This window comes from Haemorhous mexicanus, chromosome 5 (assembly GCF_027477595.1).
Source record: "Haemorhous mexicanus isolate bHaeMex1 chromosome 5, bHaeMex1.pri, whole genome shotgun sequence".
Classification (NCBI taxonomy): Eukaryota; Metazoa; Chordata; class Aves; order Passeriformes; family Fringillidae; genus Haemorhous; species Haemorhous mexicanus.
The window spans coordinates 7,193,202-7,318,265 of NC_082345.1; the positions used below are offsets into that span (position 1 = coordinate 7,193,202).

A 125,064-nucleotide genomic window follows, 5' to 3' on the forward strand; every position below is an offset into this window, starting at 1 on the left:
ACTCTTAAAGATATCTGTATAACAATTATTGTCCCAGGGTCTACAGACCTGCCTTACTATGAATTTAAATGTTTATTCAGTTCTGCTGTGTGTATTAATTCATGTTTCATTTACTGGAAAATTTTGTAGTTTATAACTAGCCAATGAAGGATTGGATTGTTGATGTTCTCATGAAGGTAAATGTCAAGAGAAAGTACCTGAGTAATAGCAGCATCTCTACTAAAGAAAATCACTTTGTACAGTAGTAGTAGTAGGTCTCTAGGACATGAGACTTAACTGTATTCTGGATATTATGATGCATTTATAGAAATTAATTCATAAATGACATAGTGGTATTTTAACTTCTCCTCTATGATGCCATTTTGCAGTAAAATTCTCAGTCTCCCTCCTGTGTCACCTGCCCACAAGCTGTGCTTTGTTCAGACCTGCAGCTGTGCTGCCTGACAGGGCACATGAACAGAAGCCACTTGGAACAGAAGTATCAAACTGCTGTCTCCTTTCCCTGAACAGGTCAATCACCTTTGTTCTTTCTACCTTCTCCAAGCTCAGCTTGTGAAAATAATAGAAATTTCTATTTGAAAACTTTACCTTCTTTTGATTGGGTTGAAACTGGTAATGGATTCAATGTATGAATGGAAAGCAGGAATGCAAATATGGGAAATATGGGTTCTGTCACTGTGCAAGTCCTATAACCATAGGAAAAAAAGCAAGTCACAAGGATCTATGGACAAAGCTCAAATATCAAACCTTCCCTAGCCCAGGTCTCTGAAAATACAAGACATGTTAGGAAATGCTTTTCTGTAATGGCAGCATATATAACACTTCACTGATGAAGCCAGTAAGCAGCATGATAATACCCTAAACCTAGTGGAAGACAATGGCTGCTAAAAATAATAATGACACCTATTAAAGAGAAATTGTAGCTACTGAATAAAAAGAGCTAAGACAAGTACAGACTGATGAGGGAAGGTTTATAGCCAGTTTGTCACAGCCCCAAACCCCAAACTGATTAAGGAATGACATAACATGGTAACATGATCCAATACCTTATGCTTGGCTGTGAGTGTCCTCTGCCAAAAAATTCTGAAGTACGAAAGGGAGCATTTGGGAGATGAGAAAGAAAAAAATGTTTGAATCTCAGAAAGAATCAGTTTGTGCAATAGTTCAGAACACTGGGGAAAATGGTTGTATATCCTTGGTCTGCCCCATGTCATGTCTGACCGGGACAATTTTAAGCTTTCTCCAGTTTAATTTCTAGTCTGAAAAATGAGAATAATTCGACAGCAAATAGTATAAACAAATATATAGTTTAGATCTATTTTCTATGCTCACTTTGAATTTGAAGCAACTATTTCACAGCACTGCAGTCAAATGATAAAGTTAAATAATGGCATTAAATTACAAAGACAGATAAAGCAGAAGAACTGACTAGAACAAAAACCAATAAATATACCAAAGATTTTATGTCACTAGACAGAGATATAAAAATACATAAGACAAACTGATAAGTAAAATAGACATCAGCTTCTACTAGGCAGCTGGTAGGCCTGAATATCTCAATAAATACCCACATACATTGAGTTATACAAGTCTCTTATTATTTTTACTTACTAGTTTTGTAGTTCTCATGGGCATCCTCAGGTTTTAAGTGACTTTTGTTTAACTGCCTTCTGTGCAGCATGATAACACCAACTACTCCTGAAATGCAGCCAACCTCAAGAGTAGAGAAGTTGCATTTGTGCAGAGTTGCAATCCAAATTAGGTCTGGTTTGGGTTAACTCAGGTGTCTCCAGCCACTTGAACAAATACTACAACTGAGAACACAGTGAATGGTCTGTCTTATGGAGTCCCTGATAAGGGAAGAGAAGACAATGAAAATGGAAGGCAATATGCTTACCATTGTAGAAGGAAATGTCTGAAAGCAACACAAAAAGTAAGGAAATAGAATCTTTGAGAGGGTTTAATAAAATTGAGCAATTTCCTTATATGCTTAGTGAGAATCTATTGAACCAATTCAGGCCTGTTGTGAAAATTATGATGTAAAAGTCATGTTCAGGGCTTAAACCAATTATTAAGGACCACTGTGTGATAAATCACTAAAGGAGGATCGGAGGAGGCATGATTTCATTCATGGCAATGGAACTGTTCATACTCAAAGATAAAGCATACCTCAGTGCTCCACTGGCTCAGAAGCTCATGGTTCAGTGGTGAAGTTCAGCTGTGGGCAGGTTCTTTGGAAGGTGTCTATTATGCCTTTCTCTTACTGCCCTCTAATGCATAAGTTACTATCAAAGGCAGAATATTATGATAGATGGACAACTGGTCTGATCCAATAAATTGTCCATGTTCTTACATTTTCCTGTGAAGAGCAAATTTTCAACATTTTGTTTTCCTTTCTCTGTCCTGCATTGAGGAAAAGGGAATTATGAGCCTTATCTTCTTCATGGTCTGTGTGACCTCTCTGAAAACAGAAGACTTGTTCCCACTGGGAAATGTCAGTTACATGGACATGTATATCCTAGGAACAGACACTTTAAAAAATGTTATATAGTATCCAGGTTTTTTAAGTAGCCAGGAAAATAATTTCATTCTTCAGCAATGATGTCACTGAGCTTGTAGTCCAAATGGTGTTCTCATTCTTGGCAAGGAACATTAAACAAAAAATGTATGGTTTTCAAATGCTGCTCAGATTCAGTAAAAAGCATTTACGCAAACAAAAGATGTTGTTGTGTCTAGAAACTGTTGTTTATCTTTAGAATGGAGCCATGTTAATAGTTTTAATATGCTAAAATGTGAGGTCCTAGATGCACAGAATAATCAAATTCTGTTCATCTGCCTAAAAGCACTGTCATCCTGTGAGCTGAATTAGGACTGTGCTGAAGTCTCTGGCCCTGAGTAATCTGTGCACAAACTAAATATCATAAAAGTTTTTTTCATCCTTACTTCCTATGGAAAGCATAGTTGTCTTTATCAGTATTAGCTGTATTTTTTTGGAATGTCTAGAGAAAATATATGTATAATACATATAATTGTCATCATGCTGCATGCTGCATCAATATACAAATTTACTGAGGACTATTTTCTTTCTGGAATCTTGAAGGACATTTACCTTGAGGAGACATTGTGAGTTTTGGTTCAGAATGGTTTATGTCCACATCCAAAAGTATTAAAGTCAGCAGTGGGATCTCAGTACTTTTGGTATCATCTGTTTTCTTATCAAGTGCTTACGATTTAATCAAACAATATGATGGTATTGAGTGTGAACATGTAGAGTTATCTTCATATTCATGTCACAGAAAATAACAGAGGCTGAAACTTTTCGTTGAGAGTATTATCACTAAGAGTAGGTAAGAACACACAAATAGATATGAAGTAAAATGAGCAATGTATTTTTGTAATGATTTGACTGCCAACCTGAATTTTCAGTTTTAGCTTTTCTGTGCCTTTTTCTAAACATTTATATTTCATTGTAGGACAGTGTGTGGTGCCATTTTTGCATGTGGCTGTGCTTTTGTACTTGGAAGTCATTCCCAGGAGCATGATGGAGCACTCTAAAAGGGTGTGCAGAGCAAATGAGTCTTGATTCTCAGAGATACTCAAAATTCATCTGGATGAATTTTGAGTATCTTTGAGATACTCAATGTCCTATGTGACCATCTCTAAGTGGCTCTGTTTGGCTGAGGGAGTCTCCACATGATTTCCAGAGGTTGCTTCCAAACATAACCATTCTGTAATTTTGTGCTTTCATTTCTTGCCTCTAAAAAATGAAGGGAATATATTTTTTCTTAATTTAAAATATTACTCTGTGTACCTAGGTGTCTTTTATCTCAATATCACTGTGATATTCAGAGGAACAGAGAAGGAACATCTGTATGTCAGCTATGTACCAGGCAATTATAAAGCACAACCTAAGAGCCATTTGGATAACTGTTTAATTTATAAGCCATTTCTGAAGTAATTTAAAAGTAAAATAGATTGTTAGTTTCTATAGGTTGGTTTCTCCTTGCTTTCATTTGTTCTTCTGGCTATTAAATTAGTCTTGGACAGAGAAATAAGAAAGGAAGAACATAAAATAACAAAAAGGAGGTGAAGGAATAAGTGAAGTAAAATGAAGTAAAATTAAATTTGTTCATTGAATACTGTAATAAAAGTAATGCTGTCCACTGACAAGAAAAAACTCTGATGGAGTAAAATTCTTCTATGTAAAACCAGGATGTTTTAATCCCTTCTGGGATTATTTACTAGTGTTATTCTGGACAGAATTAATCAGTCTACCTTCATAATGAGTCAACCCATATACAAATATGTGTATACAAAGTGTAGGTTTTCAAAGAAATTCTCAGAAATGACACATTCTTGGTAGTTTCAGGGGAGCAGAGCCAATATCTTTCTATCTTTTAAATAGGAAAAATCACTGTGCTGTTTTGAAGGCAAGCCAGCAGGAGGAATTAACTCCACACAAATATGTTGCTAGAGATTCCAAGTCAGAACTACAGTTTAATAGGAAAAATTACAATAAAGGCAACAGTACAGAAAGTCTGGCTTAAACCAACAATGTCAGAATACAACCTGGCATGCTGTTGGTCAGGGTGGTGGCAGCAGTCCAATTGGAATGATGGATGTGGTCCTGTTGAAGTAGTGATCCTGTAGGAAGGTCTGGTCCTCCTCTGGAGATCCAGTGGTGCTTGTTAAGAGCTCTCTTCCTCTGGGCACCCAGTGGTGGTATTGATGTGTCCCAAGCCCCAGATTATGTACAGGTAGGAATGTTCAGTACCACCCCCAGTGGGGCTTTTCACAATAGGGTGATGTAATTCTGTGGGTCACTCTGGGAAGCCTTGATGGCCTGTTAGCAGAGATGGCCTCCTTTAGTCTGAGTGAGCATTGGAAAGCTGTTGCACAGACCAACCAGTGACAGCTCATCAGAAGGTGATGTAGGTGGTGATAGAATACACACCTTACATTGTAACCAAAGACAAACACTTCAAGATGCATAAACAGTACCAACAGACTGCAATTGAAGCAGTTCTGTGAAAAAGAGGAAAGATTGAGAGACAGGGAAGATTGTTTTTTTTGCCTTCTACTGCTGTGAGATACTGTTCTCTGCCAGCTGAGGTAGAATATTCCAAATTATTTTAGAATATGAAGAGCAAATGTATAACCCTGTGGATCTCCACCTTTTTGAGAGTATGGAAACTCTATCTTACTCTATTTTACAATTTGAGGCAGCCATGAAGATGTGTAGATTCTGCATAACTTGCTGTTTAAAACTATGAGAAGAAAAACAATCCACTTTCTTCCATCTTTTCAACTTGTGCTTTTTGTTTTCAGCCACAGACGCCAAGTCTAGTTGCTTATTTTCAGTTGTTATAATAGGCCTCTTACACAAAAATGTCAATTTCCCCATGTCACATTCCAGTCTACAAGCTCTTCCCAGTGATTAGGAAATAATAAACTTTCCTAGAGCATGATACATAATCTTTTTGTCATCTATAATGCAATCTTCCTCATATAAACCTGAATCTTTTGTTTCTGAGAATCCAAGGCAACTGTGTGTGATCATTTTGGAGTTCACTATGACAGTTCCTAATTTAGCACTAATATTTTTTGGGAAAAGTGCAAAATAACAAGCAGTGGTTCTTGCTTTGTGTGTATTTATATCTTAGATTTGGAGTTTTGTTTTTGCCCAAGGTTATTCTTTCTCTCACTGGCTCCCTGTCATATAATAATTCTCTGTCATCTAATTAGGTAGTGACCTGATATCAGATAAGGCCATTCAGTGTGTCTATTGAATTTGGCCCAGTCTGTGAAAATAATGTACAAGAGAGAGAGAGATGTGTAAAAGCATTAGGAACAATTTAATTTTGTTTTATAAAGTATTTTAGACAATCTAGCTTCCTTTTTGTCTCTGTTTCTTTATTTTTTTTAGCCTTTAATGTTTGCCCTAGAAGAAGATTTTGATCTGCAATGATTTATACCAGTTCAACTAGAAATCACTCATTAGAGTTAAATGAGTGTTGCAGTAATGCAATTGGAGTAACACAGAGCAGGAATGGGTATTTTTGACATTCCAAGCTGAAAACAGGTTTTCAGATATGACAGTGTGCTGAACAGAGGCAATGTCTGTCACATTCCCCTGACACTGGTTCCCTGGCATAGAACAAATGCAGGAGTATCAATATGGGAAGCATTTGCCATTCATTGATAAGGCAGGTCAGGTTTTCTCTTGTGCAGAGAACAGTGTTATCTGATGGTGAGGTGTGGCATTTGTACTTGGAGTTACATTTTGGGTAGAGAAAGGAGGGATTTCTAATTGGATTCTTCACTTATAGAAGTTTCTTCTTAGGAAGATTGTTGTCTTTTGGAAAATTCTTTCATCCTGCATTGTATGGTGCACTGAAGAGATGGGTAAACTGAATTTCAAACTTGCACTGGATGGAAATAAGCCTCTGTTATCAGAGACCTCTGAGTGTTCCTAATGCAGCAGTTTAGTAGAAGCATAACTGGTGCAGAACTGAGGCTTTGTGCTTACAGAGATGTTAAAACAAAGCATTGTCTTTCCACACTCAGTTCTTACATCTGGGTATACAATGTTTTTGGGAACTGAACATACACTTGTTGTACATAGAGCAAATTCATTGGGTGGAGAACAGACACTGACATGGCTATTTGATTTATTTGAATGATATTGAATAGATGTTAGGTCTTGCTAATATTTTAGACAAAAAATACTTTTTTATAAAGATGTATTTTGTTTGAGATACCCTGCAAACAAATTAAGTCTTTAACTCGCTGCAGTCTCAAATGATCACAGCAAATTTTAAGTTAAAAAAAACAAGTAAAAACAAACACACCATTTTTTTCTATGCCTAGTGCTTAATTCTATCAATATTTTAACTACTAAAGGCCAAAAAGTTGTCACTCATGTCCACAGCTTTTATTGACAAAGTCCCAGCAATTGCCCCAAACATATTCTGATTTTCAGCCTGTTGCTTTTCATCCTGCCTTGCATCCGTGCCAACTGGACTTACAGTATGATGCTGTAATTGGAACATGCTCCTTGCTGCCTTGAGTAGTTTTCAGAGCAGTATTTTCCAAGTGTTTGTGACACTTACCATATGGTTTCCAACTTCAGTGCTGGCCAAAGCCTGGCTGTCACCAACCAGACATGAACAGCACAGCTTCAGAAACTCACGTTCCTTATTCCTTGTGTCTTGCATCAGTTCCCTTTTGCAAAAAAATCTGCACAGAACAACTCTTCATTAAAAGAGGAGAAATTGAAATCAAGTGTTCTATACATGTGAAACTGCTGCCCACGCACAGGACAATGACCTGCATCTTCTCTGCCAGCACTGTTTGTCCTTTTATGCCCTTGAATTTACTTTACAGTTCCTTTGATGAATGACTTAGGGTTGATATTGATAAATGAATGAAAAACTGAAGATTCTGAGAGGGGGTAAGCAGTTCATCTATTATTACAAGCAAGACAATCTAATTCTGTGAATACTGCCATCATTCTGCTAGCCTGTGCTCCATTTGTGTGTTTACCTCTCACTGTAGTATTTTGGCCCACGTATACTTTTGGCATCTAAAAGGAATTCTGTTTTCCATTTTGTCCTACATAGTGGAGTTTTAAATATATTTAGGTGCTAATTAATGTTGAATGCAGAAAGAATTAAATGCCTTTATAAATATAGCAACTCAATATAAACAATAATTAGAAATTTATCGGATACATTTGGAATATCATGATCTATTTTTTTACTTACTGATTTTGAATCATAGGGAGCTTTCATGGATGGGCCTAAGAGATTTGATGTCTTTTAAATGGTAGAAAAAGAATATCTGTTTGGGTCATACTTTCAGAGGACTATGAGCCAGTGTTGTATGGAGAGGATACAGGGTAGTGTAGCTAGCTATGGAGCACTGGCTGTGAGTATCCCTTTAGAAAGGTAACTGTAATGAGTGCAGTTATTTTTAAATCAAATTCTTTCATAGGGAAGGAAAATATTCACAGTTAAATGCTGTGTTTTTCCTTGAAGGTTTTTGCAAGTACTTTTTTATCTGGCTAGAAAGGGTTGAAATAATGATGTAAGTTTTCTTCCTAGATAACTTTAATGTTCCATGTTTCTTGGTTTTCCCAATGAATTAATTAGAACTTTTTCTTCTATGAATTAAAGAAAAAGAATGAATCATTTGACTTTATTTTTTCGGTAAAAGGTGATTTTGGCTTACAGAATGGTACATTCCAGTGAAAGTAAAAGCCAAGCAATCCAGTTTACCACCCATGTAAACAGAATCTTAAGGTTGGAAAAGATCTCAAAGATCATCAAGTCCACATCAAGGCAGCTTCATAGAATCATTGAATTGTAGAATGTTAAGGGGTTGGAATGCTCCTTAAAGATCATATAGTTCCAACCTCCCCTACCATGTGCAGGGACACCTCCCAATAGAAAAGGCTTTATCCAGCCTGGCTTTGAACACTTCCAGGGATGGGGCAGCCACAATCTCCCTGAGCGAGTGCCTTTCTTTCTTTCTTTGCCCCACATTTGTAAAACAGTACCTTTTGGGGTTTGGAAATAGTAATTTGTTCCAGTTTATATTGTGCAGTGATCTATTCCATGCAGAATTCAGTTATAAATTCGTAATAAAAATTAAAATGGGGGAACCTAACTCAGTGTGATCTATGTAAGAGACTCAAGAGACTTTTGCCTTATGGACCTCTGGGTGATCTTTCAGAGGATCAGTGCAGTTGTGGACCATGTTGTTATTTCAGGCCATAGTTCATGTAGATATGCAGTGTATTTAAAGAGGTGTGTAACTGAGAGCTTTTAAGAAAATTAATCAGCACAGACCAAAAAGGAAGGTCCTTGCTTAGCTAAAAAGTCACCTAAAATATTGGCTAAGGAGGGTAAGTCTAAAATGTAGTTTTTACAAGGAACAGTCACTTGCAAATTTCAGGAGTTTTCTGTGCTAAGATCTTTGCTCTTCAATGTACTCATAAATAACCTTGAAGCAGATGTGAAGATTCAATTAAAAGTTTGGAAGATACTAAGTATAATTCAGGATAGAGGGAAAAAGAGAAGATGGTAAAGAAGAGCTTATAGGACTAAATGACCAGGCAACAAAATGGCAGTTGAAATTCAGAGTAAATAAATGTGAAATCAAACACATGGCAGACACAACTCAGGAGCCACATAAAACTGAACCAGCTGTTCCCACTCAAGAGCAAGATTCCGAGGTTATGATCTTTAGTTTCATAAAACATTGATTCATTGCTCAGTGACAGTCATAAAACCAAATCAACTGTTAGGCACTTTCAGGACTGAAAACAAAACAGAGAACACCATTATGCCACCATGTACCTTTATAGTTCAATCATGGTTTTTTACATAGTGTGCAAGTTCTGATCTTTTGATCTCAAAAAGGAATATATTAAAACTTGAAAATATTCAGCAAAGGCAAAAAAGGTAACAAAAGTATGGAATTTCTCTAGAAGGGGTGGATTATTAGGCTAGCCATTTTTAACTCAGAAAAGGGTGATTTAGAGGGCTGATAAGAAATCCACAGGATCCTGGCTTTCACATGGATAGTTGATGCAGGTCAGCTGTTTGCTGTCTCTTTCCATAGAAAAACTGAGTACCATCAAATGAAGCTGATTTCAGAACAAACACAGTATGGCAGTTCTTTATGCAAAGAGTAGCAGCCCCATGGAACTGCTCGCCAGGAAGCATTGCAGATGCTCATTTTTATGTGGACTTTAGGTGGAAGTGGACAAACACTTTGAAGAGGAATCCACTTAAGATGACTAAACAGAAAAAAATCCAGTAAGCTTAGGAAATCACGTGACCTGCATATAACTGGAAACTGAGGGACTTCTGAAGGAAAAGTCTGTTTTTTCTCTGTTGCTCTTCACTGAGCATCCACTTACAGCTACAGCTAGAAAAAATATACCAGTCCAAATGGCCCCCTGGCTTGAATTCCTGTTACTAAGAAGTGCAAATAAAGTGTTTCGTTTTAAAACAAAATGAAGACTGAAATCACACAATTTAAGACCAAAATCACCTTTTTGGGGCATGTGGTGCACTGTACTATTAGACTACTTAGCTATCCAAGAAAGAAAGAATTTAGAGCTGATATTGTCATAAAATACTAAGAAACTTAATGACTTCCAAAATTACTTAAATGGACTTAATGGCTTCCAAATCTGACCAAACTGCAGTCTGGTTTAGACATTTCATTGTATTTGTTGTCACTGAAAACTGAGGCATAAGAAACTACACAGAGAGTATTGATTACAGTAAAAATTACATTTACTTTGGCACTTAAATTAGGGATATATGTCTTCTGTTATTTTTTAAGGTTATTTATCTGCCATACATATTTTCAATATAGTGTGAGCAGAAACTCATGTTTCTGTTTTAAAAGCCTGGTATGAGGAAAAAGACTTCAAAACCAGTTGATGTTCATTCAAGCAGAATAATGCTTTCTTCATTTGCTCACTCATTGAGGTTGCTATAGCACTCTAGAATGCAAAACCCTTTAGAAGGGTTATTCCTGAAGAACCAACTGGGGCTTGGGTTTTTTTTTTTGTTTCAGCTAAAACTCAAAAAAAAAATTATGTGGTTCCTTAAGGCATATATTTCTTAAAATTACCCAGTTTAAGACCTAGAAGAATATTCCAGTACAAGATTATAATAATGCTTTCAAATATTTCATCTGAGAATTTATGTATGAATGGGCATTTGCAAAGCATACGTGTTAGATTAACATTCAGTCCACCACAGCCACAACACAGTTTCCTTTTATGGATTCCAGGGATTTAAGAAAAGTATATTTTATATTATTAACTTCAGCTTAGTTCTCTTAATAGCAATTAATCCTCTTTTTTGTTCAACTTCATAAGATGTATGCAAGTTTAGGATTTTGAAAATAATATTGTTATATTAGCATAAAGCTACTAATGAAGGGGTAAATAGGGAAATCACTCTTCACTGTCTACTCCATGAAAATTCCCTGTCTATCCAGGTGCTAGCATGCTGTCCATCATTAACATACCTGCTTGATTTACAGTTAAATGAGGCTTATAGTTGGCACCCTAGGATGCTGAGTTCACCTAAAGACTTCTGTTGACTGATTATGAAATTATTGTATTTTTATATATGTACAAGTATATGTTATATCTAGCAATACATTACAGCATTTCTGACAAAATTAGGAATTTTCTTACTACACTAAGTCTTTTGCTCATATTCTTTGTTGTCTGCAGTATATACTGACCCCTAATAATAATAATAATGTTCTGTAAAGTTAGCAAAGCACTTTAGTTCTTCATGTCAGACTAATGTGTAATGAAATAATATCACGTTGTATGTGACAGCTGATTTCTTGGTCTGTCTATCTAGTAAATAATAAAGTGCAGGAACTTAAAATTTTTAAGTTGGAATTAGGGTATTTTTGAAGCTTGGAGTGAAGGAGGGAACATTCACTGAGAATTTTTCTCCCAACATCAGTGCATCTAAGACACAGGTCTGAATTACAGGCAGCATAGATCATAATTTTGTTATTTTAATTTTTTCTTATCCTTTAGCTATAATAAACAATGGTAGTAACAGTTTTGCAGGATGGTATTTAGATATTTTTTGGTATTCTAGCATATTAGTTGAATCCTCAGACAGATTGCATCCCTTCCTGTGTGTTGGGCATTCATTCATTCATTCATTCATTCATTCATTCATTCATTCATTCATTCAAACACATTTTCTTGTTCAGTTAAGAGCACTGTTCAGATACTTTGGAGCTGCACTTGTGTTTAAATTCCTGCTGCAGAGGAAATTTGTTTCCCAAAGTAACATATGCCACTTTTGACATAACCAGACCATTTCTGTCTTGCCAACAGATGATATGTGTTTGGATTCAGGCAAACTGCCAAAGAGGCTCCACTATATTACCTTTCTTTTACTGTTTAAAAGTTGCCCTGAATACATCAGAGGGGCTAGGCAAATCTGTTTGAAATTTAGATTCTAAAGGGGCTGTAAAGAGCTGGTTTAGCAGCAATGAAAATTTTAGTTTAGAGAAGAAATTTCATTCCCTTGTTTTCCCCACAGAAGGAGAGACTGGAGACCTGTGCTTGTGTGGATATCTTTTAATATGAACTGAATGTAGCCTGAGAATTACATTTCTGATCAGCATAACAGATTTATTTTCCCTGTTCCTCACTGGGAAACCAAACTGGCTGTTTAGAAGGAAACACAATTGGTACAAACAAAAACATTTCTTTTGAAATGTTTTGGTCTCTTTCTTCTTTGCTTTATACTTCAGGAAGTTTGGGAGAATAGTAAGAATGTGATGATGATTTCCATTCTTACAGTAATCTCATTATTAATTTCCATAATGAATTTAATATAGAACTCATAACTCATAGTAATTACTAGTAATGCTTTGAGCACTCTGGATGCCACAAAGCCAGACATAAGCACTCCTCCCTAAATATTGAAGAGGAGACATTCTAAGCTTGAGAGGGTGCTTGAGGCACTTCCTTTGAGACCCTGAAATATCCTCTAAGAAAGCTTGGTAAAAACTTCGTGTCCTGACTTGCATGTTCTGTGCAATTGTTACAAGAAGATGGCAGTTTGTTTTTCTCCATTTCACATGCATTATCAAACCTTCTGAGCTCTTCTGTTTGGAGACTTTACATGAATCCAATACAGAAACCAGGGATTAAATGAACAGAAAAATTACAGAGTAGTTTTAAAACAGCCCAAGGATGACTCCATGAAATTCAATGCAGCTTGTGATTGCACAAAGTGAAAAATTTACATTTACTTTCTGTTAAGTGAAAAACTTGATTTTTTGGTGAAAGTTAATTTTAAGGGCCATCTCCCCTTCTCCTAAGCTGATGCTTCCACAGGGATATTCTTTCCATAAAGATCAGTGGCTCCCACAATACATCAGAGTATGCCAAAGACCTCTCTTACAGGAAAGGGAGTCTCTGGTGTCACCTGTCAGAATAATTATATCAAGTTATGGATCTAGCGACAAAAAGTGATCTTGAAAGCCAAAATGGGATCTCACAATTTAAAACCCTTCTTTTCTAAACCACTGTATTTCAATTGCATGATTCAAATGTGGATCTTAATATTCACACAACCATGAAATGAAGAGGAAAAAGAACTTACACATTAACAAATGCCATGTCAAAATAATAATGATATGGTTAGTTAGTATATGTGTGCATATTAACTGCCTGCTAGTTTTCATTTTATTTGAAGGGCACAGTATGTCTAAAGTAATCTCCACAGCAGAAAATCACATAACTTGGATTGGATCCTATTTCCTATGAGGTAAGGAGAATTTTGCAGTATATTTCAATGGACTCAAATTCTTATATAGTCATTTGAGACAATGAAAAGAAAATGAAAGACAACTCCCACTGGTTTTCTGTCTTACTCACAATTAGCACCAGGGCTAATGACTAACATGAAACACAGGAAAATGGACAATAAGGCTCACAAAATACTGTCATTGGGAGCATGCCAGAATTTGTATGTGCAATTGCATGGTTTTATTGTATAGTAGGAAAAAAGCCTTATAAATAAATTCAAAGTAAACATTTCTAATGGAACACAGGTGTTAATATCTTAGTTAAATAACTGGCCAATAGTGAGTGCTATCTGGCAGTTTCAATCAGTTGAAATGTGTTGAGAATTGTTAGTTGACTTCAGTGATCTCTGGACTAAGTTTGCATGTAAATGTGCAGAGCTGTCTAGATTATTTGTAATTTGATAATTTTATTTTTTAAAGACTAGATTTCAAATTAAGTATTTGTGTTTTAATGCAGTGTTTTAATCCAGTGGGCAGGAAATATTTCTGTTTATTCATTTAGTGCAACTGTAATGTAGTTAGCTCAGTCTTTCTACCCTTGAAATTAATGGCAATGTTCCTGCTGATTCCAGCAGCAAAAGCAAATCTACATCATAAGTAACTGCATTTCCCTTTACTCTTCCTTCCCTCTCCAAATATGTGTTTATTAGAGAAAATTAATTTTGAAATGTTCTTTAACTAGCGATCTGCTCAAAGACATTTAACTCCTTAAATTTAGTTTTTAAATGTCAGATGTTGAGAAACAAAAGACACTGATTAATATACTTCTCATTTCAGTTTGTGCTTATGCTGAACCCCTGGCTAGAAGAGAGACATTTTACATGGTACTTGGTATGTTACAAACACTAAGAGATTTTAGAAAGACCTATATTGATGTAATTCCCCTGCTTAAATGTGTCCTCTGTGCTTTGCATGGTACTGGTTAAAGCTTATTAACATACAATGAAATGAAACAGCCCAGTGAAACAGGCTGTTGTCAGATCCCACATGATGATTTGTAACTTCAGGCATCTCTGTGTAAATCTCTCTGCTAACCTGTTCCCAATTAGTGACATCTGGGACCAGATTTTCTTGTATTTGAAGCAGAGGCTGTAAGAAGTTTTTACTCTGAAAAAAAAAAAGTATAAAAAAGGAGATGGGAAATGTAATAACAGAAACAACTTTAAATTCAAGTCCTATGTATGCTTTTACAAGCAGTGTCAATATTTTTAAGTATTACATCTCAGTGTAGTGCATTATACCATCAAGTGTTCAAGGTCTGACTTTACAGTGATTGGTGTTATTCCAAGTCTAAGTTTCAAACTTTAAAAGGCTTTTTCTCTTCCCTTCCCTTCCCTTCCCTTCCCTTCCCTTCCCTTCCCTTCCCTTCCCTTCCCTTCCCTTCCCTTCCCTTCCCTTCCCTTCCCTTCCCTTCCCTTCCCTTCCCTTCCCTTCCCTTCCCTTCCCTTCCCTTCCCTTCCCTTCCCTTCCCTTCCCTTCCCTTCCCTTCCCTTCCCTTCCCTTCCCTTCCCTTCCCTTCCCTTCCCTTCCCTTCCCTTCCCTTCCCTTCCCTTCCCTTCCCTTCCCTTCCCTTTTTTTTTTTTTTTTTTTACTAAAGAGATGAACTACAATATCTTTGAGGACACACTAATAAACTTCCTGCCTTACATATAGAAATTCATAGGATACTGCACCTCCTATTTTTCCCAAGAGTTGGCAATCCTCTTCTGTTGCAAAGTGTCACAATTTTGATGAAAAGAGTGGAGCCATGAGGATTTGCATGAGCCATGAGATTGAGATTCTTGACATAGAGATATTTGTGCTTCCATTGCATTTTTGGTTATTATATCACTTTTGTTTTTCTTCATGCCATGGATGAGTTTTTAGACTCAGTATCTGTTCAGTCTTTCTCTGAAATTATGGTTGGAATGTAAGAGTCAGAAGGCAAAACCATGTAACTTCCTGAAGTGTACAAAAGGTCTTTTAAACAAGAATTTTTCATTTTGGGAGACACTGAACATTAACCTCCTGAGCTTTTCTGCTGAAATTGGGCATATGTTGAAGCGAGAGCCAGGCCAGCATAACAATGTATGCATAGATACATAAGTAAACAAAAAAGGAAAGAAATACGTGCTCAAACTTGGCTCTTTTGTGGTGTTTCACTAGTAATTATGGGTGCTTTTCATGGGCATTAGAGTCAAAAGAGAAGGTGGTGGTGTTTGTCCCAGAACACACATATCCTGTTCTCTAGTGCCTAGTGCCAGTGCCTAGATAATTCAGTATCTAACCAGAGTTATACATGCTGTAGTGACAGTTCCAGTTCCACGTTGCAAAGTGCAAAACATGTATTTCTTTGCTGAGTCCTCTGAAGTAGAGAGGAGCACCATGAAAATTCCTCCAAATAAAATACAACTTGGGTGGCACATAGGAATGCCAAAGCCAAACTTGGTAAAAACACATGAAAATTGAAGCCAAACAAACCCACACTGCCTCAGAACTTTCTTATATTCTAAATAAATCTTGAAAAACCAAATTTTGAAGAGTGTCCTGTGGGACAGATAGAGATAGAGAGGGATCATTGTGTGTGCATTCTGCTTCTCAAGTGCTCATAATACAGAGCTTAAAATTGCTGCAGTCTGATGTGAATGTTTCTCATCTGTGTCTGTTTATGTGTTGGTTTTACACAGCCTGGTTTTTGGTAGGCAGGGGGCACAGAGGTGGCTCCTGTGAGAAGCTGCTGGAAGCTTCCCCCATGTCTGGTAGAGCCAATCCCTGATGGCTCTGAAGATGGACACACCACTGGCCAAGGCTGGGCCAATTAGAGATGATGGTAACACCTCTGTGATAACATATTTGAGAAGAAAATCAAAACAAAGATAGGGGGGCAGTTTGAATTCCAGATTGAGAAGAGGAGGAGGTGAGAACATGTGAAGGAAACAACCTGGAGACACCGAGGTCAGTGGAGAAGGAGGGGCAGGAGGTGCCCCAGGGGCCAGAGCCAAGATTCCTCTGCAGTGAAACACTGAGCCCCTGCAGCCCATGGGGATCCACAGGGGATGCTGAGATCCACCCCCAGCCCCTGGGGATCCACAGGGGATGCAGAGATCCACCCCCAGCTCCCTGGGGATCCACAGGGGATGCAGAGATCCACCCACAGGGAATGGGGATCCACAGGGGATGTAGAGATCCACCCACAGCCCACGGGGATCCACAGGGGATGCAGAGATCCACCCCCAGCCCCCTGGGGATCCACAGGGGATGCAGAGATCCACCCCCAGGCCTGGGGAAGCTGCCCACACCAGAGCAGGTGATGCCTGGAGGAGGCTGTGATCCAGTGGGAGATCTGCTAGAGAGGGGGCCCTGCTTCCAGGCTGGAGCAGCCTGTCCTTGGAGCACTGCACCCCATGGCAGAGAGACCCACGGCACAGCAGTTTTAAGAGGAGTGTCTGCCTGTGGGAGCCACTCACATTGGAGCAGTCTGGGAGGACTGCTGCTCATGAGGGTGGAACCACTCTGGAGAAGTTCATGGAGAGCAATCTCCTGTGGGAAGGGACCTCATGGTCTCACAGGAGAAGGACTCCTCTCCCAGAGCAGCAGAAGAAAACCTTGGGTGGCAAACTGATCAAAACCCCCACACCCTGTCTCCCTGCGCTGTCTGTGGGAAGAAGGGAAAGGCTGGGGGGAAGAAAAGGTGTTTTAAGGTCTTATTTTACTTCTCATTATCCACCTCTGATTTTGTTAGTAATAAAATCACTTTGTACCTCTAAGCAGAGCCTGTTGTGCTCTTGGAGTGTTTTTCTCCCAGTCCTTATCTCATGAACCCTTTACTTATTTATTTATTTTTCTCTCCTCTGCCCAGCTGTGGCAGGGGAGGACAGGAAAGTCCTGTCATGAGTGCCTGCATTTGGCCAGTGTCAAACCATGACAGTTAATAACAAAGATTGTAAACAGAACTTCAACCAGAACAAAGGACCTTAAAGGGACTTGATTAATCAGTGTGGCATAAAAGCAGAGAGTAACCATGGAATACAGTGATTCCATGACAGCCAAAGCAATCATGAAAATGAGCGTAAAGGGGAAGAAAGGGTAAAACCCCTAAAGAATAACTAGTATGAAATAATGAAACATCAGCCTGAGGTGGAAGAAAAGTACAAATTGTTGTTCTTTAGCCATGTCTTAAATGGAAGCTTCACAGATGACTCTTCATAGACAGGACAGAGGTTTTCTCTAGGACTTACCAGTTAAAAAAATTTAGGAAGAGGTATTTTGACATTGCTCTCTCATCATATGTCTGGATGGAAGGGCAATGTGGGACATCACAGTGTAGGTAGGCATTAGAAAATGCTGTGAATATTCACAATAAGCTTGAAAAAGAATATAATTCTGAAAGCATTATAAAGGGTGATAAAATCTTTCTCATAAGTACTTTCTGACCTTGCCATCCTGCTGGTAAAATAGTGAGGGCTTTTTGAGTCCCATACATAATTAAGTCTCATTTCTGTCCTGGCAGGGCTTTTAAGAATAAACTTGTCTTTCTAGCAGGAAAGATCTCTAGTTAATCTTTCATCTCAAAAGCCATCAATCTGATGAGAAGGTATTAGCAGCTCTGACAGCTTAAAGCTCCAGTATTTTATCTGATGTCTAAGGTAAATATTAATTATATTGTATGAGGAGGAGCCCAGGAATGTAGGAAGAGAGAACAGATGAATTCTTTAGGCTTTTATTAATATTTCATAGATTATTACTACTGCTAGTTGCTGTTTGTATGAAGGCAATATCTAGGGGTCTGGTTTTACAAATGTCACTTCACAGTGCTAGATCCTCTAGGAGTGGCCAGCTAAAATCTACATAAGCAAATAAAGGAGTGATTCTACTATGTAGAACCATGCCTGGAAGAGATGACTTTTAGCTAAAACAAAAGGAACAGCCAGGGGGTTGAGATAATGTGTTAATGGGTCTGTCTGTAATCTCCTGAAAGTCTCTACTCCTGTATCTCTGCTAATGAAGAAAATGAATATGGGGTACACTTGCCTGAGCCACAAACACATTCTTTTGTGTCTTCTCTGTGAAAGTAAATTCTGAAGAAAAAATGAATGCCAAGATTGCTAGCTCTTTAAAAAGAACAGTCATTGCCTCCTTGACAGAATAAATAAACTCAGAATATAAGAGGGAAATTTTCTTTTTTCTTTTGAAAATCTATGTATGACTGACATATGAAAGCAATGCTGACATTACTATTTGGGTCCTCTTCCTCAGTTGAGGAATGAAGAGAAATCTGGCAGTGAAAACTCCAGCATGAATTTTTTTTACTAGAAACAGAACAGCAAACCAGAAGAGAATTTACAGACCTTTCTAGTAAGGCTGGCTTTACTAAGAAAGGAAACAGCTCCCTGTGACAGGCAGTGAAGTGAAAAGGACGTCAGATTCTGTGAGCTGTCAGAAAATACAGAAGGAGGCACAAACAGCATGGGTGTGAAAAAGATTCTTTTGACCCGTGATGGAGTCTGGCAAATGCTGGCTTCAGAAATCATAGTGAAAAACTACAGTTCTTAACATACTGTTTGGAAAATGAAAAACATGAGTGGACTTTTTTTTTTAGGATGCTTTATATAACCCAGTTCAATAAAGAATTTAAGGGCACATATAAATTAAGGTGTGTGAGTAATCCCAGTGAAGTTAATAAGCCTGTTAAATAATGATGAAGTGTTTGGCTGTGTTGAAATCAGGCTACATACCATCCCATGAGAACAAGTCCTGTAGCACTCCAACAGAAATATTACCAGTTTCTTCAGTGGCAGTTCTTTGCAAAGTTGAAGCTATTCTTAGCTTTGCTGCTTCAGAGCAAACAGACCAATTCTAGCTAGGATCAGAACAACAGCACTTGAACATCTACTGTGAAACTTTATAGAGTCCAAAAGAAAAGCAGCTACAAAGACTTTGCAAGGGAGCACAGAGAGTTAGTCAGTGACCACTAACATGGATCTGCCTTCTCTGTGTTTAGCAGAGGACTCTAAATATGGACAATCCTCATATAACTTATAGAGAGAACTCTCCACAGCTGGATTTTTAGGGGTTTTGTTGCACTATCACGATGTAGCTGAATTTTCTGTTCCACATTAAATTAAGTTCCTTGTGGTTTTTTCCTATTCACAGTCATCTTTGTATTTTGATGTGAACAAGGAAACTGAATGGTTTGGTGTAGTAAATGGTCTGGAATAGACCTATTTTTAAATAATAGAATGTCTGTGTTGGAAGGGAATTACAGCCCATCCCATTTCACCCCTGCCACAGGCAGGGACACCTTCCACTATCCCAGGTTGCTCCAAGCCCTGTCCAACTTGGTCTTGAACACTTTCAGTGATGGGGCAGCCACAGCTTCTCTGGGCACCCTGTGTCAGGCCTCACCACCCTCACAGCAGAGAATTTCTCCCTAATATCCAGTCTAAACCTACTCTCTTTCAGTTTGAAACCATTCCCCTTTGTCCTGTCACTCCAAGCCCTTGTAAATAGTCTCTCTCCATCTTTCTTCTAGGCTTCCTTTAGGTACTGGAGGGGCAATTGTGTCACCTGAGAGCCTTCTCTTTTGCAGGCTGAACAATCCCTATTCACCTAGCCTTTCCTCACAGACTATAAATCATCCTTAATTCTGATAGTTTCAGAAGATACAAAACAATATACTTATATTTCAACAAATTTTATATATTTTAGTGCATTTATAATGAGATGTCAAAATTGGAGGCAGAATGTTTCATCAGTGTTCATTTAATAAGCATGAGTCTCTTTTTGGAAATAATAATAATAATAATAATACATTTTTTAAATTTTTGTAAAACTGTCAGTGAAACCACTGGAATATGGAAGTCTGTATAGGTGCTTTCATTTATAAAATGAGAAGTTTTGTTTTACTCCAGGGTAAAAGTTTGGGGATAATTTATTATGCTAGTTTTGTCTTGAGGATTTGGCAAATTCTCAAGAATAACAGCTTTCGTAATTCTACAAAGTCAGTTCAACTTGTAAGCAGTCTGGACTGAGGTCTTAGCAGAGGCAGGCCAGCTTCCTAGGCAATCTGCATTTTCCTTGTAGGGAAGAGTTAACAGTACTGGCCCCACTGAAGTCAGTGGGAATTTTGCCAGTGATTTCCATAGAGCAAAGCTTTCACTTGTCTTCAGCAGAGCTATTAAATACAGTATATTAATAAACTGAGATGAATAAAGGCATTTCTTTTTCTGGATTCATGTAAATGATTCTGCAAGTGCTTTTCATACCACCTATTTGCTGCAGGAGAGGTAAGACACCATTTATATAGCCCCCAAATACACCTATTTGAAAGAACCCTGTTTTTTGACTTGCAATGAAGCTATTACTGACATGCACAAGTTAGATCTTCATAATGACAGCCTGTGTGTTTGTGGAATATTTCAGAAGTACAAATAACTATCCAGCAAATGTCTGTCTGTATCTGCTATTCAGCTGGAAATGTGCCTGTCTGTACATTTCTAAGTTTGGAGAAAATATGAGAGCAATTCTAAACATTAATGTTACTGTAATACAGACTATATAGGATGCTGCTTTGAAACAGGGGAAATAGAAGTTAAATTAAAACTGGCCTAAAATACTTGGGAAGCTAATGTCTTAAAGCTGCTAGTTTCTAACAACTAATTCGTATGCACCTTGTTTGATTTTATGAAAATAAAAAAAAATTACAAATCAAAAAAAACCCCAATTTTTACAATTTACAAATCAAAATCAAAACATTTTACAAGTCAGGTTATCCCTGTAGACAAAATGAGGCACCAAGAGGTCCAGTTTTTTGCCAAAAGATATCTCAGAAGCTAGAGAGAATGAGCTAGAAACAGAATGTCTGTTAAAGTCTGCTCAAACTTACTGTTATGCAGGCCACATTTCTCCTGGATAATTAATTCCTAAATATTTAGGACTTTCAGGGTGTGGGGGGGTCATTTTTGTGAGCAAGCTGGATGTTTTTTCTACCTTCTTTTGGTGTCAGTTGCTGCTGTCTGTCTGTATGCCACGTCCTATTTTCATACACTCACTTGGGGGCTGTTCTTCCCCCTTGCAGGAATGTCTCAATGACCCAATCCCAAACTCTAGGACTATATGAAAGAACAGTTGTGAGATCAAAGTCAAAAGAAATAAGAGGGTGAGGAAAGGGTAGTCTGGAAAAGAAAAGGTTAGTTGTTTCAAGTTCTTTTAACCAGAACCTAAACTTTGTTGCTTTGCTCCCAGAGCTGGGCCAGGAGCTAAGAAAGGAATGACAGAGTAGTCCCTGACAGACAGAAAAGCTCAATGTTATCCAAAAGTTAGAGTATACCATAGCTCTCCAAAGACTCTGAGGCAGCCTCCTCATCCCCATAGGCTGTGGCTAATGCTGGAGTACATACAAATGAAAATGAGAACCACAGGGCACACACAGCATGGAACATGAAGCTCATTCAATATTTATATTTTGCAGCTGTACATAGATCTTCTGATCCATTCACTCTTCCAATTAAAACCCAGTGTGTACAAATTTCACACACACCAGTTTCTGTGGAATTGTGCCAGTAAATATGGTAAGTTTATCATATTTTTATTCTAAACAGTTTGCTGCACTACAATAACTTTTAAATTCATGTTTATTAAGGCACCCTCTCATAGCCCCTGCTCAGAATTGTGTCAGCATTTTGTAAATGCAAGCCCCACTCCCTGTAAATAGTATTATTAACATGTGTTTGTAGAATCAGGCCATCAAGAGTGATCTTGGGTTTCTGGGACAAAGATATTCAGCCCAAGGCTGTGAAGTCTAAAAGATATGGCGCATGAGTAAATAAAGTTTGAGAACCTCTGATAAGGAAATTGAGACTGAGGAAAAGAAACAGGCTGTCTGTGAAACTGGGGGAGAAGAAGGAAATGAGTACACATGAATTTTTTGCAGAGTTTTATCAGTGTTCATACTCTTTCCACTGACTGCCAGCTTACATGATACTGTCTTAAATCACAGCTTCTACCGGTAAGATAAAGATTTTCAAGCTGGAATTGCTTGCAGTTGGGTAGGATGGGTTCTTGTTTATTAGAACTATGCAAAAAGACTTGTAATAAAACAGCAAATTCATAAAACAATGAAGAAACAGCACTGAATGATGCAAGTCTTCAGTGACCATGAGGAAACATAGAAAACTGCTCCTGGTTTGAAGCTGGTAGGAACAACTGACTCTGGGATTTTATTCATTCAAGACTGAAATGTCTTATATTCGTTTGTATATTTTCTGGTGCCCAAAGATCATTGGGTCACATACTCAGATATTACTTTTGTTTGACAAGGGATGGAGTTCAGATTTACCAGGGTTATCAGGAGGGGAAATGGCCTTTACCAGAATAACCATTTACTTTACTGATGGATTTTTCCCACCCTTTATAATGAGATTTTATTTAGACTGCAGCTAAAACAGTGACTGATCCCTGCTGTTGCTGGATTTGTGGAGGCTCCAAGCAGAGTCTAAAGCAGATGCTATTGTCCTCTCCAACCTGTGTGTGCATGACTCACACTATTCTCCAGCTTATCCAAAGGATTCCAGCCTTCCTAGGGCTCAGGTCATAGAAAACACCTTGCAGATCCACACATCCAGCTAGTTCAGTGTGTGGGGACATCAGAAAGTTTAGAAGGGGAGAGGAAATTTATGGGAAGTGAGATCTGAGAGGCTGGGAGGGAGGATGCATCTCTAGAAGGAGAGGCAGGAAATGCCCTATGAATGTCAGATTGAGTTATTCCTGAATTCTACAAATAATGCCACAAGGGAAATGACATGGATCATCAAAGCATTCCTTTATGCCCAGATAAACTCCCCTCTTGTCTTAGAAGCAGTCCCCACACATATTAATGGACAACCAGTGTGTGTTCTGAGTGTCCAAGAGAGCTATATCTATTTCCCTAAATCAGACAGGAGAGAAAAGAAAATGTAGGCAACCTGTAAAAAATGGATACAAGCTCCAAAATGAGCAAAACCTCAACGTGCTTAGAAGGAATGTTGTTGGAAGAGGACTCAGGGTTATGAGTCCCAGCCTGGAATATTTGACTGATCCATGCAAAGTGTGAAAAGAGGTTTTGTCTGTGACAAGGGAAGCTCTTGAAGATAAGCCAAGCCTCTTCTGACAGTCTTTAGGCATTTGAAACATAGAGCCCAGGTAGATTCCCTTGTTTGGATACAAGAATCTGTATTTCTTGCACATGCAAATGGCACAGTAGCTTGGACTACTGGCATCCATGTAATTATACATATTCATATATAAATATATAATATGACTTACTTATGTATTTCTATTTATGTAATACAATTAATATAGAAAACAGTCTAAATTTAGGGTTGTTATGAATGACATAGGAATTATTCTAGAAGGAATTCCAGCTCTGCCTTTAGCTACAAGATGCTATAACAAGCCTGGTGGTGGTGTCTGGGTGGGCCTTCTTGGAGGGGCAGTTTTGGACTTGTAGGCTCACAGAGGCTCACAGCCCTCCCATTCCCTTTTGTTTACCTAGGCTGGGAGCCATTTGGTATGGATGTTTTGTAGTTTGGGATTTGAGGATGTGGATGTGCCTGCATCCTGATTTATTCCAAATTAATCCCAGACAAGGATATGGAAAGTGCATATAAAGTGTCCCCAAGTGATACTACCCAAGGGGCTTTGGTGATCAGTGGTGATGCACAAAGTGACAACTTCAAGATGAATACAAGCCCAGAGAGCTATTAAAAACTAAACTACATTGATTTTGACTCAAAATAAGCAAGCAATTGTTGTTTATAATGACAGTAGCCATTTCAAAAAATAGCCAAGGATTGCTGTGGATCCATCTCTGAAAACTGTTTTTTCTTTTCCTGTTCCAGGCAGGAAAAAAGCTGAATGTCAGTTGTACCATGCTCATACTTGTGTTTGGAGCTAAACTGAGTGGTCATTTGTTCTCCAATAGCCATGGATTTACCTACTGTAGAGTTTGAGATCTTATATTTACAGTGAGAGATGGTAAGATCCACATGAATCCTCTTAATCCTTGTGTGTCTGTACCAATCAGGGATGTATTCTTCCTATTAAGAAGGAAAAGAGGCCTTTTCATGCACCTTTAATGCAGCACATAAGAAGAGCCAATATGTAGCTTCATTTTTTGCCAGAGGGATCAAGGAGTTTCCCTCTACAGTCACAAACCCACAGTTAGATTTAATGTCTAGGTGAGTTCTGTTAGCTTCCTTGCAACATTCTTCCTGAAAACAGGAAAGACAGAGGGAAATGAAATTGCACTCTTTCACTCAACTTCTGGGAAAGATAGGTGGAGTGGTAAAAAATCAGGCTTTGGGAGCTGCAGTAAAAGAGATGAGCTGGAAGGCACAACAGCTGGGACTTCGTGTCAGCTTTGTTCATTAGACAGAGGTTGATGCCCTTATAGACACTTTATCAGGCCATCTCAAGAATTCCTAAGGAGCCAAATGAGAGCTGTGGACCTGCTGCCATAGATGGCTGGATTTGATAAAAATAATTCTAAATTCTTTGTCCATCTACTTGCGTGTATCCACTCTCAACAGGACCCTTGGAAATGACTTGTGCAGTGATTTGTTACACTGTCATTACTCGTTAATCTGAGCTTCTGCAAATGATTTTTATTCTTCTGAAGTAGAAACAAAATCCTCATTAAAGAATTTGTTTGTTTTAGAGCTACACAAAAGATTACACAGCTTTTACAAACAGATATAAGGAAAAAAAATGTGGTTATGCAAAATGTTCCCTCTCATAAGCCCTTGATTTCCACTGACTCCCAGGACCTCTGGATTGAGCCTGCAGTGCATGGCTCAGCTCATTACAAAGCTTGGGGTCAGTAATTGGAATCACATGTACTCGAGGCCTCTCACTCTGACTGTAGGTGAGAGTGCCAATTTATAGTAGAAATGTGTATTAAGCAAAAAACCCCCACCCCAAACCAAGGAAAAACCTATTGTCAGATCTGCAGATGACCACAACCTTGATGTTTTCTAGAAATACTTCTTAAACTTTTATTTAAATTTGCCTCATTTCTGGTATAGTTTGTGGTGGTGAACTAAACAGGAACAAGGAATTCTTACTCTGGAGTAAAAATGTCCACACATGGTGTTAATCAGGGCAACTCCATGTGCGGACAGGCTATTATGTATGATTTTACACTGTTTTAGGCATGCTGGGTGAAGTTCTTTCTATCCACCTTTAATCAATTAAGGGAGGTTTTAATGTAGAGTGAAAAAAGGCAATATTGAACTGAACCCAGAATTATTACAGAGGGGATTCCTCTGGTTCAGTAAACTGGCACAAATGTTAGACAAGGTGTAATCTTTGTGAGGTGTCTCTCCCAGCTGTCTGATATATGAAAAATGGTAGCTTGGAGGTTGGAATGAAACACTGGCAAGGTCCCACTGTAACTGATGTAAAATCCTTTTAAACTGAGTCAGGGCATTTAAAGAAGAGAGACAAATAGACATGCTTATGTAGAAAATCCCCCAATTAAAATCCCCCCCCAATAAAATCAGCCATCCATCCTTCTTCCCCTTTTCCAGCTGCCCCTTCCCAATAAAATAGAGGAGAAAACCAACCCAAAAAACCCCACCAAAACCAACAACAACAACAAAAAACCACACAAACCCCCCCCCAAAAAAACCAAACCAACAAACAAAAACACCACCCCAAAACAACAACAAAAAGAACCCCAAAAAACCCCCACAAAAAACCAAACCAAAACAAAACCCCAAAGAAACCCCAAACAACAAACCAAACAAAAACCCCCAGCAGTTAAAGCAAGACAATGTGGACATTTTGAGTGTGGATGGAGGTCAGTTCTTGGATAACTCTTTCTGCAGCATGTGTGGGAGGCAGCACCAGAAGGGTGTTGGAACCAGGCTCAGAAGGAACAAAAGGAAATGGCCCTTCACACAGTCACTGGTAAGTCCATGAAACCAGTTGCCAGAGGGTATTTTGGATGATAAAGTTTTACAAGAACTCATGGGGAGACATGATAAATACCTGGAGTAGGAATTCACTGAGGGCTACTAAGCACACATAGACCACATTTCACTGAGGAAATGCTCCAAACTCAAAGGAACTGAAGGCTGGGAGAGTAATTGTGACAATTACCACGTGTGTTTTTCTTATTCATGCTCTTGCACTACTTTACAACTGTGGCTGAAGACAGGCTGTTGAGATAGTTGGACTCTTGGCCTTATGGTGGTATTTATGTTCTTGTGTTAGAAAAGTACAAATAACTTGGTGAGGAAGAAAACACACATTCAATGCTTACTGCCTTAAACACTTCTTCCATTTGGACATTTTGAGGAAAGATACTCAAAAGTTGCATTATTGAGTAGTTACAAGAGGAATAGCCCAATCAGAGCCCACGTGGCACAACCTGCAAGCAGACACACAATGACTTCCAACTCTTTGTTTGTGTAAAGTCGAGGGCAAAGTATACAGAGGTGTTGAACTCTCTGTGTGTTTCTATCTCCATTTGCCCGCAAATATTCCTCTATCTGAAAGATCTCAGCAACAGAATTGCCAACTGCGTCCTTTGGCCACTATCAGTGTTTGTGTTCCTGTTTAAATAAGATAAGAAGGTTAAAAAAAAGAAAAAAAAAAAAAAGAAGATGAAAAAGAAGGGAGGGGAGAGAAAGCAGAGCTGCCTCATTTGGGTTGAAATTCTCATCCTGACTTCTTAAGAGTAGGGGGAGGGAATAAGGGATTTTTATTTTCCCCACTGAATTTCATTGAAAGATTCTAGAATCTCTCTCCTTTTAAAAACCATATCTGATGACAAAAGCTCTATTGGGGTAAAATCCACGGAAAGACCTAGAAGAGGGGGGTTGAAATTTCCCCTTTAGAGGTTAAACCTCTGCTAGGTGGTTTCTTTTGTTTTATTTTGCTTTGCCTTGCCTTTGTTTGTGCCTTTCCTCGACTTGGAAACGAGAGAAGCCGCTGCACTTCTCTTTCACAGAATCAGGCACGGCGGCCCGAGGTTCGCGCTGCGGATCTGCCGCTTGCCGAGCTCCAGGGAGTCACTTTCAGAGCGTGTGGGGGCGGCGGGCTATCAGCAGCACCGGGCTTCGTGCCTCCGAGCTGCGGCCACGGCTCTCTTCTGCCGAGCACTTGCAGGCTGTAAAATTAAGCGGGCAGGCACTGAATTAAATCTTTGTAAAGCCCACCGAGTGGGGGGTTCCTGCAAGCTCTTTTCCAACCGGTCTTAAGCGGCTGGGACAGCAGCAGCAGCAGCAGCAGCAAGCGAGGAGAGCCCCCGGACGCCGCAGGAGAGCCGAGACCCGCTCTGAGGAGCGCTCCCCGCCGATGGACACCCTCGGCGGGGCCCGGCCGCTGCGGCTGCTCCTGCTCCTGGCGCTGCTGCCTCCGCTCCGGGGACAAGGTAAGAGCGGCAGGGAGAGAGGGAGGGAGCGGCTCCAGCCCCCGAGCAGGCGGCGGGACCCGCTACGAGCTGCGGGGCTCGCCGGGCGATGGGGCCCCCTTCTCCCCCGTATCCCTGGACGTCCCGGGCAGGCTTTAAAGCGCCGCTGCCACGTCCAAGTGAGCAGAAAGGCGTGGTGAGCACCGGCCCCGCCGCTGCCGCCGCCGCCGGTCCCGCTGCCCCCGGGGAGGAGGTTTTGAGAGGGCTCGGTGCGAGGCTCCGCCGGACGGGCTGGGCTGTGCCGCGGGGAAAGGGTGAGTGGGTTCGCCCGACGGACGCCCCCACCCCACCCGGGATCAAGCGCAGCTCGGTGGATATCGCAGGAATCGCGACATGTCGGGGCAGCCGCCGCGCTGTGCCCCTCGTCCCAAGCGGGAGTGACGGGTCCGAAAGCGGCGGCAGCAGAGGCGCCAGCTCTGACCTGCCGGACACAGCTACAGCCGAGAGCACGGGAAACTGCCCCAGCAGCTCAGTGGGATCTCAGAGGAGAGGGAGGAATAGCGGAGCAAAGGATGCAGGCTTTCTGGAGACAAAACGTGGAGCGTGTACGAGTGATACCGTGTGATGTGGTTGCTGTTGAAAGCAGGGATCTGGATCCGAGCCATGACTCCTTTTCCACACTGCACACTCTTTTCCTGATCTCTTAGTACTGTCCGAAGAGAGGATGTGAGCTTACTGATTCATTGTAGAAATCTCATGCAAATCTTAATTTGTAGGAGGTGACAAAGGAAGTATTTGTTCTATGGTGATAATGAATTTATCACAGCTAACAGGTAAGTGACTTTTCCATTAGAGTAACCCAAAAGGATCCCTTGAGGTTTCATTATGCTCTGGGCAAGTAGTTGGAAACACATGGTCATTGGCCTAGGCAGACAAAAGCCAGTGAAGTAAATAATTTGCTATTGTCACAGTGTCTTGAGTCTTGGATTTTCATATAGCAGAGGACTTGTCACAGATATCTGTCAAAATACCTGCTTTGATAAAGAATTGTAGCTCTCATTTTAAAGAGGGACAGGATAAGATGGTCAGAAGACCAACATTCACCTCCAGAATCAAAATAGCTCCTACTTTGCCTTAGACAACAGAGTACATCAGCAAAACTGTGGCTTTGATGTGTCCCATTGAACAGACATAGTAATTTTAAGCATTCAACATTATTGTAGAACATGAGTAATTTCACTTTGTAACCTCTGTACATTTAACTTGAGTTACTGGATAACTTTTTAGAAAACTGGGAAGTCATTAGATTTATAAGCTCAGTTTTTAAAAAGTTTTTTTAAACACAAAAATTAGCAGTAAAGTATATATCAGGGTTTGATTTCCAAATGAGAATCCATACTCTAATTTGACTGAGAATTTCTATTTCCTAAAACTTAACAGTACTCTGGATAAAATTAGATTTAAATGTCTGAAAGCAGGTGAGAATCCTTGCTTAGGAGATCAGCATTTAAAGAGTAGACTTGGCTTGGGTGAAATAATTAATGAATATTGAATAATAATCTGTGTTTTAGAGGTAAATGACATAGTTACATGGTGAAGTCATGTGGTTGAAGTCTTTGGGGCAGAGCCTGTGCCCCCTGCAGGTCTGGAATGAGGGGCCTTGGAGCAAAGAGGAGTTCCTGCATGCTGTAGTGATAAAATTGCCAAGTAGTTAGGATAGCTTATTTATGAAATACACTTTTCTTCTGAATTTGTTTCTGTCAGTTTTCTTAATTGCTTTTCTTTACTAATGAATCATCAAATCAACAGTAGCTCTTAAAGTCTTCACTCTGAAGAAACTGAAGGGACTGCCTTCAGGGGAGCTGCCCAGTGCACATTAATGTAGGGTGTGTACATCCTTCTTTGCAAGAGTAAGGATCTTAAAACCTTAAAAAATTCGATGATGCAACTTTGTTTTGCTGTAAACATTGCATTATTTAACACCTATCAACTACCACAAAATGAAGAAGATTAATTCCATCACCATGGCCAGTCAGTGTATTAATAGTTCATCCTGCAGCTCTCTCTTTGGCACATCCTGGTACTACAGGCACAGTTTTAACTCACTAAACATCTGGAAGCATGTCTATTCAGGGGAAGCTTACTGTTGTAATAAAAAAAATGTTCCACTGACTTTGTGGAATGAGTTTTATTTTAAGATTATGATTTTTACATGTGCTTTTATAACAGTACATTTATAAGAAGTATATGGGTGGAGGTAGGACACATAAAAGGCTGAATCTGCTTTTTTGTATGTTACAATAGATAAAGTCTGCCCCAAAAAAATCACACACTACCAGTTTTAAAACATGAGTGCTACCTCTAAATTAGTTTTTAGTTGAGTTTTTAGTTGAGTTTTGTTTTAAGAGGCCATTTTCAGAAGTGACATTTTATTGCAATCAGGAGAAGAGCAAGATGTTAAAGCTCTTTGTTTTTCATCCGTGTAATTGAAAGCAGACGTGTTAGTGAAATCCAAGAGAAACCCCCATAAACCAGCTTATCAAGTTACTGCAGTATATTTATATTGTTCTGTTAGGTTTCAGGCATTATCTGAGAGTAGGTCAATGCATTTTCAAAAGTTAGTTATTTGTCATCCTACTTTAGCCCATTCTGCAAGTTTCATATCAACTTTACATGTGTTTTCAATAAATAGTTGTGTTAAGACCAACTTGTTCTACAATACTTCTATTCCTGTTTTCTGAAATGAAGGATGGGCTTTAGTCCTCTGGGACTTGACTGAAAGAGTTAACTGGGACCATGAAAGATTTTGAATTTGGCTTTTTGAGTTATGGATACTTCTAAAGAAGTAGGTGGTAAAATGAATTCAGTAAGCAGAGAATCTGGGTTTACTTGATTTGTAAAGTATCTGTAGAGAATAAAAGGGGCTGAAACAGAGAAGGTCAAGAAAGAGTGAGCTGAAATCCAAATAAAACAACTTCAGGGCACAGACAAGAATTTCAATGGTAACACAGAGTGGGTTAGTAGGAAAGAGATAAATGAACGGAAGCTTTTGTGAAAACGTAGCAGAAAGTGATGGTTGACTGTTACAGGAAGCAAAGAAAATGACTGAAGTTAAGAAATAACAAAGTAAGCAGGTAATTGTAGCCAAAATAGGCAAGAGTTTTTGAGCACTCTGGAAATGTTGGGCACTCGTGTTTTGGTGTAGATTCGATGGAAGGAGACAGGCCAGGAGTGAGATTTTAATAGTTAAGTCATCACACAATTAAATTGGGAGGCTGGATAGCATTGCTCCAAGATAAGATGTAGAAGTGGAAGCAGAAGGTTAAGAAGATTGCAGGATAAGAAAGAGTAGAAAAATTGTCTGCAAAGAAATCCATGAAGGAGTTGTCAGGAGCGAGAGAGAAAACATAGGAAGAAGCCACAACAAGCAAAAAGCCTAAAAAGGGAAGAAAAAGTCAGTACAGATCAGTGAAGAGTTCCAGAAAAATGGCTAGAATTACTGGCCATGATATTTTTGAATAAAAATCAGCTTAGAAATGCTCAGAATAATGTCAAGTAAGTGGAGATGGAGTAGACAAGGACGTACTAAGATGATATATGGGGTGATTTACAGTGACAGAGTGTACATTGAGGGGGAAAATGTGACAGTCATGTTTATCACACTTGGCAAGGTTACTCGTCCTCTGGTGAGACAAAGGACAGCCCAGAACAAATTGTGTTGAAAATCTTCTCTGATCAGCAGCATGCAGCATGTCTTAAGCATCTCCCATGCTTGTACTCTCCTCAGTATACCAACAAATCTTAGGCTAAGGCAGTTCATTAAGTTTCTTCTGTTCACATTTTAAAGCAAGCAACATTTCTATTTCCCCCCAGCACTAAGGAGTACTTTGTCTCTGATTTGTACCTATTATAAACTACTTCAGACTTAAATGTTTTGAGAAATTGCCTTTTGGATTTGAAGTATGTGCTGCTGTATCTTAAGAAGAAAATAAATTTCAAGATTCTCAGGGATTTTCAATCATACTCTTGTCAGTTAATCAAATTACTGTTACATTTTCATTCAAAGAAAGCTGAAAGTTTTGGGTACTGAGTACATAGGTATAGGAAGTGTCTATAGGAAGTACTGTTTTCTGGGTTGTGGTTGCACCACTAATGAGCAATGCTGCACAAGGGTGCACTATGTTCCCCTGTAAATTGTTTGGTTTTCAGTCTAGTCAAAATCTGCATTGACACTTTAATCTTAGTAATAAAGAAAGCAGTACCAGAAAAGATCTTTTTTTATCAGTGCTGAAGTGTACAGATGTAGAAATCCTTTGTATGGTATATTCCAGCTTTTTGGGGTGTTTTCAAGGATTTAGGAAGCTTTGGAAGGTTATAATGTGCAAATGCTACTTGCACTACACTCATTGGAAATGCTGCCTCCTTCCAGCTTTGCTCTTGTCACTGACTGAATTTCAGGTACTGAGTACTTATATAAATGCTTAGTAAGAGAATCTGGGAGAGATAGATACTGATTTGTGGCTCAGGATAGATCATTGCAAAATTAGGAAAGTCTCATGTAAGAGTTCTGGTAATGTTTTCTCTAAAATGAAACCTTCCCTGAAGCATTGCTATATATATGCAAAAAAAGGATCTGTATTTTCCTCCTGCTCTGTTAAGTCTGTGGTTCCTTCCACACTTGAACCTTGACCCATTGTGCTATAAATTTTATCCCATCTGCTCAGTGTTTCCTGACTATTCTTTAAATATGGCAATACTAGAATATCAGAATCTTTCATCATTGTCCATCATTTTTTATATTCAGCAATAAACATGCTGCCCACAGAGTAGATACATTTTACTTTAGCAGTATATAAAAGCATAGTTATTATTATTAATTTTCTAGTCAGATGAAAATACAGAAATCCCAGTGTGAAAATGTTTTTCCTGTAATCAATTTACAGGAATAGCAATAGAAATAGAAATAATTTTATGGCAATAGAAATGCTTGAGCATATATATTCAATATTCTGAGATGTGCTGCTCTGTCACATTCTCATATCCTTATTTAAGTAGCTTTATTTTGGATGTATACATATACTTGGACTCAGATCAAAACTGTTTAAGGTCTACCTAAAGACTGTCATTTTACTGCAGTATATTTGGGGTCATGGCCTTTAGACAAATGAACAGGACTAGCAATAGGTTAATTTTAATAAAAATTTCTAATCACACAATTTTTCATTATTTGAAATGAGAAATCAAAAGAAGATTAAAATTTGCTCTTAAATGAGAATGCCTGATTTGGCACTTTTCCTGTGAGGTTATTTCATTATTTGCATGATTTTCTCACAGGGGGAAAAGTGAAGGGCAAAGTTTAGCATGACTTTTTCAGGCAGAGCAGTTGCAGTTCTTCCAATTATGAGTCTTTTTTTTGTATATCCTTCCATGTCATCTTGGTGACTCTGGTTTCCTTAGTCCACCTGTGTCCCTCAGAGCTGTGTATGCACCATCTTTTTGCACGTTCTTGTGAGTATGTAAAGTCTGGGACAGAAATTAGACATTCTAAGCTGTTTACGCAATGCTGATTCAGTGGACTCCAAGTTTCTCTCAACACTTTCATATCTTCTAGAAATTTTCAGAACACTCTTTATTCTTTCAGTCTTACTGTCTTTTGATCTTCAGCCTCTTCATGGAAGCCCAAAAAATAACCTATCCAGAAAGATGAAAAAACAGGTATTAATTTGTTCCCAGGAAAGGTATCCTCAGGGAGGAGCAGTCTTCAGGTACACAAAAGGTTGGGTGTTTAAGAGGGAATAACAAAAGAATGAATTGAAATGAGCTTTTGCAGTGAACAGTGAGGTAATTATCAAAAAAAATTTCTGTTGCTGGATGTAAGAGATCTTGGAGCACCAGAGCAGATTGCCTGGACAAGTTTGGGAATCAGCCTCCCTTGGTACTGATTTTAAACAACTGCAAAGAGCTCTGCCCACAAGTGATTAAATTTTATCAGGTCTCCCTGAAAGTAGTGAGTAAGGCAAGATAAGCTCCTGAGGCCTTCTATATCATTATCTCTTCTGATATTTTGAGATACAGATATATATACATAGATATGTATCTAAGATGCCATATTCCTGCAATAGATGGAGGTGTCTTTTCTAATTTTTAGTAGCCAGCTGCCTACTTTTAGGAAGATTTTTCTTTAGACCCAAGGCATAATATAAACTCTGCAGTAAAGCAGAATGTGCTTTCCCCACTAAGGACATAATGGATGTTGCACCATAGCTTTGCCTCCTTCAGGCCTGTCCTCCTCACCAGCTATTGCCATGGAAGGTTATAAGAACTTGTTTTATAAACAGCACACAGATATCTCATAAAATGAGGTTTGGCTGTATCTGAAAAATCCCCCTAGTTGTGTGATGGCCATTGCTGGTGCTACCAGAGTCACATTCCCTATAAATGAGTGTTCTCCAGACCTAAATAATTTCCAGTAAAATGCTGGCTGTTTTCAAACCAACCACAAAACACACTAACATACCAGGCATTTCCTTTAGGGTGCTGCTGCTTTTAGTTACTCTGTTAACTGGGTTTCTTCAGTGATTTCAGCTGTCCTGAAATAATCACCCTCAGCTGAGAATCCATCTGAAAGTAAAGGTTCAAACCCTTTAAACATGTTTGGAGAGGATGTAGTATTTTTAGCTGTATGTGAAGGGTGAGTGATTGTCTGTCAGCCCATAAAGCTCCTCACACTTGCAGGAGAGGAGCCCAAAGTCACAAATCCTCTTTGAGGGACTGAGCAGGACAGGAAAGGGACAGCTGGTGAGGAACACAGCCTTGCATCCTACCACAAATGCATTGGAGAATTCCTCCTGGCCCCTGCTGCTGTGGGTGTTAGGAGAGAGTGTCCTGGCTCCAAGTGTTATGCTTTTAGTAGGAAATTCAGGCTGTCTTAGTCTTTAAGGGAGCCTGTAAGAACAGCTGAGTAGAAGGACCAAGAATGTCTTACTGTGCACAGATCTAGGGCCACACTTCAGCTGTGTCTCTTCATTGTACCCCAGCAGTGTTTTGGGGTATTTGATGAACATTTGATTCCCCTGCTCTGTGTGCCCAGTCTAAAGGTGAACCAGCACTTCTCTGCAGAAGAAGAAAAGCTTTTATTCACTTTGCTTCTTTCTTTTCATACAAAATGGTAGAGGGGCATCTTCATTCCCCCTCCATTCTGAAGAGATCCATCACACACTCACCTTGTCTCTGATGAAGAATGGCAATGCTCTCCTGCTTTGCTCCTCTGCTTCTGGTTCAAGCTATTTGTTTCAGGGAATCATGAGCCCAGATTTTCTGTTGTACATCTTTCCCTTTCTTGGTTTTAGGTCTCCTTCACCCTTTCCCCTGCTCTGTGTGCCCAATCCCTAGGTTTACACAAATACAAAGATGAGCAAAGCTGTGTTTGTCATGTTAGTCTATTACCAGTTGGACTTTTGAAGTCAGCTGGCTTCCCTCTTGTCTAAACATATCTCCAGGTCTATTCAGCACCTTTAGAGGCCAGCCAGAGTGTGTTTGCATTGCCAAAGGCAGCATTTCCAGTTTGTTGTAAGAAAAGGAAAAAATCAAGAGTACACATCCCAGCTGCCAGCACTGTTGTCCCTGCTACAGAAGCAGCTGAGTTTGTCCACCTGAAAACAGCTCAGTGTCACTGCTCAGGAGGAATTAATTTGGTGTAGCAGACCAGGCCAAGCAGACTTTTTTTGCCCTGAGTGTTGAGCAAAGGGGAGCCTTGGTTAAAGGGATATGCACTTGCTGTACTTGTGTGAGAATGCAGATGGAAATGGAGATTGGAAGACAAAGAATGTGATTTTTGAGTATTATGGCTGGCCAGTCTGTCAGTCTGAGGATCAAATTCTGTAAGTAGATTTGGAGTTTTTTCCCAGCTGGCAGTTAGATGAATGAGCATCACTAGTGAGAGAGTTTTCTGGACAGGACAAGAGAGGTTTTATCAGAAAGGCACACAGTGACTGTTGAAAGTGGTTTTCTTACTGGAACCTAAACCAGTGTGTGCCTGTTGTAATCACAAGTTCCAAAAATTCTGCATGACATATTGTTGCTGAAACATGTTGGATCAGTGCTGAGCTCTCACAGAGTCTGTCTGTTGCCTGTATCCTCAAGTGCTGAGAAGTGATGACCATGTTTTGTTTTCTCACATTCCACAGTGCTGAGCCTCTTACAGAGTAAATTGAGTGAAAGGCAAGATCTGCACCACATTTTGCAAACCTAATAAATTCATGTGCTTAAAGGGTTATGAGCATCTTAATAAGAAGGTGTGATTTTGACCCCTTGACGTGGACTCACTTCCAAATCTATACCCAGCTACAGCTGGTTATGTGGGCTGTGAAATCCAGGAGTTTGAGGGTCACATCATTGCCTGCCCTGAAGAACAGGCAACCCTGACTGGCACTGGCCTGGTGAGCCCACCTAGGCTCAGGTGTCACTGTGGTTTGGTTTCACCATCAGGCTGATAACTGTTCCACAGATCAGTAATGAACAGCCATCCAATCCTGGAATGTATGTGGGCCTTTCCAATAGAGGCAACAGTGGACAATAGCTGCTGTTGTAGATTGTTACCTAAAAAAAAAAAATCTCTCTTTTTGATGTAGCTGGAATGCTCCTGCTATGAAATTTATACAGCTTTTTTTACTCCTGCTTTTCATTTGCAAAAGAGACAATTCAGGTGTTCTCATTCCAGGAATCATGCTTTTTTGCATTCTTCAGCTTATCTTTCTTTTGCAAAAAATATTCACTGCAGCAGCTGAATAAGCAACTATTGCATCACAGAAGTCTAAGGTTATGCAGATATTAACCTCATTTCTTGCTTTGAACTCCCACAAGTTATGGCAATCCTGTTAAAAAATCCTTTTCTTAAAACAACATTTTCTTCTACTCATCATGTCTGTGTAAACATAGTTCTGAACCAGCATGTGAATGTATCATGCACACATAATGTTTGAATATTTTTTTACCTTAATCATGCCCTGTCTGATAGATTTTCTTAACGACATCTTTTGTAAAATTAGAGGACTTAGTTCCAGCTGTGTTTCTGCTGTCTCCTTCCCAAGACTCCTGAAATCTCTCTCACAATCCAACATCCTCCAGGTGTCCACTAGGACAGGCATCCTTGCTGTTACCACACCAACAGAGCTCAAGTTCTTTTGGATGCTCTGCTGCACAAGCCTTTGTACAGGAGCAAAAGGGTGATAAAACTGCATTGGATTTTATCCCAAATAAGCCTGGGATTTTCTGAACAATAAAAATCAGTAAGCATGCAAAATCACTGTATCTGATGAAAAGGAAGTTAGCCTGCTCCCCTATTAACAGAGCTCTGGTTTAGCCTCATATTTTTCTGTCTTGTGATACCAGAAAGCTGAATCAGCATTCCTCAATTTTACAAAATGGATCTGACACTGTACTCTTGCATGTTACAACTTTCCTGTAGGGTTTCTCCCTCCAAATAAAAGGGTGTAGGGGGATAGAATATAAGAAAATAAAGATGTGTAGAAAGTAATCTTCCCCCTAAGGAGTTGCAGCTGGGCCAAATATCAAAGATTAGGAGCAGGCCTGACTTTAAGGCTACAGGTGTAACCACTGAGAGGAAGAGTGCTATAAGAGAGTGGGGTGCCTGGTTGGGAAGGGAACTGGAGTCAGTTGGCTGCTGTGTGGAGAAGAAAGAGTCAGTGCTCTGAGGAGCTGCCCACGGGAAACACCAAGAAGGTGTGAAACTTTTGCAATGAGACAACAGTCTGGAACCCCTGCAATAAGATGACAACAAAAGGGCACTTTTCATCTGAACACAGATGATGGCATCAGCATTTCCCATAACAGCATTGTTTTTAGAAGGCCTGAGATTTCTCTAGCTGATTTGCTTGAAGCATTGTGCACTTGGCAGAATTGCTGAAGGAGCACCAGGTTCAGTGGAGCAGTGCTGTTCTTCCTGCTGGATCATTGTTGGCACTGCAGGTCTGAGGTGTGCCAGGAGCTCACCAGCTGAAGTAAGAGACGTGGTTACAGTCAAGAAAAAAAAAAACCCTCATTTTTTCAGTGAGATGCCTTGAGATGTCATAATCAGAGTAGTTTCTACCTTGTGCTTCCCACTGTCTGGTTCTTTGCCCACCCTGCAGTACCAAGTCATAGTTAGGAGAGGCTGCAGAGAGGCCACAGCACTTCTGTGCTCTTGGTTCCCTGAAGAAGGTGCAAGAAGGCACAAATAGCCCCAGAATGAACTTTTTGCACGAGGATGTCCAACTGGGAGCCACATGAATGTGCACATGTGTGTGCAGCTGAATCAGCAACAGAAGTGCAGCTGGGAGGTGGTAGTTCTGTCCTGTTTCTAAATAGTTATTATCAACTCTTAATGCCCAAATGGAATCACTTCCAGGGCAATCAGAAGTTGACACCTATTATGTGAGACACACACTTTGAGATTTTGAAAGAGCAGGGATTTGCCCATGAACTGCCATTTTCAAAGCAAACTGCAAAGCCAAGAGAAATGTTTTTCACTGTTTAATTGTTATATTTTAGAAGAATAGCCTTGAGGGTGGAGTGCTTTTTTTTACTGCTTGTTTTTCACTTCCCTCTATTCCCAGGAGATGTCTGGCAGGATCTTTAGAGGATGTGAATTGTGATGTCACCAAAAACAATGGGCCTGGACCACAGTTCTCCTTCAACAAACTCTCCATGATCCTTCTTTGCTTGGATGCACTCCTTCAGACAAGCTTGCTGAGCTTGGCCTGCTTTAAATTCTTGGGTTATTTGGTTGGAGTAGAGGTGTGTTGCCAGGGCTTGGAGGGAAGAGCTGGGGTCCAGAGCCAGGGATTGTCCTTCTGGGGAGGAACTTGGCTAAAGACTCATTTGTACAAAGCCCTGCAAAAACCTGCAGCCAGCTCTGCATTTCAGTTAGATGTGTATCCTTTTTCAACACACTTAAGATTGATTGCAGACAGCAATCAAGAAGGTTATTTGTAATGCTTTGTATGAAATTTGATGCATATGATGTTTGTCAGCTGGAAGGCCCCAGACAGTGTCCCTATGCCCAAAGAGCTTAGACACAAATGCATGGATTGCAGGCAGGGTTTTATTTACTAGGCTAGTTGAATCCAAAGCATTATAAATTGCACTTAGCTTTCAGTCACTGGCATGATTTCTGGACACACTGAGGGATTCAAGAGAAATATTGCCTTGACTTAGTAATGACAGAATTTTGACTGTTATTTTGGGTAAGACTAGAAGAATGACCTGGGTCATAGAATACAGAGTACTCTTACAAACCAACACTTAAATGCAATTTCTAAGTATAATGATTTTCTTACTAAAGCATGTTTGCTTTACTTGATCCAATAATTTTCATTGTTGCTTACTGTAATAATACTGTAATACTGCAATTTTTGTTGACAGGAACCATGTCCCTTCACAGGTTTTACTTATTTATGCCTAAAATGGTCTGTTTATCCCTGTTTCTCCTCATTTAGCAGGACTTTGATTCCCCTGATCATCCTCCTAATCTTTCTTTACACATTTTTCATTTTGATGTAATCTTTCCTAAGCAGGGAAAGCCAGAATTCTGTGCAAAACTACAGAGCTTTGCACTGTAGAATTGGTAACTGCCTCAAGAGTACTGACCCCCTGACTGGTGCATCCTAAAATCTCACCTAACTCTTTTATTTTTGCTTTGAATTATAATCACTAGTTGGGAATAGAGGTTGCTCCCTGCAAAAAAAGCCCGGAATTACTGGAGGGAGTTACCTTCTCTGTGTGTTTTCATCTGCTTTTGCCTTGCCCACATGTGAACTCCTGGATGATCTCAGAGGTCTTTTCCAACCTGAATGATTCCATGATTCTGTAAGAGGTTGACCAGCTTGTAGTTCCCCAGATCTTCTCTCTTGTCCTTCCTGAAGTCAGGGAAGCACTTGTTCTCCTTCATCCTTCAGAACTCCTCTCATTCACCCTGAGCTCCAAGATCATGATGTGTAACCTGGCAATGTCATCACCCCTCTCCCTCAGCACTTGTGGGTAAAACCTGTCAGGGCCATCAGTCAAAAAGCTTAGGAAACAGAGAGAAATCATTTGAAAGCTGTCCCTCTGGAGAACCAGATAGGGTTTTTTTACATAGTTTGCATATTTGTTACACAAGGAGCTGTTCAGTGTTCAGACTACAAAACAATTAATAGAAGAGTGTGACTCCTGTTTTATTCCAAGTTCTGATACACCTGCTGTGCAGTGAACTTTTGCACTTGGAACATGAAGCAAACCTGTAGTGCTTGTCAGTTCATTAACAGTATTCAGTTTTATTAAATTAGAAGCTTGCAAGAATATACTCCACACAAATAATGGTCTTCGGGGTGGTTCCCCTTAGTTTCAGTGTTGGTATAAGTTGGTAACAGGATTAATTTTTCTTTCAAATGTTAAGTGATCAAAATACCATATACCTTTTTGTTCCTCTCTACAGTACTTTTGCATCTGCATGGACACACTTCTGAGTAAAATATTGAAAACAGACTAACAGATAATAACCTCAGGGAGAAAATAGTTCTGCAAATTTGCTTGTAATTAGTTTCATTTGTTTTTCATATCAGATATTCAATTTATCCTGTATTCTTCAGGATTTTAAAAGGTTGCTTATTGCTGCTGCTGCTTTTGATAATAAAGGAGTGCAATCCCAAAGATCCTTTAAGTGGTTTCTGCCTGGGTATCAGTCCCTAGGCTGTGTCTTTGTGTGGAATGTTAGGAGAAAATGCACTTTGCCTCTCCAAGAAAGGAAAACCCCCAGCACTGGGCTTTATTGCATGGTGCTGACAGGTGCTTGCTTTGGCCATGGCTGCTTTTTGCATGGGTGCCCTGTCCTGTGTGTGTAATCAGGGAGGGAAAATCTGCCCTGCTGGTGTTTGGTTGGGTTTTTTTAACTGGCAGATGCCATACCATTTCTTAAGATTGTATTAAATATTGTGTTTTTCTCTCTTTCCTCATTTCTGCAGATCTGTCAGTGGAAGAATGCTGTGACAAGGGTGTTGAATGGGCAAACACAAACAGGATATGTGCTTCTCTGCCATTAATATCCGAGTCTAGAGAATGCAGGTACACAGTTACATGTTATCTATTCAAACATAGTTACATGTTATGTATTAAAACACAGTTTATAACTTACAAGATGAAGCCCCCAACTCTTCTATCCCAGCTTTTCAGCTCCATATGTAGCCTTGGGGAGTTCTTCCTCAGTACCTACTTCTCACCCAATCCTTTTAATTTTTGGTGTCAGTCTAGCACAGATTCAGCCAGCCCTGACCTATGTGGCATGTTCTGTCTCTTACCTAGAGGTTTTCCCCCTGTGCTCTGCTCACAGGGCTTGGGCTCTGCCTGCAGTCAGGACTCCTCAGAATGGCTGCACGGATGTCACCAAGCTGGCTGTGGATCTGGGGAAATGTTTTTAAAGGAGCACAGCACACCCTGCACATGACTAATCTCTGATTTGAATAAGTACATGTGTGCACTTTATCTAGGATAAATCATAAGTACTTATGTGAGGCAGCCTTCTGTGGTGCTGCACTGGATTGTAATTGTCCTGCAGTCCTCAGCTGACTTAAGCTTTAAGTTCCCCCACAGGGTGATTGAAGGAGATTCCTAATTAGTTCAGCTTAAGACAGGAGCCTACAAGGAAGATGGAGAGAGACTGTTTACAAGGGCTTCACACTGACAGAGAGCAGGTTTAGATTAGATATTAGGAAGAAATTCTTCCCTGTGAGGCTGGTGAGCCCTGGCACAGGGTGCCCAGAGAAGCTGTGGATGCCCCATCCCTGGCAGTGCCCAAGGCCAGGCTGGACAGGGCTTGGAACAGCCTGGGATAGTGGAAGGTGTCCCTGCCCAAGGCAGGATGGGTGGATGAGATGAGCTTTGAGGTCCCCTCCAAGCCAAACCATTCTGTGTTTCTGTGATTCTATGAAATGTATTTGACTGTAGAAAATAGAACCCCTCAGTTAATATACAGATTTCTTAATTCTGCTGAGAATTGATAGGATATTTCTGTTTGGTAATCTACTAAATGAAATAATGAAAGCAAATGTTTAGTTTAGATTTTGATTCTGCTGTATCTCTTATGTATGTTATTGTGGCATTTGTATTTTTTTATGTCAATGATAGTTTGTATTATTTTTTGCTGTTACATGCACTTGTTACATTTAATTAGTGGGGCAAACAGCTGGTAGTTTGAGAGGCAGCTTCACAGAGAAATTTGTATTTTTAACACTTTGCTTTGCTCTCCCCCTACTTAAATGGACTGCAGTTTGGTTTAGCCTTAGGTAATTACAGAAGGGTTGAGTTGATCTTTATTACAGAAAGAATGTGTCTTCCAGGGAAGTCTTTCTGTGTTTTCCCACTTTTGCATTTATACTGGCATCAAAAGCAGCCTCTTACACAGAAGAGTTGACAGATAGGAAATAAATGCCAATTTAGGAAATACTTGAGGAGTTATAAGAATTACAGACAAGACTGAGGCAGGAAAAACAGGAAACCAAGTTTATTGAACAATCTGGGAGTGAGTATCTTGATGATTTAATAATCATTTGATTAATGTGAGTTGAGATTCTGCTGCAAATAATTTATTCTTCAAAATATTTTAATTTTAGAGACTCACTAGGACTTCATATGAACTGGAGAAAAAACTCACTAATGATTCATCTAGATTTTGTGCATAATTGAGATGTAGTTAAGAAAATTATATAATAAAATAAAAGGTACATATTCTGTGAGAGGTATGAGTACTTCTTGACAAAACCTTAAGTTAATAAACTCAGATTGGTTGCATTTATTCATGACTGCATGCTCCCCAGGAAGCTTGGCTTCACTCCAAAAATGACTAAGTAAAATTGGCACCTTGGAGCACTTCTGTAACATCAATAATATTTTACTCCAGTTATAATTGCAAACTGGCATATCAGTGAGAGGTACAGAAAAATCACTTTAGGATGCCATTTCAGACACAAATGTCAGGCCCAAATTCTGCTCCTAATTGTGGTGTACCTGGAGCCAGAATGAGCACTGAGGGAGAATGATTCCTTTTGCAGGCACTTGAGGGTATTGACACTGATATTCTGCATTTATTCCTGCTGCACAAAGATGGGAACAGAGCTGGGTCGTTGCCCTTGCTGAGGTCTAGGCAGGTGAGACTAGGGAGAAACAAGATGCATTATTGGTCACAGATTTGCAAAAGGACTTGGTTCCTTCTCAGAGTCCTGCATGAAGTGGGAGCTGCTGGGGGCACATGTCAGCCTTCTGTGGTTGTTTAAACCCAGCTGGGATCCCCTGACCCTCCAGTGCAGTGCAGGGTTGAACATCTGTCTTGAGTGCTCTAGAAAAGTGGGGGGCTGGAAAGCCATATCCCTTGATGCCAGGGGGAGTTGTTTGCCCTGCATGTTTCAGGCTCAGTTTGCAAGGTTAGCAGGTGAATGCAAGGGGAAAACACATTCTGAACCGAGCAGGCTTGATCAAGTTCCTGAAATAAAAGGGATTTTCTGCAGTTAGTGTGCAAAGACTGGGTGTGAGTGCTTTCCCCAGTATGCTTTACAAGAATTTCCCTGCTTGTTTTGAATCATCTGTTTAGAATTGCAGTAACAGTGGTGCTTCAGATTCAGTCCCTCCCTCAAAGGAAGGCACTGCTAGAGTCTCCTGTGGGAGGAACCAACTGCTTCACTGAGTTAGAATTGCATCCCCTTGGCCATTTCCCAACCATTTAAAATACATCCATAGTAATCCTAGAGCCATGGAATGGTTTGGGTTGGAAGGGACCTTAGAGCCCATCCAGTTCCATCCCCTGCCAGGGGCAAGGGCACCTTCCACTATCCCAGGTTGCTCCCAGCCCTGTCCAACCTGGCCTTGGGCACTGCCAGGGCTGGGGCAGCCAAAACTTCTCTGGGCACCCTGTGCCAGGGCTCACCAACCTCACAGCAGAGAATTTCTCCCTAATACCCAGTCTAAACCTACTTTCTGTCAGTTTGAAGCCATGCCCCTTTGTCCTGTCCCTCCAGGCCCTTGTAAACAGTCTCTCTCCATCTTTCTTCTAAAGGCTCCCTTCAGGTACTGCAAGGGGCAGTTGTGTCACCCCAGAGCCTTCTCTTTTCCAGCCTGGCCTTGGGCACTTCAGGGGTGGGGCAGCCACAGCTTCTCTGTGCCACTATCTCACCACCCCCAAGGGGAAAATGTCTTCCACAGAAAGAGTTGTTTTCCAGCCCTGTCCTTTTCATATCTGCTGTGTCACACGGTGACAGCTCTGGGTTCCAGCACATTTGTCGTGCTCTCCTCCCAAAATCCCTGTGGCTCCTGAGGGAGCAGGCTGTGTCAGTGTCACTTTGTGAGTGGGGTGTGGTTCACACTACAGACATACTCACTTCTTTGTCCTGCACAAGGTGAGCCAGACCCTGTGTGAAGTTCCCAAGTTCCAAAGGTTCTCTGGTTGCTCTTACTCCAGCTTTGAGCTGAAACAAGGCTCTGGGCCCAAGGTCTGCAGTCTCTCACTGTGGTTTCTTGCCCCACACGTGATTTTATCTCACTGCATTATCTCTCTGGACAATGTCAGTGTTTCTCTCTGTGACTCAGTTAATACAAGTGTAGAATTTTAATGAGTAATATCTCTGGCTGTCATCACAGTGGGTCTTTTCCCATTCATTCATTTTCTTGTGGTGTGGTTAAAATCAAGGAACTGGAAAGAGCTGCCAGATAATTTTGGAACTCAACCTGTCCAATAAGTCTTCTTCCTTTCTAAGTGAAGAGTTTCCCCTGCACAGAGCTCTTAGCAAATGAACTTCATTCCCATGCCAGAAACAGTCTGTCTCCATATGGTATTTGCATGCCTTTAACAATGTGTAGCCTTTCTGGAATTACACCAGGAATAGCATTATTTACTAGTGTTGCAAGAATGCACACTGAAGAATCCAAGGCTGGAAGACCTAACTTGTTTCTGCAAAATCATTCTTTTTAATTTTGATATTTTGTCCAAGAGCTTCCACTGTACACATGAATAGCACTGACATGGTTTGAAGGAAGTAGAATGAGAGAGACAGAGGGCAATGAAAGTAGATTGACAAAACATTGTTTTCAGAAAAAAAAAGTTAAATTTTAATGCTTTTATGAAAAGAAGAGAAATTAAAAATAGATGATTATGAAATTTATGCTGGTTTAGGAGTGCATCCTCTAGAGAGGAGAATAATAAATGTGAAAATATTGTGGATGTAAGTGGGTGTGTAGATTTTAATTTGGAAATTACCTCCATGAAAATCAGCCACATTGGTTAAGTTTTAACAGAAAGTAAAAGTGAAAATATAGAACATGATTTCTTAACTTGATTTATAATCAAATTATGTAGTAATGAAATAAATTTTAGATCAACATCTGAAACAATGAATAAGGATTTTTTAAAATGTCTTCATGATTTTTGTTCACTAGTGAGCCATGAATAAAACCCATCCTTCAGAAATGCATGATTTTACCTGGAATATCCTAAATGAATATCACTTATGAGGCCTCATGCTCCTAAAGATTCAATATTTAGTGTTATATAATATCTGCCATATTTTGAATACCTGTTTATTTTCAGAAAAATTCTACTGCTCTCTTTTTAACTGAAAGTCAGAATAAGGCAGATAAAGAAAAACCAGCTTTTGGCTTTTTAAAGTATTACTTCTAATTAAAAAAATAAACAAACGAAAAAAACACCCCAGACTCATAGAAAGGTACTACTTTACTGTCTCTGTTTTTAGAGACCAATGTTTTAATGGTCCATTATTGTTAATGCTACACCTGAAGGTGTAACACCAAGAGACAAATCTAAAGGTCCTGTTGGCTCCTTCACCTTGCTGGGGAGCAGAAAGGGAGCAGGTTTTAGCTGAGGCTGTCATCCAGGGAGACACCTGTGACTTAGAGAAGACAGGGAGAGACCCTGCTCATCCCAGACTCCCTGGAGCCTGCCTGGCTGCTTTGGTGATCCCTGGCAAACAGCAGCACCTGGGCTGGTGTGCAGAGGGAAAGGGAAGACCAGCACTGTGCAGGTGTTTGCAGCATTTTTCTCTGCCATCTTTCAAGGACTTCTGCCTCTGTTTCTGCCACACTGGTGTTTGGAGTCTCCAGCAATACTTGCTACCAGTGCAACTGGGCTGTAGGATTTGGGCAATGAAGTGTGATTTTATTGTTGTTGTTCTCAGAATGAACAAATGGTATTTTAATCTAGTATCCAATTGATGTTTAATTCCTTATTACAGTTGGGGTGGACCACATGATTTATGAATACAGCTGTGGGAAACATTTTAACAAAACCTTCTTGTTTTGGTTGAAATTGCCTGTTTTTCAGAGATTTCAAAGAGTTGGCTCATGTTTGAAAAAAACAAAGCCACACCAGGAATCAAACAGATCTACTGAAAGACTGCTGTTGTTTGTTTATTTGTTTGCTTGTCTGTGGCTGACATATCTAGCTCCTCAAGAGAATCTGAAGGGGTAAAGAGGCTGGAAAGTCTCAGCTCCCACACTCTTGGGCTTGGAGTTCAGTTTTCAGAGGCTTCCAAAGCCCTGAAAGTCAGACCACCCCAGAGCTGGGCAGGGAATGGAAATTCTGCTTCAGAGGGAGTTTCAGCAACAAAAAAGCTACATATTCTTCCAAACTGGAACTAAATCAGATATCAAAAACTTCAAATATCCTGCCAAATAAAGTTACTGTCCTGGGCTTAACTTCTTGCTATGATTTTAGAGTCCATTTTTGAATTATTTGTTCATGAATTTATCCTGGCTTTTAGTTCCTATGCATTGAAATATCATGGCTGTTTTTGTCCAAGTGGGAACTGCACAGTCAGACCATTACTAATGATGGAATTGTATAATTCTAGAGTGGTTTGGGTTGTAAGTGATCCATGTACCATCTCATAAATAGGAATAAATACATCCTTCAGGAATGTATCTGGACAAGCTGGCCTCACCCACGTGCACAGAGATCCATAATGTGAGCTTAGTACCCACGTGTCCCCTGCTTTTGCCTGGCTTTGGAGCTGAGGGAGTCCCTGACACCACCTGGGAGCTGAAAGGTCATTCCAAGCTCCTGGAGAGCAGGAAAGCTCCTCCAGAGGGGAGGCATGGTAAACCATTTATCTCTGGTGATGGTGGGAGAAGCCTGGTGTTAAATAGTTCCACCAACCCACTCCTCTTCCTGATATTATCCACATTTCCAACAGTGGAATAGAGGATTTTCAGGAGTACAGGGTGTTTTTTCTCTGTTTCCCAGTGTCTGTAACAGAAAGTACTGGTGAAAGAGCTTTATCCACAAAACTACCCGGCAAAGCAGATTTATACATAAAAGCAGAGTGGGGAGAGGAGAAAGGTCTTCCCTGGGCTTTGTATTCATGTGTCAGCAGCAACCAGACTGGAGGGGTTTAAAGCCTCCTCATGCAGATTTTTTCCCCTGCAGGAACAAGTTTCCAGGGTTTTTTTTTTTTTGACATTGAGATAAAATAGAATGATTTAATGAGCAGTGTAACAAAACTAATTTCCCTGCTCAGTTTTATCCTGTCTCCTCTCCACATCGCCCTGCCCTGTAATACTTTTCTTTCCCTTGTCTTTCTTTTCCTCTTGCTTGCAATACACTCTGCTGTTTCTCCTGTGACTTCCCTTGGTATCTTCATTTCTCTCCATTATCTCCAGGTGTCCCACAGAACAATGCTCTGATCTTCCTTCCACATGCCATACCTGCTGGTTTGGGGCAGCAGGTTCCAGGGTAGACTGGGATTGTGGGATTGCAGCTTTCACAAGATCCAGGGCCTGACTTCTTGTCACATTCATATTTTCTGAAAAATCCCTTTGCCCAGGATTTTTCTCCTGGGAAGCTGAGAAGCCTCAGGGAAAAAGGAAAACAATAATTATCTGATTTGCTTCTCCTGTGTTTTGTTCCTTTGGAATGTGTTTGGAGATTGTTTACTTGCATTGGTTTCTAGTGTGAATTGTTTTCACTCATGGCCAATCAGTGCCAAGCTGTGTCAGGACTCTGGAGAGAGTCATGAGTTTTCATTATTATCTTTTTAGCCCTCTGTATCCTTTCTGTATTCTTTAGTGTAGTTTAGTTTAGTATTCTTTAATATAATATAGTATCATAAAATAATAAATTAGCCTTCTGAGAGCATGGAGTCAGATCCATCATTCCTTCCTGCCACGGGGTACCCCGCAAATACAATAACTTCTCCCTTCCATCAGTCTCCTCAGCCACCAGCTGTCACAAAACATGCCAGAATGCAGCCCTGAATTCCTTGAGCCCTGAGGCAGGTGTGGTTGAAGTTTAAAAACGTTGCTAGGACAGACTGCAAGGTAGATCAGCAATGAAACTGCATTAACCATGTCACACAGACAATCTGCCTCCTCCCAGAGAATATCTTTGTGTTGTAACAGCGCACCCACAGAAACCCCTTTCCTTTTCACACAGCTAGTAGGAGTACTAATTGTCAAGTGTTGCCTCATGTGTTCCTGACCCATCTGTGACACTGTTCTCCCCTCTCTTCCCTGCTGCTGCAGCATGACCCAGGTGCAGTGCTGCCGCAGCCAGCTGGAGAAGCAGTCCTGCTCCGACGGGGTCGAATTTGCCAACGCGCGTGAGGAGTGTGACTCTCACACTGCCGAAAATTCCACCTGTGAGGCTGAGTACTTCAAGGTGAGACATCAGAGATCTCGGGTTTTGTGTGATTGAAAGGTATTAAAGAGTCTTTTTTTCCCAGCCCTGTCACCGAAGAAGTTGAGATTCCTCAGCTCTGGTTTTCAAGGTTTTTTTATTTTCTCTTATTTATTACATTCCTTCTCTGACCTGCTGAGATCTGTCCAGCAGGTCAGCTTGTGGCACAGTGACTGCCCTTGGGGTGGTGTTAACTTTTTATACTGAAAACTACGTGTGCTTTATTTACAATAATTTTCCAATACCTATCACCTATGTTAGACAGTCTGTCTCTACTCTAAACCAATCAAACAGTGCCACCATCACAGCAGAAGACAGAGGCCAAGAAGAAGAAGGAGGACAGAACATGCCCAGATTCCTGCTTCTTGCCTCTTGAACCCCCATTCTAAATCCCCAAGATTCTACTTTTTCCCCCTGTGACAAATTAACTATCATTCTACTCAAGCTCTTGTGGCTTGTAGATCTTCACACAAAGTTGGTGATTGTTTCCACGGACCAAAATCCAAGGCACAGGTGTTTTTGACTCCATGCCAAGGTGTCTGAGCCCCCTGCTAGGGTCTTGAATCACTCAGGGCAGCCAGAGCAATGTCTTGGGTTCAGACACAGAGATGCTCCTGTTTGTCTCTAAGAAGTGGAATTGAAGTTATTCAGGGTTGGCCCTGAAGGTTATTTGACTTGGTTTGCTGCACATGAACAGTTTTTTACCACCAGCACCTCATGTGTCTGTTAAGGTTGTTTTCATTGTCCTTCCCTTTGAGAAGTGGAGCCCTGTTCAGCAAAGCAGACTGTCACATTGCATTTTAGCTGAGGCAGAGGGGACAATGCCAAAAGGTGGAAAATCTTGAATGGGTAATTGCTCAGGAAACTCCTTTTGCATGAAAAGAAGACATCAGTGCTGTAGTGACAGATGGTGAGAAACAGACAGATTTCAGACTTCAGCTTTCACTAAAGCATTGTAGCCTAAGGTCACTGGTCAGACTCACTGGTTTTCAATATTGGTGGTCCAAAGGGGTAGGAATGAAGTTAATTCCTCTCAGAGTACTTATAATTCCAGCTTGTGTAAATGTTCTAAGTGAACATGACTTTGATTTACAGCTGGATGGAGAGATCTGTAAGCCTGTGACACCAGCATTTGATATCCGAATAAAAATGCCTTTTGTTGGCATCTGCAATTAATCTGTGCCCTGTCCTCCACCTTTATTACTGTCTTTGTCTCTCATGCCTGGAAGGGAGCATAGTTATACCTTTCTTCAGGGTGTTTTTGGAAGAAAGTTCCACCAGTAAGATCATGACCTTGACCATGAACCAGTCATGAACAGCTTTGGTCTTGTTATGGATTTCCTTCCATGGTGATGAGAACAGATGAGAATGAGTCTAGTTCTTCCCACTGCTTCAAAATGCTGAATGGTTCCTTCAGTTAAAATAAAAAAAAACCTATACAGAGGATGGCAGACAGTGTCTGACTGACAAGCTTCATATTCTAGAAAATGCTGGCTTGATCTGCTCCTGTCAGTGGGATGTCACTGATTCTAGGGCTGGGAAGTAATCCAGGTTCTCCCTGGGAGCAGCAGAAAGGTAACACAAGCTAATGAGGCTGACACTGTTGGGTTCTCCTGAGTCTGTCTGCACTTGTGGGATTACCTTGTGCATCCCTTGTTGATGATGTCCAGGTCTTGGCACACAGGAATTCCTGTGTACAGCCTCTACTACTGGGAAGCACATCCCCTCAACCTGAGTGCAGAACAAAATAATATTTCACCCTCTATGTCCAATATTTTGAAGGGCTCTGAGCAGATGACCAAGGACTGGTGGTGAGGACTCTGCAGATCCAAGTGCTTGTTACCAAGGTCAGGATTTTTGCAGCACATGCCTTGGGACAACTCTAAACCAGAATGCAGCTGTGCAAGGAAACCCACTGACCCACCAGGTGCCTGATGTTTCCCTGTCAGCATGAGGAAGGAGACTTAATGGTGTTTAAAGATGGCAGATTTTGATAGTGACAGTTTTATTATTAAACAAATTGGACTGGGCCTTGACCTCTGGCTCTGAGAAGAAAGGGCTCAGCACAGCTGTCACGGAGCTGCTGTCCTTCCCCTGCAACACACAGTGCAGAGGGCTGTGCTGGCCTCAGGACACACTGCAGCCTTGTCTGATGCAGTGTTAGTTGTCATGAGAGCTTGCTGATAGTTAAAAATTACAGGTGATTGTGGGGTAATGCCCTGAGCCCACATTCTGTCCCTGTTTAATTTCCTGCTATAAACATAGTCTGAGTCAGTGAATCTTGGGGAGTCACATTCTGCCCTTCCACTTCCTACCAGGAGCATCCTACACTTCACTTCACAGAGGTGGGGGCATCTTTGAAGGTAATCTCTGATCTCTGGGGTTGGCTGTCTGTCTCTGCCCCCAGACACGCTCAGGATGGTTCTTGCACGCTGGGCTTCAAAGGATGAGACTGGACGCTAGGTTTTTTCGGTCTTCAGTTTTGTTTATTATCTCTTATCTAAAAAGTCCTTTTCCCTGCCTGAAGGATCTGACCAGCACGGCAGCCAAAGGCACTCTGCCCACCCCTAAGGCGGCCACATCTTTTATAACAAAAACTACGTATATCATGTTTACCTTTTGTCCCCAATACCTATCCTCTTCGTCACTAAGTACACCCTCATCCCAGACCAATCCACAAGTGCCAACACCACCCCAGAAGATGGAAGACAGGAAGAAGAAGGAAAAGCCTGGTGGCACACCCTGATTCCTCCATCTTGTCTCTACAACCCCCCTGTACCGAAACCCCAAAATTTGTGATTCACCCTATAATAATATCTTCCCTTCACTATTTACACTCGAGTGATTCTCGCAGGTTCCATTTCTTCATACATCGGTGGCACATCTCTAGATGGATCAAAATCAAGCCACCAAGTGCTTTTGGCAACATTCCAGGACTCCCGAGCCCCCCAAGGGTTCTCTCGGTAGCTCTGGACATCAGGAGTGATGTGCTGAGCTCCCACACTGATCCATGGGGGACATAGGTGACTTATCATCTAATATCAGTGAAGAATTCATCATTTCCACTGTTGAATACATTTTGAATTTGATCACCTTGAGACATGCAATGTCTGGAAGTTGTGCCTTGCTGTGGTAAACAAACTTGAATCTCATTTTGCCTAAGCTGGTGAATTTTTTTTATTCTTAGGTCATGTCTTTTGGATCTTCTTTGTCTCCTTTAAGGAAGCAGAAAGAATGATTTAGTAATTCAGTTTGTAGGATTAATTGCAGCCCTTTGCAGCAAATGAGGCAGCATATCTTTCATTTGAATGCAAAGCTTGGGATTGGAAAGAAGATAAAAAGACCGTATCTCAAAAACCTTTGCCTTACCTTTTACACAAAAAGGCAATAGGCATAGGAAATGATGGGCAGAATTTTCTCCTCTGATTGTTTGGAAGCATAGTTTTTCTAGCCTTGGAAGAAAAAGAGATGCAAAATGAATGATTCATCTTCAAAATCTTCATCAAAAGAAAGCAATCAATTTCCAGGTGTGATGCTGCTACACAGGATGTAGAAATTATTTTCTGGAAGTTTGTACCACAACAGCCCTGCAGAAAGGAGTGCAGCTTCTAGAAGTTTGACTACCTTTAAGGTACTTGAACATTTTCCCCAAAATTTGGCGTAGGTAATTTTCAAAGGTTGAGATCTGTCCTTATCTCAAAGTCTTGTTGAGAATACTTTGGTTGTGTATAATAGGTGAGCACAAAAATTTTATTGCTTTGGACTGTTGAAAATAGTTTTAATTTTTGATTAGCTTTTTCAGAGTTCTGGAAAATTCCTCTGAGTTATTCATGGATTTTTTGGTTAGCATCTCATGGATTTCAGCAAGGGAGAGACCTCTTGTGGACAGACACCAAAAGCAGAGTTACTACAGGATTCACACCAAAACTGGTGACTTCAATGGGAACATAAATAATAAGAAATACTGTGAAACTATTGTAAACCTTACATAATCAAAAGACCTCATTAATCTAAGGAACTTCAGATGCTTCCTAATCACACAAAAAATTATATCTTCACATTTCTCACATGTAACTTTACTCCTTTATTCCTTTCTGTGAGAAGGCAGTCAAGGGCTCATAGGAATTCAGGTAGGACACAGCTGTCTATTCAAACATGAGGAGCAAGGCATGGCTTGGAAGCTGCATAGGATTTTGCTAATTCCATAGGGGGGAAAGTTTGATATTATTATTGGGGTGACTTAAGAAGCAGAGGCCTACAGGCAGTGAAAGGGTAGAATAAAAACTTGACTGTTAGTTTGTACCATCCATGAAAGCAGTGATGGTTCTAGCAAATAAATAAATGGTCATCACAACTTGCTTCCAGGGCAACTGGCAGCCTTTGGAAAATGGCTGCAAACACCTCAATAACTCAGTCAATATGAAGGTTAGACTGCACTCCTGACTAAAGGATCAAAGGCTTTCAGATCAGGCCAACAGCCAGGAAAATTGGTGTGAAAAAGGGAACGTTGAGATTAATGATACCAGGATCCTGCTGGTGGTAGTTCCATGCTGTGGGTGGATCTCTGCATCCCCCATGGATCCCTAGGGCTGTGGGTGGATCTCGGCATCCCCTGTGGACCCCCATGGGCTGCAGGGGCTCAGCTGTTTCACCATGCTCTCACTACAGCCTGCAGAGGAATCTTGGCTCTGGCCCCTGGGGCACCTCCTGCCCCTCCTTCTCCACTGACCTCGGTGTCTCCAGGTTGTTTCCTTCACATGTTCTCACCTCCTCCTCTTCTCTGTCTGGAATTCAAACTGCCCCCCTATCTTTGTTTTGAGTTTCTTCTCAAATATGTTATCACAGAGGTGTTACCATCATCTCTAATTGGCCCAGCCTTGGCCAGTGGTGTGTCCATCTTCAGAGCCATCAGGGATTGGCTCTACCAGACATGGGGGAAGCTTCCAGCAGCTTCTCACAGGAGCCACCTCTGTGCCTCCCCACTACCAAAAACCAGGCTGTGCAAAACCAACACACCAGTTAAGAAAACACTTGGTACTTTCCATCTCTGGATCATTTTGGCTGAGGTATAGAAACATAAATTATTATCAAGATGCTATATCAAGATGCATCATGCACAGTTAGAATAAATATGGTTTGGAACAAATGGTTCAGGGCACACAATTATGTTAATTGAAGATGCAGTGTCCTACAGATATTGTAAGATTTAGCTGTTCTGTGCTTGAAGTTTCACATGAGCTGGAGACAGGCTTTTCAAGTGGTGGCTCAACCTGGAAGAAATAAGAAACCTAAGGCTTGTTTGACAGTTCAAAGAAGGGCAAAATAATGATCACTCTTCAAAAAAACTCGAGAGAAACTCTGTAACTCCCAATATGAACATACTGTGACAAGATAAAGAAGTGGACGGAGACTTCCAGCAGAAACCAGTGAGTGTACCAGAATTATACAATGTCAGATTTTGTCAAGGCATCAGCCTCTTCAATAACTTAAATAAGATTTGGTTATCAAAAATATGCAGGTTTAAGTTAAGTAATGAATCTTTAGCTCACTTTCATTTTTTTGTCTTCTAATTGGGAAAATTGAAAATTAACAAAATTATCATCATACATTTAAGAACTTTGAGAAGGATGCATCAGGAAATTGCTTGATATGTTAGAATAAATAATGTGAAATGTTTCAGTCATCAAGGGTTTATTTCTAAAGTCATCCAAAAAAGCCAGGAAAGATGGAATTATCTCAGACATAATAGGATGAAACTGGAGCATCTGCCACTGATGGAAGTAGTTGGAGGAACTAGTAAAAAAAATGGGTAATAGGAACCATCTCACTAAACAGGAGTAAATTAGGGAAAAAATGCATCCTAGAGACTGGGAGGGCATGAAAACAACACCCCAGGAGATGAGGCCAGGAGAGAGGAGTTCCAGCCCTGCAGCAGTCTGCAGCACAGAAAAGTTTCTGTTGTGTATTTAATGGCATCATACAAAATGGAATACTTACATTCTTCAGGATGTGTTACTAACTTGACTTCCTGCTGCTCTAAGTTTTAAAAGTGCCTTTCAGTTCAGTACAGGGAGAGAAACACATAATTCCTTACAGGGGAAAACATAGAATATAGGCAGGGATAGACATCTCAAAGTAATGCAAAGCATTTCATGGTTGCCCTTTTTTTAGCAAGTGTGCTGCTTAAAGCACTAAACTACAGAAATTTAGTTGAAAGTTTGGTTACTTTATGTTCCACCTGTTCTATGTAATGGTGCAGGCAAATTTCTTCAAGCAAAATAGAGTCTAGGAGACTAAAAAACTAATAAAAAAAAAGCTTAAATCTGCTTTCATGTGGCAGTAGCAACTGGCAGACACCAGTTCCAGAGAACCAAACACTTTTGCTGCTTTCTGACAGCAAGGCAGAAAACTGAATAAATCAGCAGCCTCTTCTCAATTTCAAATAAAGGAAGCCTCCAGAGGATTAACTTGTCCTGTCCTTGCTTCTGTGCTGTTCTTGAAGAGTTGGTAGAACATTTTCCATCAATGCCAAGGTGAGATAACTACTGACATCATTGTCAAAGCTCAGATTGCTTTGACTTAGTTAATATTTTCATTTTCTTTTTAACAGACATGCTGTTACTGTTGTTTGCTGGGAAAGGCTGCCCAAGTTCAAGGGCAGAGTTGTGAGCCCAACCCGAAGATAGGATATCAGTGTGGAATTGTCTTCAGAACTTGCTGTGGGAAAGGTCAAGAAGACATTGATCTGTCCATCAGTGATTATGCTCCTAAAAAAGAGCCAGGTATTTTATTGCATACTTAAAAGAGTGAGACACAAAATGATACAGGGTACAAGGAGTGTTTTCACTTTAAATTATTTCTGTTGGAATTTCTCTAATTTGACATCTCATCTAATGATGTAATTTAATGATGCCTGTTTTGGAGCTCATTTTTTTTTTGGCTAGTAACAGCTGGAACAGCTGTTGCTGAAAAGAGGCAGAAAGAGGTCACTTTGTTTCTGATGTCAGAACTTAAATGTACAGGAGCTTATTTTGGCAATTAATGATCTTACCTTGGAAGCTGAATATAAGCTATTAATTTTAATGGCATTTTGCCCACTGACAAATACTTAAATAAAATGAAAATCCACAAACAATTCTTGGAATTGTGTTGAAAACCTAGAGGGCCTTTGCCAGCTCAGCAGAAGGAAAATGTTGCCATTATGTGAGAGGTAAATGCCCAGAAACCAGGGGCATTTGAAGTGCCTGGGCTGCCTAGGACAACTAAGATCTCCAGGAAGTGTGGAAAAAGTTTCTTTTGGTATTACCAAAAAAGAGGGGTACCTGGATGGCAGCAGCTCCTGACACCTTCTCCATACCTGGTCCACAGAGCTGAAGAGGATGAATGGGTACAGACTGACCCTTATAGACTTTCATTTATTTGGGTTTTTTCCCCCTTTTTCACTTAGACAGACCTGAAACTTCAGACAAGTTGTGCTCTGTGGTGTTGCCTCCCTCATGGGCTGCTGAGCACTGAAAACACACCATCTGGCTGGCAGATCACAAGCCACAGGTTTTTGGGGATCATCCCAATCCATTATTTAAACACAAGCCCCATCACAAAAGCTTGCACTGATCTTCTTGAGTCAGCACATTGTCACAGTTGTTCCAGGTCTTTCAAGCCTGGCTTGTCTCAATGTCCCCCTTAAGAAGTGACATCTGGAAAAGCCCTTTTGGACAGTTTCTCTGTGTGTGCCCTTGTCTCAGGAGGGGAATTGCCCTTGTCCATGAGCACTGGCTGAGGTGACTGAACTCGTAGATCCCTCATACTCAGACATCTCTGCTAATACCAGAAATGTGCATGCTCAATGTACCTGTTTGGCATGAGAAATATGCCATTATGAGAACTGTGAGCATGCAGAGTATTTCCCTGCTTGCCTTTGTGGGCAAGTGACACACACAGCAACCATTAGTGTGGTTATTGTGGCACACATAAGAGCCACTGTGCTTTGCAAAGCTGGGGCTGTGCCCACGAGCAGGGCAGGACAGTGTTCTCATCATTCAGCTGAGACAAGCAGGTGTTTGAACATAATCAAATAACACTATTGACAATAAAAAAATGCCTGTAGAAAGGCAGAGCAAACAGCAAATAGACACTTTGGTTCGTTGTGAAAGGGAGATGAGGCTTCATTTTGCAAGGGAGGTGTTTGGACTAGAACCTGGTGTTTGTTGTGCCACAGCAGTGCATGAAGGGCATTCTGCTGCAGGAGTAAGGCAAGCTGCCTCTCCAGGTCACATAAAGTGTTGTCTACAGGTTGGACTTGATGGAATTGGAGGTCTTTTCCAACCTGATTAATTTTGTGATCTCTGGTGTTGTGTCCCCTGAGGCCTGTACCAAATCCAGCCAGACTTGAGCAAACTGATTCCATCAGCTCTGCATAACTGAAATGTGCCCCTATGGCTTGAGGATGCTGTCAACCAGCCCAGCCTTGTGCCATTGCACAAACACTGCTTTCACATCCTCTATGCATCACTTGCTTGTAAGTGACTGCTGGTGCAATGAGCTCATGCACAGTGACTGAAACAAGCCTAAGTTTCCTATTCAATGAGCAGAGTATTTTGGGATTGGGTTTTTGCACACTACCCACCTGCCTTTGGCCCTGTGTTCAAAGCTGTGGGATTGGAGAAAGTCCATTAGCTGGTTCTTTGGGGATGCAGTGGGTTCAGGATGTGTTTGGCCCTTGTATGTCCTCATGTGGAGAGAAGGGACTCTTGGAATATGGACATATGTACATGGGGCAGGAGTACCACAGATCAGAACTCTTCAATAAGTATATTAAGTGTGTGTGTGTGTGTATATATATATATATATATATATATATATATATATATATATTTACGTGTATACATACATACATACATACATATATATATACATATATGTATATATATATAAAAAGTAGAAGTATATAAGTATATTTGGAAGAATGCCCTAAGTATGTGCCCAAAAACTTAGGTGTGGAGTTCTTTTTGAAATGAAGTCTAAATAAATAACTGAGGTTAATCTGATTCTCATGAAATCTCTGAGTACCCCAAGCTACTATAAAGTCAGTGGAAGCCAAGCATGCCCCAACAACATGCCTTATGAAAATGAGGTTAAGCTCTGGTTAAAAGCCTGACATTAAGAACCTGTGTTTGAAAATATCAGTCCATATGTAATCTATGATCACAGTGTGACTTTCATATTGAATCAGTCAGATGGAAAATGCCCCATGGCCATGAGCATTTGAATGTCAAATTTAAGTAAGAAATAGCTGTAAAATATGTAAATTTTGCTTTTTAATTTTGTTCTGGTTTGTCCAAAACCCCAGTGAGAGTTCCAAGCACACAGAGTTTTACCTTGAGAAGAAAAGTGCTTTCTCCTCTAATGCCTATCTCTCCTCTTTTTAGTTGAAATTTCAAAGGAGGAACTGGACCAAGAAGATCCTTATCTGCATGATGGCTGCAGAGGTGAGTCAGGTGACTAGTCCTGCTAGCCAGCTCTTTGTGATGGCTTTTAATAAAGTGAAGCCAAATTAGATCTAGCCAGAGCCCTTTGCCTAGGATAGTTATGGGTAAAAAAACCCATGAGGAACAGCTTTCCAAGGAGTAATGGGCCATTATGTGATGCCTAAACAGAGCCCAAATACAAGGGAGGCATTGTCTCTCCCAGTGCAGTCCATCTTATCCAACTGAAGACAAAACATTTAATTTCTATTTAACCTCTAGTGGGTAATACCTCAGAAGTGGCACCCTTGAACCTGTGGAGTACTTTGGATTCTTCAGAATATGGTGATCCTATATTAAATATGTGCATCTTTTATTCTTCTCATGGTGTTTGAATAGGAAATTAAACTTGTTTATGTTTGAGATGCATCACCTGAAAAAAAGGAAGACAAAAGTGGCTGTTGTTCTGATTAGTCATGCTGCTCTGCCTCCTTGGAAATGTGCACTTGGAATATTGCTCTGCTAAGTATTCTGATTTATTGCTTGTCACATATGATTTACATGTCTCTCAACCTAAACCAGCAGTGATTCATTGTTTTCTGCCAGCATTTCAGAACTCAGAAATGTATTTAGGATAAAGTCAATTTAATAGGCTTATATTCCAGCTGAAAAAATTATTTACTGTGCTCCATGTTCTACAGCTGTACCACTCTGGAGAGAGTGGGAGTATCTACCAGGTCATTAGTGAACCAGAGTCAACAGTGCCTCTCCTCCTTGTCTCCAGTTGCCAGTTAGAGGAGATGACATAGAAATATGTGTTACATATTTTCCTAGCATTATTTCTTCATGTAATCAGTTGTTGTATTTCTCAGTTAATCAGCTGCCTGCAGGAGATGGATTGGTGTTGCTAATTGCCAATTGGTGGTTCTGTCTACAGTATATTTTTTGATAAACTTGGCATGCCAAAAGTACTTGTAATTTCCTGAACTTTAACAGGGCAAACTTAAATTTCCTAGGAAGTGGAACTTCCAGCAATTTGTTTTGGAGCACTTTCATGTAATATGGAGAAATGAATTCTGTTCTTCTAACACTCCCACTACAGGTTTTACTGTGTCAGGATGGAGCTCACAGTATTAGCAGAGATGCAGAGAGCAGAGGCTGTTGATCTCATCTACAAAACTATGGTTCCACCTAATTTTCAGGGATGCATTAATGGCCTTGTCCTCATTAGAAATTGTTGTACTTTAAAACTTATTTATAATGTATTATAGCTGCAGTTGCTCACATGGATTGTGCCTATCTCACACCTTTTGTTTAATGCCTGTCCAGCCATTCTAAAAAAGAGGACATGGGTTCTGTTTGTACTTACAATATCTGCAGCCTTACAGCAAATATTTGTTGTTGGAAGCATATAACCTTTTCTCTATTTTTAGAATATGAAACATTTTTAATATTAATTTCTATTTTAACAAGGTCAGAAAAGGTTTTCTTAATGATGAGCCAAATTTTGTGTAAATTCTCTGTAGCATTCTCTTTCTGTTTGTCAGGATAATCCTTTTATTAACTTTTAGAGCTTTCAGTGCTTAGCCCTTTCTTTCTTTTTTATATGTATATTAACTTATTTTCTAAATAACTCAAGTATCCTGTAAATTAATGGTTTGTTTCAGTTCCAGTGAAGAACCTCTTATTTACATGAGGCCTTTAACATATTCATTAGGTGGTGGTCCCTGCTCTCAGCAGTGCAGAGACACAGGATCCAGTTACGTCTGCTCCTGCTTTGTTGGCTATCAGCTTCAACCAGATGGTATCACCTGTGAAGGTAAAAAAGATAAAGCCATTGTTTTGATTATAAACATTCTTGTTTTAAAAGAGCAAGAATAGATACAGAAATACCCAGAGAGAAGAGACCAGAACATGCTTATGTCAGCTGGGGAAAGAGATGAAGTCATAAAAAGTTGATTTGAATGGAGTGTTGAAATGAGGATTGTGGGAAGATGAAGTTAAGAGAGGGTCAGTGGAAAAGGTGGAGAATTTAGAATGGAGAAGAGGCAGAGTGTTGAGTTTGAATTTGTTGTTGTGAATAAAACCAACACAGAATACCTATTCTCTTGTAAAATCGTATTGTTATTGATAAGGCAGACAAAATAAATAGAGTAGGATTCTTTAGCTTGTTAAGGACACGACTGACAGAAAGGATTAATGTTCTGGACTCCATGAGTGGCATGGCAACTGTCAAGGAAGGATTGTTAGTTTCTCCCAGAAGAAGAACTGGTTCTTCCTGCACCCCTGAGTGTGGTCAGGCACTGCCCAGGCTCCCCAGGGAATGGTCACAGCCCCAAGGCTGCCAGAGCTCCAGGAGGGCTTGGCCAAGGCTCTCAGGCACAGGAAGGGATTGTTGGGGTGTCTGTGCAGGGCCAGGAGCTGGACTCAGTGATCCCTGTGGGTGCCTTCCAAGTCAGCATATTCTGATCTGTGGCATCAAATGGAATGGGCGTGGATAGAGGTTGCATTTGACCTCAGGCACGTGCAATGTGACATTTGGAGCCTGGGCTCACTAGCTCAGAACCTTGTTGCTGAGGGATATGAGCCCTTCCAGGGCATAGCTCACCTTGCCCATCCTGCATAGCTATTCAAGGATGACAAGTGTTCCAGATGAAGAGTGTCTTTTTCTGTCAGTGACTGGAAATGTAATCTTAAGTACCTCAGACACAAATTTCAGAATATAAAATATTGATGATTGGTGAGAATAGCACTAACCTAGTTGGGCATGTAAAAAGGAAGAGCTTTTACATTTAATACACATTAATGTCTGATTTTCTTATGCATTTGAAGTTAAAATGAAAAAGAAATTCACAAAGGAAATGTCTATGAGTAGCTGTGAAGTAGAAAGTCAGCTTGGCTCAGAAAGTCCCTCAACCATAAGTTGGTGGGATGCAGAGCAAGGTGAGGATTTCTGAAAGTTTACCTCGTTCATAAAGTCACTGTAATCTGACCATGAAATTACTGAGGTTAGAAAAGACCCTAAAGATCTTAGAGTCCAACAGAAACCAAACACTGCCAACTCCACCAGCAGACCATGTTTGCACATCCTGGCTGTAACAACTTCAGACATATCCAGGGACATCATCGACTATTAGACTCAGTCAGGTGATGTTGAGTCTTTGCTCTCACTCAGTTAAACTTCCTCTTCTGAAGTACAGTGTATCAGCCACAACTGGTACCAGCAGGGTGCAGATGTCTTTGCTGGCTCGTGCCCTGGTGACAGCTGTGTAGCAGGATGTGAATGTGAGGCCAAATCCACACCTTTGAATTCAGATGCTCAGAGGAACGCCTGGTTGGAGGTGTGCCCACAGCGAGCCTTCGACCTGCCTCTTCCCAGGGATGTCGTGCTTCTTATTTGCTCTCTCTTGTTTATTTTTAAATAATTCTGCCTGTTGTAGATATTAATGAATGTATCACTGGGACACACAACTGTGGGATTGGACAGACCTGTGTCAATACTTTGGGATCCTTCCGCTGCCAGCGGGACACGAGCTGCGGCACCGGCTACGAGCTGACAGATGACAGTCGCTGCAAAGGTATGTCCTGTGCAGAGAAACTGGGATCTTCCAGCCTCAAGTTAAAAACTGAGCACTTCATCATGTCATGCTCTTTGGCCTTTGGTAAATACACATGGAACTGAGGCACACCCACTTCAAGGACAGCAGTTTTCCCACCTGTCACCTTGCAAAAAAACAGATCATGCAGCTGGGGGCTGCTGCAAAGATTTCCAGGAGAAACAACTGCATTTCACACTGGCAGTTTGTGTTGTATGTTAGGAGCTGGTCTGGGGACTAAGCCAGGTGATTACCAAGGCCCAGAACTCACACTATACACAATGCCCTGGAGATCATTTCTGGCTAGCTCCAGTCTGTCTGTGGGATTGATTGCTCATTTGTGAGAGGAGTGCCTAAGTCCTGCTCATGGAGCATATCTGATGGTTTGGCTGCACCTGAATGAATCAAGTTTGCACATGCTGGAGTGTGAAAAAAAGTGTGGCAAGTGGAGCAACCAGGTGATTCAGTTTGAAAATATGAGGGTAGATGCATCTTTAGAAAAAGAAAGCAAGCTTTTATCCTTAGGAGGTTACAAAGGGATTAATTTCTTAATCACAGCATTCCTAGGGATTTAAAAATGTAAAGGGGTTAAAACCACTGTTCTTGACTAGCTGTGTTTGAACACAAAGGTAACAGTCCTTACTAAAAAAGTTACTTGTTTCAAGTTGCATCTAGCTTAAAGAATGCTCTTATGTGCATTGGTAACTTCTCCTGGTGTGCTGCCTTTACAGAGATTTAAATTAGCAGCAAACTCCAGTTGATGGGGAATTGGTTTTCACCATGTCTGTTCCCCCTAAGCTTAGACTGCTTTATAAATAAACTAATTTCATTCCACTGAGTAAATTAACTCAACCAAAATTTTGGGTAAGGTTTTACTGTAGGAACTGATCAGTGATGAATAATAAATAGATTGAAAAAAAGCTGATGAACAAACTCCAATGCCAAACCTGCAGAACATCATACAATATTTTTGAAAGTATCATGGTGTAACTTTGAAAGCCCTTTGAAGAAACACTCCCCTTGGTTTGAATGACATCAGATTTAGGCCAACAAATAGCTTACTGGCAAGTGTTAACAGATTTCTCTGTTGGAAAAAAAGAAGTACAGATAGTAAATTATACCTGCAACTAATGTTAGAAAGTTATTATCTGGGTAAGATATGTTAATAATGTTAATTATTAATGCTATGTAAAGTGATAAAAATAGTCATGTATGGTTTTTAAATGCCAAGTAACATGACTGAGCTGTGCTACATGTAGAACCTTGCTAAACCCAGTTCAGTATTAACCCAAACTAAACTTCAAATGGTCTCCACACTGATTTTTTAAGTTCCACAAAACTCTTGGGCTTCTGTTGTGTCAACTGCATGAATGAGAAAGCTGAGGTACCCTTTTGCTGGAGAGTTTCTGTGTTTTGATAGCTTTAGGAGATTTCATCCCATTGCCAGTTGGCAAACATTAAATTAATTGCTTTATGTGGACAGGACTACATTCCTGAGTGAAGCCTCATTTGCTGTTGTCTCCTTTATCTGCTTTACGCGAACATTAATTTATTCAGAAATATTCATTGTTTATTCTGAACTGGAGTAGAATATTAAAGTAGGCAGAAGTCATATTTATGTGCATTTTAAAGCATGATAATGCAGGGATGTTGCAAGCCTTAATATGGATGGGAATCAAGGCCAATTAATTCACTTATGAACAATATCTGCATTGGATCTAAAGCTAAAATTAAAATTGCACTTGGGTAATTAAATCTTTCTGACTTCAAATCTAAGCCCACTGCTGAATCAAGGCTGAGCAGTGCTGAATGTGATGCTTTAGGTACTCTAGAATAGTTTTGAATCATTTAGTTGTGAGAACTAAACTTGTAAAGCATAACATGCAGACACCCCCTATATAATAATAATAATGAAATTGTAAAAAAATCTTAACCTGCCTGGTTTTACTGAGATATTTTTTGAGGTAGTCAGATTCATCCTGGATCACAGAATCTCAGGAAGGTATGCTGAGGATTAATCTATGTGATGATTTTAATTATGTCTTTATGTTTTAAATGCAATGAAGGAACCCTTCTAATTCCTGCTAACAATTTCTTTTTGTGACGTACCAGATATTGACGAGTGTGAGACTGGTACTCATAACTGCCCCCCCGATTTTATCTGTCAGAATACTCCAGGATCTTTCCGCTGCCGCCCCAAGCTGCAGTGCATGAGTGGGTTTATACAAGATGCACTGGGCAACTGTATTGGTAAGGCTTGCTCTTGTCTTGGGGAATGCTCAGGTGCTGCTGGGAGAAAAGTTGTACTTCTGCTGGGTGGGTTCTGAACTGCTCGAGCTGTTCTTCATCTGTGTATGCACTGCTCTTTCCTTGATCCCACAGGTAAGAGTGACAGATGAAAGCCATTGAAATAAAACATTTAAATACTAGATCACTATTATTAATTAATGAGATTGCATTACCTAAGGTGGTTAGCTGCTTAAGTGTTTGGGTGTTTTATCTGAAACAAAATGTGTAAAAAATTGTCATATATTTTATCTAACTCTATCCAAAAGGTTTTAGCCGAAGGTTTGTGTAGAAAGCTGTAATTACAGCATCCTCTGGAACACCTTTTGTTGTTATTCTGCTTGGTTTTACAGGCATGTAGGTCTTTCCAGACCTGTCCCACATTATGGCCCATCTTATTGTGCATGAGAAGATAGGACAATTATAACATACTGTGGAGAGGAGTTTTACTTTAAAGACTGATGACAATCTTGTCAAGCCAATGCCTTGTTTCCAAGACTCCCCAAAACCAGAATTACAGCCTTCATATAAATGCATTAAAATTACTGGTTTCCAGCAGACTTTATATGGATTTGTCTAATGTGGCCTACAAATCTATCAGTTATTCCCTTGAGTATTATTTTCAAGTCTCAACTCAACTTTTAATTCCCCCATTGGCACAGCAAGCCTTGGACTTGTGGAACTGGCCGAGCAGCAGCAGCTGCCAAGTTGCAGTCATTACCAGCCCCTTGTTCTCCTGTAGAGTTGAAATCTGACACTGGAAACAGACTGAAAACAAAACTGCAGCCTCTAAAACGAGGGGGGCCAGTGCCTGTGCACAGCAAGCCCTTTGAAAGCACATGCCTGCCACAGGTAGTGCCAGGTCCGTGGCAGCTTTTGATTAACTTGCTGTCATGGACATCAGTAAAGCCACATCAATTTGCAGCAGCAATAGTTACGGCCTGTAAAATGCATTTGCTCAAAACATTTAGGCAGTTTCACAGCCTAACTTTACACACTGGGAATAAAATGCTGCTCTATGTGGAGCTGAGGGGATTTTGTTGTTGGATTTGTGGCTCTGATCATCATGTAGAAACTAAGAACTCCATCAGAACACACAGACTGAAGCAGAGCTGGTTAAGCTGGTGAACTGAACTGTTGATCAGTGCTTTGTATATTTAGGAGAGACTTTTAAAGGCTTTGAAACAAAAACAAGTTCTATACCAAATTTCCACTGCTTTTCAGTGGTATCTATGGCTTTTATACCTCCCCAGACTTCACTCTGGAAGCTTTGTATCAGTGGAGCTAAATGTCCTGAACAGTTGTCTTCTCCCATAGGCAGAACTTTTCTCTGAAGGGTTAAATAATGAGAGCATCTTACCTTAAACCTCTTGAGACTGGGAAGAGTTACACTGACTTGTGCTCTTGTAGATATCAACGAATGCCTGAGTACCAACATGCCGTGCCCAGCTGGACAGATCTGTATTAACACTGATGGCTCCTTCACCTGCCAGAGAATCTCACCCAGCTGTGGCCGAGGTTACCATCTCAATGAAGATGGAACAAGATGTGTAGGTGAGTGGCAGCTGGGAAGAAAAAGCAGTTCTAAGGCAATAACTCACAGAAATAATTTATGTTTACCAGTTTCTTGTGCTTTGTCCAGGTTTGTATCATTCCCATAGTCAGTTCTTGATCTGTTCTTTCCCTCATGGCAGTCCCAGCAAGTGAAGAATGACAAGCATCCACCCTCTGCCCTTCATAAAACTCAGGAAATTCTACATTTTGAGGAGTAATGATTATCAGCTCCCATAAATGTCATTGGTTGTGACTGCATCAGTGGAACAATGCTGTGTGGTCCCAAATCTCCTTAGTACAGAGAGATAACACGAGGTCAACTTAATGCCCCACAGAAGCCATTCAAGTGACACTGAAAGATACAGATGCCTTTGGCTGGCTTTTAACTGAGGTGGTTTTTGCAAAGACAGGGATTTCTGTATGTGTTTTCAGTTTCTGTGAGTGGCTTATCAAAGCACTGCTGATGACTCTGGATCTCAAACGTCTTAGACTAGATGAAAATCTGATCCACAAATAGGAGTATGCACAATAATGCAATTTTGCACCTGAATTTCTCCAGAGAGGAATTGTCTGATTACCTCAGTGTTTTCACCCCAAGTCCATCAACATTAAGGACACCTTAGAGCTAACCTGCTTTGGTAGGAATAGTTTGGATTTGCTTTGGTATGAATAGTTTGGACTCTGATCTTGTAAAAGCTGAGAGCATGATGACATCTTGTTTTCTGTTCCAAAACTCTTTATAACCACCAGAGGACAAAAAATATGTTAACATGTTGACTCTTATGTCAATCTGCATAGTTAGAAGTGTACTTAAAATCACTTTTTGTTGTAGATGTGGATGAGTGCTCATCCTCCAACCAGCCCTGTGGGGAAGGGCACATCTGTATCAATGCCCCAGGCAATTATCGCTGCGAGTGCAAAGCTGGCTATAGCTTTGATGTCATCAGTAGGACCTGCATTGGTAAGTTGCACCATCAACCTAAATACCTGCAGCCACAGCACTTACAAATGATCCTGTGTAAAGAATGTCACTGCTCTGTGCATAGCCTCTGTCATCAGAATGTAAAATTGACTGCTATATTATTTGGCTGACTCTAAAACCATATTAAAGAATTGCTGATACTTCAAAGGAAGCTGTATTAGTATTGTCAACATGTTATCTGCTATCCTGTTAAAAGGTAAGGTTTTGAGAGTGTGTGTAATTGTTTTCTGTGTTATTTTTATAAGCACCTACAGCAAAAGATTCCTTTGGAATATCAAAGCAACTTTCTCCTTTATAGATCTAATCCAATTATACTCTGGCGTGCTTCTAAATGAGCATTTCGAGGGCTTCTTCTCTCTTTAGTATGAAATTTGGATCTGGAAAATAACCATCAAACTTTTATAACCACATTCTTGTCCAGACTGGTATTGCAGTGAGGCAGCCCATCCACAGAGCTCTCTGTGTGTTTGTCATTGCAGATATCAATGAATGCAGGCGCTACCCAGGCCGCCTCTGTGCTCACAAGTGTGAGAATACTCCTGGTTCCTACTACTGCACTTGTACCATGGGCTTCAAACTTTCAGCTGATGGCAGATCCTGTGAAGGTACATCTGTCAGTGCTCTGGTTATGGAGTGTGAGAAACAGGCCTGTCACCCTGAGTTTTTAAGTTTTTCTAAGCCTTCTGATGTTCACAATCTTGTAACGAACTTTCTCACACACTTTATGTAAATAACTTATTGGTTTGCATTCTTTTATGGAGGAGGAGAAATTTGATGGACTATTGGTTTGTGCCAGTGGAGAGGTGGCACTGACACCCTCCAATCCACTGTCAGTTCTGGAAATCTATAAATGTTGGTGTCAGAAATTAAAAACTCTCTTTTTGCCTTGGAAGAGCTGCTTGTCCGTGTCATGTTATTTTATGTCCTGTAGTGACACAGCTCATTGCTCTTTTAGCTGTTTTTTTATTTTACCTTTCATGCACTGGAATGGCATGACAAATCATCACAGTGCAGTCTCTCTGGTTATATGAATGCTGCTGTGCTTAGTCGAGGGCCACTATAGCCCACAGCTTGAATATATCACCCTTAGACTGCATCATTTGGCAGGACAAGATGACACAGCCTCAAGCTACACCAGGGAAGGCTCAGGTTGGACATCAGGAAGAATTTCTTCCCTGAAAGGGTAGTGAGACATTGGAAGGGCCTTCTCAGGGAGGTGGTGGAGTCCCCCTCCTGAAGGTGTCTGAGGAATGCCTGGATGTGGCACTCAGTCTGGGTGACAAGATGAGGCTCAGTCACAGGCTGAACTTGATGGTCTTGGAGATATTTTCCAGCCTGAATGGTTTTGTGATTCTGTGATGCAGCGGTGTGTGGGTCTGCTTTTGCTGCACTTTGAAGGGTCATTCAACTGAATCAAGTTCAAAACCTTCAAAACCATCCTTGCTGATATCCAGGCACAAAAATGTAAGTGTTGGCCTAAAGATTCCCTCCCAGTCTCAGGAGGAAATTATAGCACAGTGCAAATAAACCTATACTGCCTGTTAGGAGTAACACACTGAGTCCCCTATTTCCAGGTTACTCAGTGACATGTGCCATCCTTTTTTAATTAAAAAAAAAAACCTTCCTGAATTTTGTCTCATTCCAGTACTAGGAGTGATGAATATTGCAAGAAATTTGGGGTTCAGGTGTATAACTTTGCATTTCAGATTTGAATGAGTGTGAGAGCAACCCCTGTAGTCAGGAGTGTGCCAATGTGTACGGCTCCTACCAGTGCTACTGCCGCCGGGGCTTCCAGCTCAGTGACATCGATGGCATTTCGTGTGAAGGTGAGCTCTGTGCTGCAGGGAGAGGGTGGGTGGCCATTTCTTATTGTTGCTGGAACAAACATGAGCAATTCCATGTAATTTTTTCATTTTAACATTTGAATCTCTTCGGTATTTTCTTTATTTTCTAACTGTACTTAATGAAGGTCTCCTGCCCATTCCCTTTTCTAGAGGCATCTCTTTGTATGTGTGGTGACATTTTTGCTGTTGACACTGATTAGCTTGGCACACTTTTGTAATTTGACAGAAATTTGTCTTTTTCCTGGGGAGCTACCAAAATTTCTAGTGTTCAGCAAGTAGAGATATGAGCATATTTATGTGTTACATATGTAATACATGATATTACTAGATAATATTTTATGTATCTTCTTTTTGTGGCTGGTTCTGAACTAACGTGTTCTCAAATACAAGGAAGATGTGGGTATGACCTTGTGGACAAGATCCTGAGCTTGGACTTAGGTCTCCAAGACTTATTAAACAGTGAAACCTTGGGCAGAACACCTAATGGTGATTTCCTTTAGTGAAAACAAGGATAAAACTATTCCTCTCCCTCCCTTCTATAAAACACTACAATACATGTCACTGTAAAGTGCTTGCTCTCATCCATTACTTTGTCTCTTGGGCTCTCATATAGCTTTTCATTTTCTTCAGAGTTCCATTTATTCCTGAAAATCTTTGCTATTTAGATGTTGTTGGCTAGAGCCACACTATCTGATCATCTTCTTCTTTGCCCAGAAATTAGAATCATCAAATTGTATTTGAAGCTCATAGCAGGATTGCTGTCCATGTGCACTGGGCTGAATGTCATGAGCACATAGAAAATTAGTGGTGGTTTTTTTTTTCTTGCAGATATTGATGAATGTGCTTTGCCCACTGGAGGACATATCTGTTCCTTTCGATGCGTTAATATTCCTGGGAGCTTTCAATGTACTTGTCCTTCCACTGGGTACAGGCTGGCACCCAATGCACGCAACTGCCAAGGTGGGTTCAAGAACTGCATGGAGACCTCATGCATGGTGGAATTCTGACAAGTTTCAGCAGTTTTTGTGTTTAAAAAAATGCCTTTCCTATGACATGATAGGTAATGCAGCACACATCAGTTCAACACCTGAAGAAATCAGTCTTCTATAATAAATATACAGGAAATTTCAGTAACAAAGTAATTCAGTAGAGACTACTTCTAAAAACATTATTAAATAATTATAAAAAATTTTTACAATGAAGATTCCAATGATGAAATGCTATGAGTTATATAGCCATTAAAAGGAAATATCCTGCTGTAAACATGTCAGCAAATATTTAGGTCTTGTCCACTTAGTGGCACTGCTGCTCTTCCTTTTCTTCTTCTTGCTGGTTGGTTGGGTTAGTGTTCTTCTTTTTTGTTCTTCTGTCCTTCCCTTGCAATCCTGCAGTAATGTTTAATTGCACTCCCATGTTCTGCAGTACCTGAAAGGATACTGGCTGCATGTTGAGTACTGTGTTCAGTTCTGGCCCCCAGTTTGGGAGGGACATTGAGACACTTTAGTGCGTCCAGAGGGGGCTACGAGGCTGGAGAGGGGCTTGGGACAGAAGCCCTGTAAGGAACAACTGATTGAGCTGGGGGTGTTTAGCCTGGAGAAAAGGAGACTCAGGGGTGACCTTATCACTCTCTACAACTCCCTGAAAGGTGGCTGTAGTCAGGTGGGGTTGGTCTCTTTCTCCAGGCAGAACTGACAGAAAGAGAGGCCACAGTCTCAAGCTGCGTCAAGGGAAATATAGGTTGGATATTAGGAAAAAGTTTTTCACAGAAAGAGTGATAAAGTTCTGGAATGGTCTGCTTGGGGAGGTGGTGGAGTCACCATCCCTGGATGTGTTTAAAAAAAGACTGGATGTGGCACCGGGTGCCATGGTTTAGTTGAGGTGTCAGGGAACGGGTTGGACTCAATGATCTTGACGGTCTCTTCCAACCCAGTGATTCTGTCATTGTCTGGCACCTGCAAGGAGAGGAAAGCCTGTATCTAACCCACAGCCCTGTTTCCATTTGGCAGATATCGATGAGTGTGTTGCAGAAAGCCACAACTGCTCTTTCAATGAGACCTGCTTTAACATCCAGGGCGGCTTCCGCTGCCTGTCCTTGGAATGTCCCGAGAATTACCGCAAGTCAGGAGACACGTAAGTACCTTCTTTCCCAAGGTGGCATCACCTCCTCAGTGCCATGCCTCTGCTGGCTGAACACAGAACAGTTTCTAGCTACCCTATGTTTTGCACACACAAGTCTGGTTTCTTTCTCGTGCTCCTCTTTCTAAGAAAAAAGATACTCCCTTAAAAAATGCCATGTGTCAGTGGTTTGCACCATAATGATCTCCAGAGCCACAAGCAGATACTCTCTGTCTGGCTCCCTTGCAAGGCAGCCTGATAGGAGGGTTACGTTGGGCTTTGAAATCCTTGGCTTTTGTTTCAGAATCACACATAGTCTTTCCTTACCTCCACAGTTCTGCTAAAGGCTTTGTTTTAGCTCCCTCTCTGAATTCTCACCTGTACTGTTGCAAAGCATTGCAAAAATGTCTTATTTTTGGAACCATTTAATTGAATTGTAGAATATTAAGGGGTTAGAATGGACCTTAAAAATCATCTAGTCCCACCCCTCTCTGCCATGTACAGGGACATGTCCCACTAGATCAGTTTGCTCAAGGCCATATCCAAACTGGCCTTGAGCACTGCCAGGGTTGGGGCATCCACCTCACTGTCCATCCTGTTCCAGTATTTTACCACCCTCACAATAAAAAAATTCTCCCTAATATCTTACATAAATCTCCCCTCTTTCAGTTTGCATCCAATTTTCCATATTAGAAACCTGGGAATCCTAGCAAGGGTGGTATATTAGCTGTAGCTCTCAATTGTGTCTCTAACCTAGCTCGGTCTGTGCATTCTGGTGTAGAAAATAGGAGACAACTCTGGGAGGAGGGGCAGCTGGCAGCTCTTTTATACCCATCAAATAGTGCCAGCAGAGAGGAGAAGTTGTTGCAAACTCTCAGTTGTGCAGCTAGAGCTTATGGCAGGTGAAAGTGATGCTTTGCCTCCTGTCCTGTGGCTTTCTGGCCACCCTGTACTCCAGCAATTCTTCCAAAGGCTGCTTCATGATCCCCTCATGTGCCTCATACTCAGGTAAGTGTGAGCTCCACCAGCCAGGGAGGAAAGCTGACAAATCACATTTGTCATCAGCCCACTGTTGCTTTTCCCAGTCAGTGTTGGTGTGGGCACCATCTGTCAGACAGACCTGAGTACTCTGTGCCTCCTCTGCAGAATGAAGCCAGCACTGATCTCCATCTCAGGGATTTTGTGAGGATTAGTTAGTTTGCATTTGAGCCTTAGTCTTTGAAATGTCATGTAAGTGGCACAGCAGATGTATTTGATCAGAATGCTGGAGAGGAAGTTCATGGTGTAAACCCAGCTATTTATGAAATATGCTTGTGTTCTGGGAAGGGTAATAGGAATTAAATTTTAAATTAAATTTGTCACAACAGTGACCAGGCAGCACCTCATGATGCAGATGTTCTCTTTATTTGTAAGATCGTGGGTTCATTGGTATCCTAATTTTAAAAAAAGTGAAAAAAGTGCATTGTGCAATGGGCCACTAGGCAGAATTAGCAGATTCCTGCTCTTACAGACATTCCTGCATTGCCGAGTTCAGTTTATAAAATACACATCATACACACATTCCATTTCATTTTCTCTCTTATCTGTATTTGGTTTCATTGGCTATTTGAGCTGTATGGCATCTTCTGGGAGAGCAGTAGAGTGTCTGAATGTTTTTCTGTGTCTAGGTTGTTGGGCTCTGTAATGGCTTCCTCTGCCTAACTCAGACCTGCTAAGGGCGAGATCCTTCTGATGTGCTCAAGCTATAATTAGGCTGAGTCAGACACAAATCCTGCAGCCTCTCAGTGAAATTCTAATTATTTTAATTCTTTAAGTCATTATCTTGTTGGATTAATTAGGTTTTCCCCTCTCAACAGTTACTAAATGTATTGCTGGAAAGATGTTTGCATAAAGCACAGAGAGTGTGAGTTCATTGCTGTCATTGGTGAGGAGCAGTGGGTTCCACAGGTGCTCTCATTCTCAGCTGGATAAGAGTGTTACACCAGGGTGCAGGAATCAGGGTTTATGGGTGGGATTACCTGGTTCTCACTGGGGAGCAGCTCATAAGACAGCTCTTTAGCACCCTTTTTGCATCCAAACTACTTCACATCTCCTTGACTGAATCAGTTTTGCAGGTGTACCCCAGCAGGGCTGATAGCCAGCATATCTTTGTTAGTTCTGCATGATAACAACACTAAATTGCTTTTTCACCCAGGCTCTAAAATCAAAGCATTTGGCTTCTTATCACACCTAGTACAGATACCATTTTTTCTCTCCTTTTTATTCAAAACACATTCCAGTTTCACCAACTTGGCACATCATAAGAAAGACAACTTATTTTTCCATTCCCATCAAGCTGGCACATCGGGAAATTTTTTTTACCCTGTTCCCCATTATTTTATTTGGAATAGCTATAATTTAATAGGCCTCAATCCTGTAAATCCAAGTTTCCTTATTCTTATTTTTCCTTAAAATCCTTATGTTCAGGCCAACAGCACTCAGTGATCCAGAAACTTCTTTACCCAGTACCTGTTAAGCAGAGGTTTTTGCCTGGTGGCTGTTGCAGTGGCAATTGCCATCAGGTAATTGCAGTATCATCCCAAGCTATGGGCTGGAACCTCAGGATGGTGTTTAGATACTGAGCTCCAGGAGAAAACAGTCTGTGTTATCTTCCCCAAAGACAGCAAAATGCCTGGCTTGATCTAAATGCTAATAATTTTATTGAAGGCCTTATCTCTTTTACTTCAATTCTGCTTTCTGTTTTTCATTGATCAGTCTATAGGCTTGGGATTTTTCCCAGGATAGATAAGATCTGCTGCTCCTCATAATAGAACTTAACTTGCTGCTCTGCCTTGCCAAACAGTTTTTGTTTTCAAATTGCATAACAATTAACTTCTCTTTATATGGCATTGAAGTCTAACATTTGTAATATTTAAGCCAAGAAAAATAGTAGAAAAGATAAAGAAGCGTTTCTGGCAACAAGTCAGATGTGTGCTGCATTGAGCCAAATGGGGAACTATTTGTATTTTCTAGACATGTCTGTGCATATTATTAAGATTGCCTGGTGCTTATCATTATTAGGGCATGTTTTTAACTCCTTAAAATTTTGCCAAAACGCAACCAATGGCTGAAATTTTACATGCCAGGTGTCTGACTCAGGCTCAAGTTTTGGCAAATTTCAGCCAGAGCAGTTCACCCATTTCCAAGAACAAGGGTAGAGAGGAGGACACTGGTATGTATGTTTTAAAGACATTTTGGTGATTTATTTTTTAAATTTATTTTAGCAGTTTGCTGTCATGTTATGTAGCAGAAATCTGAAATTTGCTATGAAATTGCTTTTGCACTTTTTGTCATCCATACCAAAATCCTCTGAAACTTTTAAAATTAGAAACTTTGTAAAATTTGTAAAATTGCATTCAGCCTTTTTTAAGAAATTAAGACCTTGATGGGTAAACTTAATCCACTCCTCTATGCCAAAATAGGCTCAGACATACCTGGAATCTTTCTGAGAGTTCTTTTGTTTCAAGTCCTTGAAGGATTAGGATTTCAGAGCCTCAGCAGCAATCTGTCTTTGTGTTTGGCTATCTCCCTCACTGTAATTTAATTCTTCCTACCAACAGGGAGGTCTTTTTCTTCCATCACCAAAGAGTTCACTTCTGATTTAGTGGTCCTGAGCTTCTGATTGATCTTCAGAGCAGTCTGAGACATGCAGATCCAGCTCCACAGTGTGTCTGAGCCTGCTCCCACACAAAGCCACAGGAGAGGAGCCCAGTCTGTGCTGGGCCAGTGCTGCCTGCCTGGACAGCCCCAGCTCCATGGATAAGTGAGATGTTTCTAGCATGGGTCAGAGAGGAGCCAGCTTGGTGAGAAGAAAATGAGAAGAAAATGAAATCTTGGAGATAAGGAGGTTGAATGTAGGTAGGGAGGGATCTGAAGGTATGTCAAGGTGAGGAGAGTGAGTCTGGGAGATGCTTCAGGGGTAGCAGGTAAAGTGGGGTAAACTACAAAGGGGGCAACCACAGGGGTCAGGTCCTTATGGTCAAGGGTGGCTGATTCCAGGGAACTGATGACAGGACAAGAGGACATTGGGAAGAATTTCTTCCCTGAAATGGTGGTCAGGCATTGGCAGGTCTGCCCAGGGAGGTGGTGGAGTCCCCATTCCTGAAGGTTTCCAAGGAATGCCTGGATGTGGCACTCAGTGCTCTGGTCTGGGTGACAAGGCTCTGGGTCACAGGCTGGACTCAATTGTCTTGGAGGTATTTCTATCTTAATGATTCCATTATTCTATTCCAGATTTGGATGGGGACCATCAAAGTAATAATTTGGGATGGCCACACAAAGATCCTGAGGGAAAGGATCTGTGCTTTGGGTCTAGGGCTGTGAGGTGGAAACTCAGAGAACTAAGTGTCAGTCAGGAGAGAATGGAGAAAGAGGAGGGTTGGCACTGGCTGAGTAGACAGTCCTGATGCCAAATATCTGAGTGAGAAGCAAGGGCCATAGGCTAGGAAAGGGGATAGGAAGAAGGAACTAGATTAGGAAAGACAGATGAAGGGGACAAGGATAGGATGTAAAGGCTCATTGCTGAGGGCAAAGAGAATGTAGTTCTGTCTCCTCTACACCTTGAAATGTCCTAGGGACTTTCTGTCTCCAGACAGGAGGAGCATAGAGAGCACTTGTCCATCCTCATTACTACTCTGCTGCATCCTGTTTCCCTTCCTGAAGTGTGGCTCCAGATTCTCCTCTGGTTAAGAATGGTCTGTGAAGACCAACCATCAGTTGATTTCATTCCCTTAAAGTTTTGGTCTATTTAAGACAAAAACCACCTTCCCTGCACAGCTGATCATTGGCATCAATGTCCATGATGTGGCAATGGCTCACTTGAACCTGCTGAAAAGAAGTGCACACCAACAACAGCATGAGCAAGAGGAGTATTTTTTTTTCCCCACTTTGTAGGGGAATATATTCTAGGAGGCTTGGAAGGCTGTTACAGCTCTGGAAGTCTACAGCAGAGATAGTTCACTAATAAAACTTGGTTAGTTGTTCAGCATGTTGAGTTGGTTTCCCTGTAGAAGTAAGCCCTAAAGCCATAAATCTTGCTAATAGAAAGTTCGTTTTCCTTCAGTATGTGAGGAATTGTTGCATACCACTCAACCCCTTTGAGCACAATGAAGTGAAAACCTGACTCAGAAATTAACGTGAGGGAAGGCACAAAATATTTTTCTCCTCGTTTTTCTGTTACAAAATTTATTTTCTACAAATGGAATCCCTCCAGTTTTGATGGTTTTCATTTATCAGTGTGTGGTACATGAAATTCAAACTGGGAGTAATTCTTTGGAATCAGTATTTCAGCCACATAAATAAACATAATAGAACAGAATAGAAAGTGAGCTAAAATAACTGGGTTCAAATTCAGGAATAAACATTTAGCAGCAGTATACACTTACTTTTGTAGCCCGTGTACCTGATTTCAGAGTTTTGCAAAGACAGATAGAACTGCCCCTGGGCTCTGGGCTGGTTTTCTCTGGCAGCACTTTCTGCCTCCCCTGCGCTCCCCTCTCCTTGGGGAGGGCCCTTGGCTCTGTCCTGTGTCTCACAGTGCAGGGGCAGGACACAGGAGCTCTGCAGGCAGCTCACCTGTCCCAGGGAGCCACAGGGCTTGGGCTGCTCCCTCCTTAGCAGCAGCCTGCTGCATTCCCCCACCCTGTGATTTCCTGCTGCCCACTGAGGTCTAGAGAGTACACTGGGGTTGAAATGCTCTTTGCTTCTCACCTTTGTGGTGTGTGACCCCAGAATGAACTCTGGCTCTTGAAAGCAATAATATTTGCCATCTCTCCTCTGTGGTTATTTGAGGGAACAATTACTGCACATTAACTGAACCTACAGTGCAGTGTGCAGTGCATACCACCAAAGCATGAGATAAAAGATGATGAATTTTGAATAATTTTAGTCCTAGCTGCAGGCACATCTGTCTTCACAAATAACTTTCTCAATCCACAGAACGTCCTTTTTCTTCGAAAGCTGGAAGCTTTGGTTTTTTGTTCTCTTAAAAAATTCTAGCCATAATTTAAAAATGTATTTTACTTTTATAAAATAATAAGGGAGAGCATCTTCATGAGAGTGTAAGTGCTGATAAGCATGTACATGCTTCTGAGAAGCTGTACTTGAAGAAAACATTTCCAACTAAGGAATTAACTGTCTCAACTTGCTCCATGATTTCAGCAAAACCAAGTAGCCTCATGATTTTAACAGCACCAAGTAATTCTCCTTAGTGGAGTTATTAATGACGTTTCAGAAAGGAATGCAGAGCTCTCCATACCTGAAAATACTTCAAGAGTATCCACACCTAATTAGCTGGCCATCCTGTGAGGACTTGTGCATGATCTTTAAACACATGAATAAAGCTAAGAATGCATTCAAATCTTCAAAGATCTGCTTCAAAGAGCTGCTTTTGTTTGCAAGTAGTATTAAAAGAAAACATGCAACACATTAATTGAAGAACTGAGGGTACTTTTAATTAGTCTTCTTGAAAGTGCTGATTTTGCATATAGTGAGAAGTTCCTGGAATTCAGATCACTGTGCATTGGCAACAAAGTGGGGCTTGCTCATGAACCACAGCTCTGTTGGTAGCAGATACTGCTGATAGGAGCTCAAACTCATGTCAGAATAAAGTAATGAAATGGACACTCAGATTTCCTTGAGGTGGTAAGAAACAAACCGTGTTTTTATGCTGGAGCATTTCTCGGTAAAGAAAGAAATTGTTTAGGTTCCAAAATTTCAATCAGTGGAGCAAATACTGCTTGGAGTGGAGAAACTCTTGCATATAATTTAATTGGTTCATAGTTTTGCATGAGGCAAGTTTGGAGCTAAGTGCTCAACCTGATCATGATGAAATTTTGCAAAGTCATCATCCAGCTGAGATTGTTGTTGTCTACCTTTACTTCCACACACCTGCCTGAAAGGATATTTGGATTCTTGTGTGGTGATTTGGGCTTATCTTTAATCTGAAATGCATACAAACTTAGCCAGTAAGCAATCCTTTACACACTTCTCAAACCCACCTGGTACCATGATGTCAGATCTCCATTAATGTGTCCATAAACTATAACACCCTTAAACAGCAGTGACTTGGAGGCCCATAGCTGTCTACCATATTTTCTGGACAAAGTTCACTTCTCTCTGGAACAGAATGCATGAAGATTGTGACTGCTGCTGTAAAGGTTTGTGGCTCCCTGCCAGCCTGCATAGGTGATCTCTTGCTTGTGCTCTGGATTTTTCACTGTGACACGGTGCTGGGGGAATGAAAGAACAGAGGGCAAACTCCTCTCTCACCAGAAAGTCATGGGAAATCATTCCCATGACTTAGGGTTTTGTAGGAGGAGGCTGAATGTGCAGGACACATGCTGGAGACATCAGGCTATTGGATCTTGTGTTCAGGGCTTGCCTAGATGGGGGTTAGACTGACTCTGGTTGGTTCTGAGAGCACAGAGCAGTACTTGTGCCATATCAGCAGGAAAAGGTTCGTCTTCAGAGACCAACTCCTTGGACATTCATGGTTTTCAGAATACTTCACTCAGCCTTAAAATACAGCCAGACATCCCTAGCAGGACACAGACAACTCCCTTACCATTTAGAATCTCTTCCTTTACTGAACGTATGTCCAGCCAGCAGAAGACTAAAACTTGGAGGGGAAAACAGTGGCAGTGTTCTCCCAGAGGGGCTTGGCTGTTGTAAATGAAAATAAACTCTCACCCCTGCTGAGGTGCCAGACTTGATCCATCTGTGCCTGCAGAGCAAGGGCAACACTTCTGGCAATGGCAACGCTTCTCCCAGAGCCCCAGCTGCAGGCAGGTTCATCCTTACTGAATTCCTATCCCTTTGCAATATGAGTGAGGGGCCAGGCTGAAGAATGGATGCAGGATGCAAGTCAGCCAATCTTTTCCCACCCCCAGTGCCCCTGCTCTCCCTCCCCCTCGCTAAATGTGCGCTAATCTTCCTCTTGTCTTGTGTTCTCACTTTTCTTGCAGTCGCTGTGAGCGCTTGCCTTGTAATGAAAATAAGGAGTGCCAGAGCCTGCCCCTGAGAATAACCTACTATCACCTCTCTTTTCCCACCAACATTCAAGTACCCACCGACATTTTCCGCATGGGCCCTTCCAATGCTGTCCCTGGGGATAAAATTCAGCTGTCCATCATCAGCGGGAACCAGGAGGGGTTTTTCACCACAAAAAAAGTGAACAACCACAGTGGCCTTGTGGTCATGCAACGTCAAATCACAGAGCCCAGAGACCTTCTTCTGACAATTCAAATGCGACTTTCCCGCCACGGAACTGTCAACACATTTATTGCCAAACTTTTTATCTTTGTCTCTGCACAGCTTTGATCCCTAACTTACAGTCATCACTGGCTACTCTTTCTCTTCTAAGAGTAGCTTTCCCCCCCCCCACCCTCCGATTTTAATAAAGTTTTAGTTCATCTGTTGCATGCTGCACTTGCATTTTATTTGCCATCATCATTACAGTTTTCCACTTTCCCCTATAACTGAACATCTTAATTTGTGGAGATTCTTCTGTGTGCTCTGCATCATAATACAAAGCAGAAGTTGGTGTCTAAGAGTTCATTACCTGAGCATTCTGAGGAGTGAAAGCCATTAATTTGCTTCACACAGTAGGGGAGTCAACTGATCATACACAGTTACATAGGCTTAGGTCTAAATTTTCGAAAGGAAATAGGTACATATTTTGAACTGTCTTAACTCAGACATCTCTAGAAAATTTCATCACTTATGCGGCAAATAGTCTGGATTTTCTGAAAATCTGTTAAAAGGGCTTAACTTGGACCCTTAGGAGCCCTGAGGTGGGTCAGTATAAAAGTGTGCAGCCAGATTCTCAAGCTGTCCTATTTATTGTTGCTCTGTTGTATCCCTTGAGCTAATGCTGATTTCCACCCAGTTCTAGCTTCTAAGGAAGGTACAAAAGCTAATCTCCTCTAAAGAACATTTATTTGAGAGATATTTCATCTTTCTTTCTGTGGAATTTTTGCTGAATGGAAAAACTAATGACAGCAGAACAGCAATCAGCTTCCTAAGAGCATTCAACTAATAGCAGAGAGCTCCTTTCTGTTTCACAAGCTATATCCTGAAACATTCCCATCTACAGGAACATTTGAAAAATATATTTGATTTGTCTCATAACACTTTTTTCTCTCCAGCTTTCATATTAAAGCTGATAAATTTTGACCAGTAAAAACTTTCTCCACAACTACCACCACACCAAACCATAAGTGCTCTGAAAAGTTAGTCAGAATTCCAATATCCAAATCTTTCTTCCTTTGCTTTGACTTTCTTTGTTTACGTCTAAGCAGTCAAGAACAATACAACTGGAATATCTTTGGAATTCTTTTCTTTTCTGAGCTGGAAGAGGATTTATTTATTACACAGAGTCCTTGTGTTGATAAATATTAAAAGCTCATTCCTTGATAAATATTAAAAGCTCATTCCCAGAGATATGATCCAAAAATTAATGTTCTACACTGCCCTGGGCTCAGGTGTCTCTGCTGCTCATTAGACAGGCAGAACAGTCATTCCATAGAGGAACAGGGAATAATCCATGTGAATGCACCTGTAGAAAAAATATCTCACTCTGTAAGTGCTAACAGCACAGTCAGGGTACAAGGGTGGAAACTGGGAACCTTCTAAAGCAAGATCATGAGCCTTAATCACCTGAGCACAAGGAATGACTCCATGGGCTGGAAGCTGCAGGCTCTCAGGCTCACCCTCAGCCAGAGCCTGGATCAGGGCAGGATTGCAGCACTCTGCCAGGGTATTACATGTTCCCCAAGGCAAAGTTTATCACAGCTGGCTGACAGAGTTCAGGTCTCATAAGGAATGCCAGTGTTTAATAAGCCTGTTGACACATCCTTATAAAGGTGCCAGAAGCTGCCAGTGGGGGTTGGGTCCCAGGTTTAAATACTGAGAGCCCAGCCCGTGTCACTTGAGCTAGGGGGTTTATTACTGCCACAGAAGGTGCTTGTATGTAAATGCTCTCTGGCTACCAGTTCCTTATGAGGCCATAATGAAGTAGGATAACTATTCAAAAATAAACTTCATTTTTGCAAACATTAGGATATATATTTTTTGGCAGGAAAAGAAGGGATTTTGAGAACATGGCCCTCAGTGTTGTAAAATGCTGCCACGTTAATTGTATTTAGCAAGGAACTCAAGAGCACAAAGTTTACCTTCCCCTGTGGTAGATGTTTGAATGCTGCAGTGTCCCTGGGACTTTCAGCAGCATGTAGGTAATTACATAGTGCTATTTATATTTTCCAAATGAATGAAATCACAGCTCCTGGTCCAAAGAACTTACTGACTGAATCTAGGAGACAATATGAAAAAGAATCATACCAGGACTTTAGAAGGATGAGAAGATTATACTCAGGAAATAATCAGAGCAGCTGAGCTGTTTCTTAACTTTCTTCTCTTTAAATAAAAATGCCCAGAGGGAAGACAATCTCCATAGAAGTAGTTTGTGCTAGAGGCAGAAAAGTTGAAGGAAAGGTTCAAATAAAAAGGTTCTCGTCACTGAGGAAGAAACTTTTACCAGTCATAGTCCCCACTGCAGGAGAACATGAGCAAAATGGAAACCATCAGCTAATCAGAAGATGAAATGCAAAGATGATGTGTAAGGATAAAATTATAAAGTAGTATGAGAACAGAGCATATAATTTATAGCAAATATCAGGATTTGAGATAGATGTTAGTTGTGAAAGAAGTTACTCCAGTTCAGAGATGTCCAAAAGATGAAGCAATGAGAGAACAAAGTGTTATCAGCTGCACTTTGGATATGCTGGCATGAGGCAATTAGCAGGGATAGCAAAAGAAAGGTGATCAGAGAGTGAGTATAATGAAGGAACAAATTCCAGTTTAGCAGTGTAGACAGAGCATGCAAAAAAAACCCCCAAGTTAATGGAATTTGTAAGAGGAGAGAGAAAAGGTACAAAGAAATAGAGGTGGCACAGACATTTATCTGCACATGGATGGTTATGAGCTGGATGGATCTGTAAACTCAGGTTAGATGAGAGCTCACACAAATTACCTGTGACCATTGAGATCCTCTGATCTGTACCAGTCATGTCAGAAGGCTTTATTCCACAGGTGAGCATCATGAATGCAAGTCTTATTTAGGACTTCATCTTACACAGAATTATGGCTTTATTGGCAAAGTGTTTCAGAAATACTTGTATTTGCCTTTTGTTCCAGCTGAAGTTGAGAGTAAATCTCCCTTTAATTCCCAGGAAGAAGCAAAAGGAGACCACTACTGAGTGCCTGAGGCACTCCCACCACAATGTTTCTTGCAGGCAAATTCTATTATCTAAATACAGCTGCGGTAATTTAGGATGTTCTGTGTATTCTAACAGTACTTAATCTGCAGTAGTGTCCCAAAATAAGTTATGCAAGCTGCTGTTTGTAGGGAAGGTGTCTAGGGCATGACAAGACTTTGTACACAGATAATGGTGGGAAGTAAAAGGGCACAGGTCACCTCTTCTGGCCTGTATCTCCTGTCCAGTCTCCAAACACCAAGTACAGGGTGTGAATACCTGTATTCCTCTGTAATACCTGTATACCAGGCTCAGCTGGAGTTTATTAGCTCTGTTGCCTCCCCATGGACTGTGCCAGTTCACATCTGTTGAAGCATGAGTTTCTTGATGTTGATTTGTGTTTTCCCTTTATTTAACTTCTGACAGTATCATCATTATCATCATGCTTGGCTTAATTTTTTTTTTTTTTTTTTTTTTTTTTTTTTTTTTTTTTTGATGAGCAGAGTTGGGAACATGTAATAGGAAGTTACTGATATATTGATTATAAATAGAGCCATAAAGTCCCTTTGAACATCTGGAAAAAGGTGGTTTGTAGGTGTGGACTGGGATAAGACATTTTGAAAAGAGCAAGAATGATTTGTTTTTAGAAGTATCTAACAAAATAAATCTTCCTTTTTTAGTTTCCCTGTAACTCAGTAATTTTTTCTTACTTTTAATCTTTTAATTCCCCACCCTCTGACACTGCAGCATTTTCTTTTTCCACTTAGAAATATGTAGAAATGGGCAGGTCAAAGTTGAGATCATTTGTGGGGCTTAGTCACATTTGAAGTCCCAGCACAGCCCTTTCATCTCTCATGAACACAGAGTGGGCATTGTGTGAAGTTCTTGAACTGTAAGTGACTTTAAATTCACTCTAGTGGACAAGGGTGAGAAGTCATTTAACTTTTAATAGACTTTCAAGGCCGAATGAGCAGCTGCTTGGGATGGAATATGAAATGATCCTTACCATTTCCCCAAGCTCAGAATTCAACCTTTGAGATTTTAAATAATGTGGTTAACTTTTTCCCCCTCTAGTTTCCATTCCCCTCTGTTTTCTCAGTTCTTTCTGATGGAAAAGGAGGGTGTGAAAAAAAAGACTTAAAAGAGGCTCTTCTGGCCTTTGCCATACTGAAAATTGTGAAAGTTGGCCCTTTACATATTTATGCCAGGTTTCTAAAACAGAAACAATTCTGTCTGCTTTATATGACTGAGTAAAAAAGGCTTGTGCAAGTACAAGTGGCTCCACTGAAATTGCTGAGAGCAGGCCAGCTGAGAGGGTGTGGGTCTCATTGTTCATCCTTGGAAAAGGACATTACATGGCATCCTGGGCACTGCAGTTCTCTTTGTTTTCACATGCCTGGCTTGAAGAACTGGGTTTGAGGGGGTTTTGACTGCAACTCTGAGCCAAACCAAGTTCTTCAGGGGTCCCCAAATTCTGATGAACTCTATTTGTCTAAGTTTTTGTGGTGAAGAATCAACACTTCCATCAATTACAGTTTCTGGCTGCCTAGATTGCAAAACACAAAGTATTTAATATTCAGCCTGTATATGAATGAATCTCTTTTGGTTTCTCTTAGTGTCAGACTAGAAAAGACAGATACCATCCGTTGCATTAAGTCTTGTCGACCAAATGATGTCAGCTGCCTGCTGGATCCTGTCCACACAATCTCCCACACTGTCATTTCACTGCCCACCTTCAGAGAATTTACAAGACCTGAAGGTAAGTGGTTTGTTCCTTGTTCCATTTAACAGACTGCAGCATATAAAACCTCCAGCAGAAGCCCTTGCCTAAAGCCAGACTCACTGCCGGTGCAATAAATGTTTGCACAGCTCCAAATTATAGTTTACCACTCATTTAATTAAAACCTTCAATACCCAGGAGTTTTAATTTTATGGAGGAAAGAAAGTCATTCTGAGCTCTAACTCATACTGCTTCCCAGTCTAAGGAAATATTGACTCTGAATTCCCATGTTCCACATTTATTCACACAATAGCCGTATGCTCCATGACATTTTTTCTTCCCTTGTTTGCAGGTTTTGCTGTAGGAACAAGGTACTAAATATACTTCTCTCATCTGTCTATGCCCTGTTGTTTGCTACTGACAGGTGACTTGTTCCAAGAATAAAAAACCTTCCATGCAGACATTAATCACAAAATAAATTCTATTCAGTAAATGATGATTGGCTGATTTTTGACCTATGAACAAAGTGTTGTTTGTTATAGACTAAAGGAAGGGAAATCCCAAGGACTGGGCAGAAAGTTTTTAAGACAAGAATTTCAAAAAGCACCCAACTAAGTGCCTGTCCCCTGCAGTACTTGCAAGTTTTAAAGTCCTGCGTTTCATACTCACTTTTCATTCACTCTCTTAGCTCACATAAAAACTAAAAAACTTTCAGATCAAGAGCCCGTTTTTCTCCTTGCCATTTGTATGGATTTTCTGGCAATGCATCCATCAGTGAGATGTCTGCCTGCAGCCCTGCTGCTCTCAGCACCTTACTGAGTGGCACAGGCACAGGGAGAAGGGTATGGAGGTAACAAAGGTCATTTTGGAGGGGTTTCTAAAGGCCCTAAATCCCCATTTCTGATGCACCCAAAGCCTCAGGCTTGCTGTTTCAGAAAGTTGTCCTAAATGAAAGCCAAAGCTGACTCTTCCCTTCTGCACCAGGCAGGAGTGGAGAAAAAGACAGCCCAGTCCTTGCCCAGACAGGAAGAATTTAACCACTGATGCAGAGCTCCTGTGGGTTCTGTCAGGTCTGTTTCAGGCCTTGGCTGGCCCTGCTTCACAGGGAATGGAGGAATGCCCCATGGCCACTCCTGCTCCATGCATACCCCTTCAGCTTCCCCAGGTGTACTGGCAGCAGAGCTAAGGACTTGGCCCAGGATGCTTCCCAAACCTCATTAGTCCATCCTCGTGTTTTAATAAGAAGAGATGAGACCTAGTGATCTGAGATTACTGCTGAAGCCCAGAAGATGTAAACTGTAATTCAGTGCATGGCCTCAGGTGAATTCTTACAGCTCCAAGTCTAGTTTCATCATCTGTAGAGTGAGGATAATAATGAGAGTAATAATACCTCAAACGGACTTGAAAATAGTCTCACTTTTATTTTTAAACCTAAATATCTCCTCCAGTACTCCAAAGGACTCTTGAATTTGTAATGGCAATACTTTGTGTGACTGCCTAGGGAATCAGAGTGGAGAGGTTTATCTGTTTGGTCCCTTCCTCAGCCCAGCCTCTGGATCCCTGGTGTTGTCCTCTTTGGGTACATGCTGGAAATCTGATTGGCTTCTTCAGAGCAATCTTTTTTGGTTTTAAAAGTAAGAGTGTTTTGGCTTCGGGGCCCTTGGATGGTGGAAATAGGAGGAGAAAACAAATTTATCCAAATCCTTGCTTCCCTTAGATCCTCTGCCTTTCCATTTTAAAGGACAAACTGGGAGTGGTGAGGGAGGGTAATGTCTTCCACCAACTTTGAGGACCAGTCATTTTGGATCAAATTCTGTTGGATTCTTCAGTGATGTTTTCACATACATGTCAGTGCATTCTGTGATCCTCTTTACCTGCAGAGATCATTTTTCTTCGTGCCATCACACCTGCATATCCAGCCAACCAGGCAGATATCATATTTGACATCACAGAAGGAAATTTAAGAGATTCATTTGATATCATCAAGCGTTACATGGATGGTATGACAGTGGGTGAGTAGTGTTTTCTGCCTGCTCTCTTCTTTCAGCTGTACTGTAGGACTGGGTCAAAGAAATTAATTCAAGCCATTAATCCCTGCCTTGATTTTCAAGCCAGTGTTGATTTCATATTCTTCAGTCCAATATGTGTAATTTGAACTAATATAATGGACAATTTTTTATGCAAAGTACCAGAGGCCTATTCTTTAATTTGAGAAGTATTTTAACTTTTTTTCAGAACTAGCTCTAACTAAAAATGCAAATGGCTTAGTTTTAAAATGATGAGGGACCTAATGTAACCAGGAGCAGTTGGCAGATGATGTTAAGGAGAAGGGCAGGAACACATCCCAGCTGAAGAGTTGCTCTGCCCAATGGGAGCTGCCCAGGCAGTGGCAGGGGAATACACTGGAATTCTCATGCCAGGTATTAAAAAGTAGCATTTGATTGCTCTTTATTAATGTTTATTTATGAAAATAAAGGACTCCTGTTCCCAGTGAACACTTGTGCTTTGGTATGTGAACATGCAGATTCTGCTCAGGTTCATACATGTGCTTCAGCAGGACTTGTCCTGGGGAAAAGAAGAATCACTGCAGCTTTCAAAAGCCCTATTTCACGTGGTCTGAAGGTGGCACTGGTGCATTTCAGAAGCAGGATAGCACAATGTCAGCTCTGCAAAGGTTTTGTGAACTGTAGATAAAAATCCTAAGTCATTGGGTTTCTATTTCTTTCTTGATCAAACAGAAGTATACATGTGAATGCTGAGAAAAAGGGAGAGTCTGTTAAAACAGGATAAGATTACAGATTTCAGTTATTGGGGCATTTCTTTAGCAGAGTATAAATGTTATCAGATCTCACAGGAGTTACAGTAGTTTGCTTTTCGTGCCGTGTGCTTCTCTCTGTCTGAACTCAGAAAGAAGGATGTGTTTGGAAATTTGACTGGCCAAGGTATTTGCCTGAGGGAAGGGTTTCCATTTTGAAGAACAGGACTGTGTGTCAGTAGTATTTTACTTGGTAAACCAGATTATTTGCCTCCCATTGTAAAGAGAGAAAGGATATTCTTATACACTGAGTTGAGAAGATATGATGCATGCCCAAGTATATTCCCAGCTCTGTGAAAGAATTGGGCAACTCTTTCTTCACCTCAGTTCCCCCTGTGCAACGTGGAGATGATAAAACATGCCTACTACTGTCTTAATTAATTCTTGTGTGTAAGACTCTTAATTAATTCATCTGTGTAAAAGTACTTTGAGATTAATGGATGGAAGCTGCAAAGAAAACTGCCTACAGCAGAATTGGAAAAGGAAAATCAAAACAACCCCCCAGCTGAAATTACCTGGAGGGGCAGAGGTTCAGGACAGCACATTGTCTGTGTGATATTAGGATTGCAAATGATTCTGCCAGCAGCAGTTCTGCTGCTCTCATCATAATATAATTTTTATTATTATTAATAATCAGAATGTTAGGTGTTTCCTTTAAAAGTTCTGGGAAGTTTTCAAGACAAATCAGATGGGATCCTAGTCCATGAGAATTCACAAAGTCCCTGTTTTAAAGAAAGGGAAGGGTTTGTGTAAGGAAAACCCCAAAGGGCATAGACAGTATCAGAGAGCTTTAGTGGTTATCCCACTAAGTTAAAGGGACATCAGAACTGTGTGGAACACAGCAGCTCTAGCAGAGCAAATGCCCAAGCAGGGCAGTAACAGAAGGGTTTTCAGGAATCTTTCTGCAATTACAATGTTCCAGCTTGTTGCAAAAATCCATTTATGCACTTCTGGGAGGGCACACCTGGACCATCATGCTGGATGACCACATATGCCACTGGGATCCATGCAGCATATTTTTTAATATTTTTATACATACTTTTTAATGTATTTTTGCTGCCTATATAGAAAAGAATAAATTAATAATAGATCATAAATGCATTGGCAAAAGAAACAAGAAGCATGCTTCATTCTGTTGTACTATTTCAGGAGAAATGTCCAGAATATCAAAACTATTTTGTCTGCTAATGGAAATTTGATCACAAAATATCTCTTTTTTTTACAATACTAATTTTCTCTACAAGAGAAAAGATTGACAATTTCTACACTGAGCTTTTTGTTGATTGGGTGGTTTGTTTTTTTTGTTAAAGAAAAGACACAGACTAGTTCAGAGTGTGATGAAATGCACAAGAGTAAATGGAAAAAAGCAGGAAAATAATAACTAGAATTCCTGAAAGACCTCAGTTTAATAAACCTTGACTCAGTATCAGACCAGAGGAAGCTGATGAAGGGATTGAGAGAAAGGAGGGAGCACTGGGAAAAGAGGGGGAGGAAGGACAGACCAGTGAAGATGCACTTGCAGGAAGACCCTCGTTAGTAACTCAGTTCTAGCTAGGCTGTCACTAACAAGGACAGAGGTGATGCCTTAAGAAGGAGCTGCATGTGACCTGTGCTTGTGTGAATGCAAAAGAACAAGATGCTCTCAAAGTGCAGCTGGGGAAAGAAAAGTGAAAAGGTACAGGAATGGTTTAAAGAGTGGGAGGAGCTGTTAGAGATGAAGTTATAGGAGAAAAGTGGGGGATTCAGCACTGAGAATTTTGGGCTGAAAAGATTCAGGTTACCAGTTCCAGCCACTGTCCCTCTAGGCTGACACTGAGACTTCAGGGAGATGTTAGGGAAGCTGAGTTATGTGTGAGCTGGGATGGAGAATGGCTGATCAGGCTGGTTTGTGCTTTGCTGATGGAGAGAGTGCAGCTGAGGTCATTGGAGGAGATGAGTGTGAAGGAGCAGTTGTGAGGTTCATAAAAGAAGAAAACAGAAGCAGAGGAAAGGACTGCCCTAGGGAGTGTTACAAAAAGAAAGAACAGTCTCCCAAAAGATATGTAGAAGGAGTAGGCCCAAGGGTGGGAGAAGAAAGAGGCAAGGACAGTATTGCAAAATCAGGGAAAGAAAACATATCAAACAGGAATCAATGATCAGCACTATCAGACATGGAGGAGCCAAAAGAACTAAGATCAAACTCCAAAAGTAGCTCTGCTGACCTACAGAAAGTAGTTTCCAGTGGAAGAGGAAGAATGAAAGCCAGATTCCTGGAGAGGCAGTGTGTAGGCTTCATGCAATCTGATGAAAAAGAACTGTATAAAAAGCTGCTTCCAAAATTTTTACCCTGTTATATTAAAAAAGAGATGCAAATCCCCAATCCTGGTCCAGAAGGTGCTGGGGGACTCCTTGTTTCCTGGTGGTTACAGGCCAAGGTGGCAATGAATCTAAATGATACTGTTAAAAACCTAACATCACTTACTAGCATGGGTGGGAGAAAAACAGGTCTGGTGTTTCTTTAAAGCTTTTATAGACTTTCCACTGCATTCCTTCTTTAACCAGCTGTCAGTGAAAAATGAAGAATGCATTTTCAACCTGTGCAAAAATGTCCTATCAGTGCCTAAGGTATTACCAGTTGCTATAAAACACGTTCCCCTTCAGCTATGCATTCATTTTTTAAAACAGTAATCCCACCTTGTAGTCTGGTAAACTTCAGGAAGGTTTTAAAATTTCATAATACATCTAAAAGTAGTTTTGATAGGCTGGAATCTTCCATAGTGCATTTGGTCAATAACCTAAGCCTATATCCTTGCCTATGAAGCAGAATGGTGCTGTTCTTCTGGAGACCATCCAGAGCCAATATAGGTATAAAAAGTCTCTGTGGAGTTTCAGTGGGGGATTGTGCTGGTGCTTGAATGCATTTGTGCACACTGATATGTGTGTGGATGCTCTCCATTGCTATTTTCAAGGGTTCCATTGCTGATATGTGTGTGGATGCTCTCCATTGCTATTTTCAAGGGTTCCATTGCTGTCTCTGTCCTGAATTTCCTGCCTCTTTTACGTGGGTGACAGTTTGTGATGCCACCTTTGAGCCACTGAAGTGTCTCAACTACTGATAGCACCATGCTGGATTGGTCACTGGTCTCTAATTTCTGCTGTGGTATCATGATTGTTTAGTGTGTTCCAGAGTCTGGGGAGAGACTTGTCAAAAATGATCAAGAAGATAAACAAAATCAGGTACGATGAGCAAGTGGGTTTGTGAGATCCCATATTAGCTGGGGCAGGAGAAGGAGACTCGAGGTCTGTCTGACTTCTGTGACCCCTGCCCTTAGCACAGGGGTAGTAGTTCTGCATCTCATAGGTGGTTCTGTATCTCATAAGTGGTTCTGCATCTCATAAGTGGTTTGGCCATTCACAGTGTGGCAGTCTTTTTACAGTCCTCCATGCAAATGTTTGTATGGTCTGACATTAAATTCAGTCATTGGTCTGCAAAAGATCTGGTTCTGAACTCTGTCCCTGGGCCCACTGTCCACTGCCAGGCCAGTACCTTCACATTTCCCTCTGCTCCTCTCTCCTTCTCTGCTGCTCCAAACTCTGTCTTTGGGCTGACTGGTCCTTACCATGTTTTGGTGTTCAGCAAAATGAGTTTCCCAGGCTCCTGTGGGCTTCCTGGCACAGCTGGTGCTGAAAGCAGCAGTTCACTGCAGCTGGGTTTCTGTGGGGCAGGGAGGTGTAGAGCCAGGGCACCCAGGCAAGCTCTGCTGGGGCGAGGAGAGAGAACACTTATCTCCCCATGTGGATACTCTTTCTAGAAAGTAAGCAGCAATAGGAACACTTTGTTGTGATTATAATGTCATGAGTGTGACACAACAGTGGGGTTTGGCCATACAGCACTGGTGCTGCCCAGTCCTTACCAGCAAGCTCATGGAACAGGACATAATTCAGTAGGTTTTTCAAGAGGGTTTTGCAGCTGTAGATTAAAAACCACACAGTCCTTTTCAGTGTCTTTGTTCTGGTTTCATCCATAAGCTTCCTCCCTCACAAGAGGACCTCCTCAGAAAAGAGTATTTTGTGAGTTTTTCCCTGTGCCAGGTTGCCCTGTTGCAATCAGCAGCAGTGCATTGGAGATGAGGGTGCCCAGAAGCCATTTGGTAAATGGGATCCTGGATTTGCTGCCTAAACCTGCCCTTTCAGGAGGCTGCTGACTGCACTGCTCAGTAGTCAAATAGCTCAACACCCTCCCTCCCCTCCAGAAAAAAAAAATGAGGATGGAGAGCTCTTCTGGGGGCAAAGAAGCACCTTGAGCAGGAGGCAAATTTTCATTTCATATCTGAGAAATGCTGAAGGTGCTTTTCTGGTGAGAATGAGTCTTGATCTCAAGGGGAACAACCTTCCTAATGCCAAATTTCACTCTAGCACATTGCAAGAGTCAGGTTAATTCAACTCTCCTCCTTGATCTATGTCCATCTCACCTCTCAGGTGCTACAAGGTGTTACCATTGGTACAGACCCCCTTTGGTTACAGTCTCCATAAGGCTCAGCAGGCAGGTAAATTATACTGCAGCTCTGATGAAGTTTTGTGAACTGTGGTGGGAAGTATAAAACCTGACAACTTGGGAAAGAAATGGACTAGATTAGGGACAGAAAAAGTCCTTGGTTCAGGTTGCATAGCATGCATTTTCTGGTATTCATGTTAAACAGCGGGCTGAGATACTGCACAAATGGGCAAATAAAGCCAGTTTTGAAATCCAGTACACCAAGAAACATACTACAGCAGTTCCTCAGAGAGATGTCTGTGGGAATCCAGCTTTCTGAGGTGCTCTGGCCCAGTTCAGAGTAGTAAAAAACCTGCTTTTATGATGATCTCCAAGTGTGAAATAAATGTGCAATTGATTAATGACTGGACATGATACCCAGTGCTCTGCTTTAGTTGAGACAGTGGTGTTTGGTCAAAGGTTGGACTTAATGGTCTTGATAATCTTTTCCAGTCTTAATAATTCCGTGATTCAGGTGCTTCTGCTGCTATTCCAAGTTTGTGTGTTGGTAGCAGCCATCTTACTCTTGCAGCAGCACCTACACACCCCATAAAAATGGGAGAGGAAGATAAGACCCAAGGTGTATCCCAAAGCTTTCTCAGGATGATTCATAGATACCTTGCTCACTTAGAAACAAGCCTACCTTAACTTTTGTTTTTAAAGGGGAAAAATGTGGTGAAGTGAACCCTTATTTTAGCCTTTGAGAACTGCTCAGGAATTGACACACACTAAAGTTCAGGAAGCCTCCTTGTCAGAATTCTGCAAGCAGAAGAAGCAGAGCTGTTGCCTCAAGGTGATGACTGAGCTCTATAAGGGGTTCTGTGTCAAAGCCTCAGGGTTCAGTTCCTCTTCTTCCATGGTAAATCAAATCACAGAGCCATATCATGCTCTGTGCCTTAATTGTGGCTCTTTGCCAAGAAATGCTTTTATTATTTTGCAATAATTAATTGCCCAGGTGTTGTGGACCCAAGTCTGGCTGAATTGGAACAGTGTGATTGTGAGACAGGCAGGGTAAACAATGCCACTCTCACATGAAATAAGATATTGGGAATAAAGTAGCAAGAGGCTGATAGATGTGATTTTGCCCATTTTGGACATTCATTGCTGGAGTTTTTCCACCTGTTTTAGAAAATGTGTAAGGCTCTTCTAATACACAGAGCATCTCACATTCCTAAAGGTGGAAGAGGAAAGATTAAAAATATATGATGGAAACTATTTCTTAATGAGGCTACTTCATATACAGTTATTGCATTTTAGGCATGAGTGATTTCACAGCATTGTCAACAATAAAACCCATTGCCAGGTTTGGCTGGAAGGCAAACCAGACATCTAAAAGCCCTTCAAGTTTGCCAAACCAAGATAAGAGCACATCTCTCTGAAGTTATTTAGTGTCCTTAATAAAGAACACAGTATTTGTAAACTAGCCAAACCTCAGTAAAATCAAAGATATTTTTAAAAAAGTCTTTCATTATACCAAGGCTCCATATGATCCAACATGACAGATAATAGCTTTGAAAATATTCACCATTTGTTTCTGGCCAAAAAATGTGTTAATGTGATGACACCTCTTTATGGTCTCTTTATTTGATGCATTTCAGCAATCAAAGATTTCTACAGAAGCCCAAGTGTTAATGAAATTAATCTTCATGGAATTGTTGAAATCTTAATAAATTGAATCCTCAATTTCTGATCTGTTGAATAATGCAGAAATATCCTTTTCCCATGCTGAAGTGTAATTCCTGTACTGTAATTTCATTTTTTTTCTTTGGAGTTGAAACAAAAGGGAAAAGAGAAGAGGATTCAGTTTTGGGTAAACTTCAACTAACACTCGTACCCTGGGTGGAAATTCCAAAGGCTGTGAGTACCTGGGGAGTTTTAGATAATCATTTAAGGAGTTTTTAAAAGAGAGCTTTGCCTTTACATGGCTTAGAAATTACTCTGGTGGCCACAGATCTTCTGCCCAGGGGAGGGATGTGAGCCAGAGGTGGTGGCTGTTGTCCCAGGCATGGCCCACCTGGTTACCCTGTTTTTCTGAGGGGTGTCTTGACATGCCCCTGGTCCTCTTTGACACTTCTCAGAGAAGCATCCAGTACTGCCTTGAGCTGTACTCTTGGACAATGGTTGTAGAACTTCAGGGATACACACACATGCACATTTATTATTTTTATCTCCCAGGGTGATGTGCCACTGCAGGCAGCACAGCACCAGCAGCCTGGGGCATTAGGAGCCCTGTTCATGCCACCAGTGCAGTTCTCACTGTGACAGTGCCCAAATCACTGCTGCTTTCTATTCCCAGCAGGAGAATGTTGTGTTCAGTGTTATGGAGCTCTGTTGGTGCTCCAAAGGGGAATCCCCTTCTCCTGCCCACCTCTGAGCACACACTCCACCCTGTGGTCAGAGGAGTGCTTGTGTGGCAGGCTGTGGTTTTGGTTCTCCCAGGTGTTCATCCAAGGAAAGGGGTGGAGGATATAACAGGAGCACTATTTTTGATCAGCTTAAACCAAGAGTGAAATTACCCTGAGTGTCATATTCCTTATAAAAGTGAATTTTATGTGGCCAAACAGACTCCTGAAGTATTTTATAAGCACTTGGTTGCTCAACAGTTGAAAAAGAGGCCTTTTAACAAAATAAAGACCTGGGATGTTCATGTTTGAAAAGTATGTTTTTGAAAATCTTGTCCCCAGGTACTTCAGCAAAGATTTGTATAGCCAGCCACATTCCTGTGAAGCAGTTCTCCACCAGCATGGAAACCTTGCTAACATCCAGCTCTAACTTGATTCTCCACAACTTTTATTTTGTGAAGTTTTCACCACCAAACTAGAATGAAGGTCTTATTCACAATGTTATGAGGGCAATATACTTCAAAGCAAGAGGAAATCTATTCTGGTACTTGTATTTTGATTAATGAGTTTTCTGAATCCTTTCACTTAGCTATGTTTGTCAGGTGTGGCATCTTAAGGATTAATGATATCTTCAGAGCTATTTTTCTGTATATGATTTGATGCCTGAAGTGATGATTACCAAGGAATATTTCATTTTACAAAGAACAGCCACTTATTAATAAAACATATTATATCAGAAACTATAGAGCACCACATAGCAGGAGCCACATTGTTATTGTGACAAATAATGGAGAGAAATATAGAAAGCTTTCACAGACACACAAAAGAAAAAAAGAAAATGAAAAAAAACTATTCTGCTTTTGAGAGATGGAGGACTCTCAAGTATAAATTAACTTTCTGAAGTCAGCAGACAGAAATCTGGTGGTCTGGGAAATGCCTGCAGTTTGACAGCTAGATTGTTCCTTTAGGCACAGTCATGAACTGCAGAGGAGTGGAGGAAAATGATGCCTGTGAGGCTGCCTGTGGTGGCAGGATAGGGCAGGAGAACTGGTGACAAAAGACATGGAGAGAGCTGAAGAATTCAATACCTTCTTTGCCTCATTCTTTACTGGTAAGACTGGCCTTCAGAAATCCTGGGGCTCTCAGAGCAAGAGGAAGACATGGGGCAGGAAATACTCACCCACAGTGGAGGAGGTTCAGGTTTGAAAACATTTGAACTGGGAATAACCAAGTCCATGGGTGCTGAGGGAACTGGCCAGTGTCATTGTAAAGCACTCTCAAGTATCTTTAAAAGATTGTGGTGATCAAAAGCTCCCATAGAAAAAGGTAAATGTCACTGCAATCTTCAGGAAGGCCAGAAAGGATCTAGGGAAGTACAGGCTGATCAGCCTCTCAGGGAAGGTGATGGAGCAAATCCACCTGGAAACCATTTCCAAACATCATAAGGACCACGAGGTCACTGGAAGCAGTCAGCAAGGATTTATGAAAGGAAAATCATGCCTGACCTCCCTGACATCCTTCTACAAGAAGATGGCTGGATTAATGAGAGGAGTGGATGTTGCTCATCTGGACTTCAGTAGGGCTTTCAACACCATCTCCCTTCATACCCTCACCCAAGGAAATGTAGGCTGGATAAGTGGGCAGTGAGATAGATTGGAAAAAGGCTGAACCCCAGGCTGGTAGGCTTGGGATCAGCAGCACAGCTCACTGCCAGCCACCAGTGGTGCATCTGAGGGTCGATTTTGGGGTCACTTTCTTCATCAAGGGCCTGGCCAGTGGTCAGAGGGCACCTGGACAGAGATGAGGAACCAGAGTTGTGCTGCCAGCCAGGGGGACCTTGACAGGCTGGAGCAGCAGACTGACAGGAGCCTTGGGAGGCCCAGCAGAGGCAGCTCTCACTCTTCCAGGAGCAGGACAACATTCCCTGATGTGCAGTGTTTGAGCTCTGCATTTGCAATAGTAGAACCCATTAGGCAATTAGGAGTTGATTGACTTCCCTGGCATAGTACAGGTCAGTGAGTACTCCAGGAACTGTGTTGGCAGAGCAATTTATGCACTGCTAACAATTACTCTGGCACAGCCTTTTGTGTAATAAATAGAAGCCTTTAGGAAAAGAATTTAATTAAACTTTAACATAATGCTTTTTACAGAACAAAAAAATTGCTAAAATAGCCTAAAACATGTATTTTCTGTTTGTGACCAGGATGTAAATTATTTTTCAACCCTACTGATAAACTCTGTATATTTGTAATTAATACTGAATAAGAAATTACAAATCTTACCCTGACTTCTTGTGAGTTAAGGTCTGAAAAGCCAAAAATTGGCTATGTGGTTTTAGCTTCACACTATAGATATGTATTTACATGTTGAAGACTGAGAGAGCTTGGTGTTCAAGCCTAACCTGCAACTCCTATGATTTGATCCAAAGAAGCATTAATTCATGTCTGGGTTTATTTTCCTCTTGCTCATTTCTGGAATGATACTATCAATTTACCTTTTATAATAATCTCTGCCATGATCATTTCCCTAATCCTAAATTCCCTAAGTGCCTGAACATCTCTTCTGAAACTATGACAACACTCCTAAGTAACTCTGCTGCAGTAGAGATGTTTACTCTTAATTCTGTAAACCTTGGCCTGCAGTATAAAGAAAAAAGCCTTCACAAGAAAAGAAAATAAAGTTATAGTCCAGGATCTCACATTAACATGAGGAGATTGGTCTTGTGTTGCTTAAGTGAAACTCATAAACAAGCTTTTCCCCTTCAAAAAGTTGTTCACACATTACTACCATTGTGCCAGAGTTTTGGGCTCTTTGTCTTTAACAGCAACACAATGGCTGTAGGTTTCAGGAGGAACAAGCTCCTCTGTGATCCCCAAAGATCCATTTCTTAGAAAGTGGTAGTTACTGTTGTGTTGTGGTAGTTAGGACTATTCACTTCTGACAAGGCTGTAAAAAGGACCAGAGTATTTTTTGTGGGGAAACAGAGGCCCAGGAACAGCCAAATGTAGGACTTCAGGACATAGCCTGAGATTATTTGGAATTTAATATAAAGGCAAATGAATTACTTGAGTTTCAGCTGAGTTTAGGTTCCAGCTCCACAGCTCCCATCACATCTTCTCACACTTGATTTTTTCCCAATTGATCACTTCATGTTCCAAATATCCATTTAAATCACAAGGAAAATAGCTGGTGGAAAAATTATAAGGTGGGATTTTTTTTCTTGTCATTGAAATCTCTGTCATGTAGGTGTCACAAGCAGCTCATCCCAGAAGTTCCATCTGGCAATAGACAGCACCCTCTCACCATGTGACAGCACATCCTCTTGACAATCCTTCCTGTGCTTCTTTTCAAAGGGAGAAATTTTCAATGGGTTCACAATGGTTTAAAAGTGAAAGAGAAGAAATTTAGGCTGGATACACAGAAAAAATTCTTCCCTGTGAGGCTGGTGAGCCCTGGCACAGGGTACCCAGAGCAGCTGTGGCTGCCCCATCCCTGGAAGTGCCCAAGGCCAGGCTGGATGGGGCTTGGAGCAGTCTGGGATAGTGGAAGGTGTCCCTGCCCATGGCAGGGGAAGGAACTGAATGTACTTTAAGATCCCCTCCAACCCAACCCAACCCACTCTATGGTTCTGTGATTCTATTTCAGGATAAAGCTTTTTAAGCTTTCCCTCACAGTCAGGCCTGCCATAGCCCAGGCACTGGGAAATGGAGGGGGAAAACCAGACATGCTTGATCTCACATGGGATTTTATTGATCTAATGAGGACTAGACATTCACATGTTGCTACCAGTATTAGTTTCCAATTCATGGAAGTTAATTTTAATTGTGCATGGCCACTACAACCCCAAAATAGCCTGAATAGCATGTGCTTGCTTTGAAGGAAAAGCAAACAATGAGCTGTGATCAGACTTTGTAGCATCACAGAATCATAAAAGTTGGAAAAGATCTTTAAGCTCAAGTCCAACCATCAACTCAGCACCACCACCACATTCTCCATGAAACCATGGCATTTGTTTGACTGCCTCTGGTATTGCAAATATATATCCCATTCTTATTATTTTACATCATTTTTACAGAGTGTTTAATTTAAAATAGGTCTTAGAATTAATAAAAATATGCATCTTGTTCTATTTAGGATCTCATGAATAAGTTAACTATAGATTAATGATTCAGAAAAGTGGATTTTCTTCTTTTCATCATTTCATGCTTTCTCAGTAACTCCTTATCATACATCCCACATTTATTCAGTTCATGGCCAGTTTTCAGCTGACCACAGATCATACAACTAAACAATAAAAAAATCCAAACCAAATTATCTTAAATTGATTGTTTGTTCCCAGAAAAAGTTGCTAAAGTAGTACTTGCCTGTAATGTCAAGGGTGAAGTGTAGCACTAGTGAAAATGGGGTAATACTGCTGGATTACCCCAACAGTAACCAACCAGACATCTCTCTGTTAACTTGCCTCCTGAGAAGAGTCACAGAAAGGACATTGTGTGCTTGCTGTGAGCACAAAAGGAATGAAAAAGGTGGTTTTTACTGTCCTTTGGTATGTGGTGAGGAGAAAACAATATAGCTGTAAGCCCATGGGGGAAGTGATGGGAAGGGGGCAAGAGGACGAAGAGCTTTGTGCTTGTTACTTAACACAAAGCTTGAAATGTGGTTGAGGGAATTGATCCCAGTTTTGATAACAGTTTATTGTATTTCCCTGAGCGTTGCCCACAGGTTATTTGGAAGAACAAGTTTTGATTTGGCAGTAGCTGGGATTGTTTATATATGCACAAATACAAATGCCTGCATATGCAGGCAAGGCAAGAGGAGTTTACTGCAGCACATCCCCTCCTCCAGCAGTCACCAGACACAGCCCCACTGTCAGCCTCTGATTCTTTGCCTGCTCCACTAACATTCCTCTGCTTGATTTGGGGGATCCTTAAAAATTTAGGATCTCTGAAGCTCTCTTTTTGAGGAATGGGTGCAATTTATGTCTGTTCTGTGCTCCTAATGATGATACAGATTTAAATATTTGACTAGATTCAAGAATCAATCCCTGTGGAAAATCCTCTGAGCTTCACCTCTGAACCATAAAATCTAAAATATTGCAACCTCTCTACCAATGCAAACCAGTCATTTCTTCTGGCAGTATGAAAATAAGCTGCTTGTTTCTGCTTTGTTTTTTGCACACTATGGTGATCCCTCCTAGAGGAACTTTCTTTAGAGGAAATGCAAATGCAGTGTGAGGAACACCATGACCCAGATCCCCTGGGAGTGTAATTGCAGCAGATTTTGTGGATAGCAGTGAAAAAAGAGGAAGAAAGGTTCTTTTAAACAGGAGTATTTTAAGGAGCTAGCATAGAAACCAGAATTAGGAGTCTGGAGGCAAGATGTGAGTGCATGACAAGGCAGGGACCTGCCAGCCAGAATGGGTTAATGTGGAAACAAAACAGCAGCTCTTCTCCTCAGCTGAAAATGGAGCTTCTTAGCAAATCCACTGCCTAATGCAGAAGTACAAGCAGAAACCAAACACAGAGGTGAGGATCTCACATATTTCAGAGCAGAGAAATGAAATGATATCCTAAAGAGGGACAGAAAACCCAAGGAGTACCTGTGGCATCTAGAGAACAAGGAGCAGCTGAGGGAGCTGTGGGAGCTGAGCCTGGAGGAAAGGTTCAGGGGTAACTTCTCACTGTCCACACTCCCTGACAGCAGGGTGCAGCCAGGGGAGGGTCAGGCTCTGCTCCCAGGGAACAAGGGCAAAGGCAAACAGCCTAAAGTAGTGCCAGAGGAGGTTTAGATTAAATTCCCTGTTAGGGAAAATTCCTTCAGTAAAAGGGTTGTCAAGCATCTGGACAGGCTGCTCAGGGAAGTGGTTGAGGCACCAACCCTGGAAGGATTTAACCAATGTGTGGATGTGACATTTGGGGACATCGGTTAGTGATGGCCTTGGCAGTGCTGAATTAATGGTTGGACTTGATCTTAGAGGCCTTTTCCAATCTAAACAATTATATGATTCTCTCAGATTAAAATACTAGAAATGCTGCTGAAAGGCTTAGGAATATTAACAATATTATCCTTGCTGTCTTATTATCCCATCTTCTTTGATAAGCAAAGCTTCTGTAAGTCAGTGACAGATTATTGGCTGTTGTCATTGCTCTTATTTAAAAATATGTACTATATATTTTTTAGGTTATTGTCCTCACTACACATGGTGGCATGCTTTACCTTAGAAAAAATTAAATTACAAAAAAATGAAAATACAAAACATGAAGTAAAAAACGGGAGAGGAGAGCAGCTCAATGTTTTAGTTAGAGAGCTTTAGGAGCTGGCCCGTGGTTCAGACCATTTCTGTGACATCCAAAAACTTGCTGCCTCTCACTCTGAGGCTGTTCATTTTCACAGATCAGCAGGTGGAGAGGATTGCCATAGATCCTGTTCACAATAAGGGTAAAGTGTGCAAGAGAAAGAAATCTTATCACTGTTTTTTAAAAGGAGGTAAACAAATAATGAAGATACCCAAACAGATTTGGGACATGTTAACAAAGCAGCAAATCCAAGCACAGGTGAGCTCATGGAAGGCATTCTGCCTGGCCTGTGACTCATGGCATTCTCTGCAGATTGAGTCTGTGTTTGGGTCACAGATGATGAACCAGCAGCTCATCAGACTGGATGGAGAGTACCAACACTGGTCCATGTGCCTGCAGGCAAGACAACACAGGTGCTTGAGGTTGCCTGACACATTGGCTTTAGCAGAGAGAATCTCCATTTATGATCAAGGATTCACCTTGTTCCTTTTTCTTTTTCTTTTTTTTTTCTTTTTCTTTTTCTTTTTCTTTTTCTTTTTCTTTTTCTTTTTCTTTTTCTTTTTCTTTTTCTTTTTCTTTTTCTTTTTCTTTTTCTTTTTCTTTTTCTTTTTCTTTTTTTCTTTTTCTTTTTCTTTTTCTTTCTTTTTTCTTTTTCTCTTTTTCCTTCTTCTTCTTCTTCTTCTTCTTCTTCTTCTTCTTCTTCTTCTTCTTCTTCTTCTCCTTCTCCTTCTTCATCTTCTTCTTCTTCTTCTTCTTCTTCTTTTTCTTCTTCTTCTTCTCCTTCTTTGTCTTCTTCTTCTTCTTCTTCTTCTTCTTTTTCTTCTTTGTCATTGGCTTCTTCGTCTTTTTCTTCTTCTTTTTCTTCTGTGCTAACCTAGCTGAAGTTTAATATTGCTGGAAAGGAATTGCTGTGACCTTGCTTTAATGAACTCACCTTCTTTGCCAGCTGTAGAGCCTGTAGCTGTGGTCCTTGAGAGGACCAAAAGGTGGTATGTGAGAGCCCTCTGTTTTCAAGGAATTTGCTGAGCAGCCCCTCTGGTGCTCCTGACATCCTGCAGAGAGTGACCCACAGCACAGTGGGCACTGCTGCAGTGCTCCAGGACTGAGTCCCATGGCAAATCTGAGTGGCTCCATCCAGCTTCTTTGGATTTGGATGGGTGAAAAAGAGATCAAAAAGTAGCTGCTTAATTTTTACATTTCCTGACTTCTCAGTGCATTTAAAAATCGTAACCTTCCTGTTACTGTAAGGTATGGTTTTGTACTTAGTGTTCAGCTATAAACTCTGACAGCTGCCAGACCCCAAATCTGGAGCCATGAGTTTGCCAAAGGGAGAGTGAACCAGCATGTTTATGCAAATGTTGCAGTGTCTCACAAATCTATGGAACTTCAAAACACCCAGAGTTATTACATGTGGCTTCTTCAAATCTGTCCTGGGCTAAATGCTTTTGAGATGTTGACTGATTTGTTGAGCCATGGATGTGAAGTACATGGACCAGGCCTAGATCTCAAGATATTTTTTTTTTTGGTCTTTTGTTTGAGTCAGCCCAAGGCACTGCTGTCCTTGTTTGGGCCTGGCCGAGCTGTGCCTCCCTTGTAGGTGATGTGAAAGGTTTGAGCCAGGAGAGGACCAGACACAGAAAGCATCTTGCTTGGTTTCCACCTGTGTTTGTCCTTGAGTTTGGTGAAGAAAAACAATCAGGTTTTCCATTTTAGCACTTGTCACAAAACAAAAATGCAAAGCTCTCAAGGAGTGAAGAGCAGCAAACCTCTCATATGATTTTGTCCAGAAGAACATCTCAAGGGTTTCTCCTCTTTTTTTTTTTTTTTTTTTTTTTATTCTACCTATTCAGAATGAATGCATCCTCACACATATGCTGTATCATCCTGTTTCATCCTCATTCATTTAATGGGATAGAAGGGAAATAGTTCCTGCAGTGGTGGTGATTTCAGGACCATCTAGAACACTGGCACAACAAACTGTGGAAATAACTATGTCTAGTTAACTATGATCTAGTTAACTATGGTCTATAACTGTGGAAATAACTATTGTTTCTTTCTACATTCCCTCAATTTCTTCCTTCAGTATAGCTGTCAGCATGTGTGGAATTTAGCTCTCAAGCCATTTTACCAGCTGGATTTTAAAACTGCAGCAGGAGAACTGTGTGAAAAGGCACTGCCACATGGCCTGCAGTGTTGGCCCACTGCACCTTTTTCCCTGCCTGCTAGCAGGGTGCATCTCAACATGAATGATACTGTTCCTAATGGCTTTGAATGCTGCATCAGTGATGTGGGAATGTTTGCCATACTGAGCCATAGCACAGCAGAGAAAACACCATTTGCAATCCCACCTCTAGAGCAGACTAAACCAGTGGAGTGGTGCAGAAAGTGTAGAATGCAGTAGCAGGATTGCTAAACCAAACCAGCAGCCTTTGCTCTCTAGGGCTTGGTGGTGACTGCAGGAGCTGCTCCTGGGGTTGGTTAAGATTGCCAGCACTGAGTGATTTCAATGCTGTGCATTTCCACGGTTCTCACTTAGAGCAGTGCCTGCAATAATGTGGTGTGTTGTTAGTAAAATGCTTTAAATGCTACCCTAAAGGGAGGACAATTTTAGCAAGGTTTTTCTGTTTCAATACATCATCTGCCAAGCCCAGTCTTTTTTATAACGTACAGGAGAATAGCCAAGAAAGCTAAAGAAAATTAAAAAATAAAATATAAGTATATATATGCATGCATATAGATTGTAGGGGGCAGGATGCTTAAGAAGTGTATTCATCAAATATGGCAGGCAGAGTGACTGTGGTGAGAAGTTTGCAGTTTCACTGCATGCTGAAGATATTAGTTAGTGTTTGAACAGGACAGAGCTATAATGTCATCACTGCCTTAGGAAAAGGTGCTGACAGGCTGCATAAGCAAACATTTATGTCTCCCATCAGATCTCAGGCCAGAGTGTTGGTAGGGAGCAGCTGTAGGAGCTCAGATGGGACTCTGTTATAACCCCCAGCATGCAGGAGGAGTACATCTCAAACCATCCTTCCCTTCACTGTGCATTTCCTTCTGAATCAAACTGCCTGTCAGAGCAGCCTGCTGTCAGAAGGAGGTGTCTGTGGAGGGGGGGTCCCCAGCAGACTCCCTGTGCCTGCTGGCTGACCTGACTTCATGTGATTTTGACATCTGGGGACATAATTTTCAGCTGAGAGCACTTTGGTAGCTGCCTACTCTGTAACACCAGGCCTAGAAAATAAACAAGAAGTGAGAATATGTTTAGAACCTGATCTGGAGCCTTTGGAATCAATGGCAAAGCTTGTGTTGACTTTGCTTTGTAGGTCTGAAGCTGCATCACTGTTCTGTGTAGCCACATTTCATCAAGGCACAGACAACCCCTTGGGACCCAGATGTGCCTCCCCAGGGTCCTCTCCTGTCACTATAGGACATGAAATAAAATGACATGCAGCTTTCTAAGGCAAAAAAGAGGGTGTTTAATATCTGACTCCAACATTTATAGATTTCCAAAAGTGACAGTGGGTTGGAGGGTGACAGTGCCACCTCTCCAGTGACACTGGACAAACCAACAGTCCAATAAATTTCTTTTCCTCCATGAAAGAATGCAAAACAATAAGTTATTTACATAAAGTGTGTGAGAAGGTTCATTATAAGAATTTAAATATCAGAAGGCTTAGAAAAACTTAAAAAACCAGGGTGACACTCTCCCACAGCCTACCCAGAGCCCAGGAGCCCAATGTCAGCTTCAGTCCCTGCCTGAGCAGTGCAGGAGGAGGGCTGGTCTGGCTGCAGCACAGCCAAGGGTTTGCTTGTTCTTGCCCCACTCGTTGCCTCCTCAGTTTGACTTTGGCCCAGCTCATCCAGGAGCCAGGCTGTGATGTGGCTCCCAGCTGAACCTGGCTGCCCCTGGCCTGCCCAGCTGCCTGGCTGGGGAGGGGGACAAGCCCTGCCCTGCCACCCTCTGAGGACCCCAGCAGACTCCATCACTGGGGCTCCTCCATGGCAAACCAGTCACAGGACTGGAGGCCTGGAAGACACAGCTTAATTCTCCCTTACTGCTTCCTTCCTTATCTGTCACTGTGATATTTTATGAAAAATCCCTTTGCCAGGATTTTTTCTCCTGGGAAGCTGGGAAACTTCAGCTTCTCCCTGTTTTGCTGCTTTGGAATGTGATTGGGAGAATTGTTTACCCAGCATGTGAATTGTTTTAATTTAATGACCAATCCCAGTCCAGCTGTGTCAGGACTCTAGTCAGTCATGGGGTTTTATTTTCATTCTTTTCTAGCCTTCTGCTTGTCTCCTTGCTCTTTCTTTAGTATACTTTTAGTATATCATTTCTTTTAATATAATGCAATATCATAAAATAATAAATCAGCCTTCTGAGAGCTTGTAGTCAAATTTTCATCTCTCACCTCATCCTGGGGACTCTCACACCACCTCACTGATCAAACCCCAAAGCTGGCAAAGGAATGGCCACCATTGATCTGAGGATGACATGGGAGCAGATGCAGAGATAGCCCCCTTTCCCCATTACACCTTGTTCCTGTTGTGTCCAGTGGGGCTCTCCATCCATGACTCAGCACACGAATGGTTTGCAGATTGGTGTCATCTGATATTCACAGGGATGCAATACAGATAGTTTCTACTGTTCCAAATGAAATGGGGTTTTTCATACGACACCAGGAATTGCATGGCATTCCCAGGTGTGACTCCTCTGAGCAATGTGTGTTCTGGGTTACCCAGGGAAATCTCCTTCTGCCCTGTGTAAAAGCAGTGTCACAGCATGCTTACTGAATTTATGTCTCCAAATAAAAGGTAAAAATACTGATTTCAGAATATATAGGAGAGTTTCACCATTTGCAACACTTGGGTGCTCATTATAGATCCTCCAGATATTTTGACTCAAAAGTTGTATTTTATCCTTCTTTTGCAAGCTTTCTTGCAAGCTATTTACAAACCCAGTAGATAAAATAACCTCTCCCTGGGCTATACTGGACACCAAGAGTGGTGTAGATCCTCCAGACTTTGTTAGATCTGCTAATCTCAGCAACCCATTTATTGGAATATCTCATTTTTTGGAATATTACCAATATAGCTGGACGGGATGTGCCTGTGCTTGTCTGGCCCTTGCTGCTGAACCAAACAGTGGCAGCTGTGGTGTTTTCACCCCACAGACACCTTTTGGCTAGCTGGATGCTGCAGCTGGGCATGTGGAGGGAAGTCCAGGCATGCAGGAGCTCTGGTGGCTGTGGGATGGAGCTTTCCCCCATAACAGGGTCTGCTCCTCAGGTTTCCCTCTGGCAGAGAAGCTTTAAAGCGATGGTGAAGGAAAGGAGTTTGTTCTGATGGAGGGTTTCCATCCAGAGCTTTTATTCCCGGCCCACTGGACTCCAAATCCAGTAACAGCTCCAACAGAACTCCCTGACCGTGTGGTTTGCTCACCCTTTTACCTGGGGGAGAGGGAAAGGGTAGGAAGCCACCAACCAGGTACATAGGAGGAGGTCTCAAGGGACAAAGGACACCTGGATGGCCCAGTGTGCCCTTAGGGGTAGAGGGATCCTTTGAATCTGCCAATCACTCAATGCCCTTCTGGAATTCCAGGATTGACAGTGCTGGGAGGGGTCAGGGTGGGGAAAGGAGAGGAGATTGACACACCTGGGAGGGAATTATCATGGGAGGGACCCGAGGTTCTGAGGTAAACCCTGAAACGACAAGGCAACACCCATTTCTGTCCCAACAGGTGTAGTTCGCCAGGTGAGGCCCATCATTGGACCTTTCCATGCCATCCTGAAGCTGGAGATGAACTATGTCATGGGCGGGGTGGTGTCCCACCGCAACATCGTCAACGTCCACATCTTCGTGTCCGAGTACTGGTTCTGAGGGACACCCACAGCAAGTGCTCCAGCCTGAAACATTACCACAAGCTATTATGTCATATTCTTGTTTTTAAAACCAAATAGTGTTCTTTTTGTTTTGTTTTGTTTTGTTTTTAAATATTTGGTTTATAGTTTAAGACAAATAACAAGGTATTATGTTGATTAGACATAGGGCTGAGCAAATTAAGTGAGCCTGATGTAGTTGTTTGTATAAATATGTAGTGTGTAAAACTGCTCAGCTGCCTGGTGAAATTTAAAACTTTTCTAAAGGTTTGGACAGATCTCAACTGGCTCCTTGGCCAGATAACCTGGGTGAGAGGCTGTGTAACAAAACAGATGTCAGAGTTCATTGGGATGAGTATACGGTGTCTTTGGATGGAAGAAGTTGGATAAGGATTAATAATTTCACCTCTAATTAACTACCTTGAAGAGGATTGTCAGAGAGGGATAAATAGGTTTGGGCCCTCTGAATGGGTCCCCAGAACTTCTAATTATTCCTGAAAAGTTCAGCCTGGATATTTAAGAAGTGCCATTCAGCTGCAGCCACCAGAGGAAGTGCAAAAGGAATTAGAAATACTTATGGACTAACAAGCTATTGCACGTGTTAAAAAAATACTCCTTTTTATTTGGTACTTATTATTTGATTGTAAGATTGTTTGATTCTAATTGAACAAGTACCTCTAATTGAAATTAATCTGTTACAGGAACACAGCATATTGCTTCAATTCCAATCTCACCAGTACTCAGCAATACCTTATCTCCTGTCTGTTACAAAGCTCCATGCCTTTTTAAAATTGGTAATAAAATTAGCATGTTAAACTGTACATTTCCTATGCACCAAACTAAGGCATATGTAATTATATAATGAAAATCTCACCAATAAATGAATGTTTAATGTATTTTCTAGGCATCAAAATACTGTATCTTTTTTATAACAGAACAGAAAAGAAATAACTTCATGTTTCAGTTTGTTAAGATATGAGGAAATAAAGAAGGTCAGATGGGAAATACTCCAAAGTATGCCATGGTTTCTGATTCCCAGGAAAATGATACGATACAGCTTTTGTAAGCAAATTCATCATATCCATATTCCCACTCAAACCAGACCCTCTTGGTCATTATTGGCACTAAGCATGGAACAGGCTGCTGTGAGAGGCTCTGGCTGTCCCATCCCTGGAAGGGCCCAAGTTCAGCCTGGATGGGGCTGGGAGCAGCCTGGGATAGTGGAAGGTGTCCCTGCCCATGGCAGGGGTTGGCACTGGATGAACTTTATGGTCAGTGTGATCCTGCTGCCTTTACTTTTTTAATGTGTGTTTGTGGTCTGGGTGTATTTGGGAGGATGTTAATGCAGAAAATAGCAGGTGCCAGCTGTGGCAGAAAACAAGAGTGTGGGCTCTGAGGGATGTTTCTGTGAGCCCCAGCCTCTAGCAGCACTCTTGCTGTGTTTCAGCAGTTTGCATTTAGTGTTACAGAAATGCCTTTTACAGGGATGCTGACACATGGCTTTTCAACATTCTGTGGTGGTAAGCCACATTGTGTAGGAAAATTGTATTTGTGTTTGTAGTCACGTGCTGGGCAGGAATGGAGATGTTCATGCCATGCCCACATTGCCTTTTTCTTATTCATCTGAGCTCGACAACTCATCTCCAAGTCTCACTCTTGACACCTCATCACCTCACGGTGCTCTCATCACTTTGGACAGCTTTTGCCAGCTAGGTGGGCTTTCCCAGAGGTGAAACAAAGCATCAGTTCCCTTTGCCACTGTCTGTGTGATCCCTAAGTCTGCCTTTGGTACCACTTGGATGGAAGGTGAGTCACCCCATTTAAATTAAAAACCAATAAATCAAATGGAAGGTGATGCCTTTTTCATCCTGGAAATGAAACTCAAGATAGTTTTAGTATAGGAGGTAACATAAGAGTGGATGTTTATTGGAGCTCCAGGAGCAGTTGTGGAAGAATGTCCACAAAAGTCCACTCCCACAGGGGTGCATTCATTTTTATAGGTTTCAGGAAATTAGCATAATTGATAAAAAGCACCAATGAGGAGGATAAGTGGTGATGCAATTCCCCCCAAGCCAAGCCCCTTCTCCTGGAGCTCCACCCCTCCCCTTGGTACTAGCTGTGTTTTGTTTATGAAAATGTGTCTCAAAGAGCTGTTTTCAGCCTTGGTACCCAGCAAAAACCAAGACAGGATGGAGGCCCTGTACCCCCCAGGGCTTGGAGCTCTGGAATTTGTTTTGTGTTCCTGCCTAGGGAAGGGGCTGGGAAAACAAGCTACAAATGCAATAATAACCTACAGAGCTCCAAATGTATGTGTAAAGAACCAAGAATATATAAAAGAAAAAAAGGTAAAACCCAACAGACATCAAAGGAAAGCAGCTGTGGTGTATCACACCATAGGGGACAGATATCTTGGTCTGGCTATGCTCACAGAGCAACATTTGCAGGTTGAGTCCCAAGATGGTGGTTAATATAAACCCCAAGGTTTTTTGTTTTGTCATTAGCTGATGGTTCTCACATGAGTGAGATCTGGTGCAGGTGATGGGGGGGAGAGCTGATAAAAGATTTTGGGTTCCTCCACTCAGGCAAAGCCAAAACCAACTTTATCTGAACCAGCCCATGAGTGACCTTGGACCTGATGAGAACAACCACCCCTGACTCTGGATGTGAGGTAAGTTAAATTGCACGTTGCCAAATTGTCCTAATACTGCCAACATTTTGAGAATAAATTGTAATAACAATAAAAAAAGCACTACTGTAATGGATACCATCATAAGTCTGTAACTACAGTTTAGGTTTTGAAAATTACAAATATGTGTTTAACTAAGGCTAGCCAGAAAGTACTAAATGGTGCTTGAACTGTGGCCAGCTGTCTAGAAACTAGAAATTAGAAAAAAATGGGGATTTCTCTTCCAAAGTGGAAAAATTGTGTACATTTGTACCTATTGATCTGGTGATCATTTGTCCTGCTCTACCAGGAAGCACCAGATTTTCTGTGGTATTGAGAGGATGAAGTAGTTTGTAAAACAGCTGCCAAAACCTTGAAGAAAAATGGACTGTCAAGCCTTCAACCTATGATGCACTTTACATCTAACAGATCAGGGATCTCATTTGCAGCCACTAAATCTCCTACTTTTTTTTTATCAGATCCCATCAGTTAACAAGTCATGGTAAACTTTGCTTTCTTTAGCAACAGTGAGTTTCATTTTGTCTTGATTTACATGCATTGATTGATTTTAGTGCTGTTTCTTCAACTCATACAAGCAACTTGATTTTTTCCAATCCAATTGTAGAAGAATCCACAAGGTAGAAGAATCTCTGGCTACTGAGCTCTCTAAATGTTTATGATCACAATTCTTTTTTATCTTTCCCCTGAGTAAGATTTACACCTGATCCCTTATTCCACTTCCTTCTCCTTAAGTTTCTCAAATGAGGAACACCTGGGAACATGGAAAGAGTATTTCAGCTGCAGATGGCTGTGTCAGTCAAAGAGAAATGAGAAGTTCTGCCCCTTAAGTTCTGGGCTGTGGAGCTGCTGCTTCTGTGTCAGAGACCAGAGAAGGTGGTCATGGGGGTGGGATGGGCAGGAAAATATCTGTTAGCAAGCAGGAAGGGAGTATTAATGCAGTCTGAGAACTTGTGGGCTTCCCTGAGCTCCTCCCAGGCAGAGGTTACACCGAAATCACCGGTGGCTGAGGCTTGCCTTTGGTTTTGATGACTGGCCAAGGGCAGTTATCTGAGAGGTGTGGGTGGCTACAAGATTGCTCCTGTTGAAGGGCACTGAGAAAATGAGCTGCTGCTTTTTTCCCCTAAGCCCACAAGATTTCCCAGATCTGCAGATGCACTGCTCACTGGGATGGGGTCAGAAAGCCACTGAAGCAGAGTTCCATGGACAGGGGCTTACCTGGGCAGGGGCACAAGGACTCTGACCAGGCACACACAGTCAGCTGAGGCAGGATCTGGAAACCCCCTCTTCAGCAGTGGTGCTGGAATAGGGGCTGCCTCTGCAGGAGCCTTTCTGTTGGGAGAGAAATGGGAGAACAGCAGCTCTGTGAGCTCAGCAGAGCCTCTCCAGTGTCTCTGCAGCAGAGCTCTGCCTCCCATCTGCTCTGACACAGGGAGGCAGGGGTTTGGTGAGAGGCACTGGCACCCGCCTGGTCCATCCTCCCATCCATGGGGGTTCAGTATGACCAGGTGAAATGGAGAGGCCGTGGTGCTGGGCTGATGGCTGTGTGCTGGATGTCCAGCAGCCTGAGTGCAGCCCTGGGAGCCCATGGAGGGGAGGAATGCCCTGGAGCTGGGGTTCCAGGGCCTCCTTGTGCCTCTGCTCTCCCCCAGCACGGACTCCTCACTGGGCTCAGTGTACCCAGCCTGCCTTCCCACCCTGCTGAGACAGGGCTGGGTGGTGTCTCTGGGGCCAGCCAAGGAGGTCCAGGGCCTGGGGGTTCCAAACTGATCTAAAGCAGAGCCATCCACTTACTCTCTGCAGCTGCACTGGGGGCAGGACACCTTGACTTTCATTTCATCTTCTGGCAATGACATTAAAAGCCTAAGTTGATGTCCATTGAAGTTTATGAAGAGCTCCTGATTTATCAGGCACACAGCATTTCAAAGAGACCTTGAACAAGTGTTTTACTTCTTCATCTTTTTATCCATTCCTTCTTTGTATGGAGATTATGTAGACAGATATCTGAAAAACCCACATTCTGATATTTTGTAAATAAAAGCCAGTTGTACTGAACCCTTGGGTGGCAGACTCTTTGAGAGAGTGTGGAAAAGTTGTTGAATGATTTGTCTTTAATATGTATCTTTAGCTGTATAAAAATGTTAAGAGAGGTTTTGGAAGTGTTTTAAATTCATAACCCAGAAACTTGACAGAAAGAGTGGAAAGGTCTGGGACCACTGCAAGGTGGCAATAGTTACTGGGGAGGTCAAAAGGGAAAATACCTTCAGCAGAGAGCACAGCTCTGCCCCCATGTTGCAGGGGGATGCTCACAGGGTGGCTTCCATTGGCTCCTGCTGTGGAATACCCTGAGCTGGGAGGATCCTGAAGGGTTGGTTTGATCCTGCAGAGCGCGTCCAAGGGCTCAGTACCCTGAAGTGCTCCCACCTACAGCTCTTGGTCCTTGGGTCCTTCTTTCCTTGAACTGTCAGAAGCCTTTAAAATGACAAATAACTACTTTTGGGGTGGGAGAGATCGTTTTCTCCCTATAAATGGGAGAGAGAAAATGTCATAACAAAAATAAAGATAAAGCATAGCTATAACCAAATTAGCCATGACTAATTTACAGTGCTCTTTTGGGGGCTATCAGATACATGTAAGTTCAACAAATCACCTTCAAACCACAGAGGCCTCACTCAAGGCTGTAAGTCTCACATAAGTGAGGTTAAAGGAAATCCAAGAATGTAATTGCTTGCAGTATGTTTTTAAAAAGAGTTTACATCAGATTTTCTGAAGGAGTTTGTAAAAACAATCTATCTGCAGCTATGTTCTGCTTATTTCATCTCCTTTTAAATTCTAATGGTGTACATGTTTTCCTCCCTGCCCTCTACAGTTGTTTGGTATCTGCCAGGCTCTTTGGAATTTCTTTGGAATATCATGCAAGCCACTGGGTCGATGTAAACTGCTCTGTTTTGTAGCTGGTAATTGTTCATGAAACTGAACTCATGCTCAAATAAGGAGCATTTGGGTAAGTGCAGCCTAGGGTCTGCCTCAGAAATGCATCACACTGAAATAACTGGGTAGCATCTGTCTGTTAAGTTACACTGGATGTGTGTCTTGTCCACACAAGTTTCTTTTATTCTCTTTGACTTGCAGTTCAAGGTCTGAATTTGCTTTTTTGAAGTCCAAGGAGCATTGCCATTAGTTTTGACCAGTGAATTTCATTAGTGACTGAACATCTTTTGCTAGATCACCCTAACCTCTGTTTTCTTTTTGATTCTTCTACAATGCTTAATGCATTAGATCCTCTAAAACATATGAACTGTATTTTTCATTTACCAAAAATGAGAGGGGGGCATCCCAAGAAATATTTGATAGGCTCTATGGATCCAAAGGTGTTTTCCACATGGCCAGATTTCTGAAGATCTGCAGATGCCTAGTTACATTGTCATAAGAGTCAAGACAGATTAGCATTCTCTATTTTGGTGTGTCAGTGCTTTTTATTATCTACCTCTTAATCTCAAAATTTGGCTGTATAACAAATAAGAAAGTATGTGCTAAGGTATTTACAGAAAGGCATTTTTTTAATGCCATCTTTCTGTGACTAGAACATGAAAATAAAATATATTGAACTTGCTAGAAAGTAAACATTGTGTTTTCCCACTGTCCATCCTTAAAATTTAAACCAGAGATTATGTATGTAAAACTTGCAGCAAATTGAGCATGGTATTGACCCTTCAGCTGGGACTGAGGAATAGAAATGCCAATATTTTATAAGAGTCCAAGACAATATGAATCAAATAAACCCAACCAACCTACACAGCAGAGCAAACAGTCACTCATTAAACAGTGGAAGAAAGTCACTGATGAATGAGCTGCATCCTCTCCACCTTGAGCTTGCAGTCAATAAATCTCACTTGAAAAGTGATACTGCCACTTATCCTGTCAGCACCAAGCTGTATTATTCCTAGTCCCACAGGAGTTGTCCTGCTGACCTATTATTAGCCATGTGATGTCAGCACCCACGGCTGGGTTTTATCAGCAGCCAGCAGGCAGAATTGTCCCAGCTCACTGTGGAGCTCACTGATGGACACAGAAGCACTTTTCTGTGGGAAAGGAAGAGAGAAAATGCTTGGACAAGAGAGATACCTTAGGCTTCAGCAGCTTCTTTTCAGACAGGCAGAGTTTAGGTGCACGTGTTTAGGTGAAAGCATCAGGTCTCACCAAGGCTCTTGGATATTGAACCATTTTAACTTTTCATTATCAAGTCCTTAATTCTCTGCCCAAGTGTCAACCTGACCTTCAAAATTCCCACCTCCTGCCTTGGGTCATGAGGGATTCGTGGGTCAGGCATCTCTGCAGCCTCTCAGTTCCCTGGGGAGCCCAGATTGTCAGCTGGGCCAGGCCCTTTGCTTCTCAGGCACTAGACTAGACCAATTATATGTCATCTCTACAATAAACCAAATATTCTGAAGGGGGCCTGGTCCTAGTTGTCATACGAACTTTGAACAAAAAGGTGATAAAAAGATAATAAATCATAGAATGGAAAATGGAGTTTGAAGGAAAAGTGTCTGCAGCCAATGGTATTACAATGCTGATGAAATGAACTGTTTGTGTTCCAAGAAAGGGCATTTATTTATACAGGATCTCCCAAATCCAAGGGAATTCTGTTCCACAGGTGGCCATGTAAATGTGGCACTCAGGCTGTTCTGCTGCAAGGGTCTGCCTTCAGCAGTATTGCTTGAGAGACTGCAGGTGTCCTACCAGCTGAGCAGCATAGAGCTGTGACTGGGCTTACTTTGAGATTATATTTTGAAATGGGAATAATGAATTCAGAGTAGAGCTGGAGAAGCTGCATGACTTTACTTGGTTCTAGTTGTGTAACTGGATTAAAATGGCATTGCACAATAGCACACCTGTACTTGACACCCCAATTTCTCCTCCTTAAAGGGTTTTCCATGCCTTCAGCTGCTTTTTTTAAAACTTGTGGTAAGAGTTAGGATGCCAATTTGGATGGGTTAGATATGTGTTTCAGCAATATTATGATTACTTTTTCTTTAGCTTTTTTAAAATGTTGATATATGAAATATAAATTTTTACAAATTCAACCAAATAAACTGGCTTTAAAACCATAATACATGTTCATTTTAGCAGCAGATCTGTAAGAAAAACAGGATAGTGTCTTTGTTGTTAAAAGCTGCTGCTAAAGGGATGCACACAAAAAGCTCTTTGCAATGCATGGAAGGAATCTGGAGCTGGTCTGGGAGAAATCCACTGGGAATTCATCCATCAGCAATTAGCATACCTCCACACACATCTCCTTTCCAGGATGTGCCCATTTTTCTGCCCATGTGAAAAGGAGCTGTGCAGTATGGCAGAACATGGCCAGATGCTCAAAGGACACAGCACAAACCAGAGGAATCAATCTGGAGCAGAGCCCTGGGACTGTGGGAGGATTGAGGCTGTGGTCCCACTGAGGCTGATTTTTACATTGCAGTGTGTTTCCCCATGCATTTATGCAGTATTTTGTCTTGCCAGCATCTTAGGGCTGACAAATTATGGGCAGAAGCAAGAGCCAGACTATCCATCCCAATCCTTTGCAGAGATAATGTTCTTGCATTTAAGGAATTTCACCTCATCCCAGGGGTAATAGAAAGCAGGTTCAGCAGGCCAGCAGCTCTGCTCTCTGTATTGCAGCAGCTTTTCTTGGTTTCACCCTTGCTGTCCTGCTGCTCTCCCAGTCCAAGGAGACACTGGGTCTCTACTTTGTGTGTGTTGGCTCCTCACCCTCTGCATTCCAAGGACAGCCCTTCCCTGGGCCCTGGGCTCAGCTCACTCCAGCAGTTTCTGGGTGTCTGCTCACTCTCCATGCACTGAGGCAGAGCACTGCTCTGCCCCACAGGTGTTTGTTGCTGTCCTTGGGCTCCTGAGCTGCCCCTGGCAGTGGGATGTGAATTTGGACAAAGTGGGGCTTGACTGCAGATGTGAGGCAGCTGCAGGAATCTTAGTCCAGTTCAATTCCTCTAATGAAAAATTTGTTTTGTATACAAAGTCTAGCTAATACTAGAGTTTTTGCTAAACCAAGATAGAAGAGAATCCTTAATTCAAGACAATTAAGGAACAAAGTTTCCCGTTCTCCTCTGAAGAGTTTAACCCACAGGCCAGTAGATTTAGTTGACAGAGGGATTGGAAAATCTGATACATGCAGACAGATGCAGACACGTACAAGATACATAATGTAGTTACCTGTAGGCATAAGGATTAGCATACAAATATACTGAGATTTGTCCTTGCAAAGATGGGAATACCAGCACAAATACTGAAGTGGTGGTTTCTATACATCACATAATGATTAATTTTTGAACCTTGATATTGTGTGGCCCAAAGTTATCTATTCAGGGGAGGAGCACAGAAGCAAAGTGTCCCTCTGATGGCACAGGGCTGCCTGGACAGGCTCAGGTGTCTGAAACTGGCTGAGATCTTGTCAAGGCTCTTTTACAGCCTGCCTGGGCTCTGACTGCCCCTCTGGAAAGGTGTGCTTCTTCCACAGCTCCTGCATCACCTCTGCCAGGCTGCTGTGGGTATCCCAGCTAGCCCACATCACCTACTGCACATCTGTGTTCAGGTGCCTGAACTGCTCCCTTCAGGAACCTCGCTGGAGCCTGTATTTAGAATTTTGACCATGGTGGATTTTTGCCATTGGGAAGACCAAGACACTGTGGAAGGAAGAAAAAAATTAGAATGGATTACACAGGGATTGCCTGACTAAAATGCTACCATCTGTGTGTTGGAGCAGGGAGTTCTGTTACTGCAGGGAGGAAAGGAAGAAAAATGCCTACTTTGTTAGCTGAGAAAACCCAATTTGTAAAGTTTAAATCTGCATTCAGACCAGAGTCCAGGGTTATTTTGATCAAAGGGGTAAGTACAGCTTGCTGAGAGACAAAACAGGCAGGGAGGGAGCCAAAGCTTTCAGCTTCTCATATCTTGGGAGCACTGAGCCTGGATGTGGCTGTCTGGGAGTGAATAAGTGCACAAAGCAGTGCACATTTGGGGCACTGAGGCTCTGGTAGGTAGATAAGGCACTAGGAGGAGATTAGATTGCAGTGTGTTGATGGAACACGGGTTTTGGGGAACAGCAGGAGGAACAGAAAGAAAAAGACAATATAATGTGCCGAAGATCAGGTTTTGACAGTATTGTCAATTATTAGAATTTTTTGATTTCCTGGAGAGTTCTCCTTGTCCAGCCATTGGTGAAATTCCCTGCTGCTCCCTGCTGGCAAGGAACTGTGTCCTTGCAGGAGGTGCAAGGAATTTGCATGTGCTGGTTACTGCAGCAGAGAAGGGCCAGTTCAGTGGCCACACTTGATTTAAGGAAGTGAACCATACCAGTGACAGGGCTTATGATGCTGTAAAAGAAGCATCTGCATTGCTCAGGGTTATTTAAAAACTGTCTTTACTGAATCACTGTTTGAGTCAACAATATGAATTTAACAGCACAAACCCCGCTCCTGCTCACCCCTTTTTCATTTTTTAATCTCTCTGTATGTTGTGCTTTTGTCCTGAAAAAATAAAAATAAGTGGGTCTAACAACACCAGTCATTTGAAGAAATGAAAATGCTGATAGGATGGAATGGCTCATCAGCAGAGAGCAATTTGGCACTTTGGGCTGCAGAGGCTACAGAGAGCTTCAAGTGCTGCATTCCCAATGAGAATAACACTATTGATTTATTTCATAACTTCACCTGCCTCTCACTGATAGATGGCTGCTTGTTTTGATCCCTGGAAAACAGTTCTGCACAATAACATAGGTGCATTGAATGCTCCAAAGGTCAGGCAGCTTGAGCATGGGAAAATATTTGTGAATGAGGCCCAAAAAAACTACTGAAAGAGGTGATTTCTGGCTCAAAGATTAGTCTTCATTTAGAGACTGAGAATTTATTGCTGCCCAAACCAGCATTATCAGCTTTCTGTCAGCAACAATCATCAGGATTTCCTTTCCCAATCAACATGAGCTGTGACCTCATCGCTGCAAAGGTGAAACCCTGACAGGGATTAAAGGCTAATAGAAAGAAATGAGGTAGCAGGGCTGAACAAAGAGGAGCTTGTTACACAGCAATGGCCAACTCAGGCAGAATGTTGCAGCTGAAACACGAGCCACTGAACTGAAGGCAAAAAGGAGTATTTTTAAGAGCCTGAGTAATGCTGGGTCTCCCCATCTTTCAGTGGAGAAGGAAGGCAGACTGCTGTCCTTGCCATCAGAAATTTTTGAAGTGGGATTAGCATAGCCTTGTGGTTTGTCAAGTGTTTAATTGCAATTCTGCAGGGATGCAGTCTCAAAGCCATTGGAAGCCAGTTTAACAATCATGCCTATCATTATAGACACCAAATTGCTCCTGTGCATGTATAATATTCAGTAGTCTGAAACAGAGAGGCTGAATCTTGGGCAAGAACATGAAAAGTGATGAAAGGCAAATACATGTCTGATATTCATCAAAGCAACTTAATCCATGGTGGAAGAGTGAAAAGATGTAAAAATGGGTTTATGTTGTTGATCTGTGAGTTGCTAGTTTTTTCACTCATCCCCCAAGTCCCTGGAACCAAAAAGTAAGGCCATTTTTTGGGGGGGGATTCTTTCTCTTAAAGGTCACCCCTGACTGCCACAATATCTTTTTATCTTAAAACCCAAAGCACAGACTTAGTTCAAGTCCCACTGCAAGCCATATGTATCATAACTTTCAATGGACTCTGGATAAGTCCCTTTTTCAGTCACCAACATATCCCTGCCTTTTTCAGTAGAAACAGACTTGTGCTGTAGTCCAGATCCAAGTCTCTTAGAAGTTTATGGCATCCAGGATGCTTTCTGCATGTTTCAAATATCTTCAGCCCACCAACACAGGACAGCATCTCCTCATGCTGTGTGCTGGGCTCTTTCAAAAAGGGACAGGAAAATTTGACCTCTCACTGGAGCACAGAAATCCCCTGACAGTGCTGAGGGCACTTGACCCCTCATGGCATGAAGTCTCTGGGCTGCAGTCTGTTCTGAGGCTGCAAGTGGAGGATTAGAAACCAAATCCATCCCAAACATACAAGAATACTATTGATTTTGATGTGGGCCAGAAACTGTCATATTCCACATGGTGTACTTTGAGCACCTCTCAATCCAGCACAAAGAATCCAAGTGAATCTTAAGCAGAAAGGATGAAAGGAAACATTCTTGTTATAAGTACATGCATAAATCAGGTTCCTTGCTCATACTGAGCAGGCTGCAGAAACTATTCAGAATAAAAATATCTCCAGCCTACACATTATAGAGCTTTCTGTGAGGAATCAATGCATCTTTAAAATCCCCAAGGTGCTTCATTCTCTATATTTTAGAGATTAATGTTGGCACAAATACAACAAGGTTAAGTCCTTTTCTTGTAAAGAAATCACCATCTCAAGCAGTCTGGTTGATCCCCAGCTCCCAAAAGGTGGAGCTGCAGGAACAGCCTTCAGCTGCTTCTGAAATGTTTGTAAGCTTTCTCCAAACCCTGAGGTCAAGCCATGTGGATAATCCCCAGCCCAGCATCAGGATGCAATGTTCATGGCTGCAGAGGGTAGCCTGGCTGAATTTCAACTAATGATGAAAACATCTGCAGCAGCTTTTGAAGGCTGGGCAAAGTCAGTGTCCTTTCTGGGCTGTATTGGGTGATTTGATATGGCTAAAACTTTTCACTCAATGGCAGCAAGATAATTTAATGGTGTGAAAACCTTAGAAATTTTAGATTTAGCGATGCTATGGCTTGAGTTCCTTTCATTTAGTACTCTCAGCCTAAATAAATATGAAGCTGATTGGGGTAGAGGAATAATGAACCCTGGAGCAAAACCCAAAGCTACTACCCAGCATTGAAAGGCAAGTGACAAGTTTCAGGTTTGTCAGACAGTTTTCAGAGAGGAAGACACATACATAATGCTGAACTGAAGGGGAAAATTAAGTAGGGACAATGTAATAACCAGGCCAGGGAACTGGGCTGGGATCTTTATGAAAATTGCATGGATTGATGTTTGGCAAACTAATTGCCAGGAATAATTTGTTCATTTATATGATTTCTTTTGTTTTCAATTTCATTTTTAGTGACTGACAACCTGCAAAAAAATTAAATTTTTCTTTTTTTTCTCTCCCATCAAGTCTTCAGAGGTGATTAAACAGGATCCAGTTCAGTTGCTGCCTTTCTTGCTAAATTCTTGTTTTGAACAACTTAATTTTGTTCATGCTATTTCTGCTTCATGCAGAAGTAGCACTGGCTCTCCAGGCACAAGAAAACTAAAACGAATGCAAGGATTCAGTCTATTTTAAAGTTGGGTTTGAACATTTTTACCAACACCTGAGAATGGAGGAAGTTTTGCAGATTTTTGCAACATGGGAATATTTTAACAACAAAATCAAGTCTCGTATCTCTTGTTCCCATGTCTTTGTCAGGAATGAAACTGGAAATTTCAAACTGGCATGTGGCCCAAGGCACCTGTATCTCCCTCAGCTCACAAGGCATACTGGCAGCTCTACCAAACCTCTTATCCTGCTGAATTAAGATATATTCCTTTAAGATCTTTTCCTGGTATGTTTGAGTACCTTTTTATTTGTATTATAATCAACCTGAAAGCTTGCCAAGGGAGATAGCTGTGCCCTCCACAACAGGGCCTATTAAAGGCAGAGATCAGCATTACTCAGCTACAACTATCAGAGCCTTCCTCATTTCCTCCCTTTCTCTACAAACACACTCTAATCAGGAGTGAGCTAGAACTATATTTTTTCCCCCCTGCATGTATTGAAGACAGACTTGGTGTTTGTATTGGCACAGAGCCTGACATGGCATTTGTGAGGATGAACCACAGGCATGTGTACTTCAGCTAGGCTGAGCTAGAGAAATGTGGCTAGAATCAGGAAAAACCTTCTTCCCTCTGCTTCCAAACCAATAGGGCAAGGGGGAAAACACCCTTCAGGCTTCTCCTTTGCAACCTGTGGCCACAACTTCCTCTCACCTCTCTTGATGTGCACACACAAGACCCCTTCATAGGGCTGGGGACTGTCCTGGCTGCACAGGCAAGTTTTGGGAGGTGGCTTTTGCATGGGTGCAAGGGAAGGAAGGAAGTGGCCATGCATGGATGGCACTTTTGCTTTCTTCTCCAGTAATTTGTGAGGCAACACAGCTAAACTTTAATAGAAGAGAAGATAACATGTCCCTAACATGGGCAGTAACTGAGCATATTCCCAACTAGAACACAGTGGAGAGATGTCTCCAAGGAGGCAGTTACAACTCTGTAGCTGAATTTTGTCTCTGGTGTGCTCCTGGAGCAGCCCTGCTCCCAGCCCCACCAGCAGTAACCTACACGCCGTGATGAGCAGAACTCCACAGCATTTTACAAAGATGTGTTCTGTAGCAAGGCTAATCTGAAATGTACAAAAGAGTGGCTTGGTGTGTGGAGCTGGGAATGAATTGTGGGACCTTTTCACTCGATGCTCATCAGTTCAGATCTCACCCAAGCTGGTACCAGCCAAACTCCCCTAAACAACTTGGGTGCCTTTCACAGGGAATTGTGGCTTTTTCACTGCTACTCCAACTTCCACTACAAACAGCTCCCTGCTTGGTAACTTTCCAGAGACAGACTGGTCCTGTACCAACAGAGCCATCCCTTTTCAACAGGGACCATCTTATGGTACCACCTTTGCTGAGGGACATCAGTGCTGGAAACTGAGTGCCAGTTGAGCAGGCTATTTCTATCCCTTTGTGTGCATGGGAAAAGCTCCTGGGATACTGCCCTGGTGGTATTTGTGCTGTGCTCATTCTGGGGGCAAACCCAGACATTATTTTCCAGTAAATGCACACTGATGTAAGAGGAGGTGAAATTAGAGTGGGTACATGTGGATCATGTCTGTAGAGTGTAAGAGCTTTTCAAGAACCACTATAGAGCAAACTGTGCTGGGCTCAGTCCCTCTGCACTGGCAGAGATGCTCAGTACTGCAGCAACTGGACTGAGAGGTGGCTACTGAGAATGGCTCCTGTGCATGGAGATGCTTGTCCTTGTTTGAGGTCAGTGGCAGCTTCTTGATGCCCTAGTAACTTTTGCTTTCAATAAAACATCCACTTTCCACCTGTGCTCAGCAGTATGTTATTCATCTGGAGGCAACTCCTAAAAAGTATCTTGATTTGCAGTATGACTGGAAAAAATACTGTTCCTTCAGCTCATTAGAGCCTTTGAGTAATTAACAGTATTATTTCTGCTGCTAAATCAGCAAATTTGAACTGTATTTTTTTTTACAATACTCCTTGAGACTGTAATATTGACACTTAGTATTTGCAGTATTCAGTGCTTATATTGTAATTATAAAAGAAGTTTTGTGTTGTCATTCCTACCCATATTAGGATAGACTCTATTTACTCCTGCTTTATCCAAATGCTGAAAATCCTTTAATGAACATTTCTTTCCTCCTTCAAATTAAAATGCTCATCAACATTTTAATCCTCACTTCAAGACTGTGAAAATTTCAGAGAATAATCTACCCAGGTAGGAAAAGAAATTGTTACTGTTTTTGTAAAAAAATTTGAAAAACATTTTATTTGATCTAAATTCAATAATGCACAAAGGTGGTATCATCCAAAATTTGGAAAACTTTCCAAAGAATGGAGTCAGTTTTATTGACTCTGACAAACTGGATATAATGTGCTGGGGGGTTTCTGTGATTCTGAAATGGATAAAACCTCTTGATGTTTAAGGTTAGGAAGAGCTGACTGAGACGGTCACCTCACCATCTCCTCTAAGTAAATTATTAAGAATGCAAAGGTAGAAAAATCAGGAAACTGCAGTTAATATGTTTCTCTGATAGATTCCTCAGTCATTTATACCTCGTCTTTTTGTTTAATCATTAAATCAGTCAATCTTTTCTGCTTCACATATATCTAACTTCTATTGCTGTGTAACAATCTCAGACAACTTTTCCCTCAGAAACCCTGCAGGGATTAACCAGATGTTTTTATAAATCAAAGGGGAAAAATCAAGAAAAGAGATTTTGTTTTTCTATAAGCAGACTGGCTTTACTTTCTTCAGAATTTTTTTCCCCTTTACTCTCAATAGGAAAAAATAATCTTCCTACCTGGCTTACTGTGAAATGCTCTTTGCAAGTTTCTTAAATGCAAAAGACAAGTAGGATGGTGATTTTAAAAGAGATTATTGGACAGAGTGTCTGAAGAGGTTGAAATACAACTTTAAATAGAAGGTATTTTTAAGAATTTGGGCTTGAGGGAAAAAAGTTGCTGTCAGCTCAACTCTTTGTTTGCCAGAGGTCAATGAATGATGAGGAAAAGATTACACAGCAAGCAAATAATGTTGAATAACGAGTTTGAAACTCTTCTGAAACTTTAAGCTTGTGTTTACTCCTTTTGTTACTTCTGCATTGGTCTGAATAAATCTTTTTAATCAAAAAAATCAACATCTGGAACAAATGCTGATTTGTCATGTAGAGCACAGGGCTCAACAAATGTTCTTGCTGTTTCTGGCCTTAGCAGACTGAGTGTGTGGTTATGGCTGTGCTGTACCTGCTCAGAGGATGTTCTCTGTAGGGATTGGTCCACCCACCCCTTCTTGGGAAAGTTTTCCCAATTCTCTAGAGCGATCTATGGCTGGCATCTTCCTGCCCTGTGCTCACATAGCTCTGGACAGCCCTGTACTGTCCTGTCCCAGGATGGGACAGAAAGGATGCAGATGTCACTTTCTTCATGAGCTGTGGTTTCTGTGGGGATGTTCTAGTTCTGAGCTGTCACCGTGCTACAGGTGCTGTGCCATCTGCCCAGCACAAACTGCAAAGTTTATCTTCCTTTCCAGCTCTGACTTGTCTTCCCAAAATCACCTGCCCCAGTGCTCTGTGGGAAGGTGGCAATGCTGGTTATCATGTCCTGCCCTCTCACACCTCCTGTCCCTTGATCCTGCAGGTCCCCATCTCCTGCCTTGTGCTGAGGTATGTATTGAACCACTCCATGGTGGATCAGCATCAGGAACTAATAAAAATAACAGCAAGAATATGATAATGCAAAATTGGAGCTGTTAAATCCAGCCACCAACCCACAGGGATGTGTGGCCACAGAAACACCCACAGATGCACAGCACAAGGTGTGAGGCACCAGCAATCAAGAGCAGCAGGAGGAGGAAGGGCAGAGAGTCCTGGAGTCGACTTCCAACTTTCCTGCTGGATCAGCTCTCTGAATCAGCTTGTTCTTCTACTGGGTCACTGACTGAGAGTACTCAAACAATGGAGCAAGGATGGGAAGTGGCCCCCAAGGCAAGCAGGACTTCCACTTTCCCAGAGCTGTCAGCTCCAACATCAATCTGCAGCCATCATGTGCACCTGGCTCAACTCCCTGAGCCAGATCACCAGCAATCACCACTGGAGGAAGGAGGCCAGACCACTTCAAGGCAGACTATTTACATTATCTTTGGCTTCTGAGAGTTCAGTCTCCTGCAGGATACTCACTGCTGTTCCCTCCATCCTTGCCTACCTGCCAGGGAATACCACAGGGTAGAAGTAGGGCTGTGAGGTGCGTTGGCAACCTCCTCCTGATGTCTGCCACTGCACCAAGTGCTGAAATATACCCCAGTTAATGGCACCCCAGTGAAATGTGCCAGAACAGAGCTATATTGCTCGTGTTTAAAGGAATGTATGAGAGGACAGCCTGTTGAGAATGAACATACCCTCTGAAATAAGGAACTGTTTAGAAAGGCTTTTTCCAGTATATTAACATGTATCTATACTGGAGTAAAGCAACCCAGCTTAAGACTGGGATCTTTGTTAAATAGTGAATGTACTGTTGTGTTTAAATCTCAGTTGTCATTAATGGGATGGCAGAAGGGAGGAAGAAAAGACAGAAACAACCCATTCATGACAAAACCAGTCACTGTTTCTTCCTTTACAAACAAAGGAGGGAAAAAGGGAAAAGAGCTCTCATAAGAACCTGTATGAATTTCCTTGAGAGAGTGTACTTTGGATGGAGAATAAGTTAAATTCTGTGAGATGTTGGGGTTACCAGGGTAACCATGTTTCGAATACAAAACCAAATAGATGTATGAGTCCAAAGTAAATCATTAATGTGCATCAGTATATTTGAGATGGGCTGGAGTGACTTACATATTGTAGTCCTTCTTTATTTAATATTTCAAAAGTGTTCTTTGATTTAAAAGCAAACACTTCATAGGCCTCTTTTCAGACAACTATGTCCCCTTTTCTACAAAGCACTCTGAACAGAGACTAGTCATTGATGCCATCTAATAGAACAAACACACAAATTTGACGGAGTCAAACAGAATAAAGGGGCCTTGGTACATCAAGGAACTTAAACATGGGCATTATTTTAAGTGTGGTAATCATATCAAGATTACTCTGTTTCTTGAAAACTTGCATTTACCACCCTGCTAATTCAAGCTCACATGGTCAATCTGCAATATACTTTTTAACTACAAGGAACATTTCTTGGTAACTATTTTTGAACTAATACTTTCTATAATAGATGAAAAGAGTAATAGGTTGGGGCTGGATGCAACTGTTTCCCAAGCAATTATCTTCTTCTTCATACCTATTTTACTCATTTAATACAATTAATTCAGTCCAGGGGGTAATTAATTCACAGTAGCATGATAAATAATAGCAAAAGTAAGTTAAATGGTCAATTGAAAAGATCTCTTAGAGGATCCTAAATTAGCCCTGGCAAGTACTGAACCTCAACTGGTTAACAGTTGCTAGTAACTGCGAATGATTGCTTTCCTCCCCCAAGATCTGACCATTCTTCCCAACATTTCTTACTATCCTCACTGCTATTCTAGGGACATACTGAAAGCTTGGGCTCCATGATTAGCAGGAATAAAACACGGTCATTTAACAATGCCACTAAGCTGGAACAAATGGAGTTACTTTGCTTATTGAAGTTTGTGGCAAACACCAGAGAATAATATCCTAGAAGAGAAAAAACATACTGCATGCCTAAGGTTATGGAAGGGAATTAAACTCTGACTTGCAGTTAGAAAATCATTGTAACTACTTTCCTTAGTCCAATAAAAGAAACTCAGTTCTTCTCTGAAATAGGAAGTGCTAAATTTGTGGCAATTTATTAAATGCTGAAGTTTTTGCAGCTTATAGTGTACTTGAATGATTATAATAAACAAGTTCTTAAGAGCTAAAGTAGTGTTTCTTCCAAGGATTATTTTTGGAAGCTCCTATTTGCTTGGTATTATTTGTGTCCCTTTCCAAGCGGATACAAATGGGAATAAGGAGTTCACCAATGTGAATAAGAACTCCTCTGGCTCCTGCACCTCTGCTAATGGTCTGACCAAACATACCTTTGTGGGGGAGAGCAGCTGCCTGGTTAAGGGTCAGCACAAGAGGAAGGGGAGCTCTGCCTACCTTCCCTGGGAAGCTCCAGCCAGATGACAGTACCACACCACATCACTGCTGACAGTTCCTTGAGCAGATTCCTTCCATGGGCAATTAGCCTTCACAAAGCATGAACAGACTAGTTTTCTATGAGGAGACTGAATTTTAGTTGACAAATTAGACAGGTTCCCTGAGGCCAGAGTTATGCAGCTTTGCCAGTCTCACTAAAAAATGTGATTTATAACAGATTCCTCAGGAGAGGCACTCCTTGCTTCAGGAATGAAGGCGCACACTGTACTCAAACTCTTCATCTAACACAATGATCTTACAAACCTTTGTCTTGCACAGGAAAAACTGACTGTTTCTTGCTTTTGACTTATCAAGTGACTCCTCATCTGTCCATGAATGGATAGTGGGAAACTACAGTGCATATTTAGAAGTCAGGCATGTACATGTGAAAATAACATTTTTGAAGGTAAGAGTATATTATTTTGGGAAGTTAAGTCAGATGTAGCTTGATGGAGTTTCTAGCTGTGAAAACAATGCAACAGATTTTGTCTAAGGTGGGTCTCTGGCTTTTGATGACTCTGGCATAAAACAGAAGCAGAGGAGCAGAGGTTGTGGTGCACAGGACTGCACTAATTATATGTGAAGTATCCCACCCTGCACGCTCCCAGCACTGGGTGCTGAGCAGGTGACTCCTGATGCCTGGTGGTTGTGATACACCCTGGGGGCAGGATGAGCCAAGGTGGCTGTTCCATCAGTGCAGGACAAGCAGGGGTGAGAGGCAAAAATAAAGTCTAGCAGACACAAATACCATTCTGTGCTTTGTTGCCTTTAGTTCTGCCTTTAAA

General features: G+C 41.3%; 1 protein-coding gene across 3 annotated transcripts; it reads left to right on the top strand.

The window, feature by feature from the left end:
• The first annotated feature begins 27,038 nt into the window (after window positions 1–27,038).
• FBLN1 (fibulin 1) lies at window positions 27,039–106,054 on the top strand. Of its 3 annotated transcripts, none has more exons than XM_059845741.1 (17): window positions 27,043–27,775; window positions 40,753–40,852; window positions 48,308–48,443; window positions 55,072–55,243; window positions 57,890–57,949; window positions 59,643–59,744; window positions 61,366–61,503; window positions 63,634–63,771; window positions 65,218–65,361; window positions 66,194–66,322; window positions 66,823–66,948; window positions 68,050–68,169; window positions 69,016–69,147; window positions 70,194–70,317; window positions 83,210–83,352; window positions 85,194–85,325; window positions 105,020–106,054. In XM_059845741.1, exons 1-17 carry the CDS (start codon window positions 27,700–27,702, stop codon window positions 105,157–105,159), a joined length of 2,112 nt encoding a protein of 703 aa, XP_059701724.1. In that variant the 5' UTR covers window positions 27,043–27,699; the 3' UTR covers window positions 105,160–106,054. The 3 variants fall into 3 exon arrangements, with proteins under 3 accessions (XP_059701726.1, XP_059701724.1, XP_059701725.1); XM_059845742.1 differs by lacking the exon at window positions 27,043–27,775 and adding an exon at window positions 28,551–28,587; XM_059845743.1 differs by lacking the exons at window positions 83,210–83,352; window positions 85,194–85,325; window positions 105,020–106,054 and adding an exon at window positions 78,306–78,766 and having other exon boundaries at window positions 27,039–27,775.
• Window positions 106,055–125,064: the final 19,010 nt, after the last annotated feature.

What these genes read in the sequence shown, in the direction of transcription:
- FBLN1 (XM_059845741.1), top strand. Translation starts at nt 27,700, where the DNA reads ATGGACACCCTCGGCGGGGCCCGGCCGCTGCGGCTGCTCCTGCTCCTG. An exon ending in TGATGGCAGATCCTGTGAAG is followed by an intron (nt 66,949 to 68,049) that starts GTACATCTGTCA and finishes TTTGCATTTCAG; the next exon opens with ATTTGAATGAGTGTGAGAGC. An exon ending in CATGGATGGTATGACAGTGG is followed by an intron (nt 85,326 to 105,019) that starts GTGAGTAGTGTT and finishes CTGTCCCAACAG; the next exon opens with GTGTAGTTCGCCAGGTGAGG.